General features: G+C 43.7%; 1 protein-coding gene across 4 annotated transcripts; it reads left to right on the top strand.

Annotated features, from left to right (window-relative positions):
- Positions 1 to 41,202: 41,202 nt before the first annotated feature.
- PRPSAP1 (phosphoribosyl pyrophosphate synthetase associated protein 1) lies at positions 41,203 to 142,124 on the top strand. Of its 4 annotated transcripts, none has more exons than XM_073606192.1 (12): positions 41,214 to 41,325; positions 73,017 to 73,094; positions 85,839 to 85,942; positions 89,000 to 89,052; positions 89,128 to 89,194; positions 91,029 to 91,201; positions 94,779 to 94,894; positions 95,001 to 95,056; positions 98,096 to 98,241; positions 111,976 to 112,046; positions 112,391 to 112,537; positions 135,473 to 142,124. In XM_073606192.1, the coding sequence occupies exons 2-12, from the start codon at positions 73,083 to 73,085 to the stop codon at positions 135,629 to 135,631; spliced, it is 1,104 nt and encodes a 367-aa protein (XP_073462293.1). In that variant the 5' UTR covers positions 41,214 to 41,325; positions 73,017 to 73,082; the 3' UTR covers positions 135,632 to 142,124. The 4 variants fall into 4 exon arrangements, with proteins under 4 accessions (XP_073462292.1, XP_073462293.1, XP_073462291.1 ...); XM_073606190.1 differs by having other exon boundaries at positions 85,758 to 85,942; XM_073606191.1 differs by lacking the exon at positions 73,017 to 73,094 and having other exon boundaries at positions 41,203 to 41,325; positions 85,758 to 85,942.
- Positions 142,125 to 144,179: the final 2,055 nt, after the last annotated feature.

Here is a 144,179-nt window from a genome sequence, read left to right as displayed (position 1 = left end):
ATCGATTAGTTGGCTGATTTATTGTTTTGATTAATTGGATAAAAACCTCAAAAAGAGTGGTTGTAAAGGCAGAAGGTTTTTTATCTTAATGCATTCTATGCATTAGGATAAAAAGCCTTCTGTGTGCAGCAGCCCCCCTCAGCCCCCCTAATACTTACCTGAGCCCCATCTCGATCCAGCGATGTTGCACGAGAGACTTGACTGTCTGGGACTCTCCCTCCCCATTGGCTGAGACAGCAGCGAATCGCCATTGGCTCCTGCTGCAGTCAATCAAAGTCAGTGAGCCAATGAGGAGAGAGGGGGCCGGGCCTGGCCGCAGCTCCATGTCTGAATAGACACAGAGCAGCGGCTCAGCTCAGGTGCCCCCATAGCAAGCTGCTTGCTGTGGGGGCACTCAACAGGAGGGAGGGGCCATTAGGGCTGAAGAGGGAGAAGAGGATCTGGGCTATTCTGTGCAAAACCACTGCACAGAAAGAGGTAAGTATAACATGTTTGTTATTTGTAACAAAAAGCAAAAAAACCACAAGACTTTAGTATCACTTTAGTATGTAAAGTTTAAAAACGACAATTTATTCTTAAATGTCTATATGCAGTGGTAAATATAAAAAAAACAGCTATATGGTTGGGGAACAAAATCTCTAATCCACTCTGAGAATAACAGATAGAAGAGATATACTTATATACTATTAGAGGTTGAATCTGGTACATATCATCAGACTTGGAGATCAAAATTTTTATATATAAAAAAAAAAAAAAAAAAAATGTCAAAAGACCTAAAACACGGCTTTGCAGATTTTCAGACAGGATTATAATATAATATTATGCATGACAGACTCCGTGTCATAGGTAGGTGGCTTGATACAAGCTACCTGCGCCTGCTGTCACTGATGCTGGCCATGCACAAATACATTTTTCCTTCCAAAATTTTTGTTTTATGAACGTTTGATTGTCTAATAATTAGTGGGGTCAAATTGATGTTTGTTTTCAACCACAGTGACGAGCAGATTCGAAGGTGCAAAATAGAAGACTTTTCTCGATCAAATGAATTTTCAGGCATTGTACATGGTTTTGGTTCAGAAATTGCATTCATTTTAAAATTGAATGTTAAAAGTATGTGAAATTTTCGAACAACATTCGGAAATTTAACTGAATGTACAAAGAATTTTTGTACAAATATTCTCATTCAAAAATCCATACGTGTATGGCCAGCATAAGACATTTAGTAGCAGCAGCATGCTTTTAATCACATCATGGTGGGTTTAGAAAATAAAATTAAAAAAATAGCCCTTTATAGTACAAAAACAACAGATAATCACTATTACTACTTTCTCACTACTACTACTTCCATGAGAAAGCCAGCCGCCGGCTTAAAAAAAAAAAAAAAACGGGTTACGGCTTCAGCCATAACCCCAGTAAACCACTTACAAACCGTAATATATATATATATATATATATATCTCACAAAAGTGAGTACACCCCTCACATTTTTGTAAATATTTTATTCTATCTTTTCATGTGACAACACTGAAGAAATGACACTTTGCTACAATGTAAAGTAGTGAGTGTACAGCTTGTATAACAGGGTAAATTTGCTGTCCCCTCAAAATAACTCAACACACAGCCAGTAATGTCTAAACCGCTGGCAACAAAAGTGAGTACACTCCTAAGTGAAAATGTCAAAATTAGGCCCAATTAGCCATTTCCCCTCCTCGGTGTCATGTGACTCGTTAGTGTTACAAGGTCTCGGGTGTGAATGGGGAGCAGGTGTGTTAAATTTGGTGTTATCGCTCTCAATCTCCCATACTGGTCACTGGTAGTTCAACATGGCACCACATGGCAAAGAACTCTCTGAGGATCTGAAACAAAAGAATTGTTGCTCTACATAAAGATGGCCTAGGCTATAAGAAGATTGCCAAGACCCTGAAACTGAGCTGCAGCACAGTGGTCAAGACCTTGCAGTGGTTTAACAGGATAGGTTCCACTCAGAACAGGCCTCGCCATGGGGGACCAAAGAAGTTGAGTACACGTGCTCAGCGTCATATCCAGAGGTTGACTTTGGGAAATAGACGTATGAGTGCTGCCAGTATTGCTGCAGAGGTTGAAGAGGTGGGGAGTCAGCCTGCCAGTGCTCAGACTATACGCCACACACTGCATCGAATGGTCTGCATGGCTGTTATCCAAGAAGGAAGCCTCTTCTAAAGATGATGCACAAGTAAGCCTGCAAACAGTTTGCTGAAGACAAGCAGAATAGGGACAGAATAAGGACTGAGGTCTGATGAGACCAAGATAAACGTATTTGGTTCAGATGGTGTCAAGTGTTGGTGGCAGCAACCAGGTGAGGAGTACAAAGACAAGTGTGTCTTGCCTACAGTCAAGCATGGTGGTGGGAGTGTCATGGTCTGGGGCTGCATGAGTGCTGCCGGCACTGGGGAGCTACAGTTCATTGAGGGAACCATGAATGCCAACATGTACTGTCACATACTGAAGCAGAGCATGATCCCCTCCCTTCGGAGACTGGGCCGCAGGGCAGTATTCCAACATGATAACGACCCAAACACACCTCCAAGACGACCATTGCCTTGCTAAAGAAGCTGAGGGTAAAGGTGATGGACTGGCCAAGCATGTCTCCAGACCTAAACCCTATTGAGCATCCGTGAGGCATCCTCAAACAGAAGGCGGAATAGCGCAAGGTCTCTAACATTCACCAGCTCCGTGATGTCGTCATGGAGGAGTAGAAGAGGACTCCAGTGGCAACCTGTGAAGCTCTGGTGAACTCCATACCCAAGAAGGTTAAGGCAGTGCTGGAAAATAATGGTGGCCACACAAAATATTGACACTTTTGGCCCAAATTGGACATTTATACTTAGGGGTGTACTCACTTTTGTTGCCAGCGGTTTAGACATTAATGGTTGTGTATTAATTTATTTTGAAGGGACAGAAAATTTACACTGTTATACAAGCTGTACACTCACTACTTTACATTGTAGCAAAGTGTTATTTCTTCAGTGTTGTCGCATATATTGCGGTCGGCAAGTGGTTAAAGTAGTACTAAAGGCTGATGCTTTTTTGCATGGGTATAATCATTTTAAATACACTATAATGCACAATACTGGTAAAGTTTTACTTTAAATGTGATTGTAATGCATTATATTACCTCCAGTCTATCAGCCTCCAGCTTCTCTGGATTCAGATGCTGATATTCCTGCACAGAGCCCCTAAACTGATTGTAAGCGTTGGATTTTTTTTTTACCACTTGCCTACTGGGCACTTTTACCCCCTTCCTGCCCAGGCCAATTTTCAGCTTTGAATGCCAATTGCGCGGTCGTGCAACGCTGTACCCAAACAAAATTTTTATAATTTTTTTCACATAAATAAAGCTTTCTTATGGTGGTATTTGATCACCACTGGGTTTTTATTTTTTGCTAAATAAAAAAAAAAAAAAAATTTTTGAGGAGAAAAAACTTTTTCATAGTTTGTTATAATTTTTTTAGGTAATATGTTTCCTTCACTGATGTGTACTGACAAGGCTGCACTGATGGACACTGATAGGCTGCACTGATGAGGCAGTACTGATGGGCATTGATGAGGCGGCACTGGTAGGCACTGATGAGGCAGCACTGGTAGGCACTGATGAGGAGGTACTAATGAGGCTGCACTGATAGGCGGCACTTATAGGTGACACTGATGAGGAAGCACTGGTGGGTATTGTTGGGACTGCACTGATAATTAGGACACTGATAATCAGTACCCTGATTATCAGTGTACATGTCCCTTTTACAGAAGCATGTTATTGGCTCTCTTCTCCCTTCCTCATGCTGCCAGCATGAGGAAAGGAGTGCCGATAATCAGCTTCTGCTTACATCGTCATTAGCTCTGATTGGACACAGCTGATCACATGGTAAAGAGCTGCTGATTTGGCTCTTTACCTCAATCTGTAATCAGCAGTGTCTGGAGGACCCTGTAATCACGCAGCGCACCGCAGCGGGCGCAATCACGGGAGGCTGTCAATTTACGGCTTCCCAGAACTGGCCGTCCACGCTGTAGCCGTTATTCGGCTATAGCACGGTTGACAAGTGGTTAAACAACAAATTTGTCATACTTGCCTGCTCTGTGTAATGGTTTTGCACAAAGCAGCTCCCATCCTCCACCAACATTTCTGGCTCCTCCTGCCTTTAGAATGCCCCTATAGCAAGCCGCAAATTATAGTATAGAGTGCTCCTATATCAAGGTAAAAAAAAACTTTTGCATTTAGAATCACTCACTTCCTTCTCCTTTCCAGGACTACATATCCCATGAGGCATTGCTCCTCACACTTTCACAAGTTCTCAGGCACTTACTGACGTGTGGCTGGTGCTGAGCTATCTGTGTTCTGCACTGTGTATACTGACATGTATGGACGATGTACTTAGCTATATAGTGCCTTGAAAAAGTATTCGTACCCCTTGAAATTTTCAACATTTTGTCATGTTGCAACCAAAAACGTAAATGTATTTTATTCCCTGAGATAACAATAAAAATGATTAAAAAAAATGAAAGGAACAGTTTAAAAATAAAATAAAAAAGCAAAATTAAATAATTAAAAAAAAGCACCCCTGTCCCCCGTGCTCACACGCAAAGGCACAACTAGAGAGTGACATTTTTGCTCATTCTTCTTTACAAAATAGCTCAATCTCTGTCAGATTGGATGGAGAGCGTCTGTGAACAGCAATTTTCAAGTCACAGATTCTCAATTGGATTTAGGTCTGGACTTTGACTGGGCCATTTTAATACATGAATATGTTTTGGTCTAAACCGTTCCATTGTAGCTCTGGCTGTATGTTTAGGGTCATTGTCCTGCTGGAAGGTGAACCTCCGCCCCAGTCTCAAGTCTTTTGCAGACTGTAACAGGTTTTTATCTAAGATTGCCCTGTATTTGTCTCCATCCATCTTCCCATCAACTCTGACCAGCTTCCCTGTCCCTGCTGAAGAAAAGCATCCCCACAACATGATGCTGCCACCACCATGTTTCACGGTGGGGATGGTGTGTTCAGGGTGATGTGCAGTGTTAGTTTTCCGCCAAACATAATGTTTTGCTTTAGACCAAAAAGATCTGACCAGAGCACCTTCTTCCACATGTTTGCTGTGTCCCCCACATGGCTTCTCACAAACTGCAAACTGTACTTCTTATGGCTTTCCTTCAACAATGGCTTTCTTATTACCACTCTTCCATAAAGGGCAGATTTGTGGAGTGCACGACTAATAGTTGTCCTGTGGACAGATTCTCCCACCGCTGCACCGATCACCCCTGACTGCCAGGTTTTTTGTTATTATTTTTTTTACTGTTATTATTTTTCCCCCTTAAAGCGGGGTTTCACTGTCTCCAAAGTTTTTTGTTTTTTTTTTTGCAAAATGACAAAGATTATGATATATAAATATAGAACTCACTTTTTCCGTTTTTAGTGATTACTGCTGTCCGTTTTCTCATAAAAAAAAAAGTTATAAATTTTAATCTTGCCGGTTGTCATCTTGCCTGTGGGCATGTGAAGCCCACAGGCATCCTCTTCCGGGATATGGTGCTGCTGATCGACCAGCATGCACCACCCGTTCTATCCCCTGATCTCGCGCATGCGCAGTAAACTCAAATTGGAGCACCGTCAACAGCTCAGGTTACCATCACAACGGGCGTTGTCGTAGGAAGTCCCGCCCCGTTGTGATGGCAACGGAGATAAGCAAAGACTAAAAGAACTAACGTCAGTTGAAATCCCGCGAGATTTCGCGGTGGCTCTCCGCCCTGACTCCTGGGATGAATGACACGAGATCCCAGGAGACAGTGCGGCGATGACAGGAAATGATGCCTATACCCGCAAAATACCTGCCCACAGCCGCAGGGACCGAACACAGACAAAATAGACCGGGCCACATATCTGAAGGTAGGAACAAAAAAAAAAAAAAAAAAAAAACGGTCCATTGAGCACTCTGTGCTATATTTAGAACCCACTGAGCTGAACTTGAAAAAATGTGTAAAGATCTGCTTTAACATATAAATATACAGTAAGTTTCATATTAAAAAAAAAACAAAATTGAAAAAAAAAAACACTTTATTTAATTTGTAAATAACTTTGTAATGCTCTGTAGCAGAATCATAATTGTAGTGTCATTTTAAATAGGACAAATTAATGAATAAAATGTACAGTAACACTACTTATATTTAAACTATTGCTGCTCGGAAAAAAAAGTGTGCTTTGTTTAGTTTTTATGCCTTTTTATTGTCTAAGGATTGCGAAAAAAAAAAATTGTCTTGTTTGTCCTTAAGGCTGGGTTCACACTGCTGCGGTGCGGGAACGCAGCGAATTTACTGCGGGTTCCCACATCGCACCAACTCGCACGGCAGTTCACACTGCCATATGCGAACTGCTGGGGAGTGTCATACAATGTTAATGACACCCCCAGTTCAGCCCGCATATCGCAATGCGAACTGACAATTCGGACATTTTCGGATCGCATAGGTGTGAACACCCATGCGATCCGATTTTGGTCCCAACAAAAAAAAGGGTCCTGTGCGAGTTTGGACCGAATGTGGTGCGATATCAGCCATACTATCTGTATGGCTGATATCGCACAGCACAGACATCGCATGTGATGTGAACAGCAGTGCGCTGCGAATCACATGCGATGTCTGCCACCGCAGCAGTGTGAACCCAGCCTTAAAAACAATATATGTGTTACCTTGTTATCTTAAGTCAGGCATGTCTAAAGTCCAGCCTGTGGGCCAATCGCGGCCCCTGTTCCGGTTTTGAACAGCCCGCCTGGTTATTTGGACATATATATCTTTTGTGGCCCCCAACGATCTCCCAGTGCCGGGGCCACAAAAGATATACATGCTGGCTGCCATGGAGGGGACAGGGAGGAGGTGGGACGAGTGCCGTACACACAGGAGAATTTACTGGCAGCCTCTGAAATAGGAAATCCCATCTCCTGCGCTGCCATTGGACAACTGTTCTGTCTATCATAGGAGGCGGGACTTTGTATTTAAAGAGGCCGCCGAGAAAACAGGAGTTTTTCCTGTATGTAATCTTTTGGCGCTTGTCCCGGGGTGCTGCACTGATGGCAATGGGGGGGCTGCATTCATGGCAATGGTGGGGCTGCATTTATGGCAATGGTGGGGCTGCATTTATGGCAATGGTGGGGCTGCATTTATGGCAATGGTGGGGCTGCATTCATGGAAATGGTGGGGCTGCATTCATGGAAATGGTGGGGCTGCATTCATGGAAATGGTGGGGCTGCATTCATGGAAATGGTGGGGCTGCAGTCATAGCACTTGTGAGGCTGCAGATGGGCACTGACCCTTATTTTGCTTCACAGTTCTTTATTTAAAATGTAATATTTTTTCCTGAAACTTTCCTCTTAAAGTGAAGGTGCGTGTTATACGCCAATAAAAATGGTATATCCAAATAACACGCCCCAAGCTCATTTCTTTACTCACACACAGCCAAAAAGCCAAGAGAATTCTTATTGGGCAGTGTATTAGTGCTCAAACGAACACACCTAGACCGAATTTTAATGGTTCAAAGAATGTCAGGCAAAATGGTCGGCCCTTACGCATGTTCACTTCATCAAATCTGGCCCTCTTAGAAAAAAGTTTGGACACCCCTGTCTTAAGTAATGACAAAGTTATCGCTGAGCAAACAGGTCCATAGCATAATTGTAAAAATTGCTCTGGTCCATAGGAGTGAACAGATGTGAAAGGCAAAGCAGTTAAAGAGGAGCTCCAGTAGACATTTTTGTGTTTTTTAAAATCAGTCACAGAACTAACTATAAACATTATAACATTTTGTCCTTTAAATCAAAGGAATGAACTTCTGTGTATAGATGAGGGAAGTTTAACCACTTAAAGACTCAACCTTATTCTGACATTTGTTGGTTTCAAGTTAAAATCATTATTTTTTGCTAGAAAATTATTTAGAACCCCCAAGCATTATATATATATATATATATATATATATATATATATATATATATATATATATATATATATATATATATATATATTTAGCAGAGACCCTACAGCAGGGATAGGCAACCTTTTGAGCACAGTGTGCTGAAAAATGTTTTCAAAGAAAATGAACCAATCACGAAAACAATTTTTTATAAAGTAAATGCTGTAAACTACTTCCTGCTGCCCCAATTCCTGCAACTGCAGTCCTCATATCAGCCTCAATTCATGCACCTTCAAACCTCAGATCACTGCCCCCCTGCAAATCTTTCCACCACTGTACCCCCCTGCACATCTGCCCCACCACTGTACCCCCCTGCACATCTGCCCCACCACTGTACCCCCCTGCACATCTGCCCCACCACTGTACCACCCTCCTCTTCTGTCCAACCACTGTAACCCCAGCTCATCTATCCCACCAATGTCCCCCCTTTTATCTGCCCCATCACTGTACCTCCCTGCACATCTGCTCCACCGCACCGTACCCCCATGCTCTTCGGTTTCACAGCTGAGCCACCTTCTGATCTGTCCTAACACTGAACCCATCTGCCCCACTACTGTACCTCCTGCACATCTGTCCCACCTCTGTTCCCCCTGCTCTTCTGCCCCACCACTGTAACCCCCTGCTCATCTGTCCCACCAATAATACCTTCTTTCTCCTCTGCCCCACGACTGTACTCCCCTGCACATTTGCCCCACCTCTATACCCCTTGCTCTTCTGCCAACCACTGTAACCCCCTGCTCATCTGTCCCACCAGTGCACCTCCTCCTTTCACATCTGCCCCACTGCTGTATTCCCCTGCTTTTCTATCTCACCAGTGAACCCCTTTCTCACCTGCTCCAATGCTGAACCCCCTTGCTCATCGCTCCCACCACTGTAACCCCTTCCCATCTGGCCCAACACTGAACCCCCCCCCCCCCCCCGCTAAACCCCCTTCTCATCCCTCCCACCACTGTACCTCCTGCACTTTTGCCCCACCACTGTATCCCCTGCTCTTCTGTCCCACTGCTGAACCCCCTTCTCATCTCTCCCACCACTGTACCTCATGCACATCTGCCCCACCTCTGTACCCCCTGCTCATTTGTCCCACCACTGTAACCCCCTGCACATCTGCCCGACCACTGTACCCCCTTGCTCTTCTGTCTCACCACTGTACCATCTTGCTCTTCTGTCCCACCTCTGAACCCCCCCTCTGCTCATCTGCCTCACCGCTGTATCCTCCTGCTCATCTGCTCCACCGCTGTACCCTCTTCTCATCTATGATATGCGTGATATGCAGAGTGGTGAAAGGAAGCAGAGATGAGACACATCTACCTGTCCTGGCACACTCATCCTGCTGACCCAACTCTCGCATCCAGCCCACGTGCTTGTATGTGATATATGTGATGTATGTGATGTCACATACAAGCATCTGGAATGGATACACAATGATGAGCTCAGGTCAGGGGCATTTTCTGAAAGCAGTGGGCCTGTGTGCAGGATCATAAGTTGGGCCCCCGCAGCTGAGAAAAAGTGCGGCACAGCAAAGGTTGGGTGCGATTTTCATTGCGCTAAATACCTGCTCTGGCTTAAAGGGACACAAAGGTCCAGGAATAATTTCAACAAAGTTCCCAGAAGCTCAACAGTAATTCCACAAACTGTAACCTGATTGTGGTTTTCTCAATCACAGTGAAATCCTTTCTTTCTGAGATTGGTAGTGGCAACCAAGCGAGTCGTCTTCCTCCAGATGGTGGACAGGGCTAGCAGGACTGTGATTGGCTTTAGCAGTGGCCAATCACAGTCCTCCTCCTCCTGGAAACAGGGACTGCCCCCCCTAGCAGAACTGCACTCAATCTCTTCCCCATCAAAAAAGCTGACGATCGCAGCTACAGCAAAGTTAGAGAACCAAACAATGTTTCCCATCTTTTACAATGTGTGAGGGCACAGAGCCTCCCCCTCAGTGCGGGTTCGGCATGAGGGGAATTGTGAGATTGGAATGCATTAGTGTCTCACTGACACTTCCCTGCACTGCTCTTCTGATGGGGAGGGAGTCGAGTGTCGGAAAAAGAGGCTTTGCATGGCGCTTGTGACACCAGTGCCGGGGGTTGCCTACCCCTGCCCTAGAGAATAAAATTGTAATATGCAATATTTTATGTCACACTGTATTTGCGCAGCGGTCTTTCAGATGCAATTTTTTGGGAAAAAAATACACTCTAATGAATTAAAAAAAAAACTAAACAGTAAAGTTAGCCCAATTTTTTTGTATAATGTGAAAGATGGTGTTACAACACGAGAATCATGAGAGAATCGTGATCTTTATTCTAAGCAAAAAAATTGTGATTCTCATTTTGGCCAGAATCGTGCAGCTCTAACACTCAACTGTCCCGGGTTCCAGCGATGTGCTCAGAGGCTGCTCTATAATTAGGCAAGTTAGGCGGTCGCCTAAGGCCTCGCCCTCACAGGGGCCTCACCGCTGCCTAATTTGCCTATTGCAGTGTTTAACAGTGGTGGTTTCCCAGTCTGTTATGCCGCAAAGTCACCAGCTCTGTGGCGATCTACCCGTCAATCACAGGAAGCTGACGGGTAGATCGAGTATCAGCCGACATGCAGAGTAGCGCGGGAAGCGGCTGTAATAAGTCCTTACTGTCCTTTCTCATGTCGCGCTGCTCCCCGGTGGCCCCTCCTCTCCTCTCATCCATTCCAGGTGATGTCACAAGCATACAACGAGAGGAGAGGAGGGGAGGGGCCGCCTGGGAGCAGTGCGACATGAGAGAGTACAGTAAGGACTTATTATAATACAGCCGCTTCCCGCGCTACTATGCATTTAAAGGAAACTGAAAGGAAAGTGTACCCTGCTGTGCCCAGTATTCTGACGTACACCATACCCTATGCCCAGTACCCTGATGTGCCCTGTACCCTGTGCCCTGCCATGTCCAATACCCTGATGTGCCCCATACCCTGTGCCCAGTACCCTGAAGTGCCCTGTACCCTGCCATGTCCAGTAACCTGATGTGCCCCATACCCTGTGCCCAGTACCCCGATGTGCCCAGTACCCTGATGTGCTCTGCTGTGCCCAATGCCACATACCCTGTGCCCGTACCCTGATGTGCCCTGCTGTGACCCATACCCTGATGTGACCAAAACCCTGCACCCTTCTGTGCCCCATACCCTGTGCCCAAACCCTGATGTGCCCTGCTGTGCCCCATTCCCTGATGCGCCCCATACCCTGTGCCCTGCTGTGCCTGTACCCTGATGTGCCCCATACCCTGTGCCCATGCCCTGCTATGCCCCATACCCTGTTCCCTGTATCCTGATGTGCCCAGTACCCTGCTGTGCCCTGTACCATGCACCCTACTGTGCCCTGTACCATGTACCCTTATGTGCCTTGTACCCTGCTGTACCATGTACCCTGCTGTGCCCTGTACCCTGCTTTGTGCCCTGTACCACGCTGTGTGCCCTGTACCCTGCTGTGCGCCCCATGCCCTGCTGTGTGCCTTCTGATAAGCCTTGCTGTGTACCCCATGTTATGCTGTTTGCCCCATGGTGTGCCCCATGCCCAGTCGTGAGCCCCTTAAAGTGCCCCATGTTCTGCTGTGAGCCCCATGATGTACCTCATGTTTTGCTGTGTACCCTGTGATGTGTCCCATGCCCTGCTGTGTGTCCTATGCCCTGCTGTGAGACCCATGATGTGCCCCATGTTCTGCTGTGTGCCCCAAGATGTTCTCAAGGTTCTGCTGTGTGCCCCATGATGTGCCCCATGTTCTGCTCTGTGCCCCATGATGTGCCCCATGTTCTGCTGTGTGCCCCATGTTCTACTATGTGCCCCATGTTCTGCTGTCTGCCCCATGATGTGCCCAAGGTTCTGCTGTGTGCCCCATGATGTGCCCCCCCCCCCCCGTATCGTCTCCTGACCTTCTGTGCTCTACCCTGCTGTCCCCTGTACACTGCTTATCTCAAGTTAAACCCAGAACTGAGCATCTGTGGAAAAAAAAAAGCACACGTTTCACATAAAATAGGTAAGCTCTAAGATTTGTTTCTATTATTTAAAGGGGTTCTAAACCCTCATGTTTTTTCACCTTAATGCATCCTATGCATTAGTGTGAAAAAACTTCTGGCAGCCCACCCATTTTACTCATCTGAGCCCGTTCGTCCCCACGCCAGAGACGCGCTCTACCTCTCTGGCTGGGGGTTCTCGGCTCTTGACTGGATAGATTGATAGCAGCCCAGCCATTGGCCCCCTCTGCTGTCAATCAAATCCAATGACGCGGGGGCGGGGTTGAGTCCGGAATTCTGTGTCTATGGATGCAAATGCTGGAAAAGGGAGCGTGCCCACAAGGTAACCCCCAGGAAGAGCACTTTTCCTAGGTGGTTTCCCAATGCGGGGAGGAGCCGCGAACGCCGTTGGGGGACCCCAGAAGAGGATGTTTGTTCAAAAACGAACTGCACAGTGGAGGTAAGTATATGTTTGTTATTTTATTTTTTTTAAAAAACAAGGGTTTACAACCCCTTTAATGCTATTTTTTAAAATGTTTTTATATCACAGCTTGCTGATCATGCCAATGTTCCGTGAACTGTAGATCTGAAAACTACAGGTTACAGCACACCTAAATTGTTAGCCCCACTCCTGAACTCCCAATGATTGCCTTACCCATACCCCAGTTCATTTTTAGTATTTTTCCCATTATGGGAGTGAGTGGGGCCTCATGTCCAAGTTTTGCCTAAGGCCTCTCAAAGCCTAGAGCCGCCTGAGCCGTCCCTTCCCTCATTTTTCTCTCCCTGGCACCAGCATCTCAACTGTCGGCACCCAGCTGTGACAGCTTGCAACTTCACAGCCAGGTGCCCACTTCACATGTGTGAGCCGCGCTGCGCATGGTGATTGGTCCCGCAGTCTTCTGGGACCTGTGACGTGTCCCAGATAACCAGATGACTGCGAGGGAGGATGGGGAGAGGAGAACTTCTGCTCGGAACACCTAGGCGATCAGAGCAGAAGTGGGAGTGGGTACCTGTCAAACACCCCCCAAAAAAGTGCCATTTGGAGAAGGGGGGGATGCCTTAAAGCAGAACTTCCTCTTTTGGGTGGAGCTCCACTTTAAGTTGAACAAATATGAAAAGTCAAAGTTGGCAGTAAAAAAAAAAACCACATATTAAAGAGTTTGATTCCTCTTATGCACAATTAGAATGTATCCCCTGCACTTCTAGGAGGGTTATCAGGCATGTACTATACTTAAGTGCCAGTTTACACTAGCGCGATGCGGGAACCAGCGTGATTCCTATGCCATCGCATAGGACTCGCAGGCAGTTCACACTTCTCTATGCGAACCGCTGCAGGTGTCAAGAGAAAGTTAATGACACCCCCAGATCAGTTTGCGAACTGTCGAATGGTGCAGGAATCAGATCGCATGGATGTGAACACCCATGTTATCTGATTCCAGTGCGGACCAGAAAAAGGGTCCTGCACCATTTTGTGTGTGAATGTGATGCAAATTCAGCCATACAATCTGTATGGCTGAATTCGCATCGCACAGACATCGCAGGTGATCTGCACAGCAGTGCGATGCGAATCACATGCGATGTCTAACATTGCGCCAGTGTGAACCCAGACTGTGTTAAGACATCTATATATACTGAGACATGGTGCACTTTACAGGTTATGTGTATTTTCAGTTTATAAAGTTGAAATACATCAATTGATGTGGATTTTCAAGTTCTTGACACGTTTCATAGATCAATGCCCACTTTTTTGGAGGAATATTAACATATAGCATTAATCTAAAAATCAAAAATGTCTCCCTGTATAGGGATACAGGCAACCCATGCAATGCCTCCTGGACTGTAGAAAGTGTCAAAACAGTGTGCTCATGAATAGAGACAGGGTCCTTTGTGATTGTGCCCGGGACAGTAAGGAAAAGTGTTCAATGGCCATATATTTTTTCCATTATTGATACTGATCTCTAGGATGTTGGTAGCAAAAAGATTATGTGCTGAAGAAGCTGTCCATAACTGGAGGAATCCAGTAGGGGGTCCAAGTAGATGATAGGCTCAGCAATGGCATGCAGTGCCAAGCTGCTGCTTACAAAGCAAACAGAATATTGACATGCATTAAAAAAGGGATTAATTCCAGAGATAAAGCGATAATTCTCCCGCTCTACAAGACTCTGGTCCGGCCACACCTAGAGTATGCTGTCCAGTTCTGATCACCAGTCCTCAGGAAGGATGTACTGGAAATGGAGCGAGTACAAAGAAGGGCAACAAATCTAATAAAGGGTCTGGAGGATCTTAGTTATGAGGAAAGGTTGCGAGCACTGAACTTATTCTATCTGAAGAAGAGACCCTTGAGAGGGCATATGATTTAAATTTACAAATACCGTACTGGTGACCCCACGATGGGGATAAACCTTTTTCGTGGAAGGGAGTTTAACAAGACACGTGGCCACTCATTAAAAATTAGAAGAAAAGAGGTTTAACCTTAAACTACGTAGAGGGTTCTTTACTGTAATGCCCCGTACACACGGTCGGACTTTGTTCGGACATTCCGACAACAAAATCCTAGCATTTTTTCCGACGGATGTTGGCTCAAACTTGTCTTGCATACACACGGTCACACAAAGTTGTTCTGAACGCGGTGACGTCGGGACTATAAACGGGGCAGTGGCCAATAGCTTTCATCTCTTTATTTATTCTGAGCATGCGTGGCACTTTGTCCGTCGGATTTGTGTACACATGATCGGAATTTCCGACAACGGATTTTGTTGTCGGAAAATGTTATATCCTGCTCTCAAACTTTGTGTGTCGGAAAATCCGATGGAAAATGTGTGATGGAGCCTACACACGGTCGGAATTTCCGACAACAAGGTCCTGTCACACATTTTCCGTCGGAAAATCCAACCGTGTGTATGGGTCATAAGAGCAGCAAGGATGTGGAATTCCCTTCCACAGGTGGTGGTCTCAGCGGGGAGCATCGATAGTTTCAAGAAACTATTAGATAAGCACCTGAACGATCGCAAGATACAGGGATATACAATGTAATACTGACATATAATCACACACATAGGTTGGACTTGATGGACTTGTCTTTTTTTTTTTACCCTATTATGTAACTATGAATCATACTTTATACCTACTTTTCATTTCTTCATATTACTTTATATGGTACAACCGTCATTTTAGATACATTCAACTTTAATCATTTCCCAAAGCTTTTACATACTTACCCATAAATGGCATTAGGATTTCTTTACATAAATCCAACTTTTAATTTATATCTATTAGACATTTTAGGTATTAGTAGAGAACACAGGCTCACCAAGTTGGTATAAAATATCCTTAACAGATTATTTTTACATATTTCAGGCACTGGTGTTTGACAGGGAAAATTAAATTGTCATAACAGTAAGTATCTCATACAGCTTGCAGACAGGAGAAGTCATTGCACTTGAAGGTGGGTGTAATGGGACCAGGTTTAACCCATGATATTTAAAGTGGTTTAAAAACACTCACAGGTGATGGATGAAGAGAGAAAAGGGGGAGAAACAGGTAGAAGAAGAAAAAGGGGGAATTGGGGTGTCAAAGACCTGTGGTTAGGAACAACATACAAGGAGATGTGTCTTGCTCAGGTGAAGAGTTTGATGGGAACTTTAGGTAGCCATTGATACCAGTGCACTGTGGAAATTATCATTTATAATCTGGTGTCCGAACTGTGGGATGGCGGCCATGTAGCCTTTGGAATTGTTGATTTTGTGGAGGGGACATAATAACAGTATTCCCTAGCAAGTTTCCAGTTTCCTACAGCATTGCTTCAACCACATCTGTACCGTATCTGTAGATTTTGACCATTACCTCTAGTAATTCTGTAGTCTCTAAGGCCTCGTGTACACTGCAGCTGCTAAACTCACGTTTTAGGAGCAGTTGGGGCGTTTTTTTCCAACAGCCCCTGAACTCTCCTCTGTGTTATCTTATGTATACATGTATACTCAGTCATTTATAGTAGATTAGAGGCAGTTGAGTTTACTGATGTTTTTTTCAGGACTGTAGTTTACCAGCATTTCAAACACCAAATGCTTGTAAATGTTAAGATAGAGTATTAACTGCTTCAGCCCCGGAAGATTTGGCTGCTGAATGACCAAGCCATTTTTTGCGATTGGGCACTGCGTCAGTTTAATTGACAGTTGCGCAGTCGTGCGTAGCTGCACCCAAACAAAATTGACGTCCTTTTTTTTCCCCACAAATAGAGCTTTCTTTTGGTGGTATTTGATCATCTCTGCAGTTTTTATTTTTTGCGCTATAAACAAAAACAATTTTGAAAAAAACACAATATTTTATACTTTTTGCTATAATAAATATCCCCATTTTTAAAAAAAAAAAAAAAGCTATTTTTTTTCTCAGTTTAGGCCGATATGTATTCTTCTACATATTTTTGGTAAGAAAAATCGCAATAAGCGTATATTGATTGGTTTGCGCAAAAGTTATAGCGTCTACAAAATAGGGTATAGATTTATGGCATTTTTTATTTATTTATTTTTTTTACTAGTAATGGCGGCAATCTGCGATTTTTATCGGGACTGAGACATTATGGCGGACACATCGGACACTTTTGACACATTTTTGGGACCATTGGCATTTATACAGCGATCAGTGCTATAAAAATGCACTGATTACTGTAAAAATGTCACTGACAGGGAAGGGGTTAAACACTAGGGGGCGATCAAGGGGTTAACTGTGTTTCTTCTTTGTGTTTTAACTGAAAGGGGGGGGACTGTCTAGGGGAGATGACAGATCGCTGTTCATACTTTGTATGAACACACGATCAGTCTCTTCCCCCCTCAGAGAACCGGGATCTGTGTGTTTACACACACAGATCCCGGTTCTCGGTGTGTCGCGAGCGATCACCGGAGCCCAGCGGTCATCGTGCCCACCGTGCAATCGCATCGGCTCCGGGGGTGAGCAGCGGCGCGCACGCGCCCCTAGTGGCCACAGGGGGAAGCGACGTTACATAACATTGTTTCGCCCAGCCGTGCCATTCTGTAAAACTGCGGTGGCTGGTCGGCAAGTGGTTAAGCCGCGCCAAACTTTTTTTTTGTTTTTTTTTACGTATCAAAATCAATGGTTCCCTATGAGAGTCGTCTCAACTGATCCGACTTTCAGCCCATTGATTTGAATGGAAATCGCATCCAAGTTGGATCATCATGATCCGACTTGTTGTGCAACCTGTGCTCTGAGGATCTTGAAGGGAAACCCCACACCAAAATTTTTTTTTTAAGTGGCATAGGGTCCCCCCAAGATCCATACTAGGCCCTTTGAGTATGGTATGGATCTTGAAAGGGAACCCCACACCAAAATGAAAAAAAAAACAGCGTGGGCCCCCCCAAGACCATACCAGAACAAAGGGTCTTTGCGACTTGTATGTATGCTTGAAATTCTTCAATGTATCCTATAATTATTTAAAATTTTTTGTATGTTCCTAAAATTTTATTTTAGCCAGGTATTATTCATTTATACACAAATAAACGTCCTAATATATGTCCTAAAAAAAGAAAACCATGTAAAAATATTTATGTAGGCAAATTAGTCATAGGCTGGCCATACACAGTTAGTTTTTTTTATTAGCTGCAGCTGCTAAATGTCGTAAATGATTCCAACGTGTCTCTTTGGCAGAAATAAATAATCGACTTTTGTTGAGCGGGTAAGGCCACACAATTATGGTAATTTGGCCAGCCCAGCAGGGACCAGGCAAATTTTATTCAGTGTATGGTCAGCTAGAGAGTTATTGTGGCATGTGGCATGCTGTGTGGGCTGGACTTTGCGCATCTCCCTGCTTATCTCCGGCGCTGTGCGCAGGAACTGGCGGTAAGGGAGAGGAGTAGGCCACGGCGTGCATGGATTGGCTATTGCCGAGGAGGAAGAAGTGTGAGGGAGCCTTTCCGCACAGTTGCAGCGAGTCTGGTGGGGGAGGTGGCGGAGAGTGCAGGGGGAGGGGGGGGAGGTCGGTGTGTGGGGAAAGGGAAAGCTTTGGCTCTGCTGTGGGTAATACGTAGAAGAATATATATTGGCCTAAACTTATGAAGAAATGTGTTTTTTTTAAAACATTTTTGGGGATATTTATTATAGCAAAAAGTAAAAAATAGTTTGTTTGTTTTTCCAAATTGTTGCTCTTTTTTTGTTTATAGCGCAAAAAATAAAAACCGCAGAGGTGATCAAATACCACCAAAAGAAAGTTCTATTTGTGGGAAAAAAGGACGCAAATGTCATTTGGGTACATTACATGACCGTGCAGTTGTCAGTTAAAGCGACGCAGTGCCAAATTGTAAAAAGTGGGCACGCAGATGGGCAAGCAAGGCCCAGGATACATAGCGGGGAGGCGTGTGTGAGAGGGGGGGTCACTTTATTGGGGTATGTGGAAGCATTTGCCTGGCAGCGCAGCCACCTGCTGCTACTTGCCCGAAGTAGGGCTAAATGTTACAAAAAACAAAATGCACAGAACTACACGTCCCGGGGTTCGGGCTATATAAATTGCACATCCCTGCAGTGAATGGGCTGACAAAAGCCCAGGCGCCAGGATGCAATTCCTAGTCGCCATTGCGACCTGGAGCCTGGGATTTGTCGAGCCCTGGCTTACATTTTAATCAGACTGCAATGAAAATGGATACATTGCTGCTATTTACCACCATCTTTCCTAGACTTAGGCTGGGTTCACACTTATGCGAATTGGATGTGGGTTTCTCCGCATCCAATTCACATGACAGGAGACTGTGACCGGCTCTCAATGGAGTTGATTCACACATCTCTGTGGTGGCTGCGGAGCAGATTGCACAGGGGTCCTGTGCATCTTTGGCTCAGTTTCAGGTCCGAATTCAGGCAAAACTTCAGGCCTGATTCGTCCCTGAAACAGAGAACGGGGATGCACCGGACCCATGCTGTGAGCCGCATCCGAATTAATTGTGAACCCAGTCTGAAGGTTAATTTTGTGTTTTATTGTTATTTCAAAGCTACAGTATAATGTTGTTTTTTATCTGGCCCACTCTATACTTTGCAGTCGTCAGCAGTCTACAGTTTAGGGTCGAAGCACAATTTTGTGTTGCATTGATGTGTGTTAGCACATTGCGGTGCCATTCATTTTGAGTGCACTAAGGCAAAGCAGCTCTGATGCACATCTTGCAGTGCACTACAACGTACAGTAATACACTAGTGTGTATGGTAGGGGGCAGCATCAGAAAGGATGCTGCATGTCTGGCTTTTTTTTTTGGTCCATTGTTGAGCAGTGTCAGCCCATTCAAAATGAATAATTTAACACACTGGGAAGTTTCACCCTGCGATTTGTCCAGGTGGCCATTGTCACAGATGGAAAGTGTCTCCAGCAGCACCCGAAACAGGATAGTGCTCACAGATGTCCCGACAGCCTTGCAGCACCTACGCACACACAAGGGTTTCTCTGTGCCTGTGCAAATCTGAGAAATTGTCCCTGTCTTCATGTACAGGAAATGTCCTACGTGTGCAGAGCTATGCCTAAGGGCTCTGCCAGGAACCAACGGCTGGGCAGAGTCCTTGGACATATCTACACATGCCCTATAATGTCAGTGCAGGGGGGTGGAGCCAGAAAGAACTGGTGCTAAAGTTCTGCTTTAGACTTCATGCACACTGGACATTTTTTCTTCTGCTCCTAGGGGCATTTGGATTTTTTTTTCCTGCCACTAAACGCCACTGGATATTAGCCTATTTGTCCAAGCACACATAAGTGTTTAGAGGGAGGAAAAAACCCACAGCCATTGTGTCCAGGAGCAGCAGAGTTTTGGCAGAAAAAAAGCTTGATGCGCGTAATGCAGGGGCTCTAGGTGCGTTTAGTGCTTGAGCGCTAATTTATTTCATTGGCCAACCAGACTAAATTATTATTTACACAGGTTTACAAGCGTCAAGCCTTTTTTCTGCCAAACCGCTGCTGCCAGGAGGAAAGGAGTCTAGGAGAGTTAGCAAAATGTCCAGTGCACATGAGGCCTTAAATGGCATGGGAATAATGCACATCTTTCATGAAATAAGCATATTTTTCTACATATTTAGTAATAATTGATTTGTTATGCATTTACCATGTGTAGTGCAGGTACTGTATTTTAAAAGTTATGGCAACTTTTAAATTCAGCTTTACACATTCATAAAATTTTTTTACCCAGACATAAAAATCATGAGATCATAAATAGACCGTCTTCTGTCATGCATGGCATGCATTGGCAAGATACTTAATAGGGAATGTTGCAGCGAGTACTAAGGATTATGCGGCAACGTTCGGAGTGCTAATTCACCTTGAAAACTCTCAGTGCGCTTTTGTACAAGGGCACAGAACTGAAGTCTGTTTTTTTTCAGTTCAGCATGACAAATAAGTAACTTCTAGTATCGGCACAAAATATACAAATTCAGTTTTCAGCCTACTAGGACCCACCCAGAACTTAAATACCAGTTTTGATCATGCCTTTAAAGCTGAACTCCAGGTATGGTTTTTCTTGCATAGTTACATACAGTTTGGGCTAACATAAGTATACTTATTCCATATCTGTGGGGCCCCTGTGAAAGAAGAGAATCACTGTAGTAGTAGCTTCTGTTACAGTGCTTGCCACTGACTTCTGGGTCCTGTGCCGAGCATGTGCCCTTCTTCATAGTGAACACAATGGCAGGGTGCTAAATTGGCACGACCACCATTCACAGAACATTTTGCATTTTTGTCAATGAGTAAAAGGAGTTTTCTGATTGGATGAGGTGGAGATTGTGACAGTGCCGCTCCACCTCATTCATTTAGGGAATGCCTTGTATTCATTAATAAATACAAGGTGTTCTGTAAGTGGCAGCCATGCTGAGTGAGTTCACACTGTAAAAGGAAAGCCACTCGACACAGGACCGTGGAGATCACTGTAGTAGCGATGACTACTACAGTGATTTTTTTTTTGCTTCTACAGCGGCCCCATAGGTATGGAATATTTTATGCTATAATATGGAGAGGCCGCAATCATCAGCCAGGCGCAAAATAAAAGCGAACAGTCCATAGACCTGGTATTATGAAGACCACACAAAAATGGCTCACCGCCAGTATCTCGGTCCCACACTTGGGATTAGGGCTTCAGTCTGTTTCGAGGTGCAGGACAAGCCTCAAAAAACCGAGTCTCACAGCTGTGGACTACTCCACCCCACCTCATAGACACCTGCTGACAGCTTCCTATTATGTTTCCCTTGTAGGTGGGTTAAACCCATTAGAGACCATTGTCCCTGTAATCAGGGTGTGGAGGCTCTTTCCCACCCAAAGTCTCTCCAAGCCTCCAGATTTCGGGTTCTAAATAAGGACTTCAAAGTCCAATCCACAATCCATAGAGTACTGAAATATGTCCTCTCCAACCAAGCTACCCTGGAACCCTTCACACAGCTTGTGTCAGAACTCCTGAGTACTAAAAATGTCCCTTGAATTCTCCCTTAAAGGGACCACAACCCAAATAGTGGGGAGATATATTTCCAATCCAGGGCCCATCCTGTACAATACCTACATTGATCTAAGTCCCATACGTAGAGTTCAGCTTTAACCACTTGCCGACCATATAACATAGATATAAGGCGGCTCAGCTGTACTCGTACTAGGTACGTGATCTGACACTTCCGGGTAGGGGGCGCGTGCACACGCCACCAGTGCCCCAGCCGTGCAGTGGTTAAAAATAGCAGATGTCGATCACCGGGTGTTGGCAAATGGATTACCGCCAACACCCGGCTATTATCATGAATTTACACAGGGCAGAGCCCTGCCTATGTAAACAAGGCAGAGCCCTGTCCTGTCAGCGGGGAAATAATAGATTTTCTTTCCCCGCAAAGCAGGAACTAAAATCCATTACTTCCCCCTGGTAAAAGCAACTAACACAGTACACTAAAACACTGGCTAGGCACACATTTAACCTTTTGATTGCCCTAGATGTTTAACCGCTTCCCAGCCATTATTATTAGTACAGTGGCAGTGCATATTTTTAGCACTGATCACTGTAGTAGAGTCACTGGTTCCCAAAAAGTGTCAGTTAGTGTCCGAATGTCCTCTGCAATATCACAGTCCCGCTATAAGTCACTGATCGCCGCCATTACTAGTAAATAAAATTAAAAAATGAATAAAAATTACAGTATTTGTCCCATAGTTTGTGCAAACCAATCAATATATGCTTAATGGGATTTTTCTTTTTACATTTTTACATTTTTTTTATCGGATATGTTTTATAACAGAAAGTGAAAAACATTGTGTTTTTTTTTTTTTTTTTTTCAAAATTGCCGTTTTTTAAATAAAAAACGCAGTGGGGATCAAATACAACCAAAAGAAAGCTCTATTTGTGGGAAAAAAGGACAGCACTGCGTAATTGTCAGTTAAAGTAGCGCAGTGCTGTATCACAAAAAATGAGCTGGTCATGAAGGGGGGGTAAGTAGTTAAGATATTTAACCACTTACCCCCTTGGGGGTTAAGATATTTATAACTTATGTTATATGAGTTTATCAAATCCATTTTGTTAACCAGCGGCATATTCAATTTCAGCAATGGAGTCTAAGCAGGAAGACAACAACATGGGAGAAAGGCTGGTCAAGAAACAAGAATGCGAAGGCTGCTGCAATGCATACGCTCGAATACTGCAACACTTAGAACGGAGAGCAGAGGCAGAGCAGCGCCTACGAGAAGAGGAACTAGCACTGCGACGGGAAGAACTGCAGCTACAGAGGGAGAGAGCCGCGCTGGAGAGAGAGAGGCAGGAGGCCGAGCGTAGGGAGAGGGAGAGGAGGTTTGAGCTGGAAAGGGAAGAAAGACAAGTCATATTAGAAATACTGAGAGAAAAAATGATTAAGTGACAACCTGGCACTTACCACATAATCACAAATGAAATGTGACAAAATGAATGAGAATAAAAGAGCACAGCTGCTAAGAGACATGGGACAGGTGCTTGAGTGAATGGCGGGGTCACAGATAGGAAAGGCCTGTTACTCTGCTATTAGTGAAAGGAGAGATACTGGAGGGGGAGGGGAGAAAATGAATAATGACTGAAGTGACACAGGACCACAGAGCAAACAGAACAGAGAAACCAATTTAGCCAAGAGGTTAGAGGCTATGTAGTTAATGGAGAAAGTGACCAATGGGTAGGGCTGCAACTAAGGCGTGCCCCCAGTTGTAAAGCTAGTCCACACATTGTAATCTGATTGTACTATCTCTTTTAAATTTGGCAACAAGTAAAGGCTTGCCTTAATAACCCAATTAATATACAGTGGGACCTCGGATTGTGAGTAACGTGGTTAACGAGTGTTTCTCAATACGAGCTATTATTTTTTTTAAATCCTGACTCGGTTTGCGAGTGTCTCGAGCAGGATTCAAGCCTCTGCGGTGTGCAGTACCCAGTTCCTGAGTGTTTCCAAGCCTTTCCAAAGGTTTCCGAGTGCATCCGAGCAGTTTCCGAGTATTTCAGAGTCTCTCCAGCACCCCCCACCTCTGGCCACATGCGGTATTGCATGCAATAGAAATCAATGTGGAACAAATTATCTTCGTTTCCGTTTACTTCTATGGGGAAACTCGCTTTGATATGCGAGTGCTTTGGATTACAAGGATTCTCCTGGAACGGATTACGCTCGTAGTCCAAGATTCCACTGTATATCTATTCAGGTAAGACCACATACCACATATCTGTCCATAAATCTAGTGTGATCAGCTAAAGAGATAAATCAACCTTTTTTAAACATCAGCAGTAAAGCCTAGTACATGTCGGGCGGCATCGGCCGGTTCAATAGAAACCAGCTGACATTTAGCCCATGTGTACTGCAGCTGGTCCAAAAAGAAGCATTGAAGGGTCATGACTGAAAGAGGTCTGCCGACCGGCTCTCAGTCAGCACTGTCAGCCAATGGCTGAGAGCACAGACCTGAGTGTGCTGGCAAGGAGGCCGTCCCCCTGTCAGAACACAATAGCACAGCAGGGGAGATCACTGTACTAACATAGAAATGTTAGTACAGCAGCTCCGAATGGAGCCATAAGGTTTTTTTCGTTCAACCCAGGGAAAAAACTAGTAGTGTGTACGAGGCTTAAATCCAAAAATACCCTTTTCTAATGAATTTGAAAGCTATTAATACACAATTACAATCTCCTTGATTGGATGGAGGTTGGGCCACAGTCCTCAACGTTACAACTAGGCTTGTCTGCTATTGCCATCCTTCGGAGGATAAAAATGCCCCCATTGCAATTTTCTTGGGACTTAGGGCCCCTTTACATTTTTTGTGGTGCGTTAATGCGTGTTTTGACACACATTAACGTTCATTGCATCGAGGCAGCCCATTAAAATGAATAAACTGCCATTGTAGCTAGACGTCCGAAAAATTGGACATGTCACAAATTTTGGAGCACAAGGTATTGTAATGTACTATGGTGCATAGCCTTGATGCACTGGGGTATTTTCAAACAATGGCACAGCAATGCATATAATGTAGGTTGCTGAAGCACAAAGATGTGAATTTGCCCTAACTAAAGCACAGTGTCAGGCATAAAAAAAACTGGTGGTGGTGACTGATGGTATCTTTGTCCTCTGCAGGATGGTGACAGTGGAGCATTTACACAATTCTAACATATTTGGCACAATGGCAGCAGGAATGCCTTTGGTTGAATGTTAGAAGGATACCTACCCCCCAGTGCCATCTTCTTGTTGATCACCTCTGCCATTTCCTTGAAAACAAACAATATGAAAGCAGTTGTTGCTCTTAATAGAAATGGTGATGGAATCTGACGGCTCCTTTGTCCTACACAAGATAGCAGTGGGGACATGAGCTCAACATTCCATAAAAGGCTTCACTCCCACCATATTGCTCTGAACCTTTGAAGGAATGTTAGAACTTTACCTTTCTTCTGCCCCTGTCTTGCAAAGGACAAAGACTCCATCGAATGCTGCCATATTTCTGAAGACCAGCGCTAGAACCAACAGCTTCTTTGTCTTCCACAATATAGTGGCAGATGACATGTACGGTGCTAACGTTCCATCAAGGGCATTCCCTTCTGGATGAACATACACAATTCTATCACAATATGGTGGCTGTAACCCCTTTAACAAATTGTTAAAAGTGCTTGTTTTCACTGCTGCCATCTTACAGAGGACAAAGAACCCTCAGTCCCTTCAGTCATTTTCATAAAAATGTGCCAAAGCACAACCACCACATTCAAGATACTATGCTGTATGTAACATACTACAAATGATCATACTCCATATGCTGCACTGACCTTTGTATTGGTGGACCACTACATTTCAAAGACTATCTGTTGTATATTGAAAGAACCTAAAAAAAAGACTGTTACCAGACTTCAACAAACAGTTATCATATGCAAAAACAATAGAAATGATATCAAATAACCACATTCCACTAGATATAGCCCATCCTAAATACATTTATTTACAAAGGTATAAAATGACCAAGATATAACAACCCCACCAAATCCCCTCTTAGATGGCAGCTCTCCTATGTATAGTTTTGATGATACTAGCTATCCCAATTTCCCGGGCAGCCCAAAACATTCAATATACTGTGCTGTAAATTTTTTATAAATCAGATTTTTTTTACATTTTTCCTACAAAAAAAAAAAAGAAAGAAAAGAAATCCTTCCGTTCACAAAACAATTGACAAGCTACTAACATTACAACTACAAATAGTCAAATATGCAACATATACATAACCAATTAGCACTCAAACAGGGATATTCCACATCATATAAACCAAGTATCTGATGGCAAAAAGAAGAAAACTTCACTTTTCACCAAACTATGTCCCCTAGTTGCTGTACATTACATGCTCTGATCTACCATGTTTTATATGCTGTGTTGTATGTTGGATATACTGAGCTTCATTCGCTGTGCTGCATGTTTCATACTCTGAAACCTCACACTCCACATTCTTCACTATATGGTCTAGCTCTGGATTGCTACAGACCACGTGCTGAGGTGTACCTTGCATACTCTAAAACACCACATTCCATGCACAGTGCTGTTAAGCACATGATCTGGACTGCCACACTCCATGCATTGTACTGTACATTTTATATTCCGGACCACCACATTACAAGCCAACCCTGTGCTATACATTACATAATTAGGACCACTGTACCGCCTATGCAGCCTTGGACTGCTACACTTCATATGCTCCATTGTATATTACATGTTAAGCACATGATCTGGACTGCCACTCTCCATGCATTTTACTGTACATTTTATATTCCGGACCACCACATTCCAAGCCAACCCTGTGCTATACGTTACATAATTAGGACCACTGTACCGCCTATGCAGCCTTGGACTGCCACACTTCATATGCTCCATTGTATATTACATGCTGTGGACTGCAACATTCCATATTCTGTGCTGTACTTTACATAGCCTGGGTTGCCATCCTCCCCACATTGCTCCCTACATTATATGCTCCACACCACTCCACTCTACTGTGCTGTATATAATACCCTGTATAGTGCTAATCATCATATAGTCATCATATAAATACCGCTAGCAATATTTGTGGCCTCTCAAATGCCACCCTTTTTAAGAAATTTGCACACCTTTGCTGGTAAATATACAAAATTGCAGATCATATGGATAGGTGCTCCTTTTTTATCCGGCTATAGGCACAGGTTTTGTGAGAATCAGACTATAGGTTGTAAATTATATATATAATAATATTATACAGGAGTACATTTGACTACTTTACTTTTTTTTTTATACAGCAAAGAACAAAATACAGTATGTTAAACTCACAGAAAATGTAAATAAATCAAATAAAAATATTTTTAAAAAATTAATTGCTTATTTTTTGATTAATGTTGTGTTGAATTGTATAGACTTCTATACAGTGAAGGAAAAAAGTATTTGCTTCCTGCTGATTTTGTACGTTTGCCCACTGACAAAGAAATGATCAGTCTATCATTTTAATGGTAAGTTTTTATTTTAACAGTGAGAGACAGAATAACAACAAAAATATCCAGAAAAACGCATTTTAAAAAAGTTATAAATTGATTTTCATTTAAATGAGTGAAATAAGTATTTAATCCCCTATCAATCTGGCTCCCAGGTGTCTTCTATACAGGTAACGAGCTGAGATTAGGAGCACTCTCTTAGTGCCGGTTCACACAGGGGCGGCACGACTTGCAGGTCGCCTCACCAAGGCAACCTGCACACGACTTCAGCGGCGACTTGTCAATGCAAGTCGCCCCAAAAATACTACAAGAACCTTTTTCTAAGTCGGAGCGACGCAAGCTCCTATTAGAACGGTTCCGTAGTACAGAACGGGAGGCGACTTGTTAGGCGGCTAGGTCGCCTGACAAGTCGCTCCTGTGTGAACTGGCACTTAAAGTGAGTGCTCTTAATCTCAGTGTCAGGTCACCTGAGACCAGGTGACAGATGCACTTCGTAGGAGATGGAAGTGCACCGCTAAGATATTGGACCCTAGGACTGACTGCTGCGGATAGTACCCAGGGAGGTTCAGGAAGCCGGTCCACTGGATCACTAACACAGATCCCAGTGGGAAATAGAGCATAGATTCCCCAGGGCGCAGAGTCTAAGAGCCAGCAGGTGTTCACCAGAGCCTCTAGGGGTGAGGATGGACTGTGCTGCAGTCTGGCTCCAGGTCGCGGCCCCTAGGGTCTCACAGCTCACGCTCACGCTCACGGTAGACTACAGGAGAAGGAAGCCGCAGGCTAGAACAACAAGGATGGTAAAGGGATAAGGCAAAGGTCAAGGCGACTAGCAGACAGGAACAACAGAGTACACGCCAAAGGTTCAGGGTCACAGGCAAGCAGAGATAGTCGAGAACACGCCAAGGTTGGTAACAGAGACAAACGAAGAGCACACGGCAAGCAGGAAACAGGAAGCCAAACACACAATGGATACACAACAGTTGATCAGCACCGCTGGCTTGCAGGGTTCCCTGATAGTGCCTGGGGTGGAGCCATGCTTAGAGGAGAGGTTAAAAAAACAGCCAGGTGAGAGTGGCTGGCCTCTTAGCCCGAACACATGAGGAGAGGTAAGCTGACAGAGAAAGATTACTGCATAACCATGATACTCAGCTTGTTACCTGTATAAAAGACACCTGTCCACCGAAGCAATCAATCACTCGGATTCCAATCTCTCCACCATGGCCAAGACCAAAGAGCTGTCCAAGCTGTCCAAGGATGTCAGGGACAAGATTGTAGACCTACACAAGGCTGGAATGGGCTACAAGACCATCGCCAAGCAGCTTGGTGAGAGGGTGACAACAGTTGGTGCGATTATTTGCAAATGGAAGAAACACAAAATAACTGTCAATGTCCCTCGGTCTGGGGCTCCATGCAAGAACTTATCTCGTGGAGTTTCAATGATCATGAGATTGGTGAGGAATCGGCCCAGAACTGCACCCTAGAATCTTGTCAATGATCTCAAGGCAGTTGGGACTATAGTCACCAAGAAAGCAATTGGGTAACACACTACGCCGTGAAGGACTGAAATCCTGCAGCACCCGCAAGGTGCCCCTGCTCAAGAAAGCACATGTACAGGCCCGTCTGAAGTGTGCTAATGAACATCTGAATGATTCAGAAGAGAACTGGGTGAAAGTGTTGTGGTCAGATGAGACCAAAAGCAAGCTCTTTGGCATTAACTCAACTCGCCCTATTTGGAGGAGGAATGCTGCCTATGACCCCAAGAACACCATCCCCACCGTCAAACATGGAGGTGGAAACATTATGCTTTGGGGGTGTTTTTCTGCAAAGGGGACAGGACAACTTCACTACATCAAAGGGACGATGGACAGGGCCATGTGAATATCAAATCTTGAGTGATGACCTGCTTCCCTCAGCCAGGGCATTGAATATGGGTCGTGGATTGGTATTCCATCATGGCAATGACCCAAAACACATGGCCAAGACAACAAAGGAGTGGCTCAAGAAGAAGCACATTAAGGTCCTGGAGTGGCCTAGTCAGTCTCCAGACCTTAATCCCATAGAAAATATGTGGAGGGAGCTGAAGCAGGGCCATATTAAGAGCATAATAGGCCCCAGGGCAATACAGTGCACTGGGGCCCTGTCTACACAATCACACACGAGAATAAAAATGCTAATTATCAATAAGGCTATATTTCTTGGTACTTCCAACAAAATCAGTGTTTAAACTTTAACACAACGTTTGGACAATATAACACGAGTTTGATGGGCACAGTGGCAGTGTTTAATGGGCACAGTGGCTGCGTTTAATGGGTGGGCACAGTAGCTGTGTTTATTGGGCACAGTGGCAGCTTTGATGGCACAGTGGCAGCTTTGATGGCACAGTGGCAGCTTTGATGGGCACAGTGGCAGCTTTTGATGGGCACAGTGGCAGCTTTGATGGGCACAGTGGCTGTGTTTGATGGGCACAGTGGCAGCTTTTGATGGGCACAGTGGCAGCTTTTGATGGGCACAGTGGCTGCGTTTAATGGGCACAGTGGCAGCTTTGATGGGCACAGTGGCTATGTTTAATGGGCACAGTGGCAGCTTTGATGGGAACAGTGGCTGTTTGATGAGCACAGTGGCATCTTTGATGGGCACAGTGGCTGTGTTTGATGGGCACAGTGGCAGCTTTGATGGGCACAGTGGCTGTGTTTGATGGGCACAGTGGCAGCTTTTGAGGGGCAAAGACAGTGGCTGTGTTTGATGCACAACTTGAACTTACTTAAGTAGACAGTGTTAGACTTACTTGAGGCCGCCGGCCTGGTGCAGTACAGTGTGTCACTCACAGCAGCAAGGCAGCACCAGCTATCAAGGGCCGTCTTTCCACTCCGCTCCCTCTCCACGCTGTCTGAAGAACATGGTAGAGGTGGGCGGAGCTTGTTCACTAGCAGCTGGGGCGGCCGCGGCACGCTATGAATGCTTGGGCGGCCGTGGCCTCTGACTGGCGTCACTGGTTGCTAGCTAGACGCCGTGCGGCCGGCGATTCTAGCAAGTGAGCAACCAGTGCAGTCAGTCAACTAAAGCAGCAGATTGCAGTGCTGAGGATCGGCCCTGGATGGGGCCCTCCAGACAAGTGGGGCCCCCGGGCAACTGCCCAGCGTGCCCAGTGGAAAGAATGGCCCTGAGCTGAAGATTCAAATGACCAAACGTCAGCCTCAAAGCCTTAATGACTTGGAGAGGATCTGCAAAGAGGAGTGGAACAAAATCCATCCTAAAATGTGTGCAAACCTGGTGGCCAACTACAAGAAACGTCTTATCTCTGTGATTGCCAACAAGGGTTTTGCCACCAAGTACTGTTAAGTCATGTTTTGCGAAGGGGTCAAATACTTATTTCACTCATTAAAATGCAAATCAATTTATAACTTTTTTGAAATGCGTTTTTCTGGAAACACAGAGAGTAATCAGACACTCCCAGAAGAGGAAGAGGGAGAACGATGTGATGTGCAAGTAGGGATGATGCTGTGCTGGGGAACTGACTCACTTGAAAATGCATTTAAAGGTTGATTTTTTTTTTTTCTAAAATGATAAACGTATACTTACCTGCTCTGTGCATTGGTTTTGCACAGAACAGCCTCGATCCTCTTCTTTTGGGGTCCACCACTGGCGGTCTTGGCTCCTCCTTTTCCTATGAGTGCCCCCATAGCAAGCTGCTTGCTATGGGGCACTGGTGCGGGCTCGATACAAAGCTGGGCTGTGTGCATCTATTGATACACATCTTGCGGCTCAACCCTGCCCTCTGCTCCCTCCTCACAGGATTTAACTGACAGCAACAGGAGCCAATGGCTCCCACTGCTGCCAAGCCTCCTGTGAGAGAGGGGAGAGAAGAGTAGCTCTGCTGCAGACGGGCACAGCGATGGATCGAGATTGGGCTCAGATAAGTGTTTGAAGGGCCTGGAAGGAGCTGACATTAATAGTATTTTTTTTTTTTACTTAATGCAGAGAATGCAGTAAGGTAAAAAAACTTTTATCTTTACAACCACTTGAGTCTTCAAATTTCAAGTTCAAAAGCACATTACGAGTGAATAAAAAATTGTAGCTGCCGGAGGTTAAGCAAAGGGGTATATATTATAGAGCAGCCCTTCTCAAAAATATGTAATCAGGGTCAGTGGGAAGAATGCTTCCTTTACAGTGATGATCAGAATGCCACCCTTAAGTTGGCCATACACTGTTCAAATTTAGAGCACTTCCTGATGAACCGGCTTGAATTTGTTTAGTGGGTGGCCCTGTCGTCTTCCCACTCAACATCTTTTGATTTAAAAATCGAAGGAGCCTGGCAGAAACTTGACGGCTGAACATCAGCTGCCTTCAATCAGATGTTCGGGTATTCAGACAGATGCTGGTACCAGATGATGAAAAACCATAGCTGTAGCAGATTAGTCCACACTGTATAGTAGACTAAAAAAAAATCTGTGTACGGCCAACTTTACAGACAGGTACAAAGATCATTGGTACAGTGCATCCGGAAAGTATTCACACCGCTTAACTTTTTCCAAATTTTGTTGTTACAGCCTTATTCCAAAATGGATCAAATTCATTATTTTCCCAAAATTAAAAAAAAAAATACAGGACCACTCAAGCTTCATCAGGGTGGATGGGGAGCGTCGGTGCACAACCATTTTCAGATCTCTCCAGAGATGTTCAATCGGGTTCAAGTCTGGGCTCTGGTTGGGCCACTCAAGGACATTCACAGAGTTGTCCCGTAGCCACTCCTTTGTTATTTTCTGGAATGGTTGTCAATGTCTCTGAGTGACATCTGTTCTTCAAACTATAGTCCCAGCGCCTGCTGTGATCCTCAATGCCATGTCAACACATCCTGGAAGGAAGGCAGGAACTGGGAGACTAGTCAGGATCGAGGGAAAGATGAATGCAGCAATGAGACATCCTTGATGAAAACCTGTTCCAGAGCGCTTTGGACCTTAGACTGGGGTGAAGGTTCATCTTCCAATAGGACAACGATCGTAAGCACACGGCCAAGATAACAAAGGAGTGGCTACAGGACAACTCTGTGAATGTCCTTGAATGGCCCAGCCAGAGTCCAGACTTGAACCCAATTGAATATCTCTGGAGGGATTTAAAAATGGCTGTGCACCCACGCTCCGCATTCAATCTGATGAAGCTTGAGAGGTCCTGCAAAGAAAAATGTGAGAAACTGCCCAAAAAAGGCGTGCCAAGCTTGTAACATCATATTCAAAAAGACCTGAGGCTGTAATTGGTGCCAAAGTATTGAGCAAAGGCTGTGAATACTTATGTACAAGTGTTTTTTTTTTTTTCCGTTTTTTATTGTTAAAAAATTTTGTGAAAAATTTCAAACAAACTTCTTTCACGTTGTCATTATGGGGTATTGTTTGTAGAATTTTGAGGAAAATAATTAATTTAATCCATTTTGGAATTAGGCTGTAACACAAAATTTGGAAAAAGTGAAGTGCTCTGAATACTTTCCGGATGTACTGTATCATGCTGCTGAATCTGCCAAGTGGTGATGGACCTGGAACTATGCAGGTACTATAAGGTGAGATGTCAATCGACCACAGCTTGAGCAACCCCCAGCACATTCTGGAGGAACCCTGGTTAAGAATGGCTGCTGTAGAGTGTTACTTGAGGGACCTCTCTGAGTCAGCTGGAGCTGCAGACTTTGTATCTAAAGATGATGAAGCCCAGCAAGAGTCTCAGGACTTTTGGATAGCTATACAAGTAAAGCATTTACAGGAAAATAACAAGCATAAAATATGTTAGATGCACCTATACTCCCATGGCAAAAGTTTGTGAGTGGTCTGGCGACACGGTCTCTTATTACATTTAATATAGCCACAAAATGATTTCAGACTGTTGTACGTGAAACTTTGAATGTTGCTGTAAGTACAAACAGTTCCTATGAAAGTTATAATATACAGATTTATAAACAATATATAGAGTCTTCAATCACTTTATCGGCAAGTTCTACCTATATTAACATAAGATATGGAGGGTGCATTGTATTCAGCTGACTCATTGACTTGCTTTTTAAAAGTAAAAAAACGAAGGGTTTTCTTTTCTACATCAATGTAATCTGTTTTACGGGTATAGTATATCTACATTGTTCCTTTAATCGGTTCGCTTCACCAATGTGTATTTCCAATTGTATGTATGAATATTTATCTGCTGCTGCAAATCCATTTGTTGAGACCCCACACCCACTGCAGAATGCAGATGTAAATATTTGGGCTTCCAGGATGTGTTGACATGGCTTTGAGGATCACAACAGACACTGGGGCTTAGGTTTGAAGAACAGTTGGAGATGTCACTCAGAGACACTGACAACCCCTCCAGAAAATATACAGCAGAGTGTGAAAACACAGTACACACACCAAGAGTCCGCTTCATCCAAAACTAATATTTCAATGTACAATGGTTCCTAGCAAGCTAAATTAAATGCAAGGGCGTTCCCGTGGTGAAATATTCCCAGAACTGTTGCTATTACAAAGCTTATTGGTAATCATTTCCCCAATTGATTCTCAATAATGTAAAATAAACAATACAATGTGGGAGTCCACCTAAAGTGTATATAAACCCCAAAAAAGTAACATAATGCAGTTTACCAGTTCTTAGATGAGGTGGTTGCTGAAAGCGGTACTAAAACCAAAAATTGAATAAACAGTATTGCAGCTTAGCAATCAATAGATGTAGTGGCTGCCTTAGTTTTCTTTTTTTATGCTTTTTTCCTACTTTTTTCACCTCTTGATCTGGGCAGTAATACACCTCTTGTATTAGGCTGGGTTCACACTGCCGTAGGGAGCGGCTTTCACAGCAGGGGTCCGGTGCGTCCCCGTTCACCGTTTCAGGTCCGATTTTGGTCTAAATTCGGATCTGAAATGGACCAGAAGACGCACAGAGCTCCTGTACAATTCGCTCCGGAGCTGCTCCGCAGGTGTGTGAATCGGCTCCATTGAGAGCCAATCACAATCTCCTGATATGCAAGTTGGATGCGGGGAAACCTACATCCAATTCGCAATAGTGTGAACCCAGCCTTACAGTGACCCCACTATGGATGAAGGAGCACAGGGGAACCTTTGGATAGCAACATTGTCAGTCTAGGGGAGGGAGTGTTAGTCATACTAACAGATTTAAATACACTAAAAAATTTAAGCCAAACTCCAGCTAATACTTTACAAGTGTAGCCATGCCCCCGCAAGGGTTACTGAATGTTGTGGTTCACCTGTCACCCTGCCCAGCCCGGCAGCCATCTCTTAGGCACTCAGAGACACAGACCAGTCCATAAGCTTTGTTTTTTATTTTATTGAGGGGATTGCACTTGGATGGGAATGGGAAATTATGGGATGCCCAGAAAGGTTCAGTGCAACTTGCTTGGGACTACTATATACACTCATGTATTTACACTCCAGTCTTCTCTCCAGAACAACTCTTGCTTAAAGTGGGGTTCCACCCAAAAAACAAAAATACCTGGAAAAAATCTAAAAAAAAAACCAAAAAAACATTTGGATATTTTTTTTTTTTTTTTCACTTACCTCTAAATGCCTGTTGCTAGGTGGTCCCTCGTAGTCTGCCTGTTCCTTTGCCTGGGCTGGTGACATCACTTCCCCCCAGGCACAGGAAGGGCTCCGCTCTGCTCCCTCCCTCCTGTCAATCATCTGGGACCCATTACAGGTCCCAGGTGATTGAGCGGCCAATCACGGCGCGCGGCGCCGCTCGCGCATGTGCAGTGGGTACCAGGCTGTGAAGCCACAGCCTGGCGCCCACAGTTGAAATGCCGGCGCCGACGAGCGGAGGGGGGGGACGAGCGGGGCCTCGATCCCCCGCATCGCTGGACCCAGGGACAGGTGAGTGTCCAATTAAAAGTCAGCAGCTGCAGTATTTGTAGCTGCTGACTTTTAATTTTTTTTTTTTTTGACGGCCCCCTGGGTGGAACTCCTCTTTAAGACCTCTTTCCTTTTACTCCTCCAGCACTTCACTTGCTGCAGACTGTTACTCCTCCAGACTAGCTAGCACTGCATGGTTAGACCTGACAACAACTCAGCCAGGCCTCAGTGAATTGCCCTTTACAGGCAGGGACTGTGGGCCTCTATAGTGTAGTAAATAGAAACCAATCCCAGATAGCTTTCTGCAGCCAGCCTGGCTGCAATGACCTCTCTCCACCACCCTTCCCATAGTCCTCTCCTCTGGTTCTGCATCCATCTCAAACTGCAAACCCCCAGTTCTCTCAGGCATGCCTCCCCAGTTCTCCCAACTGTTCTTCACTCACCAGCCCTCCAGGCTGCAACCAGTTGTCCTTCCTGGAGTCTCTTAGCAGTGTTCTCTCCCGCTGTCCCTCCTTGCTCTCTCATGTGCCTCTCTCCCAGGATCTCTTCTCTCTTTCTGGATGCACTCGAGCCCTGGCCCAAGGTAACCCCCCCCCCGACTGGGGAGCTCCCTGGGGCCCGACAGCCTCTGCACTCTCTCACTCCAGCTCTTGCACCTGACAACTTCTCCCCAAACTGGGCTGACCTTGTGTACTTAAGGAGGCCTGCCCCCTGCCAAACCAAGTTGGGGATTGGTCAAGGCTCCTCAGAATACCCCAAGGCAACTCCACCTCTCCTCTCCTCCTCTCTTTCTAGCACCTTCTAGAAAGAAGAGGCAGGTGACAGTGATGCTACCTGTGAGTCACCCAGCCCTGCCCTGAGCCACTCCCAACCCAGAATGAAACCAAACAGGCCTAGCCACCAGCTAGGCCTACCTAAATTTTCCTACCATAGGCATGCACAGCCCATTGTATTACCAGAAGTATTGTGACGCCTGCCTTTACACGCACATGAACTTTAATGACATCCCAGTCTTAGTCCGTAGGGTTCAATATTGAGTTGACCCACCCTTTGCAGCTATAACAGCTTCAACTCTTCTGGGAAGACTGTCCACAAGGTTTAGGAGTGTGTCTATGGGAATGTTTGACCAGTCTTCCAGAAGAGCATTCGTGAAGCCAGGCACTGATGTTCGATGAGAAGGCCTGGCTTGCAGTCTCCACTTTAATGTGAAGGCCAGTCAAGTTCCTCCACCCCAAACTCGCTCATCCATGTCTTTATGGATCTTGCTTTGTGCACTGGTCCAAATCATATGGTGGAAGGGGGATCATGGTGTGGGGTTGTTTTTCAGGGGTTGGGCTTGACCCCTTAGTTCCAGTGAAGGGAACTCTTAAGACATCAGCATACCAAAAGATTTTGGATAATTTTATGCTCCCAACGTTGTGGGAACAGTTTGGGGATGGCCCCTTCCTGTTTTAACATGACTGCACACCAGTGCACAAAGCAAGGTCCATAAAGACATGGACTGAGCAAGGGTGGTGGAAAATTAACTTCAAGTGCAAAAATTCACTTTACAATAGTAACTAAAACATATAAAAAACATACAATCTAAACAATAAAAATTCCAAAGTGCTATAATGGTGTGAAGCTTCCAACTAAAAAGTTGTTTCACTTGAAGTTAATTTGCATTGCAATTTCCCTGTAGATGGGTTTCCACCATCCCCGCTAAGTTAAAAAAAAAAAAGATGTCTTATTATCATTTTGATGTGTATTACATGTGAAATCACATATCACTGGAATTATTGCACTTGTAGTTAATCTGTATGGCAAATATCTATTAGGAGGGGTTTCCACCATCCCTGTTAAGTCTCATTTTTTATTTATTTTTTCAGTTTGATGTTAATTATATGTGACGTTACATATCACCGGTATTGTGGTAATATTGACGTTTATTGAAATTTCCATACATTAGAGGGTTCCACATATATTGTTAAGTTGTTGATTAGTAAGTTAGCTCTGCACTTTTTTTTTTGTGGTGTGGGAACACATAACAGTGCTTAGTGGCAGGCTTTTTACTGACACTTTTTTAATTTACCTCCAGTAGTTTATTGTAAATAGTAGTGTGGTGATTACCTATTATACTAAAGGTTGGCATGTGGCATTAATAAACAGGCGGATTTCAGTTGTGCCCCACCAGGCCAGCCCCCATAGACAATGTGCCTAGCTGCTGAGGTCAACTGCCCATCCCTGCACTCAGTGCACTGATGGGCACTGATTGGAAGCACTGATAGGCAGCACTCATAGGCACTTTGCTAGTTCTTAATCATATACAAGCTATTTGTTTGCATCACACTCTGAGTATTAGAGCCTCTTGTATTGTCTCTAACTTCATAGTTTATATGAAAGATTATATAAGCTTGGAGAATTTTCTACCACGCGGATCTTATATATGAGGCCTAACCATTCCAAAGGTATCCCTTTTTTTGTTTGCCATTTCCCTCAGAATCTTCTTGGATGTTTTAGCACATGCCTTTTAAATGCAACATGTAATATTGTTATGCAACATTTCTTTTAATTGGAATGTATCTCATTTCAGACAGTGGGACTTGCTCTTTCCTTTTTTGTGTTATGTCTCTGAACCTTGATCGTGTCCTGAAGAAACCTCACGGCGAAACGCATAGACGCACAAGGGCTTAGTGTAGTTACTGTACTATTTTTCATGTGTTTTATCTTTTTTGAACACTATGTTTATACTATGTACTTTTTTCAATAAATGTTATGATTATTAGTCTTTGATACTTCTCCATTGTTTCCATGCCTTCAAAGTTCGACTTTGGTTACTTTAATTAGTACCCCTCCCTGTGTCCCTATATTCCGGATGTGGCATTGGTAGTGCTCTCTCCTCCCATTCCTCAAGGCTAGCTGTTTGGTCCCGCCCACCCCCGACATCAGCCCCGAGTTTTGACAGCTCCTATCTGCAAGCAGTGACATTACATTACAGTTTAAAGCACTAAGCGGCTCTTACATGCCTCCCTGACTGCTCAATGGGAAACCGTCTCATAGGCAGCTCCCTATACAGTCTCTTGCAGCATCTTACAGCAGATCTCCAGACACACTTTAGAGTGTGCCCAGGCACACCCCATGTGCACGCCTATGTTTCCTACCCTATAGAAAAATCCTCACTCTAGTCTAGCACCTACCTAACAAGAGGGTGCTACACAAGAAATTACAATAAAGAGTTTTTTTTTTCTTTTGGGATAAAGGTTTTGCATAAATAAATAAAAGCTGACCTTTGTAAGCACCCCTGCCGATGTTAAATTGTTTGTCTCATCCCTGTAACTGACACATCTGCAGGACAGCTTGTTCTTTTGAAAAAACACAGACTAAAGTCTAGTACACACCACTAGTTTTTTTTTTTTGTTCAACACAGCTAGTTGAATTACAAAAAACTGACAGCTCCTGTCGGAGCTGTTGTACTAACAATCCAATGTTAGTACAGTGATCTCCCCTGCTGTTCCATTGTGTTCTGACAGGGGTACCACCTCCTGCCAGAACACTCCGCTCAGCGCTCTCAGCCATTGGCTCACAGCTTCCGTCCCATACACTTGCACCAACATTTCATGTGTCTCCGTCACAGTTTTCCCCAATTTGTAGCAGAACTTGATGTTCACTCGTTGCTCTATTGCACTGTGAACCTACTTCTCACACTGACTACATTCGACTGCCCACAGCAGGTTTACCCTGACAGTCACGTGTACTCCACGCTAGGTGGTGCTCCTCCACGTGTCTTTGGATAGCCATGTGCATGCACGCGCACCTGGCCCATGTTGCCGTTGAGATATCAGACCGTTCACCAAACTTTTTAGACACACCTCATATGAAGACACAGTGGATGTATGGACACATTCACTCGTGAGCACACTGTCTGCGTTCAAGGCCACTTACTCACACCTGTATGACTGTCAAATTAGGACAATTAGGACAATAAGTGGTTGTGCCTGTACAGTCGCTAAATAGCCATAGATTTACTTGGGCTACCTGCATGCAGCACTGGCTGGCTCCAGTCACATAAACAGCTGATTTGCGTTGTACAAGCCTCAGTGCCCGTGTGAATGAGTGCTAAGCCTCCATAAACATGGGCTATACATGTGTTAAACTCTGGAAAAGTAATTTAGTAAATGTAAACAACTTTTAAGCCTCATTCCCACGAATGTACTTAAAGTGGTTGTAAACCCCATTCATGAAAGTTGAACTAAGCACATATATCTGTAGTGTTTACTTGTCTCTCGCTAAAGCTCTAAGTGCCATTTCTCTCTGGTGTCGCTTCTGACAAATTTTCCGACACATGAGATAACATGAGCTGAAAATTTGTGTCAGGTAGGTAGCTTAGAGGGAGATAAGCATTGAGTTGGTCTATTCAGAATACAGCTCTGCATGTTCCTTAATTCCTCTGCCTATGTGAGGGGGCTCCCTTTCCTCCAATCAGCTCTCATGCAGTGTAAGTCCAGTCTCCCCACCCACTCCTATGTGCTGCTGAAGAGGAAGAAAGGTTTCTAACACAATATGCACTTTTCAAAGAGTGTAGATAGGAGAAGACAGCAGATATACAAATAAAATGTATGCAGGAGGATTTGTTTCATCTCTATGAATCACTGGGTATAATAGAGGGTTTACAACCACTTTAGGCGTACACCCATGCTGGGGCCATGTTTGCCCATGCAGGGATACACAGGTATTTTGTGAATCTCTGTGCAGGTAGTTCCATTGATGTCAATTGAGATGCAGAGACTGCACATACACAGCCGCTACTGCCAACTTGACAGCAGTATGCGTGCAGGTCGTCCTTGAACGCAGATAGCATGCCTTTGGGGACATGCACGACTGTCAATTTGGGACCAGTGACTGTGTCCACGCAACTACTGCGTGCCAATTGACATGAATGGAGAGTACATGTGCTTCCCGTGGCAAAGATGGCCCTTAGCACCGGTGTACGCATAGGTATGTCCATGTGAATGAGGCCTAAATGTACTTGTGTTTACATATGGTTAGACACATTTGGAGTATCCAGCCTGTGGACGCACTGGATATACGCAGCCAAACTGAATGCACCTGAAGACAGGTAAATGCCTGATTATACCATTTAAGATCATTATACGTATTTATATGTGTTTAGAAAGGTCCTTTACCTGTATGTATGTCATTGTCTGTGACTAAAGCCTAGATATTGAAGGGATAGGATCATTATACTTATTAATTTATGTTTAGAAAAGTCCTATACATATGTGCTACAGGTCAGGATGACAAGTGCGGGTCACATGGAGGGCATCTACAGGTCAGTATGGCAAGTGTGGGTCACATGGAGGGCATCTACAGGTCAGGATGACAAGTGCGGGTCACATGGAGGGCATCTACAGGTCAGTATGGCAAGTGTGGGTCACATGGAGGGCATCTACAGGTCAGGATGACAAGTGCGGGTCACATGGAGGGCATCTACAGGTCAGGATGACAAGTGCGGGTCACATGGAGGGCATCTACAGGTCAGGATGACAAGTGAGGGTCACATGGAGGGCATCTACAGGTCAGGATGACAAGTGAGGGTCACATGGAGGGCATCTACAGGTCAGGATGACAAGTGCGGGTCACATGGAGGGCAGCTACGGGTCAGGAGGACAGTTGCAGGTCACATGGAGGGCATCTACGGGTCAGTATGGCAAGTGAGGGTCACATGGAGTCCAGCTACGGGTCAGGATGGCAAGTGCGGGTCACATGGAGGGCAGCTACAGGTCAGGATGACAAGTGCAGGTCACATGGAGGGCAGCTACAGGTCAGGATGACAAGTGCAGGTCACATGGAGGGCATCTACAGGTCAGGAGGACAAGTGAGGGTCACATGGAGGGCAGCTACGGGTCAGGAGGACAGTTGCAGGTCACATGGAGGGCATCTACGGGTCAGGATGGCAAGTGCGGGTCACATGGAGGGCAGCTACAGTTCAGTAGAGGGTCATCTGCATTTCAATGCACTGTGCAGGATTTCACAACTTCCCGCTATCAGGCATACCTTTGCTCTGTCATGAAGTATTTTGATTTGTGAGGTATAAAGATGTTGTCATTCATACCATTCTCTTTTATATTTCAGACTGCAGAGAAGCAGTACAAACTATAGTTCATGTTCCTGTGATTAGCATAATTCCATGACTGTGTCTATTCACAGGAAGCACAGCTGGCACCACAGCACTAGCCATGTTTATCAGCACAGCACGCCTGCTTTCTTTAGCACTTTAATTAGAGGATGAGGTGCTGAAGTGGCAGAGCTGGTATTACGATGCTGCCGCTGCGCTGACCCCCGGGGCCCGGCCACGCCTCCCTGACTGTCTAGTGACAAGGTCCCTCCCCTCTCTCCCTGGCTGCTCTGAGGGAGGTCACGTGTCTTTCTTGCCCGGTGTTCCATCAGTTGTCGTCCATGTGCGAAGCTCCTGGTTCCCCCATCAGAGATGGCCGCTTGAGCTTCGGCGTCAACCGCGGCGCATGCGTAGGAGCAGCTGAGTCACGCGCGTAACTCCCCTCACGTGAGCGCGCAGCAGGGCTGAGTGAAGTTTGCAGGGCTCGAGACGTTCAGGAAAAACAAGGCGGACTCGCGCTCCAGACTCCGGTAGGTAGAAAGCTTCGCTCCCGCTGCCCCGTCCACCCGGGACCTCAGAGGAGTCCCCTGTCACCCCCCACTGCCTTCCCAGCATTGTCCTCCTGCTCGGATTTTATCACAGGGCTTCCTTCTGTCCCTTCTTCACCTGACTGGGTGACTCACTGCTCCTATCCCAGCCCGGCTCCTCATTGGACGTCTTCTTCTGGGGCCCCTGTGTGGTGTACAGTCTCTGACACTCTCTATTGTTTGTATACACATCTGTGTCTGTATATATCTCTTTTCATGCCTTTAACCCCCCCCTCTCCTCATAGCTTCTCATTTACAGTATGTTTATTTTCCTCCTACTATTAACAGCACTTCCTTTAGGAGGGTGACAACACTTGCAGCCCTGATTGCAGTGCGGTAGCGACGTTGTCACCTTTTGCGTAAGCGCTCTCAAATCAGGACTACGGGCACAATCTGTAATTCTACACAGCCAGGGCATGCCATCTGATTGACTAGGAGAGAGCTTTACCATCAGTCTCTGCACCCAGACATTTCCACCAATCAGAGCCTTTGTGGACGCATACATTTCCACCAATCAGAGCCTTTGTGGACGCAGACATTTCCACCAATCAGAGCCTTCCTTATTCCATTAGTGGAAGTGACATTCCGCCCTTGCCAGTGGTTGAGCGAAAGAGATGGGAGCATAGGCGTCCGCAGGTAGGGGCAAGGGGGTTCAAGTGCGCCCCCCCCCAGAATCAGGGATCGGATCTTAAATCCAGTACAGTTGGGTTGCTATCGGGGTGTGGGCAGCCCGCACCCGGGTGCCACCTGTCAGTGGGGTGACACCGTCAAGGTGCTGTCAAGCCCCCCCATCAGTTTAGTTCGACTTCGGCTCTTTTTCCTGCTCAGTCCAGCAGAGAACTCAGCGTCTCTGTGACAGGAGAAAGGCAAGCTGTGGGCTGTCAGAGGTTTCCCCTGCTCGCCCCCCCCTTCTCTCATCAGGGAGAAGAGACGGCGACTCTCACCAGGTTCCCCGCCCAGCTTCCTGCCCACTCTGTTCCTTCCCTATTGGCCATAACTGAGGACCAATCAAAGGAGACTAGGAGAGGAGAGCATCATGGGACATGTAGTCCCATAGATTGGCGGCCCCATTTTCCACAGGGAGGAGGCTACAGCTCAATTGAGAGACTGCAGCCTGGAAAAAAGCTGAAGGAGTGAGTGCTACAGTACAAAGAATGAGGAGTGTGCTGGACGGAAGCCAGAGAGAGAGCGCCACGCTGCCCAGCGCCACCAGAGAGAGAGCGCCACGCTGCCCAGCGCCACCAGAGAGAGAGCGCCACGCTGCCCAGCGCCACCAGAGAGAGAGCGCCACGCTGCCCAGCGCCACCAGAGAGAGAGCGCCACGCTGCCCAGCGCCACCAGAGAGAGAGCGCCACGCTGCCCAGCGCCACCAGAGAGAGAGCGCCACGCTGCCCAGCGCCACCAGAGAGAGAGAGAGAGAGACTGAGCCACTACCAGGGTACAGACATGCTACACTACTGACCAGAGTCACCTCCGGGGGAACCCAGTGTGAGCAATCATCCAGCCGGGGGAATCACTGCTGTAGTTTCGCTGGGTCTGGTAAGAGGGCCTGTTGGCCATTATCCATTACTCATCCTAGGGACTGTACTACGTCTGCAGTCTCTGACCATGAGAATGTGATAATGACATTGTTGAAAAGGGGCGGTGCATGGGTGACCCTAACATGATGCCCCCCCCGAAAAAAGTTCTGCGGACGCCCATGGATGGGAGTCACATGACTGCTATTGAAATGTATAGAGGGTAAATTCACCTTTTAGGGCTACGGCATACTAGCATATTATGAAATATTTACCTTTTAAAATGAAGCCCTTCAACCGCTCACAGGGCTTCCATCTTCGACCAGTCTTCCTTCTGTTTTCACGAGCTTCAGCTGTATGAATGGCTAAACCACAATGACGTCACTCCCACACATGCGCGCTGGAGTGACATCCGCGGCACAAAGCTGTGAAGGTAAGGCACCATCCCTTCAGAGCACATATTCTGGTGATGTCACCAGCTGCATCCTGTGTGAATATCTCCTAAACAGGGCATGTTTAGGAGATATTCACTTTACCTGTAGGTACGTCTTATTATAGGCTTATCTGTAGGTACAAGTTCAAAATTAGAATTTACAATCACATTAACAGAATTGATCAGTGTTTTTCCACACTGGAAAAACATCAGTCACTGCTAGGACGCAGAAAATAACCTTTTTCTATGTGTGCTGTTCACTATGCAGGGCAGGCCTGACCTGCGATAAAATGCAGTCATGCTGCATTTTATTGGAGTGTACAGGACAGAATCGAATGTCACTGTGCGCTGCTGTGCAGTGACATGAATAAATTGTTGCTTTGTACCCTTCAAATAAAGTTGAGTCCAAAAAATTAAAAAAAAATGGGAAGGTGGTGTGTGATGTGCTGAAACGCACATCACACTGCCCCCTGCTGGCAGAACTGACAGCTGCTGTACACTAAACCGCTGTGCCTTTAGGGTCCATTCACACCGCAACATGTGCATTGAGCACAGGTTAATGCATTGGCATGCTGCATTTTGTTTTAGCATGCATTCCTTTTATCCTGGAAGATGCAAAGGGGGTCCAGTATGACAGCGGAGCCGTTTTGCCTGTGCAATATTGCACTGAAAGACAGTAGGGCTTGCTCTTTTTTTTGCCCTTGTGTTGGTATTCTTTGAAGAAATAACAAAAAGTGCCAACGCCTCTGGTATGTGTAGACCCGTGGAATGTCGGGAGTGGCATATCGGTATAGTTCTCTGCACCGCAGCAGTGTTGTGATGTAGTGGTTGGCTTCACAGCCCATCATACTGAAAAAAAGGAGTGCACATGGTACACTTTTTTTTTTTTTTATCATCATGTGAACTGACACAATAGAAAGCGAGACTTTTTACTCTGTCAATGTGTTGGGGCTGCGCTAGAAATACCTGCCAGCGCATCTGGTGTGAACTCGCCATTAAATCCTTACTCTGTGCAACCTAAAAAAATGACCCTTTGCAGTGGGGCTGTGCCCGCACTTCCAGAATCAATTGCATGTCTTTGTTTAGGGATACCAAAAAAAAAAGATTAACTTACCCGATCCATCACTCCTCTCCACTGCCCCCACCCTGCAGTTTGTTCTCCCTGGTCTAGGGTCCTAACGTCTTTAAGATGGAAGCAGGGTCCACAGCCCTGCACTGGACATAACAGCGAGGGACAGTCCACCACTAGAGTGTGGGGTAGCAGAAGATTAGGTAAGTGAAACTGTTTCTTTCCTCTTCTACACAAAACAAGCTATTAACACTTGCAGTGTAGAGGCAGCACCACCACCAATGGATCATTTTGCATTTACCCACAGCTGGGTTTGCACTGCATAGGTTTGCATGTTGCTGTAACTGCTTTACCTGTAGGCCGTTTGCGACTCCCCTGAAGCCTGGCTGAAAAACTCCCGTATTGTTAGCATTGCTTATTCTGTCTAATTGCCAGGATGCTCTGTATGCTGAGGGCTGGCATCACAGAAGAGGACGCTCTTCCTAGTTCAAAAGTTGCACATGTGTGCGCTTTCTCCACCTGCAGCACCAATCACATGGGCAAAGAGAGAGCACTGTGTGACTTTTGAATGATGATGAGCTTCAGGCGTGTATAACTCCACATGCCCACGCCCGCTAGGAAGCTGGCACTCCGCAGCGCTAATCACAGGCAGTGAGTCAGTTGATATATATGGAAAGGGTCAGGGACTATAAATGCAAAACGGTGCTTTTTTGGTTCAATTGACTTCAGTAGAGAAGCTGCAGAAAAGCATGTATTGCATTTTTGCTGTGATTTTGCCGCAATTTGCGTGTTTTTTTTTTTTTTTAAACTGCCCAACCACAAATTGACCAAAAAAAAGCATTCAAACTGCAAAACCACCGCAAAAATCACTGCAGAAACATATTAAATGCAAACTGCATAGATGTGAACTGATTCGTACTGCAGAGTTGTTGATAAATCTGCAGTAGAACATGCAATCGGATTGTAATGCACATGGTCAGTATTAGATAAGGTAGCAGCTAAATGATAGTGTTTCCATATCTATCTGTCATGAAGAATGATTGTACCCCAAGTGTTATCTAATGCCTTTAGGCAGAATAAAGAGGACTTGATGTAAAAAGAGATGTAGTCTTTTCCGCCTCATGCATGGATGCTTTGGCCATGTCGCCTAGATACCTTTCCACCCGGCAGCATTTTGCCAGAATTAAAAAGTTTGACACTTTTAAATGAGTGAAATGCGTTTTAGGTGCGTAAATTTATTTTATTGGTCATAATTAATTGTAGCCATTGAAATGAATTAATGCTCAAGCGCTAAATGAATCTAGCGTTCATGCACGTTTAGATGTGTTTACACGCGCCAATCTTCTTTTTCTTTTTTTTTTTTTTCCTACCAAAACCCTGTGGCTCCTGAATATGCTGGCAGTGTTTTTTTTTTTTTTTTTTTTTTTTTTACTTTTAAGAGGCAGAGAAAATAAAAACACTAGACTCCCCTAAGAGCAGTGTTAAATATGTCAAGTGTGTGTGTGGCCTTCATGTTAATGGAGAGCATGCTGAGTAATGTGTAACACAGGTATGTTATTACCTCTCAGATATCACAGTGCTTCCGCTGACAACACCTTCATCTACAAAAGGTCACAGCCAACTTAGTTTCATGCATCCAGGGTCGGCATCTAGGTTTTGAACTGAAATGCTTGCTCTGATATAGTATAGTGTGATCCTGATGTCTGTGCAGGCCTTGGCTGTGTTCACAAACGTCTGCACAGACCAGCACCTGCTGACTTATTAAAAAGTTGCAATGTTGCAACCTAAAGGTCTCTGTGGGAGGGGAGACAGGAAAACAATCCTCCAGCTGCACACTGGACATCAGCTCAGCCTAGGCAGAGGCACTTCACTGGAGCTCAAGGACTTTTTTTCTGTGGTACGAGGTACAGATTTTTTTCCTTTTTAATAATAGGTGTGTACTGTGACATGTCAGGAATGTTATGTAATGGTGGGTACACTATAAGAAAGTCGTACAAACAATCGCCTGTTTTTCCTTGTTTCTGATCATGCACTGTCTTTCGCATCTGATTTTTCACGTAAGCTCTGCTCACATATGAGGATTTGTTCCTTCGGACGTTTTTGTCTGGAAAGTCTGAATCGGATGTCAATTCTGTACACTATATAAATTTTCTTCCGATTTCCTCAAAGTGTACCCAGATTTACTGAGAAGTTGGCAACACATTAAAAGCCAGTCAGCAGCTCCAAGCCCTATACTTCTATACCTTGAGGAATAAATAATTACATTCACCTACCTTTTTGCTGGTTTGAGAATCCTACTTTTGCGATGCTTTGCAGCTACACTGAAATTCATAAAATGTCACTGGAAGAATAGACTTTGGTAGTACTGCATGACAGTAATTTGGATAGCGAATTAGAATTGCAACTTGCTTGGTTCCTGCGCTATACCTTTTCCCTGTGCCATAACCATTCCCAGTAGTACAGGTCTAAGTGGCTCGTTGGGATTCTATGTAACTAGTCCCTAAAGAATCGGAAACCTATTTCATGACCTGGCCACTAACAAATGATATCCTTCTATGTTAGTACATCTTGTCAACCTCACCAATATTTCCACCAAATATATTTTTCTCAGTTTAAGGTTTTGAGGTTTTGTATTTTGGCATATCCTGATGGAAGGACATTCAGATGCCTATGCTTAATTTCTCAATTATAAGTTTTTTATTGTTTATTGAATGTACTTTCTATGACATTGTCTTGTTTGAATAATAAAATAAAAAAATATTGAAAGTTAGAATTGCAACTTCCACTAGGGCTTGCACTGGTGCTATATATTCAAGGAATACATTTTAGGGGGGTGCAGAATTTTGTGCATTGTTGGATGTAAAGCGCACATTAACTGTAAGTAGCTCCTCGCTGACAAATTGGAGCTCCACAGTCAAAACGAGGACATATTTTTCAGACTAGGACTGCAACTAATGATTATTTTCATAATCGATTAGTTGGCCGATTTATTGTTTCGATTAATCGATTCATCGGTTAATAACCTTAAAAAAAAAAAAGTGTGTATAATTTTAGTTAATATGTAAAGTTTTTTTTTTTTTTTTTTTTTTTTTTAAAGCAATTTATTCTTAAATATCTCTATGCAGTGGTAAATATAAATAACCAACTATATGGTTAGGGAGTAAAATCTTATCCACTCTGAGAATGACAAACAGAAGAGATATACTGTATATACACTATTAGAGATATACTGTATATACTATTAGAGGAGAGATGTATACTGTATATACTATTATAGAGGATATCTACTATTAAAGGGTGAATCTGGTAAATAGACTCAGAGATCAAATTTTTTTTTATTAAAAACAAAAAACAATGTCTTTCTTAAAAAAAAATGTAATTTTAAGAACGTTTGTTCGATTTTTCTAATCGTTAGTGGGGTCAAATCGACGTTCATTTTCAACCTCAGTAACGGTAAAATTTGGAAATAATAGAAAACTTCTTGGTCAAAGGAATTTTCAGACAGTGTATGTGGTTTTCGTTCAGAAATTACAATTATTTTAAAAACAGAATGTTAAAAACAAGTGAAAATTTCAAACAACATTCTTTCAGCGAATGTACAAAGATTTATTGTCGGAATATTCTCACCTGAAAATTGATCCATGTGGCCAGCATAAAGCTCGGTGCACACCTATTCAGTTTGCTTTTGATGTGTTTCTGCAGTGCTTTTTGCTGTGCGTTTTTGATTTTTGCGGACGTGATTTTGCTACGATTTGCCTTTTTTGCATTTTTTTTGGGCCAGTTTGTTGGGCAGATTAAAAAACACAAATTGCTGCAAAAAAGCATTACATGCTTTTCAGCAGCTTCTCCATTGAAGTACCGTATTTATCGGCGTATAACACGCGCCGGCGTATAACGCGCACCCCAAGTTTAGGAGGGAATTTTAAGGAAAAAAACTTTTAGGAGGGAAGTTTAAGGAAAAAAACTTACATTTAAATGCCCATCAATGCAGCCTCATCAGTGTCCATCTGTAGTGTTGTCCCCGATTGCAGCCTTGTCCCCCATTGCAGCCTTGTCCGTGTCCATCTGTAGTCTGTGCATCTTTGAAAATGGCGCCACCGCTTTTGGCCATTCTCGGCGGCTCTTGGACGCACTCGGCTTTCGGCGGCTCCCTTGGGACTGCGGGAGGCGTTGAGAATGGCCGAGAGCCGCCGAGAATTCCCGAAAGCCGCCGAGAGCCGCCGAGAATGGCCGAAGGCGGGCGAGAACGGCGGCGCCATTTTCAAAGCCGCCGAGAAAAGCTAAAAGCCGCTGAGAGCGACCGAAAAGCTTACAATCGGCGGGGGATCGGCGTATAACACGCACCCACGATTTTCCCCTGATTTTCAGGGGAAAAAAGTGCGTGTTATACGCCGATAAATACGGTATATTGAACTAAAAAAAGCACCGTTTTGCATTAAAAATCCCTGACCTTTTCCAAATACGCAGCTGAAAAAAGCATAGATGTGAACGCGTCCCATTAGGAAGCCATGTAAATGAACTGTAGTGCGTTAATGCAAAAAGCACCAAAAAACACAGATGTGAACCAGGTCTAAGACGTTTAACATAATGGGGTTAAAAAAACAAAAATTAGCCCTTTATAGTACAAAAAAAGCAGATAATCACTACTGTAGAACTGTGAAGGTAATATTTACAGTAGCGATTTGCTCATTTTATTTATTTATTTTTTTAACCCCATTGTGTTACTGGCCAATTAATCAATTATGAAAATAGTAATCAACTAATTTCATAATTGATTAGTTGTTTCAGCTCTATTTTGAGACCAATGCATCTTCTGCGTTTCATTGACTGGTCACGGAGACCGATTCCAGGTGTCTGTATCTAGAGGAAAAATGGTCAGTTTTACATCAGAAGGTAAAAACGTAAAACTGTAAGAAAGCCCCGCAAGAAAACAAACATGTAGTCATGTAGTGTCTTAACACTTTATATTTACATGCATAGGATTTTTGGTGAATTTGTAGTTCAACTTCAAAAGAGAAGCATAGAGCACATCCCCCCCCCCCCCTTTTTAATGTTTTAGCTTTATAAAACAAAAGTATTCCTAATGTTAGAAGTACGACACTGGAGTGCATAATAAACTTAAAGTGATATTAACTTTTTTTTTTTTTTTATAACAAACCTGTCGTACTTCCCTGCTTTGTGCAATAATTTTGCACATAGCAGCCTCAATCCTTTTCTTCTGCAGCCCCCCGTCGATGCTTGAGTGCCCCCATGGAAACCCACTTTCTATGGGGGGCACCCATGCAGGCCTGCTCTCGAGCCTCCCTATCTGCATCTATTGACACAGAGTGGGTGGCTCGGCCCCGCTCCATCTTCACAGCATTAGATTGACAGCAGCCCAATGAGGAGGGAGACGGCAATGAGAGGCGCTGCATATAGAATGCATATAGGTAAAAAACCTTAAGGCTTTAGAACTACTTTAACCACTTGCCGACCAGCCGCCATCATTGTACTGCGGCGGGTCGGCTCGTTCCTGCGAATCACCGTTGTACGTCGGCTTGGGAACTCTAGTTTGCGGGCACCCATTGGCCAGCAAACCCACTGAATGGGTGGGGCGGACTCAGTGTCTACCGGCCACCAGCGATCATTCTCTGCAGTGACATATCGGTGATCTGCCTGTGTAAATAAGGCAAATCTTTGTTCTGACAGGGGAGATCATACAGATCCTGTCTTTCTGCTATGCAGGAAGATGGATCTGTGTGTTTCCCCAGGCAGCCCATACCACATACAGTGAAAACACACCTGCAGTGAACACATTTAACCCCTTGATCAACCCTGATGTTAACCCCTTTCCTGCCAGTGTCCTTAGTACAATAACTGTGCATATTTTTAGCACTGATTACTGTAATGTCACTGGTTCCCAAAAAGTGTCCAATCTGTCTGCTGCAATGTCACAGTCCCGCTAAAAAGCGCAGATCACTGACATTACTAGTAAAAAAAAAAAATAAGCCATAAATCTATTCCCTATCTTGTAGACACTATAACTTTTGTGCATTTCAATCAATATACCCTTATTGCAGTTTTTTTATTTGACCAAAAATATGTAGAAGAATATATACCGCCTAAACTGAGGAAGAAATTATTATATTTATTTCTTTTTTTTTAATTTTCTTCTTTCTTTCTTCTTTCTTCCTCCTCTTCCCTTTTTTTGTTTATTGCGCAAAAAATAAAAACCACAGAGGTGATCAAATACTACCAAAAGAAAGCTCTATTTGTGGGGGGGGGGGATTTTGTTTTGGGTACAGTGTCGCACAACCACGCAATTGTCAGTTAAAGCGACGCCATATCGAAAAAAATGGCCTGGTCATTAAGGGGGAAAATCTTCCGGTTAAGGACCAGAAGGCTTTACCCCCTTAAAGCGGAGTTCCACCCAGAAATGGAACTATCGCAGATCGTATTGCGCCCCCCCTGGTGCCACATTTGGGGGGGGAGGGTACCTGTCAAATCCAGGTATCTGCTCCCCCTTCCGGGGAAAGAGCATTGCACTCTTGGGTGGCGAACTATGCAAAGTCCAGCCGCTCCCCTGCTGCCTTCTGGGAGACACACAGGTCCCAAAAGACAGCAGGGACCATTCACAAAGCGCAGCGACACTCGCGCATGCGCAGTAGGAAAAAGGCTGTGAAGCCTTAGTAAGGATGCCGGCATCTGCACGCCAGACGGCTATCGGCTTCGGGTGCTGACATTGCGGGCTCACTGGACAGGTAAGGGTCCGTATATTAAGCCCTCATGCACACAGGCTGTTAAAAAAACGTTATGAAAACGCCAGTATCTTTGCAGTGATTTTTTTTAAACTTTTTTCAGCGTTTTTGCAATAGCGTTTTTGAGCGTTTTTCCGCGTTTAGCATTTTTGAGCGTTTTTTTTTTTTTTTCAAATTTTTTTTTTTTCTCAATGGATCAAAAACGCTAAAAAACGTTGGTGAATGACGTTTTTGAGCGTTTTTCAGCGTTAGAGCGTTTTTACAGCTGAAAAACGTCTCTCAGAACCCACTGGTCCTGGGTTTTTTTTACAGCTTAAAAACGCCTATGCCACTTGCAGCTCAAAAACGCCTAGGTGGGCATGAAGCCATAGACTAACATAGACAGGCCTTTTTAAGCTGCAAAAAAAGCTCAAAGCAGCTGTAAAAACGTCCGTGTGCATGAGGACTAAAAGTCAGCAGCTGCTGACTTTTTTTTTTCCGTCTGCACCCAAACGATATTTGCGTTCTTTTTTTTCTCACAAATAGAGATTTCTTTTGGTGGTATCTGATCACCACTGGGATTTTTATTTTTTGCAATATAAACGAAAAAAGTCTGAAATTTTGGGGAAAAAAATATTTTCTACAATATTGTAATATATGTCTTTATTAATAAATTTAATAAGCGTATATTTATTGGTTTGCGCAAAAGTTATAGCGTCTACAAACTATGGTACATTTTCTGGAATTTACGCAGCTGTTAGTTTGACTGCCTATCATTTTTGAGGTGCTAAAATGACGGCAGTACACCCCACCCCCCCAATTACCCCTTTTTGCAAAATAGAAACCCCAAGGAATTTGCTGAGAGGCATGTTGAGCCCATTGAATGTTTGTTTTTTGTTTTTGTTTTTTTTTTTTTTTTGTTTTTTTTTGTCACAAGTGATTGAAAAATGACAACAACAAAAAAAATACCACCGAAAGAAAGGGCTATTTGTGGGGCAAAAAAGGACGTCAATTTTGTTTGGGTACGGTGTTGGGGTCTATTAGACTCTAGGCTCCCAAAAGTCTCACACGTGGTATCTCTGTACTCAGGAAAAGCAGCAGAATGTATTTTGGGGTGTCATTTCACATATACCCATGGCATGTGTGAGCAATATATCATTTAGTGGCAAATTTGTGTAAAAAAAAATACATTTAAAATAAAAAATAAAACTTTTGGTAGTTTTTCTGAAACTTGGGCTAAATATAAAATATTCCATGGACTCAACATGCCTCTCAGCAAATAGCTTGGGGTGTCTACTTTCCAAACAGCGGTCATTTGAGGGGGTTTGAACTGTCCTGGCATTTTAGGCCACATATCACCCACTCTTCTAACCACCAAGCTCTTTCTGACACCTTTTGTTTACGTGCAAAAATCAAACATTTTTGCTAGAAAATAGGGGTGCAACGGATCATCATCGATCCTTGATCTGTACGGATCAACCTCCGTGGATTGGGACACCCGCGATTCGCGGAGCGCTCTGTGGGCTCGACCATAGGAAAGGCCGCGGCTTTGGCCTAGCTCCGGAGCGGCGGCCATCTTGGTACACCCGGCGGCTGTTTACCACGTGATCGCTCCGTCAAGCGATCACTTGTAACAAACCGGCGTCATGACGCCAGTTCCTCTCTCCCCTCTATGTACTGATCTGTACAGTGGAGGGGAGAGTTCGGATGGCAGCAGTGCCAATACTCTGCAATGCCCTGCCAATACCCTGCCAATATACCCGCTAATATATTATTACAGTGGGGGAGATTGTAGATATTAGAGTGGGGGAGATTTTTTTTTTTTGATCCGAACCGTGACTCCTGATCCGAGGTACGATCCGAACCGTGAGTTTTTTAATCCGTTACACCCCTACTAGAAAATTACTTTGAACCCCCCAAACATTATATATTTTTAAGCGACGGCCCTACAGAATAAAATGGGCGTTGCAATTTTTCTCTGGTGTGATAGGAGAGCCCGAGAAACCCATGGAAGACATTGGGAGGGGAGGGGGGACTGCTTGTAAAAGCAGTCTAGCGGCTAATTAGCTGCTAGGATTGCTTTTACATGAAAGCCGGCTGAGAAAGATGATACCTAAAACCTGCAGGCATCAATCCGGTATAACCACTCAAAGTCCAGCAACATACCAGTACGTAGTCGGGCCTTGTTGGGCATATATTGTAATGTATTTATTTTTATTTTTTTCATGCAGCCTGTGGGTTAAATAAAAAAAAAAAAAAGAGAACCTAACCGATTCCTCCATTTACATTGATTGTTGGTATGCCCTTCCTTAGAATACCGCCCTGCATCCACTCACTTCTAATGATGGGCATACATGCACCGTTTCTTTATTTTTTTTGGGCTGAACGAAAAAAAGAACCTAACCGATTCCTCCATTCACATTGATTGATGTGGATGAAGAAATCTCTGCCAAGAAAAGTAAATAAAAATATATGCCGATCCACACCTATGTCCACCCCTGCCCCCATACTTCAGCATATATGTTCTATTTTTTTAACAGTGGTGGTGAAATCTCCTCCTACAGCGCTGGAGTCACAGGTTTACCTATCGTGAGAGCAAACCCTGTAAACAAATCGGTGCTGCAGCTGAATGGCGTACCTGCAAAGCCAAAAACAATGGTTAAAGCAGAACTCCGGGATTTTCAAATAATCCCCCATTACTTCACCCCCCCTACACAAAACACTAAACCAGGGGTGCCCAACCAGTGGCCCACGGAGCCCTCTGATGTGGCCCAGGACCTCCTACTCTGGGATGGTGGGTGAGGAAGCACAGATCGCGGATTGCCAACCCTCTATCCCAGAGCATCAGTGTTGTGAATAAAGTCGGTGGTAGAGGAAGCAAGAGGCTCCGCTGCAGAGCCATATAAGCCATTGCTTTCTGTATAGCACCAGCTCCTGTCACAGGCGGAGTGATATCAAATGCACTCTGCTCTTTGACAGCAACTGCCGGCAATACCTGAGTGAAATACTGTTATTAAAGGTAAGTTTATTACTAAAATCACAATGTGTGTGTGTATATATAATATACATATCTGGGTGCAGCCCAGTGCACATGCGGGTTACCTGCACTGAGCCATAGACTTCTGTTATTACCTGCGGGTTTGGGGTGCTTTCAGAAAGTGCACCACACCTGTAGGATATAATAGAAGTCTATGGCAAAATTCACCTAACCCACTGGAAAGCCACAGGTGCACTGCCCTACTCCCGCAGTTTGGGTAAACCGCAGCGCATCAGTGTGAATGTAGCCTTAGGCCCCTTTCACACGATCAGTCCGACCCAGTCGTACTATCCATTCACCTCTATGGGGCGGTAGAAGTAAGACGGACTTGTGCGATCCGCTAACATAAACAGGAGGGGATCCGTTCCCTTCCGTCTGGGTGGATCAAAATGGAGGGCCCATAGAGTAGAGTGGACATGGTCGCTTAAGTGGTACTCGCTCTTCAAAAGATTGGGCACCCCTGCACTAAACCGTTATTACATTTGGGAAATTTCTTACTGTTTAAAAGATTGAATTTTCAGGAAGTCTGCTCTGTGATTCAAAAAATGCATCCTCTTTTCTGGCAGGGAGGATCTTGTAGAAGAGTGATTGCATCATATCCTCTTCTTTCTCTAACTGTAATCGGACTACATTTCCCATGAATCTTTGGGATGGGAGTGAATGTGAGAGGTACACTAGGCTTGTACATGTAAATGTGAACTCGCCCACTTCAACATAAATCACACCCCTCATTCTGCAGCCAGCAAGCCATACATAACACACAGTATGATAGGTTACAGCCTTATAAATGCAAAGCATTTTAATATAATTGCATATTAATATAATAATGCATTTAATAAATGTAATGCATTTAATATAAATCCAAACCAGTGCCGCATGTCAGGGACCACCATGTCGGGGACCAACAGTGCAGAATGTCGACTACCAGTGCAGAGCGGGAATTATTATCAGTAATGACTTGTATGACACAGCGCGGATCTCCGGCTGTATCAGGTATTGTATGTGAGAACACAGATCGCTGATGCCCCGCCCCCGTCGTAAGATTGGCAGTGCACTGTTCCTGTAACGGCGGGATATCAACGATCGGTGTTCTCATATAACAATACCTGACACAACCGGAGATCCCCGCTGTGTCATGCAAGTAATTACTGATGATAATCCCCACTCTGCACGGAGATAGGGGGCGGTGCAGCAGGGTCAGAGTGGAGGGGCGGTGACTGGCAGACGTAGAGCAGAAGGACTCCTCCTCCATGGGTGGCATAGACCGGGGGCTGTGAGACCCCTTCTGCCCTCAACATGTCTGCTTCTTCCCTGCTCGTTTTCAGAAGACTACAACTGAGCTTAGGAGAGGGATAGAAGCCAGCGGTTTTACAAACAGGAAGTCACAAGGCAATAACGTTTTTTCAGCAAGTTCAGCAGCCTATTACAGAGGAACTACAGAGCTCAGAAGAACTTGGATGGCAAAGTTGGTGATGATAGGAGATCAGCAACAAGGACATGGAAAAAAATGTTTTGGCCGGAGTTCTGCTTTAGCAATAAAACATAGAGTATAGCATAAATCACAGTAAAACAGTAGAATGATATACCTGCAAAGCAAACCCGATAAAACGAAGTAACAAAACATTACAGTATAGCATCAAATACAGTAAAACAGTAAGAACAATAAAACGTCAAAAATATATATATATATATATATATATATATATATATATAAATTTTTTTTTTACACTTTTTAACTGTAAACGTTCCAGCGATGGCCATCTAACACCTGTGTGAAAGTGTGCCCTCACCGATGCAAAGACCAGGTTGGCCAGGACAGGAGGGACAATAATAGCGGGTGTCACACCTATATCTGTTTTCTACAGACACAACATCATCTTTGAGTAGAGGTACCACGGAGGACATTTAAAAAATATCTCTCATGCAGCCGGCTCACTGCATCTGGGTTGTGAATTTGGGGCACAGCATCTCCTGGAAACAAAGGGGATGTAATGAGCTCTTCCTGGAATTTTAGGAAGGATCCACTTGTTCCTGACACTTTGTATAGCACATAAGAGTTCAGCAGAGCCAATTGAAATAAGTATACAGATGCTTTTTTTTTTTTTTTTTTTTTTTATACCAGCGTCTGGCCTTATGGACAATTAAGTACGGAGCCATCATCTGGTCGTTGAAGTCCACCGCTCCCATGTTTAAGGTTGTATTTGAGGATACAGAGGGGCTTCTCAACAACACCAGTCGCCGTTGTAATTTGGACAGTCGTATCTGCATGAGTGGAAGACAGAGCGAAAACATTCCGTGTGTCCCTCCCACTTCACTGCAAGCAATTTATTACACTTCAAGCAGGCTCTCCCCCCCAGTCTAAGACCCCTTTCACACTAGGGCCACGTTTGCAGTAAAGCGCTGCTTTTTGGCCAAAAAAGGGGTTAAAATACTCCCGTTTTGCACCACTTTTAAGGTGCTTGAAAGCGTTGCCCATTCATTCCAATGGGAAGGGGCATTTTGGGAGTGCTGTATACAGCATTTCCAATCCGCCTCAAAGATTCTGCTTGCAGGACTCTTCCCCCCCATCTGGCAAGTGCACCGCTCCATTGTGAAAGGACACAATGGAATCCGAGGCGGTTTTCAGGTGCTTAGAAGAGGCTATTTCTTGCGCTAAAGCGCCTGAAAACCACCCCAGTGTGAAAGGGTCTATGTCGGGAATCTACAAGCGGTTGGGGGAAGCCCCGACGATTAGATTGCATGGTGCCACATGGGCCAATTCCAGAAACAAAAAGGTGACTAAAGTGGCACACTTGTGTAATTGTCCATGTATAAATGGTACCCCTTTCCGAATAAGGGTGACATCAAGTCCCAAACAATCTTGCCACTGCTCCCTATGTAGTCTGGACAGTTGGGGGGGGGGGGGGGGGGGGGCTACACACTATCTTTTTCCTCATAAATCCAGAAACTACATGTATAGCCTGTTGCCATGTCACAGAGCTTATACATTTTGACCCCATATCTGGCACGCTTGCTGGGGAAATACTGTTTGAAAGCCAGGCGGCCAGAAAACGTAATCAGGGACTCCTCAACGCAGAAAGCTTGTTGGGGCATATACAAGGCTGCAAATTTTTGGTTGAAGTTATTTACAAAGGGCCGAATTTGGTGGAGCCGATGATATTCAGGGTCACCCTGAGGACAACAGAATTTGTTGTTATTGAAATGCAGGAACCGTGAGATATGCTCGTATCTATTCCTGGCCATGGCAACAGAGAACACGGACATATGGTGAATTGGGTCAGTGGACCAATATGACTCTTTTTAGTAATGCCCATGAGGAGTGATAGGTCCAGAAAGGGAACCGTTGTAGGTTTCCAGCAAAATTCTCTGGCAAGAGTGACATTTTGGATCTGCGGCGATAAATTTACCAGGGTGTAAACTGCTTTGGTCCACAATAGATCTGTACAGAGCTTCCATGAAAAACTGCTTATAATAGTCAGGGAAAGTAAAATTAGCTGTTTCTACCTGAATTCCGGGTGGGCTATTGAATGGGTACGGGCGCTGCAGAAGTGGTGGGCTGCCCATTAGGATTTGCAAGCACATCAGGAAGGGCACTTTGGGCTCTACAGGCCTGTCTTTGTATTCTTGGTGGCTGCTAGACACCGCACCAGCTTGAATTGCATTTATGGGACTTGCCATGTCACCAAGTGATACTGCACTGCTGGTTTGTCTACATCTACGACCAGGATGTACTAGGCCGCTGGTGCTTGCCAGTTCACCAGAAGGTTGAGCGACACTAGTACTGGCTCTCTGCTGCATACGAGAACCCTGCGGTTGTTGCACCTCAGCAACAGAAGAACGGGGTCGGGTACTCCTAACCTTAGCAGGAACCACTACTTCGTTGTCGGTGCCATCTGTCAGGGTGCCGCTGCTCTTTGTTTGGACATTTTGGCCCCTAAATTTATAGGTACCTAGTGTGACTCACAGGTGTAAAAAAAAAAAAAAAAGCACCTGGTTGTCAGACTGCTTGAATCGCTACAAAACAAAATAAACTGTTAGTGCTAGCAGGAATCGGTTGTGACTCTAACGCTGCAATTTTGTGTGCTGTGTTTTGGAAGTGACAGTGATCTACTGATCCTGCACTTGGGTGGGCTGGGCGGAGAGGCTAAATGCAGGTGCTGGCAGGTGTCTTGGCTGATCCTGCTAACGCCGCATTTTTGGGAACACTCTTGGACGCTAGTATAGTTCTGATCAGATCAAAGATATTGATCCGTTCAAACTCTATTCTAGTAAGGGAGGTGTATGGTGTGTGTTAGTGCTACTGGCAATCATCAGGGTTGAAATCTGAGGCTGTCTGGGATTGAAGCCAAATGAAGCTGACACTAACTGACGCTAACTAGTGTCACCCGTGATACTAATGCCCGGTACACAGGATCCGATTATCGGATGAATGATCGTCCGTTTTTTTGTTTTTTTTTTGGTTTTTTTTTGCATGCTAATCTCACGTCGAATCTGATGAGTTTACTAAAGTCACAAATTCCCGTACGACAGCATAAAAATTTGGAAGTGATGTCATGTGTTGTAATGCATTTGTATTGCATTTTTGAATGATAGGTGTACTGATTAAACGAAAATCGTATCATAAAAATTTCCGTGCATGTCCAATAGAATAATATTGGATGAACTGTCCCGATCGGCTCTCGAAATCTCTTTACTAACATTCCGATCATCGTACGATCGATTTGAATGCGGCATTTTTCGTACGATTTTCGGATCGTGTGCACGGGGCTTAATACAGTGATCAGAAAAAAGATCTGTACACTATACTAATGCCACTGTGACAGGGAGTAAAAGGGGTTAACTGGGGGTGATCAAGGGGTTAAACATTTGAGGACTATATGGCGGGTACCCTAAACCTATCTACCGCTAACTGCCCTAATGCTGTTTAGTGTCACAAGTGACCCCAATACAGTGATCAGTAAAAAATCAGAAAACTGCACTTGGTGACACTGTGACAGGGAGTGAAAGGGTTAGCTTGGGGGGGGGGGGGGGGGGGGCGCGACGATCAGGGTGTTGAGTGTGCCTACGTCTACTGGTGCCAGTGTAGTGTTGGTGTAATCACTGTAGATGTCGTCTCACTCGAACTGAAAAGGGCTCCACAAGGGGAGATGACATCACTTCCTCTACCTGTGTTTACATTACACAGATAGAGGAGGCGCTGTCATTCTCGCCAGAACCGATCAGCAAGTCCAGGCCAGAAATCATTGGCCTGGCTCTTTAGACTTATCGGTTCTGAAATGAATTAGATCACCGCGGGCGTGAACGACTTACACCTATGGCAATTTGAGCAGATGAGCCACCTTGCTGCAGTATAACTTAACCACATGCCGACCAGCCGCCGCAGTTGTACTGTGGCAGAATGGCACGGCTAGGCGAAACTACGTTATGTAACGTCGCCTCGCCCTGTGGCCACTAGGGGGCGCCCCCAGCCAATGCGAGTGCCCAGCGGTCTCGATCGCTCGGGGCACACAGAGAATAATAAAAATGCCATAAAACTATCCCCTATTTTGTAGACGCTGTAATTTTTGCGCAAACCAATCTATATACGCTTATTGCGATTTATTTATTTATTTTATACCAAAGATATGTAGATGAGTATGTATCAGCCTAAACTGAGGAAAAAAATGTTTTTATATATTTTTTGGGGATATTTATTATTGCAAAAAGTTTTTAAAAAAATGCGTTTTTTTTTTTCAAAATTGTCGCTCTTTTTTGTTTTATAGCGCAAAAAATAAAAACCGCAGAGGTGATCAAATACCACCAAAAGAAAGCTCTATTTGTGGGGAAAAGGAGGATGTCAATTTTGTTTGGGGGCCACGTCGCACGACTGCGCAATTGTCAGTTAAAGCGACGCAGTGCCGAATCGCAAAAAATGCTCTGGTCTTTGGCCAGCCAAATGGTCCGGGGCTAAAATGTTTAAAGGCAAAACTTTTTATTTTATTTTTTTCTTCGATAGAGTGGAGAGGGATTAGAACTAGGGATTGACCAATATCGTTTTTCCGTTGCCGACATGATACCGATATTTCGGCCACCTCTCAGGTCGAAATTGTGTGCCGATATGCTGTACATTTTAATAAAAAAAACATTTCTACACTTCTTTCTTTTTTTTTTTTTTTCTAAACATCCCTTGTGATAGTAATAGGCAGTAACAGGTACTCTATAAGACCCCCGACCCCTCCTCTGCACTTAAAAGTATTCAAAACATCAAGATCGGCGTTTTTGAATACTTTTATATTTTTAAAAACTGGCGCCTTTAAGATGCCAGTAATCCGGGAAGTGATGTCATTGCTTCCGGGTTACCAGATCCGAGACCCGAACAAAGCATCGGCTTTGGCCAGCCGGCTGCTTGCTCAGGCCTCCCGTAGGACGGGAGAGCCCGGTTAAGTGACAAAGCGGCGGGGGGAGGGGGGGGGCGGACACCCCTTTCCGCTGCTTGTAATAACAGCCAAGTGACTCATTAGTGGCTCATTAGTGGCTCATATTATTGCTACTACTTGGCTTCAGTGGGGGACTTTTTAAGGTTACATGCACATTAAACACCTCAATACCAGCATGTTTCCCCTGCAGATCCATGCTATAGCTGAATGACGGCTACAGTGCGGATCTGCTTTGCCGGTAGGCCGTCGATAGACGCGTTTGCACGCTCCCCGTGCACCCCCTGCAGGGCATGTGCTGTGGTCACTGAAAAAAACGCTTGGGCTTTTAGAACCCATTTAAACCAGCATCAGAGGTCTAAATTGCACTCCCTTGTCCATTTCCATAGGCTAAACATAGACCTGAATTCTACTAGATCGTGGCTGCACATTCATCTGCCCTTTAGTCTTACTCTATACATTGCAAAAAGAAATGTTTAGCAGTGATTGCTAATCTAATTATTAAATAGAGTTTAAATGGCACCAACAGTTTGCATAGCGCTTTACAAAGTACAGTTCTAATACAATTCAGTGGAAGAAAAACGGATAAGCCCTACTTGTGAGAGTTTACAATCTTAGGCCTCACGCACACTGGACGTTTTTACAGCAGCTGTTTTTGGCTTAAGACGTTTTTTTTTTTTTTTTTTTTTTTTTTCTACAGTCAATAAACTCCCCATCATGTTATCGTATTGTGTCCATGCCACATAGGCTGGGGCTTTTTTTTTACTTTAAGAAAAAAAAACCAAAACTAGTGGGTTCTGAGGAGTTTTTCAGCTGTAAAAGCGCTCTAAAGTCGAACGCTGATAAACGCAAACGCTCAAAAACGAGGCTCACCAGCGTTTTTTGATGTTTTCGACCCATTGGGGAAAAAAAACGCCGCAAAAATGCTAAAAAACGCAATTGCAAAAACATTAATTCGCTGCACAGCTACTGGCGTTTTTTATAACGTCTAGTGTGCATGAGGCCTAAAAGGGAGGGGCATGTGACACCTAAGATAATTGTGAGCTAATGGCAAAAGTAGAGGTGCAGTTTATAGGTAGAGGCAGGATTGGCTTCCCTTGAGATGAGTCATTAGAGATTGCCATCATATCTGACTTCCTTTTAATCTTTCTGTCTTCCCTTATCTTGGTGTTACTTCTTTCCTTCCTCATGTTTTATCATTTTGCCTCCCACCTTCTTGGTTCTACATTTTATTTTTTTCCACTTATGTATTCCTTGCCTAATTTTTTGGGGTTGCCTGTGTATATTTTCCCTATTTCACCTTTTTTTTTTTTTTTTTTTTTTTTTTTTTTTTATTGGCCAATAGAGAAAAATCTCATCTGTTGCATAATTTGTTGCTAGGTATTTCAGCTTTTTAGCTTTTATTTTTTAATCCATTATTCTATTTTAATAGGATAAGGGGTTAGGGTGGGTTGTGTGTGTGTGTGTGTGTGTGTGTGTGTGGTGGGTTTTTTTTGTTTTTTTTTGTTTTGTTACTACTACTTCATGAATACTAGGCAATAACCCCTAACCCATAAAAAAAATAATTAAAATAAAATACATTAATTTTTTTCCGGGTTTGGATGTTTTATTATATTAGTAATTTTATTTTTTAAGGTTAGGGGGTAAATTGTTATTTATGTATTACACATTATTTGTTTTTTAGTTGTGTATTTTTTTTTTTTTTTTTTTTTACATTTATAATCGCATATTACTATTTTATATCTTTCATTTAAGCAGAAAATTGTGCAAAAATGCGCAACAGAACTGCAAATGGTGCATTTCCATTAATTTCTAGGGGAATTAAAACGTGTTAAAAATCTGCCCGATTCGAGCTACAAAAGAAGCTCCAGAACTTTTTTGAACTTCAGGCGACTTGGAGTGGAGATGTGAACCGTCTCCATAGAGAATAATTTATTTTTTTTTCTCCTCCAGCGTTTTGGAGCTTTAAGCTCCAAAACGCTGAGGTGTAAATGTGGCCTTTAGTGTTTTGAATAAAATGTCAGGTTTTTATTGCAAGTTCCAAAAACCCTCACCACCCCACTAGTCCTGTGCCATTTTTCCTGCTGCTCCCTCCAGTTGCTGTAATGAGCCACATACTCTGAATCTTTACTTCATAGACCTGGTGGCTGTGTAGAATCAAAATGCAGGCAGTGGTGATGGTCAGTGCAGCCACATGAAAATGCTGACCAGTGGGAATCTAAATTGAGTTTTTTTTTTTTTTTTTTTTTTTTTTTTTCTTTTTCAAGGAGAGATTCTTGTTGGTCAGCACAGTAACGTTGCAAATTGCAGCTACTCCTGTGATTTAGACCAGTGGTCGCCAACCAGTAGTCCGTGGACCACTGATGATCCATGAGAAAATGTTGTTGGTCCACAGGGGTTCTGCCGCAAATCAACATTGTGGTGGATGTATACTCAATGTGCGCTGACAGTCACTACTCCCCGATGCCTCCTCTGTAGTTCCAGCTCCTGTGAACCTCAGAGTGGGAGGCACTGGGAGTAGTGCAGAATGTGGGAGGTGGAGGAGGGGACTTCCAATGGCAGCATTTATCACATGCTGGGAAGCACGGAGCTTGAGCACATGGCTGGTTAAGGAGGAGAGATCCAATGATGGGCTTGTGTAAAGCAGCAGTGTGATGCAGGGGGGGGGGGGGGCATTGAGCATTGTGTGTATAAGGCAGCAGTGTGATGCCAGGGGGCGGAGCAGAGAGCCAATAGTGTGATCCAAGGGGTGGGAGGCTGAGAACCAGAGTATCGTGTGTGTGTATAAGGCATGTAAAATTCATGTGGTCCGTGGGATTCAAAATTGTGAGTTTAGTGGTCTGTGAGGCCCGAAAGGTTGATGACCACTTATTTAGACATTAGCCCGATTCCAAAGTTACGTGACTTTCAGTGCAACTTTGCAATCTGACTTTGTGACTTTTTACACTCTCTGGCATTGACATTGTATCAAAGTCAGATCAAAGTAGTGCAGGATGTTGATATCAAGTCATCTGTGACACTGTCATATTTAAAAATACCTTTAGCTTGGGTTCACACTGATGCAAATTTACCGCGAGTTTGATGCGTTTAGGGACACACAGATTCGCAGGTCATGTAAAAAGCATAATATTCCATGGCTTTGGTTCACATCTATACATTGTGAATTTAGTGCAAGGGGGAAAAAAGGGTCCTGTGTGTGTGACTGTGGGGGCGATCCGAATTCCTATGGTGCTGTGCGAATTTTATCTTCATAGGCTTCAATTGAGCTTGCAGTAAACTCGCAGCACACAGTTCACTTTCTGCCTCCTGAAACTCGCGGTAAAATTGTGGTAAATTTGCAGCTGTCTGCCTCAAAACGCAGGGCAAATTCGCACCTCACAGGACAAAAAAAAGATCAAATTTGCAGTGCATCATAGTAGTGTGAAACTAGGCTTAAAGTGTATTCCATTGGAGTACAGGGTTTCCAATAAAATGATTGGTGATTGTAGTACATATGCACGGTTGGAGCAAGGCCTGACATAAAAGATCTTCAAGAAGCGCCTTTGTGGTGTCAAGCAGGCCACACGGCCAAGATTTTGGGGCTTTAGGCTGCATTCACACCTGAGCGTTTCCAGCTCATAAAATGCCTAAAAAACGCCCAACAAGCAAAATCCCTTTCATTTCAATGGCACCTGTTCATATCTGAGTGTTTTGTCACCTCAAGCAAAACATCTAAAGAACGCCCTAAGCTCCAAAAAGAACATGAGCTTCTTTTGGGCAGATTACCGGCATTTTTCTGCCTTTTTACATTGGTGACCTGAACAAATTTGCGGCAAAAACGCAGTAAAATCACTTTAAAAACATGCGACTTTGAAACGCTCAGGTGTGAATGCAGCCTTTGGAACTGGCAAGTAAGGTATATCTGGGGGTGGTGAGCAATATATGGAAGCCTAGAAGTGTGAATACATTTAGAAGTTGTAAAACTCTTTATTGGAACAGTTTTTCATGTTGAAAGATTTCCTTCCTTCATTGTTTGCTGACACTGATGGCCACCAGGAGGGGGTGAGTCTCCAGGCAGAGGCAGCATTAACAAACCTGCCAGGGACTCAAACTACCTGCATCAGCTGGTATTTATTCTGTATATCTGTGTTGTTTATTTTTATATTGGACCTGAACCCCATTTCTTCAAACTTTTTTGTTATGCCTCATGGACATTTATACGCTTCTGAATCATGACGTGTGAAATGTCTTGTGGTGGTTTGCCTCTGAGGTGCCACGTGCAGCTGCTAATACATGTGAATAGCTTTATTCAGCAGGCAGCTTATAAGGCTTCTGCTTCATTGTTTATCCACGTATGTCATATTCCTCTTGCCACTTTTGTATTTGCGGGAATGCAGCAAAAGTACATGCGCAGATAAAAACCAATGCAGAAGCCATCGATGTTTACAAGCACCCGGCATACATACATGCACATGTATTGGCGGATGTACGTGGTACCGTGGCTCCCCAGGCACAGGAAAGCATATAAATATCTGTGTGCATGAGACCTGAGGAAAAGGGAAACCATTGGCAATTCTGTTTCAGTCAAAAAGATATATAATGCATGCAGGTTGAGGGGTTGTAAACCTACGTGTTTTTTCACTTGAATGCATCCTATGCATTCAGGTGAAAAAACACCTGGCAGTGACCCCCCCGTTTTAGTAACTGAGCCCTAGAACTTGACCAACGGGGACATGCTGTCTTTCTGCCCGGGGCTCTCGGGTCTTGATTGGATTGATTGAGAGCAGCGCAGCCGTTGGCTCCTGATGCTGTCAATCAAATCCAGTGACGCAGGGGGCGGGGCCGAGTCATGCATTCGGCCTCTATGAATGCTGGACTCGAGAGCGCACCTGCAAGGTAACCCCCCAGGTGTTTATCTAATGTGGGGAGGAGCTGCCGGGGGACCCCAGAAGAGCATGTTCGGGGCCACTCTTTGCAAAACGAACTGCATAGTGGAGGTAAGTATGATATGTTTGTCGTTTGACACTAAAAGGTTTTTTTTTTTTTACTTTAATGTGCTTTAAATCACACAAGTGCATGCATATTTACAGCTCAGAGTTAAGATTCTATGGAATTTGATTTGCTGGCTGTTGCACTTTAGATTATCTGCCTTCTACTTGTGTGTGCAAGCCATCTCCATTAGGGATGAGCCGAACACCCCGCCCCCCCCCCCCCCCCCCCCCCGGTTTGGTTCGCACCAGAACCTGCGAACGGACCGAAAATTTGCAAGAACGTTAGAACCCCATTGACGTCTATGGGACTCGAACGTTCGAAATCAAAAGTGCTCATTTTAAAGGCTAAATTGCATGGTATTGTCCTAAAAAGGGTTTGGGGACCCAGGTCCTACCCCAGGGGACTTGTATCGATGCAAAAAAAACTTTTAAAAACGGCCGTTTTTTCGGGAGCAGTGATTTTAATGATGCTTAAAGTAAAAAAAAAAAAAGTGAAATATTCCTTTAAATATCGTACCTGGGGTGTGTCTATAGTATGCCTGTAAAGTGGCGCGTGTTTCCAGTGTTTAGAACAGTCCCTGCACAAAATGTCATTTTTAAAGGAAAAAATCTCATTTAAAACTGCTTGCGGGTTTAATGTAATGTTGGGTCCTGGCAATATGGATGAAAATCAGTGAGACAAACGGCATGGGTACCCCCCAGACCATTACCAGGCCCTTTGGGTCTTGTATGGATATTAAGGGTAACCCCGCACCCAAATTAAAATAAAGAAAGGTGTGGGGCCACCAGGCCCTATATACTCTGAACAGCAGTATACAGGCGGTGCAAACAAGACAGGGACTGTAGGTTTGTTGTTAAGTAGAATCTGTTTGTAATTTTTAACAGGTACATTTTTAACGTGTTTAGCTCCAGCCAAAAAATCTTTTTTAAGCTTTTTGGAAAACATAGGGAAGGGTTATCACCCCTGTGACATTTGTTTTGCCGTCTTTCCTCCTCTTCAGAAGATTTAACCTCACTTTTTGTCCCAATGACAAATGTTTTTTGAAAATTTGGGGTTTTTTGTGGAACAAGGATTGGAAAGCATCAGTAGTGGAAAGGAGAAATGTTTTTCCCATATTAACTCTTACTGGAGAGAATTTCCCTTCCTAGGGGTAGATTTCATCTCACTTCCTGTTGTCTCCTTCCGTTTGCAAGTAGGAGTCGTTTGTAAGTTAGATGTTTGAAAGTAGGGGCCTGCCCTATATACTCAGCAGAAATTTGGGCCTTAGGTGTTGTTGTGGCCACAACACTGTAAGCCCTCACAGGGCCCTGCTGTGAAATATTAGATCAAGAATTGTAATTACATGCCCCTGTTGAACAAGGGCAGAAAAATTGGGCCTTTGGTGGTGGTGGTGCCACAACACTGTAAGTCCTCACTCGCTCTTGGTGGGTGCAGAAATGGGCCCTGCTGTGAAATATTAGATCAAGAATTGTAATTACATGCCCCTGTTGAACAGGGGCTGAAAAATTAGGCCTTAGGCACTGGTGCCACAACACTGCAACCCCTCACGGATACTCTAGTTGGAACGCAGAAATGAGCCCTGCTGCAAAATATTGCATCAAAAATTGTAATTACACGCCCCTGTTAAACAGGGGCTGAAAAATTGGGCCTTAGGCACTGGTGGTGGCGCCCAGAACCAAAAATGTTCTTACAAGCTATCAGCGTGATGATTGAGGAGGAAGAGGATAATTACTCAGGGATAGTTACTCAGCATCAGCATAGGCAGTCTTTGAAGGGATCTGAGATTTCAAAAAAAATTATTCGGTTACATCAGCATCAGGTGCTTGGTAGCTGGTGGTGATCCAAGACTGATTCATTTTTATGAAGGTCAGTCGATCGACCGAGTCGGTGGACAGACGCACCCTGTGATCGGTTACAAAGCCTCCAGCAGCACTGAATGTGCGTTCTGAAAGAACGCTGGATGCAGGACAGGCCAGTAGCTCAATTGCATACTGTGGAAGCTTTGGCCAGTGATCCATCCTCAAGACCCAGTAACCCAGAGGATTTTCGGTGGGAAAGGTGTCCAAGTCAGATCTTGCCCCTAGGTATTCCTGCACCATGTAAAACAGACGCTGGCGATGGTTGCTGGAACCGATCATACCTTGGGGCTGCGGACCAAAAAATTGTCTGAACGCATCGGTCAGACGGCCACCTTCTCCAACGCTCCTTCTTTGACTGACCGAAGCCTCAGCAACACGTTGTCCAGAAACAGGAGTTTGTAACCTCCCAGTCTCTGGGAACGCGTTGCACAGACCTTTCTGCAAGGCCTCCCGAAGATGTTTCATCCTCTGCTCCCTCTGCGATGGCAAGATAAGGTCCGCAACCTTACCCTTGTAACGTGGATCAAGGAGGGTTGCCAGCCAGTATTGGTCCTTCTCCTTGATACCACGAATACGAGGATCCTTACGCAGGCTTTGCAGGATCAGGGAGGCCATGCAGCGTAGGTTTGCTGAGGCATTCGGTCCGGAGTCCTCTGGGTCACTAAGGACGACATGGTCCGCAGCCACCTCCTCCCAGCCACGTACAAGTCCATGTGTTTCTTGGGACTGATCCCTTAAAGACTGCTGCTGATACTGAGTGCCAGGCTCCACCTCCATACTGACACAATCTTCCTCCTCCTCCTCCTCCTCTTCCTGTGTGATCGGGCACGCAGGAACACTGTCTGGATAAAGGGGGCCTTGAGAGCTAAGGAAGTCCTTCTCTTCCTGCCTCTGTTCTGCCTCGAGTGCCCTGTCCATTATTCCACGCAGCGTGTGCTCCAACAGGTGGACAAGGGGGACAGTGTCACTGATGCATGCACTGTCACTGCTCACCATCCTCGTGGCCTCCTCAAATGGTGACAGGACAGTGCATGCATCCCTGATCATGGCCCACTGGCGTGGGGAAAAAAAAACAAGCTCCCCTGACCCTGTCCTGGTGCCATAGTCGCACAGGTACTCATTGATGGCCCTCTGCTGCGTGTTCAGCCGCTGCAGCATGGCCAATGTTGAGTTCCACCTGGTGGGCATGTCACAGATTAGGCGGTTCTTGGGCAGGTTAAACTCCTTTTTTGGAGGTCCGTCAGCCGAGCACTGGCATTATATGACCGGCGGAAATGCACACAGACTTTCCTGGCCTGCCTCAGGACATCCTGTAAGCCCGGGTACCTGCCCAAGAACCGCTGCACCACCAAGTTAAGGACGTGAGCCAAACCGGGCACATGGGTCATTTGTCCCTGTCGGAGGGCAGAGAGGAGGTTGGTGCCATTGTCACAAACCACCATTCCTGCCTTAAGTTGGTGTGGCGTCAACCACCTCTGAACCTGCCCCTGCAGAGCTGACAGAACCTCTGCCCCAGTGTGGCTCCTGTCCCCCAAGCACACCAGCTCAAGCACCGCATGGCATCTTTTGCCCTGCGTACTTGCATAGCCCCTTGAACGGCTACGGAGCACCGCTGGTTCCGAGGACAAAGCACAGGAAGAGGCCATGGAGGAAGAAGAAGAGGAGTGGAGGAGAGAGGTGTGTCACAATCATTAGCATTTTGGAGGCGTGGTGGCGGAACAACCTCCAACACTACTGCACCTTGTCCTGCATCCTTCCCAGCTGCTAGCAGAGTCACCCAATGCGCCGTGAAACTTAGGTAACGTCCCTGTCCATGCCTGCTGGACCATGAGTCAGCGGTAATATGCACCTTACCGCTGACCGCCCTGTCCAGAGAGGCATGGACATTGCCTTCCACATGCCGGTAGAGAGCCGGAATCGCCTTCCGTGAGAAAAAGTGGCGTTTGGGTACCTGCCACTGAGGAACCGCACATTCCACAAACTCACGGAAGGGGGCAGAGTCTACCAACTGAAAAGGCAGCAGTTGAAGTGCTAGCAATTTTGCCAAGCTAGCATTCAACCGCTGGGCATGTGGATGGCTGGGAGCAAACTTCTTTCGGCGGTGCAGCAGCTGGGGCAGGGAAATTTGCCTGGTACAATCTGACGTCGGTGTACCAAAAGCAGATTGCCCACAAGTACTTGGCTGTGACGCACCTAATTCTACACCTTCATTCCTCTCAGTGCAGGTCTCAGAGAGGACTGAAGGTATAGTGGGGTTGGAGATCTCAGCTGATGAGGAGCAAGGAGAGGTCCTCTTTGTTCTTTAGTGTGGGTCTTTTAAATACTCTTGCCAACGAACTGCATGGCAGGTCAACATATGTCTGGTCAAGCATGTGGTACCCAAGCGGGAGATGTTTTGGCCACGCGAGATACGCTTGAGACATATGTTGCAAATAGCAGCGGTGCGATCTGATGCACTCGTCTCAAAAAAGGCCCACACCAAAGAACTTTTTGAATAACACGCAGAGACTGCAGCGCCCTGCACATGTGGAGCTTTGGAGTGTGATGCAGTCAAGGTGCTGCCCTTAGGCTGGCCCCTGGAGGGCATCCTGCCTCGTTGGTGATGTGCCGCCTCCTCCTCTCTCCTATCAGGCACCCACGGTGAGTCAGTGACCTCATCATCCCCTCCCTCCTCATCACTGGAGCAAACCTGGCAGTATGCTGCAGCAGGGGGAGCATGACTGCCAGATTGCTGTCCTTCTTGGGCACCCCCTCTGTCCGTGCTCACGTTACTGCCTTCATTGAGCTCAGTATCATCATCAGAGCCTTCCAAACGCTGGGCATCCTCCTGGAGCATGTACCCAACACTGTGGTCAAACAGTTCGAGGGACTCCTCAGGAGGACATGGTGGGGCTAGGGAAGGAGTCACTGATGACATTGAGCCAAGGGAAGAGGCCGCTGCTTTGCCAGACAAAGTACCCTGGGCATGGGTGAGAGAGGATGAGGACGGCTTGGTCATCTACTCGACCAAGTCTTCCGCATGTTGCGGCTCAAGACGGCCAACTGCCGAAAAAAAGGCCAAGCGTGTCCCACGGCCACGTGCTGATGAGGATGCACCGTCTCCACGACCAGCCTGCTTGCCCTCTCTTATTGGCTTGTGACTGTCTGCCTCTCCTTCTTGGCCTTCCAGACATACTAATGGCCTGTAGCTGCACTAAGCTGGGATATATATAGTACTGATACTGCAGCTAGCAAAATCAACTGCCTGCCTGTAGTATGAGAACACCACCAACCTTCTTCTACAGGTAGCTTTAGCTGAACACTGTGCAGAGCTCGCAAAAAACTAACTTGTAGCTTTTTTAGCTGCCTGCGGTAGTGATAGGATCAGGAAAACACCACCAACCTTCTACAGGTAGCTTTAGCTGAACACTGTGCAGAGCTCGCAAAAAAATAACTTGTAGGTTTAGGTGAACACTGTGAGCAGGACGCACTGCACTAACTGTAAATAGTCTAGCTGCCTGACTGTGGTACTAATAGGATCAAAAGAACACCAGCAATTTTCTTCAGATAGCTGTAAATACTGTAACAAGACAAGCCTGCCTGTCAGTAAGAAGATAACAGGAACAACGGATCTAGCTAAACTGAATACAGTGTGTGTGTATGTATGTGTATATATATATATATATATATATATATATTAGGGTTGTCCCGATACCAGTACCGATACTTTTTTTTTTTTTAATGTCACGTGACAGTGTTTTTTTTTTGTTTTTTTTTTTAACAGTGTTTTCTTTATTTATTTTTTTTGGGGGGGGGGGGGGGGGGGTGAACGGTGTATGTGTGTTTTTTTTTTTTTTTTTTTTTTTTATCAGCCCTGTTGGGGGGCTTTGGTGAGATATCAGGGGTCTTAACAGACCTCTGATATCTCCCCCTTGAGACAGAGAAAGAGACAGAGGATAGAGATTTCCCAGTCCCTTTCTCTGCAGCCTCAGCTGCACTGAGAATGAATGGAGAGAAGACAGCGGCTCCTCTCCATTCATAAACTGACGCATCGTAATCACAAGAGATTACAATGTTTCAGTTATGTGAATAGACAGAGTCAGCTGACTCTGTCCATTCACACAGCGGAGAGAGACAGCAGAACGGAGGGGACAGAGAAGGAGAGGGGAACGGAGGGGACAGCGGAGAGACACAGGGAAGGAGAGAGGAACGGAGGGGACAGCGGAGAGACACAGGGAAGGAGAGAGGAACACAGGGGGACAGGGGGGTATATATGTGTGTGTATATATATATATATATATATATATATATATATATATATATATATATATATATATATATATACATATACATACATACATACACACACACACACACACACACACACACACACACACACACCCACCCACCCACACAAAATACACTGTAAGTGCAGCTAACTGACTGTTCTGCCTAATCTATCTAACTCAAATCAAATGACACTGTCTGTCTCTCTATCTATGAACGCCGGAACACACACTACACAGGGCCGCCGTTCAGGTGGCCTTATATAGTGTGGGGCGTGTGCTAAATCCCCTGAGCCATAATTGGCCAAAGCCTCCTTGGCTTTGGCCAATTACGGCTCTCTGTTCAGATGGCGCTGCGATTGGCCAAGCATGCGGGTCATAGTGCATGCTTGGCCAATCATCAGCCAGCAATGCACTGCGATGCCGCAGTGAATTATGGGCCGTGACACGCCACGCGAATTTGGCGCGAATGGCCCATATCGTTCGCAATTCGGCGAACAGACGATGTTCGAGTCGAACATGGGTTCGACTCGAACACGAAGCTCATCCCTAATCTCCATGAATCTCGGTAAACAGTATTTGATGTCAGTAATTTTATTCTTTTATCTCTTTTGGACCTTAGCTCTGTCATTTCTGTGTACCTAGCTCAGCTTCAATTCTACATTGTTGGCTTTGTATTCTGAAAACACTACACTGCATTTTCAAATATTAGAGGTGCTTACTAGTCAGTGGTCAGGACATCTTTTCACTGAGACAATAACAAAAGCAGAGGTTAGCTGGACCACAGAAAAAGAGGTATAGAAAGATGTCAATGTAAGTTACACTGGCAGAGGTTAATGTGTAATTACAATACAAACATTTTTTACAAGCTTTTTGTTGCCTCTCCCAACACCTATGATACCTGAATGTAAGCCTCTTGGATCAGATGTGTACCTTCAGTTTGTTTTTGTTTGTTTTTTTTAACAGAGAATCCTTCAGTTTGTTTACAATGGCAGTACTGAACCTGGCCTGCTGTACTGTATAGATGTCTGTGCACTGTCAGTATGTTAGTCCCTGACCTAAGTTACATGTCTGCTATCAGGTTTGCATTTTTAGTTGTTGTAGATGCTGGGGCTAAACAGACTTTAGAAATGTTGTGTTTTTTTTTTTTTCTGAGCCATGTAAAATTTCCATTTGACAGTGCTGCAGCCAATAGGCTGTGTGTGTATTCTGACAGATGCACTCAAATAGACACCCAGAGGTCTAACAAACCCCCCAAATTCATCTTCTGAAGCAGGCACTGTCTTTTTGCAAGCATTCATTTGATGTACACTGTGATTACCTGTTTGTTTTTTGTTTGTTTTTTTAATCACAGATATCAGTTCTTTTTATTTTCGTAAAACTCTTTGAATGAAACATTTAAAGTGAACCAGAGCTTGCCATGCAGGAAAAAGTAAGTGTTTCGGCCCCACTGACTGCCTATATTTACCTTTTCATTGTAAACTGTTATCAATTTTGTGAAGAAGAGAGGCCCATATGAGAAACGCGGCCTGACGCCTTGAGCCTAGGTTCAGACTGATGCGAATGCGGGAACCAGCGCGATTAAATCGCTGGTTCCCGCATCGCATCTCTCCCGCAGGCAGTTCAGACTGCCTTTCACAAACCGCTGCAGTTGTCATTACTTTGTTAATGACCCCCCAGATCGGTTCACAGATCGCAGTGCACCCATACAATCCGATTCTAGTGCGGGGAAAAAACAAGTCCCTGCACTTTTTTCTGTGCGAATCATACAACTGTATGGCTGAACTCGCATCTCACAGACATCGCATGTGATCGGCATCGCGGGTGCGAATCACATGCGATGGCTATGATCGCACTGGTATGAACCTGGACTGGGAAATGTTTGTTCATGCTGAAGTAAAGCAGAGTAAAATTTGCCATTATGCAAGCCAAGTGTTGTGTAATTACACGTTGTTCGCACATAAGTCAGTGATCTGTGTTTTACCACACTGGATGAACACAGGTCACTGCTAGGAGACACAGGAATAAAAAATAGTTTTCTATGTGTCCTATTCACACTATAATGCTCCCCGGAGGTTCATTTTATTGCAGGACACCTGATAGGATCACATGTCATTGTACAGCAGCGCAACATACCACGCTGCTGTACAGTGACCTGAATGATGTCACTTTTGTGCACTTGAAATAAAGTTGGTTTAGAATAAAAAGTGCATTTTACACAACCTTTTACCGCCAGCTCACTGCAGCCAAAATGGACAGCTGCTGCACACTAAACCACTGCACTTTAGTGTGTGACAGCTAGCCAAGGCAGGGTGAAGAGGCCCCTTAGCCCTGCAGAAAGGGAAAGTAATAACACACAAGTCCTATTTGTTTTAAATTTTACAGTTTTTAGTCCTGCTTTAAAACCTTACTTTAGACAGTTTCTGTAACTGCTTAAGTGTTTTTTTTTTTTTTTTTTTTCTTTTTGGGATAAAGATTTTACATACCTTTTTAATAAAAGGTGAACATAGTTCCCCCATTAGTGGATTGAGACAAACAGTTTACCACTAACTGCTACTTCTGCTGGACAGCTTGGCCTGTTTAGATAGAACTATGCCTTTCCCCAAAACGGTTAAATTCAAGGCTTGCCATGAATGATGACTGTCAGTTGCTTGTGCTCTCCACTGAACTGTCAAGACATTAAAGTGATTGTAAAGGTTTGTTTTTTGTTTTTTTTAAAATAACAAACATGTCATGCTTAAAGGTTTTGCACAGAGCGGCCCTGAACCCCCTTTTCTGGGGTCCCCCAGCGACGCTCCTCCTCCTCTTTGGCGAGTGCCCCCACAGAGAGACGATTTCCATGGGGGCACCTGTGCAGGCGTGCTGCCGATTCCCGCTGCTGCTTTCATTGACACAGACAGCAGGATTTGGCCCCAGCTACCATGTCTCTGGATTTGATAGCAGGAGCCATTGACTCCCGCTGCTGTCAGTCTATCCAATGAGGACCCGAGACAGCGGCTGGAGCTGCTGTATTCGTGCTTGTCGCTGGAACGATCAGGTTCAGATAAGAAAAAGGGGGGCTCTGGGGGCAGCTGCAGTGCAGAAGGTTTTTCGCCTTTTAATGCTTTGAAAAACTCTGAGACTTTACAACTCCTTTTTAAATGTCTGGTGTCATAACTAATCACATGTGCCGCACCATGATAATTTCAGATCAAAGGCCAAGCTAGCAGTTTCCTTTGTTGTAGAGGATATGAGGGTTTTTTTTTCTGCTTTAGGACTGTTGAAAATAACATTTATTGACAAGACCACCGTGTGAAACTAAAGGGGGGGGGGTTGGGGGGAGAGGAATCTTAAGGTAAAACTAATGCAGCCAGCACATCTACAGTTTGGTAAATGGCAATATATATTTTTTTTTTATTTGGATACACTTTTTTAATTATAATGGTAGTACATGAATTTTCAATTAAAAGGCATTACATACAAATTTATATGGCCATCTTTGTAAGACAGAGCTTAGGTGTAATACATCTTGGGCTTGTTGTTTGGTCTTCTGATTGTATTGAGCATCTCTCTGTTTTTGCGTAACTTTTTTTTTTTTTTTTTTTTTCCTCCAGGTATTTTTCCAGAGGTAGTTATCAGTCTAGGTGGGACAGAAAGTTTAGGGTTGTGACACTTTATATGGGAGCATGTCACAGAATCTGCAGGTGACTACAGTTAGGCTTAATTTAGACATGCAGGTGGCAGAGCCACATTTTTTGCTATAAGCTGCAATAGGCAGTGGAAAGGGGTGTTAACCTGCCGCTGGTGTGATACTTCATGTCCATGACCTAGTTTACCCGACATGCAGCAGCTGGCAGGCGGCAAACCTGCCCAATGCCACACACTAAAACAAATGGGGAAGCGCTGCAAACCCCTTTCAACAGTATGCATTTGAGGTGCATTTTTGGCAAAAATGGGGTTAAAACAGGCGGCGAGGAGTTGTTTCATCGCTTCCTTGCTGCCTGTTAGTAGCCTCTGGAGCATGATCTGAGTGCGATTCAGGCATCAGAGACAAGAGAGACGCATGCCTAAATCTACCCTTGGAGTTGGGTGCATAAGAAGCCAGAAAGACGGGCTATAGCTAAATTGTTTTACTTGGTGTAATTTCACCTTTACAGAAAATCTGTAAGGTGACCTCACACTCGACCCCCTCCCCCTGGTCCCGCTGTACCAGATTGCCACGATCCCCGCTGTCAGACACCGTAAAGCCGCTTCACCTGTCTGGGGGATCTGAAACCCCCACAGCTTAATTTCCTGTCCTTATTGCTTAGCCGGTACGGACTTCAGGCAGTCTAATTGGTCAGCGCCGTCACATAGATGGTGCTGACCAATCAAAAGCCATCTAGCCCTGACTGTCAGCACTGTGAGGAGAGAAAATCGCCGTAATTTTAAATCCCCCAGACTGCTAAAGCGGCCTTTCAGTGTCTGACAGTGGGGGGGGATCGTAGCAATCTGATTTTCCGTTAAGGTGAACTTACACTTTAAGGATCCTAATAAAACCTAAAAGTATTTAGAGGACTGTTTAAACCAGAGATGAGTAGTTTGTGGGGTATTCCTTTTTAGTTTTTTATTTATTTTTTTTTGTTCTGTGTTAAATGGATATGCGTTTACTGCATTTGTGTGTGTTTGTAATTTTAGAATAGTTTTCACTGATCTACATGATATCCAGAAACTGAGTGGATTCGTAATTTATGGAGCACCTCCCCAGTCACTCGGCGGTCATAATATTGACACATACTCAGTGTAGTTAAATTAGGACTAAACGCTGCAAAATGCTCACATCCACCTTCCAGCGACATAACACACCCCTTGCCAGCCTCTGTCACCTTTTCCCTGGGCTACTTTCAGTGCTGGATTTTCAGACTCTTGATTGGCCGTGGGGATGATGTAATCCTGCTCATGCAAAAAGAAGTCAATCATTCCGACAAAGCTGGAGTGTGCCTAGAATGCACATTGAGCTGCACATGCTCTCAAGACTGTAAGCAGGCAAGTAAGTGTGGTAAAGAGATATAATATAACATGTTTCTTTAATCATACATCACGGGACACAGAGCCATAGTAATTACTATGTGGGTTATAGTCCACCTTCAGGTGCTGGACACTGGCACACCTTAAACAGGAAGTTGCCTCCCTATATAACCCCTCCCACTACTGGGAGTATCCCAGTTTTTTTGCCAGTGTCTAAGGTGTTGGTCACGAGTGAAGATGTGCTGTGCTGAGCTCCACTGGAGCAATCCTTGCTGGGGCTAGCTATACAGCCGGATCCATTCAAAGTGTCTTTGCCTGTAAACGCTTCTCTTTTAGAGAGCTGGACCCCGGGATCCAGTACTTTTGGTATTAAGGCCATAAAGTTTTACTGGCGGTGGTGCTATTACAGGTCCAGGATTGTAGGTTTCCCCGAGGGTCCTGGCTCCTGAAGGTTTGTTAACGGAACCCACCGTGAAGGGTGAAGATTAGGTCTGTTGGTTTTTACCACAGAAAACCCTGCGGCGGGAAAGGTAAGTGGAGTTTTCTAAGAAATTTTTGAATTTTCTTATGAAATGTTTCCTTTGCTTAGTAAATGTTGTCATGCCTAAGTGTCACCACTGAGGGCTGTATGGAGCACATACCTCCTCATGCTTCCTCAAGAGATCATGCTGTGTCCGGAGCAGCAGGCTTCTTTTTCTCTCCAGCCAGCAGCAGACCCCCGGTAAATCTGGGGGGGGGGTTCTCTTCAGCAGACAGCCCCACCTGTGCTGTATTCTCCCACTCTTCACGAGGAAGAGCGTCGGGAGAAAAACAACAAAAAAAAAACAAAAAACGATCAGCACGCCGCTCTACTCGGCGACTTCCAGGCTCTCTTCTCGACATTTTTTTCCCCTCACACGACGATCCTGTAGGATCAGAGGCCCGCGACGGAGGGGGTGGAGCTTAGTGCGGAGTATTGGCGTTCTCCAATGTCCAGCGCGGGAATGTGTTTTTAAAGCACCATTATTACTGCTGCAGGCTGACGGAGGGACACGAACGTAGAGGGGCATGAAAGAGGTTTGGTGACGCAAGCATTCCTTTTGACACATTTACTATTGCATCAGTCTAAGCATTAATGGCAGTGGCTGACTATTGCTCAAGTAATGGATGCTATTTCTTCTGGTAGTACCTCTGCTTTGTGCATCGGACTATGGTCAGAAGGGAGGTTGAAACACCCCCAAAAAAGAGCTAAAAGGGTCTCCCTCGAGCTCTGGAAAGCCTACTGTACAAATGGCATCCTCCCCTGAGGGGGTGGCTGATCATGAGATTGGGGCCATGAAATGTTTGCAACTGTTTTCAACACTGCAGCCCCTGTTCATTTTACTAAAGATCTCTTTTACCTCAGCCATGGTAGGTTTAAAAAAAAAAAAAGTTTAGCGACTTTAATCGCATCCCAGTGTGGTCAAGATGCGACAGGTTCTCTTCCATTTTCCTAGGACCCTCAAACTGAGGAACTAGGGGCAGGAGAAGACAGTTTCCCTCAGGGGGGATCGTGGTGAGGCTGATGACTCCTCTTCTGAGGTGTCAAATGTGGGAGAGTAGGGATCCAATGGATAAAAGGTTGGAATTCATATTTTTTATACATATATATATTATACATACACACTTTTTTTTCTGCCAGATTGATTGATTGTCTCAGCCTGCGCTAACAGTAATTGGTTAATGTTGAGAGACCGGTTTAAACAGGTCTTCAAGGTTATCCTGCTCAGCAGGCCCAGGAGGCAGCTTTATGTTTGCAATAGTTGCTATGACAGATTCTATCGTTTAGGCCTTGCGCCCTTCGCTAAGCATCATGCCGGAAGCTCCAGGCTAGTCTTCCTTTTTGCGGTGTAACAGCTATCTGGGGATATTTTGGATAATATATCCAAAGAATTTCTAGTGAAAAAGTACCCCTTTTTGCCATTTAAGTGAAAGAGTAAATGTATTTTCGTATCAAAGCTCCTTCTGTGCCAGGGGCATCAGCCTCCAGGCAGTTCAAAAGGTAATCCTCAGGTTTAACCCCAGGGACAAAAAAGGTCTTTGGGGAGGAAGCCTACAAGATGCTGAAGCCTCCCTATGAGGAGATGCCCCTGCTTACTCAATAGGGAGAATTCTTCTGCAGTTCTCAGGGATCTGGCAGGAGTGTCAAGACGAATGGGGGACTTCCTCAATAGCTCCAAGGTACAAATTGGAGGTCCAAGAGTTTCCGTCTCCTCGTTTTCTCAGATCAAACGTTCCTAAGGATCCAGAGAAAAAAAGACTTTCTCTCAAGCATTGGACCATCTTTTGGCAAAAGGTGTTCATGGTGGCCCCCATGTAAGAGCAGAGGTTGGGGGTTGGTTAAATCCAAATGGACATTCTGGATCTCAAAAATCTAAATTCAATTCCTAAATATAACCACTCTTTTTTTGCATGAAGTCAATCCAATCAGTTATCTCCATCCTACAAGAAGAACTTCTGGCGTCAATCGATGTCAAAGATGCCTATCTCTATATGCCTATTTTCTTGCTCACTGGTAATATCTACTTTTCAAAGTGGAAAATCTTCATTTTCAGTGTGTAGCTCTGCTCCCGATCTAGCTACTGCACCTCGAGTACAAAGGTTCTGGCTCTTCTTCTAGCCAGATTGAGGGTTCAAGGTATAACAATTATGGTTTACCTAGTCAATCTTTTCTTGATAGACCAGTCGGTAGCCTGCTTAGACCAAAGTATGGTCAGCACATTTGACTACCTGGAATATCTAGGTCGGATTCTCTCAACCTAGGAGAAATCTTCTTTAAAACCATGAAGAAGGCTAAAAGTACCTGATCATAGGTACACCCAGAAAAGGGTATTCGTACCCCAGGCAAAGATCAGTGCCATAAAGGAACTGATTTAGGTGGTCGAAGCAAGATGAATTTCTCCTATTCAACTTTGCATGAGGTTGTTGGGAAAGATGGTGGCTTCATTCACGGCTGTGCCTTATGCTCAGTTTCATCAAGACTGCTGCAAAACTGTATCCGATCGGCTTAATACAAAAGGATTCAAGCTCTACATTCCCAGTGTGTCTGACTCCAAAGCCTATGGACCCATCACCCTAATAGCGCCCGATCTCGTCTGATCTTGGAGGCTAAGCAGGATCGGGCCTGGTTAGTACCCGGAAGAAAGACCACCTGGAAACACCAGGTGCTGTAGGCTGGGTGCGCCGGAGCCTCAGTTTATGGTTAATATCCAAAGATCTGCCAACGGGAAAATCCTTCCTTCAGTTACCTGGGAAATAGTAACACCATACAGTGGGGCAAAAAAGTATTTAGTCAGCCACCAATTGTGCAAGTTCTCCCACTTAAAAAGATGAGAGAGGCCTGTAATTGTCATCATAGGTATACCTCAACTATGAGAGATAAAATGTGGAAGCAAATCCAGACAATCACATTGTCTGATTTTTGAAAGAATTTATTTGCAAATTATGGTGGAAAATAAGTATTTGGTCACCTACAAACAAGCAAGATTTCTGGCTCTCACAGATCTGTATCTTCTTCTTTAAGAAGCTCCTCTGTCCTCCGCTCATTACCTGTAGTAATGGCACCTGTTTGAACTTATCAGTATAAAAGACACCTGTCCACAACCTCAAAACAGTCACACTCCAAACTCCACTATGGTGAAGACCAAAGAGCTGTCGAAGGACACCAGAAACAAAATTGTAGACCTGCACCAGCCTGGGAAGCCTGAATCTGCAATAGGCAAGCAGCTTGGTGTGAAGAAATCAACTGTGGGAGCAATAATTAGAAAATGGAAAACATACAAGACCACTGATAATCTCCCTCGATCTGGGGCTCCACACAAGATCTCACCCTGTGGGGTCAAAATGGTCACAAGAATGGTAAGCAAAAATCCCAGAACCACACGGGGGGACCTAGTGAATTTTCTGCAGAGAGCTGTAACAAAGGCTACCATCTGTAACACACTACGCCCCCAGGAAATCAGATGCTGCAGTGCCAGACGTGTCCCCCTGCTTAAGCCAGTACATGTCCGGGCCCGTCTGAGGTTTGCTAGAGAGCATTTGGATGATCCAGAAGAGGATTGGGAGAATGTCATATGGTCAGATGAAACCAAAGTAGAACGGTTTGGTAGAAACACAACTCGCCGCGTTTCGAGGAGAGAGAATGCTGCGTTGCAATCAAAGAACACCATACCTACTGTGAAGCATGGAGGTGGCAACATCATGCTTTGGGGCTGTTTCTCTGCAAAGGGAACAGAAAGACTGTTCTGTGTACATAAAAGAATGAATGGGGCCATGTATCGTGAGATTTTGAGTGCAAACCTCCCATCAGCAAGGGCATTGAAGATGAAACGTGACTGGGTCTTTCAGCATGACAATGATCCAAAACACACCGCCCAGGCAACGAAGGCGTGGCTTCGTAAGAAGCATTTCAAGGTCCTGGAGTGGCCTAGCCAGTCTCCAGATCTCAACCCCATAGAAAACCTTTGGATGGAGTTGAAAGTCCATGTTGCCCAGCGACAGCCCCAAAACATCACTGCTCTAGAGGAGATCTGCATGGAGGAATGGGCCAACATACCAGCAACAGTGTGTGACAACCTTTTGAAGACTTATAGAAAACGTTTGACCTCTGTCATTGCCAATAAAGGATATATAACAAAGTATTGAGATGAACTTTTGATATTGACCAAATACTTATTTTCCACCATAATTTGCAAATAAATTCTTCCAAAAATCAGACAATGTGATTGTCTGGATTTGTTTCCACATGTTGTCTCTCATAGTTGAGGTATACCTATGATAATTACAGGCCTCTCTCATCTTAAAGTGGTGTTCCGGCCGAAATTATACTTTTTAACCACTTCACATCCAGGCCATTTCTGACACTTCGCTCCTACATGTCAAAAATCATCATTTCTTTGCTATAAAATTAGATAGAACCCCCAAACATTATATATGTTTTTTTAGCAGAGACCCTAGAGCAGGGGTCTCAAACTGGCGGCCCTCCAGCTGTTGTAAAACTACAAGTCCCATGAGGCATTGCAAAGCTGATAGTTACAAGCATGATACCCAGAAGCAGAGGCATGATGGGACTTGTAGTTTTGCAACAGCTGGAGGGCCATCAGTTTGAGACCCCTGCCCTAGAGAATACAATGGCAGTCATTGCAACTTTTTATCTTGCACGGTATTTGCGCAGCAATTTTTCAAACGCGTTTTTTTTAAAAAAAAAAACAGTTTCATGCTTTAAAAAAAAACAAAACAGCAAAGTTAGCCAAATTTTTTTGCATTGTGTGAAAGATGAAGTTACGCCGAGTAAATAGATACCTAACATGTCACGCTTCAAAATTGTACACGCTCGTGGAATGGCGCCAAACTTTGGTACTTAAAAATCCCCATAGGCGACGCTTTAACATTTTTTACTGGTTACATGTTTTGAGTTACAGAGGAGGTCTAGGGCCAAAATTATTGCTCTCGCTCTAACGTTCGCGGCGATACCTCACATGTGTGGTTTGAACACCGTTTTCATATGTGGGCGGGACTTACGTATGCGTTCGCTTCTGCGTGCGAGCTCACGGGGACAGGGGCACTTTAAAATTTTTTTTTTTTTTTTTTTTTATTAATTTTACTTAAAAATTTTTATTTTTACACTTTAAAAAAATTTTTTTTTTTTTTGATCACTTTTATTCCTATTACAAGGAATGTAAACATCCCTTGTAATAGGAATATGACACGATCAGTCCTCTTTACAGTGAGATATGGGGTCAATAAGACCCCACATCTCACCTGTAGGCTGGGAAGCCTAAAATCAAAAAAAAAAAATAAAACGATCGCCGCTTCACAGCTGAAGCGGCGCCGTTTTTTTGAATGCAGAGGCCGGGCGTGACGTCATAACATCGCGCCCGGCCTCCGAACGATCATAGAGACTCCGGCGACCATCTGGTCCGCCGGAAATCTCTATGGTGAACATCCGGCGCCGGCGGATCCGCTATCCGACTCACCGATCGCTGAGGTGAGTCGGTAGTAGCACCGGAGGGCGGCGGGAGGGGGGGGACGTCCCCTCCCGCCGCCCGTAAGAACGATCAAGCGGCGGAACAGCCGCTATGATCGTTCTTATGGTGTACGGAATCGCCGGCTGAAAATGCCGGTATCTGAATGATGTCTGTAGCCTCAGACATCATTCAGATATAAGCCCCGAAAGTCGAGGACGTCATATGACGTCCTCCGGATGTCAAGCGGTTAAATAAAAATACCCCTATAATACACAAGCTTAATGTATTCTAGTAAAGTTAGTCTGTAAACTAAGGTCTGTTTTGTTAGTTTATAGCAGTAGTTTGTTATTTTATAAACTTACAGCGGGCCGTGGCCATCTTAAGTGTGTGCATCTGTAGCAAGACTGTATTTCTTCCTGGATCTCATCCTTGCAGATCTCGTACATGCTCAGTGCAGCACAAGCAGTGTAATAGGTTTCAAGTCAGGTTTCCATAGCAACGGCAGTGTCAGAGGAAGTTGCTGCCCCTTCCCAGAAGGCATTGCAAGAATTTTTTTTTTAAATATCCAATTCATTTACAGTGCACAGTTTAGTGAAGGATGCTGAAGAGTTGTAAAAGTGGGTGGAACTCCACTTTAAGTGGGAGAACTTGCACAATTGGTGGCTGACTAAATACTTTTTTGCCCCACTGTATGCCATCCTTTTTTGTTTAGGTTGGGGAACAGTCCCGAAAGAGGCAACTGTCCAAGAGAAGTGGCCCAGATCAGAAATGGCCTTGCCCATTAACATTTTAGAAATTCAGGCATAGCACTTGGGCCTGAATGTTCAGTTTACGGTATTGTCCTGCCAGGATTTGATTCGTCAATGCCACAGCAATGGTCTATATTGTGCCCCCTTGGTGATTAAGAAGTTGTGCAGCCCAGAGAAAGATGAATCATATCCTATCTTGGGCAGAAAACTATGTAGTTTGCTTATCGGCAGTCTTCATTCTAGGAATAGAAAATTGGCAGGCGGACTACTTAAGTCGCCAGCAGTTCTTCCCGGGAGAATGGTTCCTTCACCCCAATATCTTTCTGTCAATATGTCAAAGATGGGGGATCCCAGACAGATCTGTTTGCGTCCAGGATTCAACAAAGAAATCGACAACCTTGTGTCAAGAACAAAGGATCCGCTAGCATGCGGAACAGATGCCTTGCTATTCCCGTGGAATCAGTTCTCACTGATTTATGCATTCTGCCTGTGTCCACGACTTATTCGCAGGATCAAGCAGGAAGGGAAGTCGTTGATTCTTGCGGGGCCCGGGAAATCTTGGTATGCAAAGATGGCAGTAGGGGACCCATGGACCCCTACCATCACAGCCAGACCTTCTCTCGCAAGGTCCAGAGTTCCATCCTACTTTACAAACGCTAAGTTTAATGGTTTGGCTATTGGGACCCACACTCTGAAGAAGCGTGGGCTGTCAGGTTCAGTAATTTTCTACCTTGGTTAATGCAAGGGAGCCGGCCTCCATAATTATATATTATGAAGTCTGGGAAACGTATGTCTCCTGGTGTGAAACCAGGAGCTGCACCCCAGGAAATAAGTCAAAGGTAGAGTCCTTGACTTTCTGCAGATGGGGTGAGAAAAAAAGCTGGCCTTGAGTGCTTTCTAAGGACAGGTCTCGGCCTTATCAGTATTCTTTCAACAACCACTTGCCTCGCATTCTTTAGTTCGTAACTTTATTCAGGGGGTAACATGGCTTAATCTCCGGTTAGGTAACCCCTGAACACTTGGGACTTGAATTTAGTTTTGTTGGCATTACAAAACAGCCTTTTTTTTTTGGCCCGATATGACATATTACCTTGATCCTTTTTTGACAAGGAAACTATTTTTTTTTTTTTTTTTTCTGGTAATCATATCTTCTGTAACAAGGGTATCAGAATTGGCTGCTTTTTCTTGTAAAGAGCCATATTTTTATTATTCTCAAGGATAAGGTAGTATTGCGTCCTCATCCTAACTTTTTACCAAAGGTAGTATCAGGTTTTTATCTAAACCAGGATATTGTTCTACCTTCATTTTTCCAGAACCCTGTTCTTTGGAAGAAAAATCACTACATTCTCTTGATGTGGTGAGAGCAGTCAAAGTCTACTTAAAGGCGATTGCTCAGATTCGCAAAACGGATGTTTCGTTCGTGTTGCCTGAAGGTCCTAAAAGAGGACAGGCAGCATCAAAATCTACTATTCTAAATAGATTTGACAAGTAATCGTTCAAGCTTATGGCATAAAGAGGTAGATTCCACCCTCTCAAATCAAAACGCACTCCTCTAGGGCTGTTAGTGCTTCATGGGCAGTGCATCACCAAGCCTCCATGGCTCAATTTTGCAAGGCCACAACTTTGTCTTCCAACCATACATTTACCAGATTCTATCTGGTGGATGTAAAAAGACATGAGGATGTCGCCTTTGGGCGCAGTGTACTGCAGGCAGCAGTATAAATCCTCTGTTCTCATGGTGCCCTACTTTGGTTGTGTCTCCCTCCCCTCAGTTGGCATTGCTCTGGGACATCCCACATAGTAATTACTATGGCTCTGTGTCCCGTGATGTACGATTAAAGAAAATAGGATTTTTATACAGCTTACCTGTAAAATCCTTTTCTTTTGAAGTACATCACGGGACACAGAGGTCCCGCCCCTCTTTCTAGTATACACGTGTATTGCTTTGCTACAAAACTGAGCTGCTCCCAGTAGTGGGAGGGGTTATATAGGGAGGCAACTTCCTGTTTAGGGTGTGCCAGTGTGAGGCACCTGAAGGTGGACTATGACCCACATAGTAATTACTATGGCTCTGTGTCTCGTGATGTACTTCAAAAGAAAAAGATTTTACAGGTAAGCTGTTATAAAAATCCTATTTTCTTCTGCAATAAAGTGCTGCCTGCTTGCAGGGTTTTAATTATAGATTTAGTTTGACTGTAATACAGCAGACGTGATTAGGGAATGGTCCCCGGTGTAGCAAGTGACATTTCTCACACACAAACAGTAAAATATCTAAAAATGCACCCAGGATTTGCTGTAGTGTAGTAGGTACAGCTCCATATTACAGTGTTTATATGTTTTGGTGTGCTGTTTTTGTTTATCAAGCAGCCGTCTTAGTGTATTTCAGGTGTCCCCATTATGCCAAGACGGAATTCAATGCCTCACAAGTCTGTTTTCTCTTACTCTCGGGCTCCAAAGTGGCTGAATGTTACCTGTACGATGAACTCAGCCGGAAGTGGTTACCGAGTGTTCTCAGCGAATTCCACTGTTGCCTGCATTGAACTTGCCAAGAAGATTACAGAGTGAGTGGAGAACTTTTATGTAAACTCTAACCAATATATAGCTGAAAGTTGATCAGTCGATCAATGTGTGATACGATCAAAAGGATTGGTAATTCAATAGGGGGTAACTTCCTTTTGCATTTGAGAGACTCAATATAGATGAGAATTGCTCAAACTTGAGTTGATTAGCCAGGATGAAAAATTGATTGTTTTGCATCTGTCAACTGCACTGTGATCTGATTAGGAGATTGCATTTAAAAATGTAGATCCAAATGATTACTTGTCATATTTTCCAACTATTAATCATTATTAACCTCTCTATATGTGTTACGATTCAACAATATCGATTCAACGGGTTGACAATTAAAGATTGATTATTCTTATTGGGGGAAATTGGACGAAAATCTTTTTTTTTAAATTTTTATATGCTTGTGTGCCCACCATAAGAATGACATATTTCTGCTGCTGACAGCCAAGCTGAATGCTTTAAAGCCTAATGCAGGCCATAGATTACCTGATTTTCTTTCCTTCCATCACGGGTGGAAGAAAAGAAAATTCCTTGATTTCCCCATCAACAGTCATTGTGTTGCTGTGGGAATGCCTCCCGCAGTGCTTTTGTATTTTGCTGACAGGGGGCACAGGGAGCTTTTCTGGCTGGCAGAATACCATTGCGGCTATAGCAGTAATCACATGTAGAAAAATGAGACAGGCTGGTTGTACCCAAGTTGAACCAATTAGCCTGCCTATACGTGGATCAAAATCCGACCGGTCCCTCTCTGAACCAAATGAATTTTCATCTATATATGGCCAGCTTAAAGCGGAACTACACTGTATCTGAACACCACAAACCAAAAACAATATTTACTTCATTTTTAACATTCAAAGCAAACTTCCCCCGACCATCCATGTCTCCATGTTTTATTTTGCGAAGAAATCACTTTGAAAAACTCCACCCTAGCATTTCTTGCTGTGGCCATCTTGAGTAAGGGCAGAAGATGCATGATGCATTTATGTCCTGCAATCCATCTGCCCTTCGCTCTTTCTCCTCATTGGCTCACTGACTTTGATTTAGAGCAGTTGTTGTCGCAGCCAATGAGGAGGGAAAGTCCTGGACAACTGAGTCTCTCATGCAACATCGCTGGATCGAGATGGGCTGAGGGTGGCTGCTGCACACAGAAGGTTCTTTATCTAATGCATAAAATGCATTAAGATACAAAAAAAAAACTTCTGCCTTTACAAACCACCTTAAGTTAACTCTAGTTTAGGCCAAAGCTTTTTTTTTTCTTTTTTTTTTTTTTTTTTGATATTGGGAATAGTTAAAATCCCTGTCAGGTTTTATTTTTTTTTTGTCTCATTGGGGAGGGAGAGGAATGGTAGGAAATCTCTCCAAGTGAGGCTGTCTTAGCTGTCCTGTCCCTATTGGAAGATTTCTCCTCTATTGCTGTTCTGGTGTCAACTCCAAAATATTTGATCTTTCCCTCACTTTTAGTTCCATTGACCACCATCACCTGTAAAACAGACAGGGTGAATTGGCAGTAAAACCTTACAGAAATCCTAACCCTTCCCAAAACTAAAGTTTTGGCTTAACTGTACTTTAACGTACGACCCCGTGCTTTGGATTTTAGGAATTTCTGGTAACTTCTAGGGTCTATTTGTTGTATGGCCTCATGCATACCGGATGTTTTCTAAACTCTCCTAGAAGCCTTCGCATCAGCATTTTGATAAGAAAATGGAAAATGCCTAACACTTGTAAAAGTGTGTAGCATGTTTAGCCACGTTTACCTGCGTCAAGCATTTTGGGTGTTAATGCATTTTATTGGCCAGAAAAATTATATTCTCGGCATTGAAATGAATTAATGCTTAAGTTCTAAACCCGCCTAGCGTTATTGCATGTTTCCCCAAGGTTAATCTTTTTTTTTCCCGCTGAACCTCTGCTGTTCCTGGATGCACTGGCAGTGGGTTTTTTTTTTTCCCGGCCTCTAAATGCCTCTAAAAGTCTGTGCGCATGGATACATAGGTTGACATGCAGAAAGGCAGGGGAAAAAAAAAATGCCACGCACCCCTAGGAGCAGATAAAACCCTAAGAACATGGACTTTTATCTTGCTAGTAAAGGCAACATTCACTTCAGCAAGCAAGTACAAAGCATTTCGCAAGCTTTCTTAAAAGTGTATCTGTGGTAGAGATGTAAAATTTACGGAAATTTTTTTTTGTCTGGGGAAAAAAATAAACGTTTTCGGAAAAATTTGAAAAAATCCAGTGTGGAGTAGTTTTAGAAATTGAGATTCATTTTGTTACACTGGAACATGAAATGCAGAGTATATAAAAGTATTATGCTTGAAATAAAAGTACAGCTTAATCATTCAAAAATTTAATTTTCTATTACAAATGGAGTAACAAGGACTGTATTGTGTATTTTTGGGAGGCTGTGGTTTATAACGCCTTCTTACTTGAAGATGCTTCTGGTGAAGAAACACTTTGTGATGATCTAGAAGCAGCAGAAAGTGTTTCTGGAATGAAAAGTCGGGAGGGAAAAGCTCCTTGCACTTTCATTATGGTTGTCATATCATTCCATAAAGTATTTTATATTATATAGTGTTAGTATTAGTATTTACTGACCAGACTATAGGTAAACATTATGATGTGATGGTGGAGAACATTAATAGGAATAGTTTTAAAGGTTATAAAGATAAACTAATTTGTCAGATAAATGTAACCTCTTACATGTCAAACTGAGAGGACAAACGATCATCTACTGTATCCCAATAATCGTCCAACTGTAGGAGGTACAAGATGAAGTCTCACATGTCTCAGCATTTATTAGGATGACAGTGTAGGAGCACAATTGGGAAACAGTTGTCATACTATAACCAAAACAAGAATCCTCTTGGCAGGATCACACGGTATTTGATGAAACCTGCAGGTTTATACAGTTTGAAATTCATTTTTAAAGTGCATGCTAAAACTAATGTATCATTTTAGTGATTGATTGGTATAAGTCTGCTTTATCAATAACAAATGTTATATTAGAGTAGTTGTTCAGTTTTTTTGAATATATTGATCTTTTTTGTCTCTTTCAGGCGATTGGGGGTAGAATTGGGCAAGGCAATCGTCTACCAAGAGACCAATGGAGGTAAGAGTTTTGTGTTCAGCATGTTATGTTCGTGTTATCTGACCTTTTTAGCTAACTGTGCTTCTGTGTCTGCAGAAACCAGAGTGGAAATCCAGGAATCTGTCCGTGGACAGGATGTTTTTATTATACAGACCATCCCAAGGTGAAAATCTTATGTACATTTCATGTTGGATCAAAATAGTCATTTGTCATGTAGGTTTAAGGGTGCCTGACATGTTAAAGTAAACCTGTAATAAAAGATTATAAAGACTGGACCGGCGCAAGTCCATATGAAGTAGTCTGACTTTATAATTTTTGAGTGAGTGTTTCACTGTACTAAAGCAGGACTTTTCCAGTCATCTATTAGGCTTCATGTACACATGCAGCTCCTAAACTTGAGTTTAGGAGCTTTTGGCATTTTTTTTTGTCAATGTATACATAGGCTTTTAGCAGAGTTTAGGAGCCGCTGTGGTTAGGTGAGGTTCAACCTCCCTTTCCTGAACAGAAGAATCCCATTCAGGATTGGAACTTTTGACTGCCGGCTTGCGGTAAATGATATCTAAGTGTACATGAAGCCTTGGGTAACCCCCCCCCCCCCCCCGATTGCAGCTTGCTATGGTGGGCATTTGGTGAGGGGGAGGAGCCAGGAGCGCCGGGTAGGACCCAAGAAGAGGAGGATCAGGGCTGCTCTGTACAAAACCATTGCACAGATCAGGAAAAAAAAAATAGGGTTACAATTTTAAGGACCTTTCAAGCCAGTCACAATGGCCTGTTATTTGCCTGAATGTGCAGGCTTTTTAAAGCTTGTATTCTAGTTCTCATGTAACACAAGTTATGGCACCTAGTGCAGCCGTGAGCTTGTTTTGACTTTTCTCACTAACCATGTGTAGTACATGTCCTTGGCAGTCAGCAGATTAAAGCTCAACTCCAAATAAAACTTTGGCTGTCAGAATACCTGAACATTGGCTGAATCTGTTCAGCCAACAGATTTCTGTCCAGCTCCCTGATTTTTCAGTTGAAGGTTGGTTGGGGGATGGCGGCAACCGCATGAACTTGCTGAAATGTTATTGCTGTCCATGTCTTCCTGCCCCAGGTTAATGACCTTGCCTTTTATTTAAAAAAAAATAAAACCAGGGACAGAGGTGTGAGAATTTTCCCAACGGTGTCTCATCTGTCAGACAACAGAGGCTTAGTTCACATTGGAGCCGGAAACCTTACGAATCCAGTGCGGGTTCCTGCATCACACCTGACTCGAAGACCGTTCACACTGCCATATGCAAACCGCTGGGAGTGTTAATTCAAAGTTAATGACACCCCCAGATCGGTTCACATAGCTCAGTGTGAACTGTCAATTCGGATAGGAAACGGATCACATGGGTTTGAAAACCCATGCAATGCTATTCTGGTGCGGACGAAAAAAGGGTCCAGCATGACTTTGGTTCTAATGTGATGCAAATTCAGCCATACAATTCGTATGGTTGGATTTGCACAGCAGTGTGGTTTGAATCGCATGCAATATCTGACATTGCAGCAGTGTGAACCCAGCCAGACAATTTAACATTTCTCCACTCAACTCAAAACAATCCGAGAATTGTCTTGTCGTAATGTGACTAGATGTTTGTTTTCTGTTGAGCCAATGGCCGTTTACTGATGGGCTATTGAACAACTGCTTAGTGGTATTCCAGAAATGTAAAGTCAATTGTCTATAGGAAGGAATATATTGCAAACAGATGACACTCCAAACTAAGCCTAATTTCTTTCCCTTGTACAGCTGTCGGTGAACAGGGATTAGAGCTAGCTTTTTATTATCTCAGCTCACTGCATGCTTCATATAATTTAGCCTTCAAGGTCACAGTATTTTTGTGGCAAGTCTCTCTCTCTCTCTCACTCTCTCTCTCTCTCTCTCTCTCACTCTCACTCTCACTCTCTCTTATTGTATGTGTAATGTAAGAGTCTTTTGAACTTCTAAATAAGGTATATTTTAATTGTCCTTCTAGAGATGTGAACACAGCAGTCATGGAGCTATTGATCATGACTTACGCACTGAAGACATCATGCGCCAAGAACATCATTGGGGTTATTCCCTATTTTCCTTACAGCAAACAGTGCAAAATGCGCAAGAGGGGGTCCATTGTTTGCAAACTACTGGCTTCCATGCTGTCCAATGCTGGTACGATGCTATGGGTCATGTATGAAATATAGTTTACACTCAGTTGTGTATATTAACCATTTTAGTTTCATTTCCAGTCTGAGATTATTGCCTCCCAAGCACGGTGTCTACATAGCACTCTTCAGGAAATTTTCTTCTGTGGTAAATGCTAAATCAAATCGTATTATCTGAGTGACAGCTGGTTGTACCTCCACTTGCACTTCTAAAATTCTGCTCCTGTCCTGCAGTCATCAAGGTTTCAGTGATTTGACATTTTTTGTTTTTGCTGGTTGCTTCTGTGGTAAAAACCTGCATACAAAAGATGGGCACGGTTAAGAACATGAACAAGTACTAAACATGTGTGATGTAAGGGAACGATCCTTTAGATATTAATACTGTCATTTTATAACTGGACATAGTGATAGTTTCTCATTAAAGAAGTATTGTCTCCCGAAGCTGGGAAGGGATCATAGCGTTTGTGCAAACTGTCACCCTATATCATTATTCAAGTGGATCTAAAAATTATGACTAAAATTTTAGCCACCAGACTCAAATCCTTCCTTCCTCAATACATTCATCCCGACCAGGTGGGCTTTGTTCCATACAGGCAAGCGTCAAATGAAACTTGGCCCATTGTTGCTATTATCTCAGCTGTTCGCTTTGACTGGGACTCTAGGGGACCGTGTAGAGGTATACTGTTATCCTTGGACCTCCAAAAGGTGTTTGACACAATATCATGTGAATTGTCTATTTTACGCTCTACAGAACTACGGTTTTGGCCCTCACTTGCTTTTGTTTTTAAGGATGTTGTACGATAATCCTCTAGCCTTATTGTCAATAAAGGGCTACAGATCCCAAACCTTGCACATATACAGGGGTACTAGGCAGAGATGCCTCTGGTCTCCCCTCCTATTTATATTAGCATTTGAACCGTTGGTTATCAAGATTAGGCAGAATCCCAACATTAGGTGGCATCTTTTGTGGAGACAGGGAACACACGTGTGCCCTTTTTTTCCCCCCGACCATATCTTGTTGGTAATATTTTCACCCATTTTCACTATCCCCAATTTGCAATTTTATACCCACAGTTGATCCGGAGGAATGCAAAAAACCCAGCAAAGCATGACCCCATTTGCTCCAGCAGGGGCCAGGCCTTTTTTTTTTAAAGCAAACTACTGGGCTGAACAGAACCAGCTCTTGAGAGAGTCTATTCCACATTTTCACAGCTCTTGCTGTGAAGAAACCTTTCCGTATTTGGAGATTAAATCTCTTTTCCTCTAGACGTAAAGAGTGCCCCCTTGTCCTCTGTGATGACCTTAAAGTGAAGAACTCACCACCAAGTTCATTACTATATGGACCCCTTATGTATTTGTACGTGTTGATCATATCCCCCCTTAATCTTATTTGCATAGTAGGTGAGGTCGAAAAAAGACACAAGTCCATCAAGTCCAACCTATGTGTGTGATTATATGTCAGTATTACATTGTATATCCCTGTATGTTGCGGTCGTTCAGGTGCTTTTCTAATAGTTTAAACTATCGATGCCCCCCGCTGAGACCACCACCTGTGGAAGGGAATTCCACATCCTTGACGCTCTTACAGTAAAGAGCCCTCTACTTAGTTTAAGGATAAACCTCTTTTCTTATTTTAATGAGTGGCCACGAGTCTTGTTAAACTCCCTTCCGCAAAAAAGTTTTATCCCTATTGTAGGGTCACCAGTATGGTATTTGTACATTGAAATCATATCCCCTCTCAAGCGTCTCTTCTCCAGAGAGAATAAGTTCAGTGCTCACAACCTTTCCTCATAACTAATATCCTCCAGACCCTTTATTAGCTTTGTTGCCCTTCTTTTTACTCTCTCCATTTCCAGTACATCTTTCCTGAGGACTGGTGCCCAGAACTGGACAGCATACTCTAGGTGCAGCCGGACCAGAGTCTTGTAGAATGGGAGAATTATCGTTTTATCTCTGGAATTAATCCCCTTTTTAATGCATGCCAATATTCTGTTTGCTTTGTTAGCAGCAGCTTGGCATTGCATAGCCTTTAATCTACTAGTACCCCCAGGTCCTTTTCCATCCTAGATTCCCCCAGAGGTTCTCCCCCTCAGTGTATAGATTGCATTCAAATTTTTGCCACCCAAATGCATTATTTTACATTTTTCTGCATTGAACCTCATTTGCCATGTAGTTGCCCACCCCATTAATTTGTTTAGATCTTTTTGCAAGGTTTCCACATCCTGCGGAGAAGTTTTTGCCCTGCTTAGCTTAGTATTGTCCGCAAATACAGAGATTGAACTGTTTACCCCATCCTCCAGATCGTTTATGAACAAATTAAATAGGATTGGTCCCAGCACAGAACCCTGGGGGACCCCACTACCCACCCCTGACCATTCTGAATACTCCCCATTTATCATCACCCTCTGAACTTGCCCTTGTAGCCAGTTATCAATCCATGTACTCACCCTATGGTCCATGCCAAAGGACCTTATTTTGTACAGTAAACGTTTATGGGGAACTGGTGTCAAATGCTTTTGCAAGACAGAATAAATTCAGCTCCTCTATGCCTCTTATCAGTTTGGTTTTCTCCAGTTCCCGGATATCCTTTTTGTGAACTGGTGCCCAAAACTGATTAAATCACCTGCTGATAATAGTGCTTAAGGGGGTTTAGTATCACTAGTGTACTTCCAATCCATCCGGGCTGCGGCGCAAGACGACATATCCTTTTGTGCCTGCTGTCTGGGACCTGTGTGTCCCCCAGAAGACAAGCTGGCCATTCTCAAAGTGCATGCGCAGTAGGAAACAGGCAATGAAGCTGCAAGGCTCCACTGCTGGTTTCCCTTAGAATGGACGGATCAACCTCAGGGGGCCGATATCGCGGGCTCCCTGGACAGGTAAGTGTCCTTATTAAAAGTCAGCAGCTACATTGTTTGTAGCTGCTGACTTAAAAAAAAAATTTTTTTTGCATCTAGGACACTGCTTTAAACCCATCCTGTACCACTTGTACTCGACTTATCTGAGTGTTAAAAAACAGAACTTTGGAATTTGTGCCCAAAATCATGGCAAAGTGCAAGGTACTAGTCAGCAACTTTGCCTTGTGGTTTTTGTACAGCTGATGTTAGTTACTCACTCACCATATCCTCTTCTTCACTATGTCTGTGTGGAGACTGGCTTCTTGTTGGAGATCATTTTGTTTCCTCATGTCAGAGCCTCCAGCAAGGAGGAAAGCAAGCGGCTTTTTTTTCCCCTTGAGCCGAGCCTTCAGAGGCAGCAGTGCCTTAGATCTCACACTAGATCTATAGGTATGCATTTTAGGCACATACTGTACATACCAGGAAATATACTAATTTGTTCCAGGCAAAAGGTACATTCTTCAGGGGAATATTGAGGCATACTTAACCTTTCTAAATTTTTCTATATATCACAGCAAATCTTAACAGTTTGTGTTCAGTTGCACTTTATTAGCTTATGTGTAGAACTCGTATGTTAACATTAACTCATTTTGGAGAATTATGGATTCCAATTTTAATAAAAAGTAGTTTGTTTTTGTTTTTTTTCGTTTGTGGAGAATGTCATTTGGTTTTTATTCTTTTACTGTCCAGGCTTGACTCACATCATCACAATGGACCTGCATCAAAAGGAGATCCAAGGGTTCTTTAATTTTCCTGTAGACAATCTCCGAGCTTCTCCTTTCCTGCTACAATACATACAAGAAGAGGTGGGCAACGACAACAATCCAGTCGCTTTTGAGTTGTCGTCTATAATCTTGCTAGTGTTAACATTTACACCACCTCCTCATGTCTACTGTTCTATTCCTTTTTCAGATTCAGGATTACAGAAATGCAGTAATAGTTGCAAAGTCTCCTGATGCAGCAAAGAGGTAACTTATGTACACAAATGATATTAGCACGGCATACTAGTACGTTGACAGACTTATCCGTAAAAGGTGTCCCTCCAGTGGTGCACTGACAGGGCTTCCATATTCACCCGGTCTTACTGAGGAGTTCGCGGGCTACCGCCATTTGAGTGGCTAAGCCATGATGTTTTTCCCATACATGCGCACGTGAGTCACAATCGCAGCACAGCACTCTGGATTGACCACACATTGTGTGCCCTCACTTCAGTGCGTGTGCGCTGATAATGTCACCGGCTAATGAAATTGTGAATATCTCCTAAGCGGTGCACATTTAGGAGTTATTCATTGTACTTACAGGTAAGCTTTATTATAAGCTAACTTGTAGTGACCAAGCCTTGTTTACTACCCCTATAAGATGCGCTAATTGCAAATATAACAGAGGTGTGCATTGACCTGCTATAGAGGCTGTAAACACTGTTTTAATAAATGCTGTCTTGTGTCCAGTGGTGCTAAAGGACCTTTGTGTTTTCTGAAAGTATAAAGGTAAAAAAAATGTGCATTTATTATTTTTTTTACTCTGCAGTCTGTAAGGTTTTTGCACCTGCGATTAACAACACCTGTGATCCTGCAGACTGAATGGCAGGGAGGATCAATGGGCTATGAGAGCACTCGCCAACCCCCTCACAGTTCATTGAGAACTGCAAGCCGTCGTCCACGGTTGCCGGCGGTATTTGTAGTTCATTCATTCACAGAACTCTGTGAATAAGTAACACAGCTGTTTGGGCGGAGCCCTGCACTGTTTTTACATTTTGACAACTGGTGCGGGGAGAAGATTCCCCCACTTACTGTCACAGGGAGGAGGAGAGAGGGGGCAGAATCTGGAACATGTTCAATGCTTCACCCTAAATATGGATGTAACGTGTTCCAAAGGTGAACTTCTTCTTTAACCACTTCAGCTCGGCAAGGTTTTACCTCCTTCCTGACCAGGCCATTTTTTGCGATACGGCACTGTGCTACTTTGACTGATAATTTCACGGCCGTGCGACACTGTACCCAATTAAAATTCATGTCCTCCCCAAATAGAGCTTTCTTTTGATGCTATTTGATAACCTCTGTGTTTTATATCTATTTATCTATAAAACATACCCAACAAAAAAATGTAAAAAATCCAATTTCTTCAATTTAGGTCAATATGTATTCTGCTACATAATAAGCGTATATTGATTGGTTTGTGCAAAAGTTATAGCGTCTACAAATTATGGAATATTTTTATGGAATTTTTTTTTTACTAGTAATGGCGACGATCAGCAATTTTTAGCTGACACTTTTGACAATTTTTGGGGACCAGTGACATCATTGCAGTAACCAGTGCTAAAAACAATGCACTGTTACTGTACTAATGACACTGGCAGGGAAGGGGTTTACATCAGGGGCGATCAAAGTGTTAAGCGTGTCCCTAGAGGGTTCTAACTGTGGGGGATGTGCTTTCACTAAAAAAACGAGATCTGTGTTTCTGCTTAGTAACGCAAGATCTCCATTTTCCCTTCTGGCAGAAAAGTGATCTGTCTTGTTTATAGGCAGACTGCCATTCTGCCTCTTCTCAGAATGATCAGCAGGACTCGCTGATTGGCTCTCACTGTGTCCAATCACAGCGGGAGCAGGGCTCAGGCGGTGCAAGTCCCGGACCAGAAAGAAAAAAATCACACACAGGTATGTGATTTTGCGCTTAAGGGCTGCTCTGCTGCAGTATATGTATGTGGGGCCGTCCTTAAGCAGTTAAGAAAGTCACTTGGCCCTCACATTAAATAGGTCTGGGTCTCTCTCCTTGCATAACTTTTTTAAAGGCAGAGGCCTCCCTTGATATTTTTAGCCTGGCAGATATCTAGTAACAGGCTGCATCCATGAAATAATGTCCCATCTACTTGAATGACATGCTGCTGCTGCTGCTGCTATATGGTTATGTTCCATTTAAGTCTATGGGCTGTTGTTGCCTAAACTCGATCTTTATCTTTACACATTGCAGGAGGCTGCAGCGTGTAACATAAGTGTTTCTGCTGGGTTACTTTCTTGGAACGTCCATATACTACCAGCAAAAGGGCGGGGGGGGGGTTTAGGTTTAGATGAGACTTGAAAAGCTCTGACACACCGCAACACCGATCTCAGTAAAGAGTCTGATGGAGACTCTTTACCACGTGGTCAGCTGTGTCCAATAACAGCTGATGACAGTGTAAACAGGAAGAGCCGTGCATCGGCTTTTCCTCACTCGCATCTGAGAGACAAGAGTTAAAGGAGAGCCAATCGGCTGCTCTCCTGACGTGGGGAGGAGGGGGGGCTGCACTGTTAATCCCCCCCGAGGATGCCACTAAGGATACACACCACTGATGACCGCCAGGGATGCCAATCTGTGCCAAAAAATGGCAATCAGTACCCATCAGTAATGCCTGCCAGTGCCTCCTTTACAGTGATGCTTATGAGTGCCACCCATCAGTGTCCATTGGTAGTGCCCATTGGTGCTGCTCATGAGTGCCACCTCATTGGTGCCCATCAGTGAAGGAGAAAACATACTCATTTACAAAATTTTAGAACAAACGAAGAAAAACTTTTATATTTTTTTCCAAATTTTTGCTCTTTTATTTGTTTAGCAAAAAATAAAAACCCCAGAGGTGATCAAATACCGCCAAAAGAAATCTCTGTTTGTGGAAACAAAATTATAAAAATTTAGTTTTGATACAGTGTTGCATGACCAAGCAATTGTCATTTAAAAAGCGACAGCGCTTAAAGCTGAAAATTGGCTTGGGCAGGAAAGGGGGAAAGTGCCTGGTATTGAAGTGGTTAAAAGCTTAGAGCAGAGCTTCCCCTTAAAGGGATAGTTCCATTCCCATACATCCCACCCACCTCTCCAAGACATATTTGGAATATGGGTTTTTTTTTGTTTTTTTATTTCAACAGCTGTAGTATTTGACTTTTTTACAAACTGACTGGAGCTCCTCTTTAATAAATATAAGCATATTGCATGAAATGCTTTCTATTCTTTCACACTAATTGCTTTGTTTGCTATGGCAGGGCACAGTCTTACGCAGAACGGCTGCGTCTTGGACTTGCAGTGATACACGGTGAGGCGCAGTTTGCAGAAGTTGACATGGCAGATGGACGTCACTCTCCACCCACTGTAAAGAACTCACCTCTCCACCTAGGACTAGAGATCCCTTGTAAGTTCTCCCAGTTTTCTCAAGCTATAATAAAGCCAAGTCTTTTACTTTTAGTGCTGTCTGGAACCCTGACTGTGAGATCTACCACACCTCTCCCATGTCTGTGAGGGAAGAAGCTTGGCTTTTTAGCAAGCGTTTAGGCTGGGTTCACATATATGCAACCGTGGGAGTCCCGTGTGGTTCTGTTAACCGGTTCAGGTGCGAATGTTTACCTGAAAATCGCACCTGGACCGGACTGAAAAACGCTTAGGACTCTCTTTAAGACTGAGGCCACCCTGTACATGTGTGAACCGGCTGACGGTTCACATGTTATGCGCAGTTGGATGCGGTTCAAAACGCATCCGATTCACATATATGTGGACAGAGCCTTTGAGTCTGCATTGATGAGCTTTGGCTTGCTTCAAACAGGTTTTATATTCCCATACAAGTCTATAGATATTGGAAAATATGGTTTGAAGTAAGTCAGGAGGAGGTCAACTGCATGTCAGTTAATTCTGATCTCTCAGGCATTTGAAACTGATGTCATCAGAAAGTCTATCAAATCATGCACTTGCTGTTTGCTTGAGTTAGTTTCAAATATATTCTCTTGTAGAATCTTTTAGAGTTCATAGGGCATAGTGGCAAAAATAATTATTTGATCTCCTGCAGATTTTGTTTGCCCACTTAAAAAGAAATGAAGGGTCTATAATTATCATAGGTGTAGTTTAAATGATAGAGACAGATCAGTTCTGTCAATTTGAGAAGGTGCTCCTAATGACAACTCGTTATGTGTATAAAAGACACCTGTCCACAGAATCTTTCTTCCATTCAAACCTCACCATCATGTGCAAGACCACGGAGCTGTCAAAGGATGTACAAAATGACCATCGATCGCCCTTGGTCTGGAGCTCCATGCAAGATTTTGCCTTATGGGGCAAGGATGATCATGAGAAAAGCGAGGGATCAGCCGAGAACTACACAGGAGGAGCTTGTGAATGATCTCAAGGCAGTTGCGACCACAGTCACCAAACGAACCGTTGGTAACACAATACGCTGCCATGGATTGAAATCCTGCTACAGCGTCTTAAAGAGCCGAAGTATAGCTACGACGGCTCGCCCAGGGTAGCCAACCTGCCGCAGTATAACTGTGGCAGCTGATCGGGTAGCAGTTAAGAAGACACATAAAGGTTATGGAGTGGCCTAGCCAGTCTACAGACCTTAATCCTATGGAAAATTTATGGAGGGAGCTGAAACCTCGAGTTAACAAGCAACAGTCCAGAAACCTTAACGTTTTAGAAAAGATCTGTAAAGAGTGGACCAAAATCCCCCCTGAGATGTGTGCAAACCTGGTCAATTACTACAGAGGTAAGAAATGTCTTACCTCTGTGCTTGCCAGCAAGGGTTTCTCCACCAGGTACTAAGTCATGTTTTGTTTTTTTTTTTTGGAGATCAAATAATTTTTTTTACTCACTGAACTGCAACTCAATTTATACCATTTGTATCCTGTGTGTTTTTTTTTTTTTCTGGATTTTTGGTTGATATTCTGTCTTTCATTCAAAATACACCTGTAATAAAAATTATAGACCCTTTACTTCTTTGTAAGTGGGCAAACTTACAAAATCTGCAGAGGATCATATAATTATTTTCCTCACTGTATAGATGCTATGATGTAAACTCTGGTACATGGAAAAAAAAAAAAACAGAAGGCGCATAGACCTCTTGTAGAGAGCCATTCCACGTTCTTCACAATGACAAAGGTAGTCTTGCGTCCAAGGTGATCCTTTCTTTTTAAAGTGGTATCGCACTTCTACCTCAGTGAAGACCTAGTCTTGCCATCCTTATGCCCAACTTCAAAAGGAAATTGCCTGGACATAGTCAGAGCCATTAGAGTCTACCTCAAAGGACAGATTCCATCAGGAAGACTGATTTGCCTATTTGTCCTCTTCTCAGGGCCTCGCAAAGGGCACCCTGCTTCAAAGTATACCATCACTCAATGGATAAGAATGGCAAGGGACAAATGTCCTCCTGTGCTCTTACATGCTCATTCCATCAGATTGGTGGGAGTTTCTTGGGCTTTCAGGCACCAGGTGTCTCTAGCTCAGTTTTGTAAGACTGCCATCTTTTTTCCTTTCATTCATACCTTTTCAAAGTTTTACTAGCTTGATTTCTAATCCTCTGCAGATGCATCTTTTGGCCGCAAAGTTCTTGCAGCTGCTCTCTGAAGTTGGGTCTGTTGACCCTTGTTGGCACAGTTCTATTTTCCTTCTTATTCATTGCTTGGGGATGTCCCAGGGTCTCTGAATAGTTTGCCTGTGTCCCTGTACTGTACTATAAAGATGAGGCATTTTGACTTGCCTGTAATTTCATATCTTTGAGTTCAGTGCAAGACAGGGCATTGTCCCTTCCATTGCTTAGTTATTCTGCATTTCCTGCTACAAACCAGAGGATTCAAAGTGGGGTAAAGTCATAGGGAAGGTGCCCAGTGGCTGTGTCCTCGAACACCTGCCAATCACACCTAAAGGTACAAGCATTTAACATAGTCTCTATGAATACTTCGCCTGTCCCCTGTATTTATTTATTTTTTTTTTTTTTCCTTTTTACACCACTAGCAGTGTGTGAGGGGGGAAAAAAAAAGGAATTTTGACTTTATGTGCAAATATAAGGGATAAGAGGAGAGAAGTTACTTAAGGCCAAGGCAATTGCATGATAAATGGACTGTAAATTATAAGAATGTGAATTCTTTGAGTCTGTCAATGAGTAAAGGAAATGTCTGTTTTTAGAATGATGGAATGTGGGTGGGTCAACTAACAAAAGGCAGGAGCTATTTATTTTGTAGTTGAATGAATTTAGGTTGTGTCAAAGTGACAAATGTTTTGTTGCATAGCCAATTTGGAAAGCACTTTATAATGTAGCTGTACAATGATTCATGCTGTAAGCCCCTGTGTATATTAAAGGATGTTAATAATTAGATTAACGTGGATTGCTTACTTTCAAAGAGAGGGTTTAACCTGTCTGTATAAAGCTACTGCTTACATGCTTTCCTGTGCTTTTAATATTAGGCAAACGTCAGCCCCTGTATCCAGGCATTGAGCTTCCAAGTATGGAAAGTGTTGTGCTTTTTGCTGTGTGTCTGCTAGGAATGCATTAAAAATGTTGTGGAGTGCTGCATTAAATTCTGTGTGCTCTAATCCAACTCACGCCCTAGTTTTGTAAATATTCAGTATTAAACACTGAACTGCTGTAACCACATTAATACAAGTAGTAGACTAATTCTATTACAGTAATTGCTGTTTTCTTCTACCAGTTTCTACCCCTGACTGAGCTCACAACTATCCTTACAAGAAAGTCATGCAGTCAGACAATTGAGGACATTTTAGTGACTTGCAACTAACCTACTAGTACATTTATGTGCAGCTATGAACACATTTAGGACAGAATGTTTGTAAACCCTTTGACTTCTCTGTGTCTTTTTGCATAAATGGCTCCTAAAATGTAATCTATTATCCAAGTCATAGTCAAAGACTGTCTTAATTGAGAAACCAGAAATAGAACATTTTAAAAGTTTATCAAATGGTTTAATTGACCAAGGTGAGATTAGAGAAATTAATATGTGACCTATGCAGGGGTAAAGACAGTGGTTGTCAAATTACTCAATATAATTGGCCCCAGTGCAATTCCTGACATCACCAAAAAGCCACATATAATGTTCAGTGTATGCAATGCAATTGAAATAGATGGTCAGACTAGGGGCAGGCTACAGGAGATAAAATACCACAGACATTCTACAGGTCAGGTATGATTGGAGACTAGGGATATCATGTAGGAGGCTGTCAGAGACTGGGGACTCCTTGCAAGAGACTGCTAAAGATCACTGCTAGCACAGCCACTTTACAGGCTTATGTCCTAAAAAAACAAAAAAAAATTACTGGCACCATTATATGTTCTAAAATCGCAAGAATCGTTCTAAAATTATAGAGGAAAAAAATACACAAGGAGGGGAAAAGATGGACAACGCACGAAAGACAGAAAAAAAAATAAGACAAAATCATCCGTTTTTTTTAGGCCATGGATTGCATGTCACTACCTTTAGGTGAAATGGCACTGGCAAAAGCTTTGCTCAGACTGCCCCCCAGAGTATCCATAGTACCCAGCCGATTACATCAGGCTTCATGTTTTGACCTGTTTGACTGATGTGACATTGCATTAATAGATAAGTGTATATGCAATGGAGTACTGTTGACGGCTCATCGTTTTACTGTGATTTGCACAGTGCCATCTGCTGCAGTTACTGAGTGCCCATCTATTACCAAGGTAAAACGCTTGGGTCTCCTTTCCATACATATGCAGAGGACCCACTGACTCAAATACTGGCCTTAGAACATCAAAGCTGCTTATTTTATATTAAAATTGATGGGGTGTTTTTTGACACCTCTCTGAGCAACTTTATCAAGGATGTCATAAAGGCCTCAGCAAAAGAAGGCTAAACCTCGGTTGATAGTTTTTCCACCACCTGAAGCTGGAAAGCGATCCTTTCCTTGCTTCCGGTCAACTAGCCCCAAGTTGAAGCCTGGAACTTGGTTCCACTGCAAGTCTTGGACTTCAAAAGCTTCCTAGTGTGCAAACAAGCCTTCCTTGCAATAAAGGGGGTTCCTCCACACCTCGAAGTGTGTGTTGGGAAGGGGGGGGGGGGACTTTGCTTTGTGCACAGGGTATGCCCATAGTGGGGATACCTGGAACAGTAAGCACAGGCCATGTCTGCTGATGCCCATCAAGCTGTTCAGACTCTGCACAGGGTTTGATTGTGTCCTGAACCTTCTGAAATCCATGCTGGAACCCAAGTAATCACTGGAAGCATACGGTTAATCCTACTAGAAATGGCTCAGTCCAGGATTTCTACAAGACAAACTCAGTGGGGGTTATTCACGAAAGGCAAGTGCACTTTCGAGTGCAGTCGCTGTAGATCTAAGGGGGACATGCAAGAAAATTTTTAAAAAAAAGCATTTTAGTTTGCACGTGATTGGATGATAAAATCAGCAGAGTTTCCCCTGATTTCAGATCTTCCCCTCAGATCTACAGCGACTGCACTTTCAGTGGACTTGCAGTGCACTTGTAGTGCAAAGTGGATTTGCCTTTCGTAAATAACCCCCACTGTCTGCAGTTCAGTCCAAAAGCTGGCAACCCTTTTGGTTTTATAGAGGGTCCTGGGCTTGATGGTTGTCTCCTTCGAGGTAGTTCTGTATGCACAAGTCTACATCAGACCGTTGCAACTCATTTATGTCCTGTGTGGAGCAAGAAGACAGTCACGAGAAAATTATCCAGTTATCCCTCACTCAATGGATGCCAGTCTGACCCTCTTTGGGTGCAGGGGACTTGATTTCCGAAGGAAGATTTGGTCTAAATCAGCAGTCCTGAACTCAAAACTTTTTGGTTATCCCTTCACTGTTAGACCTCTTGATTGTTTAGTCATCTGTCCCAGATCCGGTCAGACAATGCCACTATGATGGTATACATCAGCCATTACTTAGGAACCAGAACTATTGTAGCTTAGAGAGGCCGGTCAGATTCTGGCTCAGAAAGCTTCATATTTTTGCTATGTCCGCAGTGCATATTTCAGTTGTGAAAAATTAGCAGGTGGACTTCCTCAGTTAACATCTGGACTTCGGAGAGTGGTATCTGCACCTGGAGATGTTTCAAGAACTATGTTGCAGGCTGAAAATACCAGATGTAGACCTTCTGGTATCCATTTTTCTTGTACAAAGGTTTTTATTAATAATCAATTCAACAGTACAGCTCATCACTTCAATGGTCACATGGGAGATGAACATAAGATTTTATAAATAAAAGGAAGACCAATGAAAAGGAATGCATTAATATGTTCAGGTCCATAAAGTAGAACAATTGTGGGGCGAGTTTCCCCTCCTAGTGCTACAACATCCTAGAGCACGCTGCTTGGAATGTAAATGGAGAGCACCCAAATGTGCATTTACATACAGCGTGTTATCAAACCATTTAGTCTATGGAGATCATTTAGAGGGAATACAAAATAGAAATGCTGAATGTTAACCATGTGACCATGTCAGCCAGGCTCAAGCCTGGTGGCCTAATGATAGGATATATAAAAGAGCAAGGAAAGAAAAGAGAAGAATGACTAAGCAGGAGAACGAATGAGTAAGAGGGAAGTTGGGGTCCACAGGTAGGGGGGCAAGCAGATATTGGATAGGAGCGTAAAATTGAATCTGGTAGGTCGTATTTAGTCAACCCAAGGCTGCCAGATCCTAAGAAATTTATCGTGAATGTCTGAAACTATGGCTGTCAGCTTTTTATTTACCATAATGTCGTTTATACAATGTTTAACAGCCTCAAAGCGAAGTATGGGCGTCTTCCAGGCTCTCGCTATGGTAAGTTTTTTTAGTACCAGTAAACAGATGCAGCACCAGCCGGCATTCTGGACGTAGTAGTTCCGTAATTGGTTTACCTAGGAGAGCCTCATAGGGGTCCCTCTTCAGATTGGTGTGAAATAAGGTGCGGAAAAGGGCAAAGACTCTGACCCATAATCTGCATGCTCTTGGACATGTCCACCAGATGTGTGCCATGGTACCGGCCTGAGAGCATCCCCGAAAGCAGAGAGGAGAGTAAGTTGGAATGAAACGAGCCAATCTAGCCGGGTTATAATACCATCTGTATAGTATTGTATATGCATTCTCCAAAATGAGGACATTTTTGGAGCATTTGGAAAGAGCGATGGGCATGGCCTGCCAGTCCTCTGGATCCAGCTGCCTCCCCAGATCGGCTTCCCATTGGAGGTGGTAAGTTCTAAGCAGTGTTTTGGTTTTTTTTTAAGAGGAAATGATTGCTGCATAAACTAAGAAGATTAAGCCCGGATATTGTGGCCGGGATCTACAAAGGCTTTCGAACGGGGTCAAGTTGTATGGAGTAGGTCGGGACTTGATGAGCTGTTGTAGAAAGTGACGAAGCTGTAGGTGGCTGTAGTGTTCCCGGAGTGGGATATCGTGTGAGAAGAGCAGCGCATCAAATGTAATTATCTTGGTGGGGGTGAATAGAGAATGGATATCAACAAAACCATTGTTAGTCCACCAAGAAAACTGTTGTGGGTTATCACGGCCCGGCGGAAACTAAGGACACTGGAGGAGACGAAGTAAGGGAAGATGAGGAGAGATCAGACCTGCTGAATATTTAATCGAGTCCCATGCATGGAGGGAATGTGTCAGGCAAGGCCCAAGTGTGCCAGGACGGTGATTGTGGGGGAGCCAGGGCAGGAAAGCTACCGGAATCGGATATGAGTCAACTAAGTCTATTGTGGCCCATAACGGCATTTGATGTTGCTCATGAAGATGAGATAATGGGGCTATGTTCGCTGCTTTATAGTAGGCCTGGAGGTTGGGAACCGAGAGGCCACCATTGATCTTACGGCCGTGTAAAACCTGTTTATTGAGTCTGGGTCTGGTGGAACCCCAGATAAATTTCAGAATTTTACGTTGGTGAATGCGCAGAATATGTGTAGGGACCGAAAGCGGCAAGACATGAAAAAGATACAGCAGTTTTGGGATATAAGTCAAGCGGACTGCCACAACCCTGCCGAACCAGAATAATGGGTATTGGGACCAGGAGGACAGCATTTCCGATAACTTCCTGAACAGAGGGGGGAAATTTTCCTCGTACGTTGGAGTAAGCCTAATCCCCAGGTAAGACAGAGAAGTGAGCCATTGAAATGAAAAGGCGTTTTTTAGGGTTGCCAGCTCCAAAGTTAAGAGACATAGCTTTCGATTTGGTGGGGTTAACTGATAGTCCTGAGAATAGCGCAAAGGTGTCCAGGAGGGAGAACAGGTTAGGCAAGGCGATGTGGGGGTTAGTTAGGGACATCAGGATGTCATCCGCAAATTATATTTTATGAGAGGTACCCGCTATATCCACTCCAGTTATGTCTGGGTGAGAACGTATCGCCTCCGCTAAGGGTTCTAGTGCTAGGTTAAATAGAAGTGGGGAGAGTAGGCAACCTTGTCTGGTAACCCGTAGTACTTGACCTTGGCCTGGGGAGAGTCATATAACGCCGAGATCCACCTCAAGAATGAGGTGCCAAAGCCGTAGTGGCGAAGTACCGTCATCAGGTAAGTCCAAGACAGGGTGTCAAAGGCCTTATTCTTGTCGAGGGACAAGAACATCGTCACCAGAGATCTGCTATGTACTATATGTTGGATTTGAATGAGCTGTCTGATGGCGTCTCCTGCTTGTCTTCTCGGGACAAAGCCCACCTGGTCCTTTTTAATCAGACGTGGCAAAAAGGAGTTCAAGCGGTTGGCCAGAATTTTTTGTTAAAATTTTCATGTCTATGTTTAAAAGAGAGATCGGCCTAAAGTTGGCCCAAGAGGAGTGGTTCCGGTCGGGTTTGGGGATCACCACTATATTGGCAGTGGGGGGGGGCCGAAGTAAAGGTTTGGCCATTTTTTACAGAATTAAACATAGTTGTCAGGTGGGGGGGGCTACCACATCGGCCATTTTCCTATAGAAAAGTGCCGTAAGCCATCCGAGCCCGGTCTCTTGCCCACTTTCAATTCTTTAATACATTGTAAGACCTCGGAGACCTGTATGTCTCGGTTCATTAACGACCTGTGGGTGTCAGATAGGGAGGGTAGTGTTAGGCTATCCAGAAAAGTGTCCAAGCCCTGGGTGGAGGACTGGCTAGGGGGCGAGTAGAGTGGTAAGGCAATGTCGGACTTCATCCAGGACCCACATGGTGTTGCCTGTGAGAATATTATGGCGAGTGCGTAAGGTGATGGGAGTGTAGCCAGGAGAGAAGACGCGCAACCTGTTGGTCAATGGTTTATTAGATTTATTCGCTTTGGCGTACAACTTCTGATGAGCCCAGCGAAGTGTACCTTCCGCCTCATCTGTAAAACATAAGTCCAATTCTGTATGGGCTTGTTCTAGTAGTTTGCGATTAGCAGGAGTAGGGGATTGCTTATAAGACGTCGATAATGATTCTAAGCATGTCTCCAGAGTTTGTCGAGTCAACAAGCGTGCCCTCTTAGGCTTAGACGCCAGTTGAATAACACGTCTCCTAAGAACTGCTTTGTATGCCTCCCATAGGATCACTGGAGAAGATACAGAACCAACGTTAAGACTGAAGTAGTCAACAGAAGCTTGGTGAATATCTGTTTGACTCCCTTCTGTCCTTCAAGGAGATACTTTCATGACCCAGGGGGAATGTTGAGATTTGCAGAGCAAAGAGTGGCAAACAACCATAACGGGGTCGTGGTCCGACCATGAAGCAGCTAAGATAGAGGCGGACACAATTACACGAAGATGTTTCCTGGACACAAACATATGATCGATTTGGGAGTGGGAATGATGAGGATGAGAGTAATGAGTGTAGTCTATGGCCAGCGGATGGAGGTTTCTCCAGACGTCCACCAGGTCATGACTTCGTAGTGAGCATAAGACATTTTTTGCAAGGTGCTTTGCATTCCAAGCGATATTTGTCAAGCGCGGGGTTCAGTGTCACATTGGAGTCTCCTGCCAAGAGAAGAGTACCCCTCTGGTGGGCTTTCAACAAGGAGAGAACTTGGGTCAGGAAGGGTTTATATTTGGGGCATAGTATGTCAAGATGGTAACTTCCGTGTCCTGAATGGAACCTTGTAACAGGAGGTATCTGCCATTTGGCCATTTGTCTGCTGTCTGTTTACTGCAAGTAAAGGGAATTGTTTTGCGGAGAGCAATCCGTACGCCTCTTTGCTTAGTCGGACCCTTAGCCATGCAGATTTGATGGTACATAGTGTGAAAATATTTGGGGCAAGAGGAAGAGAAGTGGGTCTCCTGCAGGCATGCAATGTCTACTTTTTTGTTTTTGGAGGTATTTAAAAACCTTCACACTCTTGTAAGAGGAGTTCATGCCCTTAACGTTCAGGGACAACCAATTCAGAGTCATAACATCAGACAGACGAACCAGAAGATTACACCACCCAGAGACCGCGGAATTCATGGGGGGGGGAGGAAGAGATGAGTGAAAAGGGAAAGAATAAAGGGGAACCATGAGATTTGAGGCAAAGCCGAAGTCCTTCACTGTGTGAGGCAAAAGGCCCACAAGGGGACCGGAAGTTGGCCAAGACAGGCGTCTGAGCCAAGTGCCGGCACATGGGGGAGCAGTGGTCCGTCGGAACCACTCCACATCTTAAGATTAAGAGATTGTCACAAGTAAAATAAGCACAGTATCTAACTTCGTATTTAAGGCACTAAAAGTATGCAAGAAAAATAAGACTTGTGTATATAGGTGTAAGGAGGTCCCTTGCTCTCCCGGGGCTGCCACCGCCAGGCGGTGTCTCTCAGGGAGAGCCAGCGGCCCAGGAGGCCAACATTACAAATGCTGGCCATTAAAACAATAATTGCAAAGTGTAAAACAAACATGAGCCAAAAGGCTCTATATCAGGTTAAACTGAGGTGGAAGATGTCCATTCTATCACATACCCCACCGGTTGAAGAGTGGGGGTCACTGTGATCCAACTTATAAAAAACAAAACAAAAAAAAAACAGTTGTGGGCCTCCCACAAGGGCAGCCAACCTATGTTAAGTGAACAGTCCTGTCTAAGTGCCTACCCCCACCCACCATACAAATCAAAAAGCTTCTGTAGCGGTTGGGGCAACCGGTGACTAGGTGATGGGGGGGGATAAAGAGGCAATAACACCCAAAACTAGGAACCAAGGCCGCCATCTCACAAGCGGGGCCCTTAGCTGGGCAGGAGTCCTCAGTCCCAATTTCGGGTTCGGAGTGAGGGGTCATATGGGTAGGGAACATAATCTGAGAGTTCAGATCGATTCCAGGAAAATACAGGAACAATAACGTGGATGACATCAAACACCACACGTGTAGCAAAGGATGGTGTCAACTGCATCCATTCAGCCCTAGGAGGTCACTGGGGTAGTAATAATGCTTGAAAGGCAGGAAGATGGGACCACCACCTTTCAGCCCACTTGGACCTTCATGAAGTGCTGGGCCTGGAGATCTCGCAGGGCCTGAGTTGGGTTGAGATTTTTGTGCAAGTTTAGGGTGTGGGCGAGAAGGCTGAGAAGATCTTGGTTGGGAGGATGTAGATATAGCATCTTCTTGGGATGAAGGCTGTAGCTCCTGAAAGTGACGTCTCAGGTCAGATGAAGAGGAGGCATGGAACTGCCGGCCCTGATGGAAGAACGAAAATTTGAAGGGGAACCCCCATCTGTATTTGATCCCTTGTGTCTGCAGAACTCGGAGGTAGGGTTTCAGGTTCAGTCGCCTTGCGATAGTGGCTGGTGAGAGGGCCACAAACAGCTGGAGAAGGCTGCCTTGGAAGGAGAGGTCTTGTTGTTCCATAGCAGACTGTAAAAGTGTCTCCTTAGTGCGATAATAATGAAATTTGATAATTATGTCCCGAGGTGGGCACTCTGATGGTTTGGGGGCAAGGGATCGATGAATATGGTCAAATTCCAACCTGTCTATGGGAATCTCAGGCGCCAGTTCCTGGAAGAAAGCAGTCGCAGTGCCCTGTAGGTCAGTAATAGCTTCAGGGATACCCGGATGCGTAGGTTATCCCTGTGGGCCCTGTTCTCTGCATCTTCGAGTTTATCTCGCATCTACTTCCTCCTCATGGCCTTCTAGCACAGTAGTAGCCAGGTCCATGCGGTGTTCCAATTGATTTGTGCAGTGGCCTATCTCTTTAAGACCCTTCACAAAATCAGAGGAGAGCTTGCGGGAGGCCGCTGTAATCTCATCCCGCACAATAGAACAGAATTTGGCCAGCATGGAGTCAGCATCAGTGTGGATTGGGCTCACCAAATCCATAGGGAACTGATGGAGGCTGTCTGTGGGTGGAGCTGCTGCCGAGAGCTGTATGGAGGTTCGGGCGCCATTTTGCTTTTGCCCCTGTGCACTGCTGGGGAGGCCTTGGAGCTCTTACTGTCTTTTCTTTGCTGTCTGGACGAGCGCTACATAACTGCCGGGTGCCCAGTGTGTTCTGAAGCCGCAGAAGGTAGGAGAGAAGTGCCGGGATGCAGTCTGTGCTCTGCAATCAAGTGGGTTTGTTCCGACGGCGCGGAGCTAGTGGATCAAGCGGACATCTACCGTGTGCACGTATGCAAACCCCCCCCCCCCCCCCAGGTATCCATTTTTCAATAACTGAGCCTTTGGCCATAGCAGCGGATTCCCTGGCAACTCTGGGATCAGCTCAACCTGATCGATGTCCTTCTCCCTTTGAAGTTCCTCCCTGTCTCCTTCATAGACTTAGAAAAAAGAGCAATCCACCCTGTTTCGAAGTGGGAGGGGTTATATCTGGCTGACCAACAGCTTTATTTGCCAGTGTCCAAAATTGTGTACGGCAGTATAACCATCTTGTACCAGAAATAACCCTGTGTTCATTAATGAGCTCCAAGAAAATCCATTTTATGGTAGGTGCAAAAATCCAGTTTATTTTTTGAGGAGTTTTTTTGGGCCATGCCTAAAATAACTTTGAAGCTTGGCCCATTTGTGCATAAGTATCCATTATGTTCCTGCTTTGATGAAGTTGGAAACCAATGAAATAAGACTTAGATGAAGATATGGTCATATTTTTTAGGAGCCATTCTTTTAGAAATCCATTTATTAAAGTAAATTTCCATCCTAACACTAAGGCTACTTTCACACTGAGACGCTTTACAGGCACTATATCGCTAAAAATAGCGCCTGCAAAACGCCTCTCCTGTCACTCCAGTGTGAAAGCCCGAGGGCTTTCCCACTGCATCGGTGCACTTGAGGGACGTTAAAATTCCTGCAAGCAGCATCTTTGAGGCGCTTTAGGAGCGGTGCCCATTGAAATCAATGGGCAGCACCTCGGCGGGCGCTTTTAACCCTTTATTCGGGAGTTAGCGGGGGTTAAAAGCACATCGCTAGCACCTGAAAAGCACTGCTAAAACTCTAAAAATAGCGGCGCTTTACCGCTGATGCCTCAGTGTGAAAGCCCTAACTATGCTTAAAAATGCCCCCTCCACTCCAGCTTGACCTGTGTAAACATCCCTATATTCAGTCTGTTCTGTCTGGTCACATGATTCCCTAGGTCAGTGAGCGGTGGCTCCAGGGGAGAAGGGGGAGAGGTTGACAATAGCTGTGTATTTCAGAAGCTGTAGCATCATTCATAGGCTCTCATAGCCCAGCCATTGTCGACTCGCTCAACTGTTATTCTCCTCCACCCTGCAGCCACAGATCACTGACACAAATAAATCGGAGCTGTGGACCACAAAACTGAAGTTTACTGAAAAAAATATACTCCCATTTTAAGTGTTGTGTTTTTTTTTTTTTTGTTTTTTTTTTTAAATTGTATTTATTTTTTTTTGTTTTTTTATCTGATTACTTTATAATGAGTCATAACTGATCATATTTACAAAATAAACTCATGTATAAAATATTAGGGAATATTGTGTTTTGAAGTAAACTTCTTAAGGCAATCTTCATGTCACACTTGTGAGCATGTATAATAAAAAGGAAAAGAAATGTTGATTTTCAAGATTTCAGTTGTCAGTGCAGGAGTCCTATGTAATGTAGACACCACCTAGCATGTAATGTGAATTTCCTCCAGCATGCTTGTATGGAAGATGATGTTGCTGTGACAGATTTGTTGGCTGACACAGCTTTGGCTTTCATCTTGACTTTCATTTAACTTTGCAAATTATTTTGTGCACATTCAATGACCCAAATTGTGAAGAGACTAACAGTTTTTTCTTTCTGTTTTTCCCCTCAAGTGATGATGGCCAAGGAAAAGCCACCCATTAGCGTGGTAGGAGATGTTGGGGGCCGTATTGCTATCATAGTGGTAAGAAGTTTGACCTGATTTTTTATTTTTTTTATTGATTTTTATTTTATTTTTTTTACATTTATGTCCTGTCCTGTGGACACAGCAGAAAGCGAGAATATCTCTAGACAATTGTTACTAGAACAGGTGCTATGATTTGGAAGATTTTTCCTTTAATTATGTTTCCGTAGACTATTAAAATTTTTGTATTTTTCCCAGTAGCAATGGTTCTAAGAACATAGAAAGCTGCTGAATCTCCCAAGTGGGGGGAGGGGAGTTCTAATCCTTTTCCCACTCTATCAAAAACTAAAAAAAGAAGAGTTTGACTGTAGACTTTAATCCTTTTTATTTTTCTTATCCAACAGGATGACATCATTGATGAGGTAGAAAGCTTTGTGGCTGCAGCAGAAATTCTTAAGGAGCGTGGAGCTTACAAGATTTATGTAATGGCCACACATGGTATTTTGTCTGCAGATGCTCCTTATCACATTGGGGAGTCTTCAATTTTTGAGGTCAGTTAAAATTAGCCTATGTCGGCTTGTGCACAAATGCTAAATGTGAAACTGGCTAAAAATTTCCATTCAGCCTTTTAACCCTTAAAGCCCTTAAAGTGTTTGTTGACCTACAAAAAAAAATGTATCCTGTTCCCTTAAAGTATGTTATACAGAACAGTGCTTGTGCTGTGTAATTTGGCCCCCTGTATCACCTGAAATACCTGGCTGATCCTTCTTGGCAATGCCCTCCCCTCTGTAAACTGACCACGGTATATCATGGACATCATGGTCCGTTTACATGCCTTCATCATCCACTGCTATCTGAAGCTCCCCTCTGTCATCCTCCTCCCCTCCCCGCCTGTCAGCTCTCACTATGTTTTGTTTATACCATCCCCGTATTAGATAACAACCTGTGTCCTAGTGTCTGTGCTTTATAAAAAAAAGTAATAAAAGTCGATTTCTGTTTTTACAGCGCCTCCCGTCTCTTTCCTCCCTGCCTCCCCGGCTGACATCAGCAGGAATTCTCAGCCCCGCCCACTGGAGCTGTCAGAGGGGGAGAGATGAGTCGGGAGTCACGTGAGAGTCAGCTGGCGCTGTGAAAACAGGTAGAAATCTGTTTTATAAAAAAAAAAAAAAACACCACAGGCACTAGGACACAGGTTATCTAACAGAGGGGTATAAAGATCAGATAGTGGCTTAACAACCACTTTAAAGTATCCAACACAGGTGGACCACAGCGTGTTGCAGCTCAGTTAGTTGAGCTGGGGGGGCAGAAGAGTTACTTTGTTGAAGGTATATTTACTTTAAACTTTTAAATACTTTGTTGTGGTATTTTGCAAGGGAATCCTGTTATTACAAGTACTTATAAAGTGATGTAAATTTACGCAGCACTTCACATGAAAAGTGCTGTAAAAAAGTATTTGCCCCCTTGCTGATTTTATTTTTTTGCATATTTCTCAAACTTAAATGATTCAGATCATCAAATTTATTTTAATATTGCACAAAGATAACCTGATAACCCGTAAATCCAAGATGCAGTTTTTAAATGATTTCATTTATTAAAGGAAAAAAAGCTGTTCAAACCTCCCTGACCCTATGTGAAAAAGTAATTGCCCCCTCCCATGCTGAATCATGAATGAACTGTGATTAACCACAATTTTTTGGAAAGCTGAGTTAAATTTCACTTGCCACACCCTGGCCTGATTACTGCCAGACCTCTTGAATCAAGATATCACAAAAATAGAAGCTGTCTGACAAAGTGAAGCACGCTAGCAGATAACAAAAAGCCACACGTCATGCCACAACCTAAAATAATTCAAGAACAGATTAGAAACAAACTAATGTACATGAATCAGTCTAGGGAGGGTTTCAAAGCCATTTCTAAGGATTTGGAACTCCAGTGAACCACATGGAGAGCCATTATCCACAAATGGAGATAACTTGGAACAGTGGTGAACCTTCCCAGGAGTGGCCGGCCTACAAAAATTGCTCCAAGAGCATAACAACGACACATCCAGGAGGTCATAAAAGAACCCAGATCAACAACATAAGAACTGCAGGGCTCACTTGCCTCAGGTAAGATCAGTGTTCATGATTTAGCAATAAGAAAAAGACTGAGCAAAAATGGCATCCATGGAAGAGTTCCAAAGCCACTGCTGACCAAAAAGAACACAAAGGCTCATCTCGCATTTACTAAAAAACATCTTGATTTATCCCCAAGACTTTTAGGCAAATATTCTGTGGACTAAGGAGACAAAAAATTCACTTTTTGGAAGGTGTACGTCCTGGCATAAAAAAATAAAATCTGGCATAAAACGAATACAGCAATTCATAAGAAGAAAAACATACCAACAGTCAGACATGGTGGTGGTAGCTTGATGGTCTGGGGCTGCTTTTCAGCTTCAGGACCTGGACGACTTACCATAATTGATGGAAGCATGAATTCTGCGCTCTGCCAGAAAATCCTAAAGGAGAATGTCCAGCCATCAGTTTGTGACCTCAAGTGCACTTGGGTTATGCAGCAGGACAATGATCCGAAACACAACAGCAAGTCCACCTCCAAATGGTTCAAACAAAGCAAAATGTAGGTTTTGGAGTGACCTAGTTAAAGCCTGGACTTAAATCCAATTGAGATGCTATATCATGACCTTTACAACAGGCTGTTCATGCTGGAAAACCATTCATGCTGGATGTGGCTGAATTAAAACAATTCTGCAAGGAAAAGTGGGCCAAAATTGCTCCATAGCAATGTGAAAGACTCATTGCCAGTTATCGCAAACGATTGATTGCAGTTGTTGCTGCCAAGGGTGGCACAACCAGTTATTAGGTTTAGGGGGCAATTACTTTTTCCCATAAAGCCAGGCAGGTTTGGACAGCTTTTTTTGCCTTTTAATAAATGAAACCATTTAAAAACTGCATTTTGTATTTTACTCGGGTTATCGTCGTGTAATAAAATTTTAGTTTGATCTGAGTCATTTAAGTGTGACAAATATGCAAAAAAACAAAAAAAAATTCAGAAAAGGGGCAAATACTTTTTCACAGCATTGTATAACGCACTATCACATCAGTACCTGCCCTCAAGGAGCTTACAATCTAAGGTCCCATAGCTCGCCTACACACACACATACTAGGGCCAATTTTGACGGAATCCTTTAACCCTATCAGCATGTCTTTGGAGTGTAATTAAACCTTCATAAAATAATGTGTGTTAAAAATAGACAGAACACCTTTTTAATGCAATTTAAAGAAACACATTCCGCATACTGAAACAAAATCAAGCCCCCCTGTCCTTATGCAGATGAAGACAGTGCTTTAGCCTATATTCATTTATATCTGCAGCTGCCATGGTGCCGCACGTGATCAGTTATGACCCCAGCCAATTGAGGTTTGTAAAGTTCAACTGAGAGCTGACATAAACACACTGGCAATTGTGACAGCTATTACCAGAGACATGCTTGAGTGTAACATACATAGTGCATGACTAGTAGGAAGAATGTAAACAAAAACACTTCAGAAAATGTAATGGGATTTAATAATCTTAAGTGAATCTTTCCAACTTGAGTTTTGTTTTTGAAAACCATTAGTGGGTTTAGTTGCACTTTTAAAAATGGTAGTGAAATTCTTCCACACTAGCCTGCATTCAGTAACGTAGTTGTCTTCCTAGCTATGCAGTCTAGTAGAGGTTTTTAAATCACACGATTTGGTTGAAAAGCTTTACAAATGGGTTGCAATGGTGTTTTCTTTCACATTCATTGAGGGTCACAGGAATTCAGATACAGATAGGTTATCTGCCACCTACATAGGATGCTGAACACTTGCAAACAGGAAAAAAAACCGAGGGCCAGTCCAGCGTAGCCGCCCTTTTCCCAGCAAGCCTTTTTTTTTTTTTTTTTTTTTTGTTTGTTTTATTTTACTTTAATTTCAAGATTATTTCCATGTTGCTGCTGAACTGGTCTTTTATGCAGCTATCAGTAATTTTAAGCCAGATTTTATAGTGCTGCACCAGAACCACTTTGGATTGGGCTAGCCTGGTATGTTACCTTGGGGCACTCTGGGCTCTGCAATGAGGCACTTTCCAGATCTGAGTGTGCTGTGTTAGTTGGCTGCAGAGTGCTCTCCTGATCCAAGGCACAGACCTAGATGTAACCCTGTAACACTTTCTGACAGTTTCACTGTGAAAGGGGGTTAATGTTGAGTGCTGACATTATCCACTGGGAGACACAGCTTGGTAGAAATGTATATTGACCTGTTGTCGTAAACGCATAACATAGCACATTGCAGTCTGTACATACATAGGTATTACATTTATATATATATATATATATAAAATTACACACCAATGGAATATTATCAATTCATATATTTACACAGATCATATCATGGCACATTGCAGTAACCAATAATGTAAGCCAATAGTACTTTGTGTCATGGGGTCAGTTAAAAAGGCAAAAGTAACAATGGTCTGAGTGGAATGAGCCATATATTAACGACATGGCTGCATCCAACAAGCTTGATGCATTTCGTAGATTCGCTCAACTTCCTCATGATTGGATGCATAGCAAAAGACATGAATACTAATATGGTCTGTTTAACCTAAACAGCAGGGAGGGGAAAAAAGCAGGAGGAAAGGGGATATCCACCGTAGAACACTCTCATATCGGCTACAGTTTGAAACATGCAGTACTGCGAACTCACGGCTGCTAAGAATGTCATGTGCCTCATCTAAAGTCCCAAAAAACTCCCTTTCTTTCCAGATCTAAGGATGGAGGCACATGAACACATGGGCTTCATTTAAAGTCCCACTAACCGCCTTTTAGTTTACATGTTGAATATAGGGATGGAGGCATGTGACTGGCTGGTATATAATCTTTGACTACTATCCATGTATCCTCATTATGGATGGCAGACCTTACCCCTTGGTCTGTACATATTTTGAGGTTCATTGGGACAGAGTCCCCATTTACATTAATTCTAGCACCTTGTCTCACACCCATGGAGAAACCATTCTATTTAGTCTCATGCTGTCTGATTTTGTTGGGCTGGCCTGACTGTCTATGCACCCTGGAGCTGCGATGCTCACCGGGCACCCTCCCCTCCGCCCTGGCTGGACACAGGTGATCACCTAATGTGCAAACTTGGCTGGTCCACGAGGGAGGTAGTTTGGCGCCAATAGCGGGCAGCTGCCACTCTGGCGAGGATGCCTCCCCTCATTAACCACGCCAGTGTGACGCTGGGAAGAACCCGAGGTTATGTCTGGTACTTTAAATACCCACATTTGGAGCAGATAGTCATCTCAGTTGCATGATTGGGCACACTGCACGTCACAATTGGGTCATGTTTCCATGTGGAAACACTAAGTAACTACTTTGAGAGTTTTTATCATCTATAAGGTTTTTTGTTTTTTAGCAACATGTCTCTGTTCACCTTTTGTTCCCCTGGGGAAAGTGCATGGGATCCATGCAATATTTTTCATACTGTTTCTATCCCCCCTTTTTCACCTTTTTTTGGTTATGGTTTATCAGTTCTTTAATTCACACTGCTTTGTGCTCTTTCCACAGTTACATCTGGGTACTGACTATATTCACCTATAGTAGTAGCACGATCTACACATGATGGTCACACACAACTTATTTTATAGAAATTCTTGAAGTTACTATTTTGCACTATTACTGAATATGACATGATGATACACATGTGCGCCTGATCCTTCTGTGGGTCTCTATCACCACAGCCCCGGGGACAGACATTCTTGGCAGCCCTGGGTTTGCAGTACCACATGTTTCAAACTGTAGCTGATATGTGAGTATTGTAGGTAGGGTATCCCCTTTCCTCCCGCTATTATTCCCTCACTGCTGTTTGTATTAAACATCAGACCATATTGGTATTCATATGTCTTGCAGATATGTTATGCATCTGCTCCTGAGGAAGTGGGGCAAATTCACGAAACATGTCGAGCTTGTTAGATGCAGCCATGTCATTAATATATGGTTAATTTTCCACGCAGACCGTTATTTTTGCTATCTTACCTGACCCCATGACACGAAGTACTATTGGCTTACATTATTGGTTACTGCAATGTGCCACGATATGATTTGTATATATACCGTTAGGTCCATATATATTTTGACACAGGCACAACTTTCATACTTTTGGCTCTGTATGCCATCAAAATAAAATTAAAACGAAACAATCCAAATTAATTTGAAGTGACTTTCAGCTTTAATTCAAGAGGTTGAACATAAATCATAAATATCGAGTACAAATTTTAGGAACCGCAACCATTTTTTAAACCGTCCCCCCATTTTAAGGGGCTCAGATGTAATTGAACAAATATAATCCTAAATAAAATGTTTATTTTTAATTTTTTGTTGAGAATCATTTACTGGCAATGACTGCCTGAAGTCTGGAACCCATGTACATTACCAAAGACTGGGTTTCCTCCTTTCTAATGCTTTGTCAGGCTCTAACTACAGCTGTCATTAGTTGTTCTTTGTGGGTCTTTCTGCCTTTAGTTTTGCCTTCAGCAAGTGAAATGCATGCTCAATTGGGTTGAGATGAGGTGATTGACTGGGCCATTGCAGAATATTCCACTACTTTTCCTTCAAAAGCTCATGGTGTGTTTTGGATCATTGTTCATCTGTACTGTGACGTGCGCCCAATCAACTTTGCTTCATTTGTCAATCTGGGCTGACAGTATATCTCTAAACACTGCAGAATTCATCCGGCTGCTTCTGTCACATCAATAAACACCAATAACCCAGTGCCACTGGAAGCCATGCATGCCCATGCCATCTCACTGCCGCCACCATGTTTTACAGATGACTTTGTGTGCAAAGTCTAATATGGCTTTTCTATTCGTCAGGCTTATGAATGGTTTGCAGCTTGTGGTGAACCCTCTTTCTCTATCGTACATCACGGGACACAGAGCACCATTGTAATAACTATGTGGGTTTTGGCCACCTTTAGGTAAATGGACACTGGTATAACCAAAAAGGAAACAGGAAGTGCCCCTCCCTATATAACTCCTCCCATACCGGGAGTACCTCAGTTTTTTCGGTGTTGGTCATGGTTGATGAAATGCTAAGAGAGCTCCGCTAAGCAATCTCTGACGGGATCAATGAGCTGTGCAAGCGGATCCATCTAAAGTGCTTGCTAGCCAAAATGGATGGTACCTGGGCCTCATGGAAGAAGAAACAAGGTTTTTGCCTGTAATGCTTCTCTTTGAGAGCTGGACCCTGGGACCTGGAGCCTTGGTCATGTTTATATAACCAAAGAGTTCTCCGGCAGGGTGCTGTGCAGGTCCAAGGGAGTGGACATGTGAAAGGGGACCCGGTCCTTGAAGGTCTGAATACAAGTTGCCTCCTGCAGAGGTGGAGGATGTTTCCTTCTCCTCCTTGGGTTCGCTTAAACTCCCACAGGGTTCTCATGCTTTCCCTATGCACCCGCTACTGGAGCAACTGATTTATGCTAATTGGGATCACCCAAAAGCAGTTTTCTCCTCCTAAAAGATTTTCAATTCTTTACCCTTTGGAGAAAAAAAGTTCTCAAAGAGATGGGATTTGCTAGTGATAGATGCTTCTATCTTCTCTGTGAACAGGAGTTTAACTTGTCCAGTGGACAATGTACAAGTATTTAGTGATCCAGCTGATAAGAAGTTAGAATCTCTACTTAAGGCCTCATTTGCTGTAGCTGGTGCGGTAGTACAACCTGCAGTGGCAGCAATAGGCATCTGTCAATCCCTTCGGGATGAATTCAAGCAGGTTTTTAAAGTTCCTGCTCAAACTGAAGAGGCCCAAGGTTTACCTGAGCAACCTAGGGCCCTATATTTTGCAGTGGACGCTATCAAGGATTCTATCCATCAGGCGTCTCACCTTGCGCTCATGTTGATACATATGCGCAGGATTCTGTGGCTAAAGAACTGGTCAGCCGAGTTACCATGAAAGAAGCTCTTGGCTGGGTTTCCATTTCATGGAGAAAGGTGGTTTAGGGAAGATTTGGATAAGTATATCCAAAAGTTTTCGGGGGGTAAAAGTACCCTTCTGCCAGTTAAGAAAAAGAATAGACGGCATTCTTTTAAACCTTCTCCTCATAAGTCTGGGGCAACAGCCTCCAGGCAGTCTCGACGGCCTCCACCATCAGGGACAAAGGGTAAGCCTCATAACCAGACACAGGTCTACAAAAAGCCCTGGCTTTAGAAGTCCACAAAACAGAATCCCAAGGCTTCCTTGTGAAGGGGCACCCCCACTCGATCGAGTGGGGGGAAGACTGAGGAGGTGTTTAGAAACTTGGCAAGAGAAAATCCAAGACAAGTGGGTCCTCTCTGTAGTAGCCCTAGGCTACAAACTAGAGTTCCAAGAGTTTCCACCATCACGTTTTCTAAGATCAAACGTTCCCAAGGATCCAAGTAAAGAAAGTCCTTCTTTCTGACACTGGACCGATTACTGTATCAGGGAGTGATAAGAGGTTCCCTCAGAAGAGAGGGGCATGGGGTTTTATTTAAATCTCTTTATGGTACCAAAACCAAATGAAGATGTCAGACCCATTCTAGATCTCATAAATCTGAATCACTTCCTAAACATTTTCTCCTTTCAAATGGAGTCGATTTGGTCAGTTTTTTCCACCCTACGGGGAGGAGAAGTTCTTGCATCCATAGATATCAAGGATGCGCATCTACATGTGCCAATATTTCCCGCTCACCAGAAGTTTCTGCGGTTTGTGGTAGAGCAGCTCCACTTTCAGTTCGTGGCCTTGCTGTTCGGGTTAGCCACCGCTCCCCTAATGTTTACAAAAGTGTTAGCCCCAGTACTAGCAAGACTAAGGGGCCAGGGTATAGCAATAATAGCATACCTGGACAACCTGCTACTGATAGATCAGTCAATAGCAGGGTTAAATCAGGGGGTGTCCAGAACAGTCAGTTATCTGAGACACCTGGGTTGGATTCTCAATCTAGAGAAATCATCCTTAAAGCCGGTAAGAATACTGCAGTATTTGGGCCTGGTCATAGACACAACCCAGGAAAGGGTGTTCATGCCTCAAGCAAAGGTCAACGCTCTACGAGATGGGCCAGGCGGTCAAGGCAAAGAAGGGTCCTTCCATTCGCCTTTGTATGAGATTACTAGGGAAGATGGTAGCTTCCTTCGAAGCGGTTCCCTATGCCCAGTTTCATTCAAGACTGTTGCAACACAGTATTCTGTCTGCTTGGAACAAATGGATCCAAGCCTTGGATTATCGAATGAATCTGGCTCCAAAGGTACGCCAGAGTCTCAACTGGTGGTTGACAACCAGGAATTTACAGAAGGGGAAATCCTTCATTCCAGTTTCCTGGAAAGTAGTAACAGATGCCAGCCTATGGGGCTGGGGAGCAGTTCTAGAAGAGACCACTGTTCAAGGGAAGTGGTTAGAGTCCGAGAAGACCTTGCCCATCAATATCCTAGAGATTTGGGCATTACGTCTGGCTCTAATGGCCTGGACGTCCAGGTTGCGGAATGCTACTGTCAGGATACGATCTGACAATGCCACAGCAGTGGCCTATATCAATCACCAAGGGGGCAACAGAAGCCACGCAGCTCAAAGGGAGGTGGACCATAGTCTGTCTTGGGCAGAGAAACATGTTTCTTGCCTATCTGCAGTTTACATTCCAGGAGTGGAAAATTGGCAGGCAGATTTCCTGAGCCGTCAACAGGGGGAATGGTCTCTACATCCCGATTGTCTTTTTGACCATGTGCCAAAGATGGTGTACGCCGGACATAGATCTATTGGCGTCCAGGTTCAACAAGAAGTTGGACAATTTTGTGGCGAGGACAAGGGATCCACTTGCACTCGGCGTAGATGTGTTAGTGACCCCGTGGAATCGGTTTTCACTGATTTATGCATTCTCTCCAGTTCAGCTGCTACCACGGCTGCTTCACAGGCTCAGGGAAGAAGGGAAGCTGGTAATCCTAGTGCCCCCGGCATGGCCCAGAAAACCCTGGTATGCAGGGATCGTGAGAATGGCATTAGGGGAGTCTTTGACTCTTCCACCTCGTCCAGACCTGCTGTTGCAGGGACTGGTATTCCATCCCGCCTTACAAACGCTAAATTTAACGGTGTGGCTATTGAAGCCCACGTTCTAAAAGATCAGGGGCTTTCAGGTTCGGTAGTAACCACCCTGATTAATGCCAGAAAGATGGCATCCAGGACCATTTTTTACAGGGTCTGGAAGGCCTATATCACTTGGTGTGAAACCAAGGGTTGGCATCCTCGTAAGTATGTCATAGGAAGAGTTCTGGCTTTTCTACAATTAGGCGTAGAAACGAAGCTGGCTTTGAGTACAATCAAGGGTCGAATTTCGGCCTTGGCAGTGTTTTTCCAAAGGCCGCTTGCTTCGCATTCTTTAGTCCGGGTATTCATACAAGGGGTAACTCGGATAACTCTGCCAGTTAGTATACCCTTGTGCCCATGGGATTTGATTTTGGTTTTGTCAGTGTTGCAAAGACAACCCTTTGAACCTATACGGAATATTCCTTTGATCCTTTTGACAAGGAAATTGGTATTCCTAGTTGCGATAACCTCTGCAAGAAGAGTATCCAAATTGGCTGCTTTCTCCTGTAAAGAGCCATACTTAATCATTCACAAGGATAAGGTGGTGCTGCGTCCGCACCCAACCTTTTTGCCAAAGGTAGTGTCTGGGTTTCATCTAATCTCGATGTAGTGAAAGCGACTGCTCAGATACCGAAAACGAATGTTTTGTTTGTGTTGCCGGAAGGCCCTAGAATCGAAATCGACAGTTGCTAAGTGTATTCGTCAGGTGATTAGTCAGGCTTATGGCCTGAAAGGAAGGGTTCCTCCCTTTTTAAGATTAAAGCGCACTCTACTCGGGTAGTCAGTGCTTCATGGGCTGTGCATCACCAAGCCTCTGTGGCTCAGATTTGCAAGGCCGCTACTTGGTCATCAGTACATACATTCACAAGATTTTATCAATTTAATGTAAGATGGCAGGGGGACACCGCCTTCGGGCGCAGTGTGCTGCAGGCAGCAGTATAGGTCCTCATGCTATTTGCTTTGTGTCTCCCTCCCCTCAGGTGGCGTTGCTTTGGGACATCCCACATAGTTATTACTATGGTGCTCTGTGTCCGTGATGTACGATTAAATAAAATAGGATTTTTATAACAGCTGGACACAGAGGTCCCGCCCCTCTTATTGGCTTATGTATATATTGCTTTGCTACAAAAACTGAGCTACTCCTGGTATGGGAGGGGTTATATAGGGAGGGGCACTTCCGGTTTCCTTTTTGGTTATACCAGTGTCCATAAACATAAAGGTGGCCTATAACCCACATAGTTATTACTATGGTGCTCTGTGTCCCGTGATGTACTCCAAGAAAAGGATTTTACAGGTAAGCTGTTATAAAAATCCTATTTTTTGCTCTTGTGAAGTCTTCTCTTGATTGTAGACTTTGATAATGATACGCCCACCTCCTGGAGAGTGTCCTTCACTTGTCTGGATGTTGTGAATGGGTTTTTCTTTACCATAGAGAGGATCCTGCGATCATCCACCACTATTGTCTTCTGTGGATGTCCAGACCTTTTTATGTTGCTCAGCTCACCAGTGCGTTTGTTCTTCAGAATGTACCAAACTGTTGATTTGGCCACTCCTAATGTTTCTGCTATCTCTCTGATGGGATTTGTTTAGGTTTTGAAGCCTTACAATGGCCTGTTTCACTTGCATGGACTGCTCCTTTAAATGCAAGATGTAGGTTCACAACAATAGATTCCAAATGCAAATAGTACACTTATGCTGGCCATACACTATACGAAAAATCGGCCGAAAAATCGTTTCTTATAGACACTTCGTTCGTTTTTCGGCAAGTTAATGGGCACAAATCGATAATCGTTTGTGACGTTTTTGTGGGAAAAAAACGAACGGGAAGTTTGGAAAATTTCTGCCGAACGTACGATAAATTGCAAGGTTAATGTGTTTCCCGTCCGAACTGTCTGCACTAGGTATATGTAAAAAAACGAACAAAAAATTATTTATTCATGTCCACTGAACAATTTATCGGTCATTATATGATGGCACGATCGTTTGCGGTCACGGTCGAACGTTCTTTTTTCAAAAATGGGTTCGGACGATTTTCTGTATAGTGTATGGCCAGCATTAGAATCAACTCCAGACCTTTTACCTGCCTAATTGATGATGAACTAACGGAGTAGCCCACACCTGACCATGAAACAGCCTTTGATTCAATTGTCCAATTACTTTTGGTCCCTTGAAAAAGGGAGGGTTCGGGTGGAGTTGGCTATTCTTAAGAGCTGCAATTCCTGAACCCTTGCTCCTATTTGGTACGTACGTACCCTCAAATTAAACCTGAGAGTGTGTACTTTCAGCCCACATCCATTATATAATTATAGTCTGAATATGTTTTGGTAAATACCTGGAAAAAAAAAATCTGCCTGTGTACAAATATACAGTTGTACTCATAAGTTTACATACCCTGGCAGAATTTATGATTTCTTGGCTATTTTTCAGAGAATATGAATAACACACAAACATTTTTCACTCACGGTTAGTGTTTGGCTGAAGCCATTTATTATCAATTAACTGTTTACTCTTTTTAAATCATCATGGCAACATACTACCCAAATGACCCTGATTAAATTCTGGTAGACATGGGTTTACCCATAGTGGAGCATTGGGAGAATAGACAGCTTGGGTACAGGGTGGTATTAGTTTAGAAATTCTAAAGATCTGCAGGGTCATGGCCAAAACATTTACGCCTTCTCTCCCCCTAAGTGACATGCGATGTATTAGATTTTGGAGGGATTCATATGAGGTGAGGATGGCCGCCTCCAGCGCAGTAGCTGCATTGTTGGCCTCAGGAAAGAACCACTAATGGGCATGCGCCATTTGTGAGGCAATATAGTACGTTTGGAGACATTGGAGTGCCAGACCCCCCTCCAAGATAGCTAACTAAAGTATGTTTCGCAATCTTCACCACACCGCATCTTCATATAAAATTAGTGATTATGGAGTCTGTTTCTTTAAATTTGGCTTGGTTATATAGATTGGTGAGTTACTTAAAACGTAAAGGAATCTCGGAAGGTAGATCATTTTAAAAACATTTATTCTTCCTAATAGTGTGAGAGGGAGATTATTCCATGTTTTCAGGGTGGTTTTTAATCTACTAATAAGAGGGTCTAGATTAATCCTGGCATATGAGGAGATAGGGTGTTCTATCAGAACCCCTAGGTATCGAAAAGTATTAACTATTTGTAATGGGCATTCTGGGGGTAATGTTATTTGTAATGTTATTTGTGTCTCTCGGTCAGTCTGAAACAAAAGGGATTTATCCCAGTTGACCTGAAACCCTGAAAAAGTTACCAAATCGCTGGATAATCTCCAGCAGGGCTGGGAGTGACGACTGGGGGTCCTCCAAATATATCAACATATGGTCCGCATATAGGGATACTTTTTCTTCTAGACCCCCAATCGTCAGTCCCTTAATTTCCCCACTGGATCTCACCACGCCTCCTGAAGACGGATATCGAAACATACCTCGAGGCGTGCCTGGTTACGCATTCCCTGAATCACATTCCGGCCACTGTGGTTGTCGGCGGCGGATGGTGAAGCGCACGCCAGCCGCCACGCGCAGAGCGGAACGACAAGACCCATTACGAGCATTACAGCCTCAGTGCTGGGCGAGGGCACTTTTCATGTAAGCAGCCAATTGGCTTTTTGTTTTTAACATTTTTATAATAAACGGGGTTACACTATTCCAGTTCTTTTTGTCCCCTTTTTTATACTTTCTGACGTGTTACTGGGGGAGAGGAAAAGATACCTACAAGGCTTATCCATACTATGGCAGCAAGTCATATCTTGCTAAAGGCTTATATTGACCTCTTTTTTTTAATTAAAAAGGTCAACCACATCTGGTAAGCGGATATCCATATACTGAGCACATTGGGTGTTTATTACAGCTGGTGAAAGTGTTCTATCTATCAACACAGCAAGACATCTCACATTTGTTTGATTTAAGGAACTTAATTTTTACCGTGGAGAAAAAACCCTGCATCAGAATTTATATTTTATATTTTTTTGCACATGGACTTTCTTTATGTACTTGTATGACTTTTTTATAGAAAAATACTTTTATAGGGTTTTTTCATAAGGACACTATAACGTTACACTTTTTTGCAGGGATTGTATGTCACGTTTTTTGGAATTTATATACTAATTTAGGATTCTTGTATGTCACTTAGTTGTCCATTCAAATATTAACACCATTTATGCAATTTTGCTCACTAATCTAGCGCCCCTCACTATATATATTTTTCTCAATGCTGCTAGAGGCTCTATTGCCAGCGCAAACAGGAGTGGTGACAACGGACACCCCTGTCTTGTGCGCCTCTTTATCTGGAAAGCATCTGATATGGACATATTAACCCTTAGTCTAGCGATGGATTTGGAGTATAAGAGCTGTACCCACTTTATGAAGACAGTGCCAAATCCAAATTTGGCCAGGACTTCGAAAAGAGGCTAATACAGCTCGGGAACCGGTTTTATCATGAGATGCTTGTAGATTGGTATAAAGTCTTCGCAAGTTAATAGAGGTTGATCGTCCAGGCATAAATCCTGTTTGGTCCGCCCCTATAATGGTTGTAATTACTGTATTCAATCGTTTGGCGAGTACCTTTGGCCAGAATTTTAACGTCTGAGTTAAGTGAGATTGGCCGATATGATTCACATAAGAGATTATCCTTATGGGGCTTAGGGATTAAAACGGTCAATTCTTCTGACATGGAGGGTGGTAATTGACCTGTTTTAAGGGTAAAATTGTACATCCGCAATAAATGTGGGATCAATAAGTCCCGAAATTGCATGTACCATTCGATAGGAAACCCATCAAGGCCTGGGGTTTTATGTCTGGCAAAAGATTGTATCGCCTCCCCTATTTCTTCCGTTGTCAACGGAGCGTCAAGCCCAGTGGCCTGGTGCTCCGTTAGTTTTGGAAGTGAAACTTCCGAAAGATAGTCATCTAGCTCCACTATTGTATAGTGAGCTCTGGTGGTATACAGAGTGGAGTAGAAGGCAACAATGCCCTCATAATGTCATCATTTTGTTCAACCACCATGCCCGTTTGATTTTTTTATTCTAGGGATATTACAGGGTTGATAATCGGGCCTGGCCAAATATGCGGCTATTTTTATCCCCAAATTCAAATATACGTTGATTCTGATATAGCAGTTTTTTCTGTTTACGTTCTAGAAGTACCAGTTCCAATTCTCTAGCCCTGTGTCGCCAAGCAGCATGTGTTTCGGAAGTGGGGTTTGAAGAATACTCGGTTTCCGCTACCCTAAGTTCTCCCTCTGCGTCCACCAATCTGGACTGCGATGCCTTGCGGGCCCGCCCAATGGCAGCTGCAAAAGAGCCAAGGGCAGTGGCCTTAAAGGCATCCCAGACCACCGGGATATCCGCACTGTGTTTGATTACCCAATAAGATTTCATATCTGCTGAACTCTGATCTATTACAGCCTGATCTGCTAACCACAGTGGGCTCAACCTCCACACCCGATATGAGGAAGATTTATTCAGAGCGAGGTCCACCATCAAAGGCGAATGATCAGACATCGCCCTGGGGAGATATTTGATTCTTGTTACTAGATTAAGTATATCGGATGAAACCAAGCAGAGGTCAATTCTTGATAAAGTATCATGAGAGTCAGACTGACACGAGTATTCCCGCACATTTGCATGTTTCCATCTCCAGGCCTCCACCAAGTCAAATTGAACTAGGAAAGATCCTAGAGGCATTGGGGGCAATGTAGAACATCGAAATCTATCCATAGAATTGTCTAAAACTGTATTGTAATCCCCAGCTATTATTAAAGGGCCTTCAGCAATTTCGAGTATCGTTCCCATCACCTTCTCAAAGAATTTTTTGGTGAAAGGCAGTGGGACATAAACGTTTGTCACAGTATAAGGTTTACCCAAAAGTTCCATCACCAGGATCACAAAACAGCCATTAGGATCAAGTTTGATGTGTTTAATTGAGATTGATGCAGATTTGGCAATAAGAATAGACGTCCCTCGGGCATGGGTGGAGTGTAGAGCGTATGCTATTTTAGCTCTTTTAAGGGCCATAACCCTGGAGATGGGTTTCCTGGAGAAGGATTACATGCGGTTTGTGTCGTGCTAAGTAATCAAACATTATTGAGCGTTTTACCTTAGAATTAAGCCCCCTAACATTCCATGATATCAGACGTAAAGTATTCATTCTTGAGTGTTAGACAGAAGTTTGCACGACCACCTCCCCGGATATCCCAGAGCCCACCAAAGTGCGGGATCCCGAGCCTCCCGAAAGGTGGGGGCGCAACCTGATAAACATCTACGAAAAAACATTGTGCTTTTAGATATGTATACCTGAGCATCTCGATGGCCTGGAGGGCCTATGAACCTGTGAACAAATGTTATGAAATAACACTCGTGTAACCAGAACAGCAGCAACTTATGGAACATTTCCCAACCCTCCCATACCCAAACACATGAGAGCTTTGATCCCTGAACTGGAACTGCAAAGCAGGGGGTGTCTAAAACAGTCCCGTGGTCAACAAACCCTAGGTAACAATAACAAGGGTGGCTGTGAACACAAGCTACCACCCATGATCGCTTCCTGGGCCGAATAAGTAGTAGCCCGGCCTTAGTAAACTGTTCACCCGAGTAGCCAGAAGATATTTCTAGTTTAGGCTAGCAATACGATAAGGATAGTCAGCCATATGAGTTAACGACAATGCTGTCTCCTTTTAAGCAGTATCAGGTTTCTCAACCTGCCTGTAGTCGAATAAATGCAGATAGGGATATGCCAAATTCTTTATGCTGACCTCTAATCTTCTCTCTCGATAAGGCAGCAGATCAAGGGCGTCAGTAAATGGAAAGTTCTGTTAGCATATGATTGGTGGGGTAAGTTATTGGTCAGCGAGTAGAGGATCTCCGTTGCTGGTTCCTCTGCTCCAAGGGACCCAGTGTGTCTGCCCAGTGAGCCGCTTCTTTCGGATCGGTGAAAAAGTGGGTCTTACCCTGGTGGATAACACGAAGGTGCGCCGGGTATAGCATACTATAAGGTAATTGCAGATCACGTAGGCGACGTTTAACCGCCAAGAAGGTGGCACATTGCTTTTGCGTGGCTACTGAAAAGTCAGGGAAGATGGTAATGCCATTACCATTAAAGAGTATGTTCCTCTTTTCTCTGGCTGCCTTGATGATGGCTTCCCTATCTCTAAAATGTAGTAGCTTAATAAGCATAGCCCGTGTATGCGCCCCAGGGGGGTAGGGGGCGTAGTGGGACTCTGTGCGCTCTTTCAATGGCAAACATATTGGAGAACGTAGTGGTGCCAAAGGTGGATGTCAGCCATTGCTCCATAAACTTTTCTGGGGCCCTGCCCTCTGAACCTTCCGGAAAGCCTAGGAAGCGGAGGTTATTGCGTCTCAGGCGGTCTTCCATGTCTGTCAGCTTGTCAGACATGTACTCTTGGGCCTGGCGCAGCTCCCTGACCGAGCCCTGTAGGGGACTTGTTTCATCTTCTAAATCCCCTATACGCTGCTCTGCATTTTGTACTCTATGCCTCAGATTTTGCACATCATGCTTTAGAAATGACAAGTCTGTTTGAATTGAGTCCATCTGAGTGGTAAGGGAGCCATGGCTGTGCTGTATAGCCTCCATTATTTGAGAGAGAGAGGGCTCTGCAGGGCCTACAGCCACATCAGCAGTGGGATGGGATGCTGAGTCAGTGTCCTCTGGAGGGGAGAACAGAAGGGGGTCTTCAGGGCTGCAGGTAGGGGCATGCTGTGACTCACCCTTCCCACGATGCTGCTGGGCTGGCAGGGAGGTGGATGGATGGCTGTGCTTCAGAGCATGAGGCCGGCCTGCGCCATTTTGCTGCGTCTGACTTGGCGGATCGAATCCCGGGGCTTCATCCATGGCTGGGCCGTATTTGACCATCGCAGAGTGTGCTTAGGAGTCTCGGGGGTCTGCTGAGGCTGAAGATGACTTCGGATGGTAACAGGATTGAAGCGGCACGGACGGAGCTCAGGCTTCACACGTCCTCGCATCCCTGTCATTGGCCACGGCCCGACGCTGAGAAATTTGGTGCACAGAGACCCGAGGCTGGCTAACAAGCCACAAACACATCTGATCTCCCGTAATAGGGGATCATTTACAGCTAGTAAGTGGCAGTGCGTGCAGAGGTGGAGGCACTATTCTATCTTGCCTTTTCACTTCTTCTGTGGTGTTTTGTTCGTGTGTCATCGTGGATGAACACATTGATGTACTACTCGCAACATATGGACTATTGAATTGGTTCTTTATCTGTCAAAGATCAATAAGTGTTATTTGCACCAATTGCATCATTTGTAATTACAAAGAGTATTTTTCTCACATGTTATATATGGACTTATTTATGTCACATATTTAAGGTATCATTCCAGACTATGAATTATTAACCAGCACAACTTAAGTTTTAATTAACTAAAATTTCAGCCACAACTGCCAGGAAGATTGTTTGGGATTTAAAGAAAAACCCACAAATAGCTTCATGTGGAATACAGGATTCTCTGAAAACGTGGTGTGGCTGTTTCAAGATGCACAATAAGGAGGCACTTGAGGAAAGATGGGCTGGATGGTCGAGTCGCCAGAGGAAAGCCATTACTATGCAAATGCTACAAATTATCCCGCTTACAATACGCCAAACGGCACAGAGACAAGCCTCAAACTTTCTGGCACAAAGTAATTTGGAGCAATGATACCAAAATTTAGCTTTTTGGCCACAACCATAAACACTCCATTCGGAGAGGTGTCAACAAGGCCCAATGATGAAAGGTACACCATTCCTACTGTGAAACACGGAGGTGGATTGCTGATGTTTTGGGGATGTGTGAGCTACAAAGGCACAGGAAGTTTGGTCAAAATTGATGCCAAGATGAATGCAGTATGTTATCAAAAAATACTGGAGGAACATTTGCATCCTTCAGCCAGGAAACTGCGCATGGGACGTACTTGGACATTCCAACATGACAGTGATCCAAAACACAAGGCCAAGTCAACCTGTCATTGGCTACAGCAGAATAAAAGGAAAGGTTCTGGAGTGGCCATCTCAGTCTCTTGACCTCAATATCATTGAGCCACTCTGGGGAGATATCAAATGTGCAGTTCATACAAGACAGCCCAAGTATTTACAGGAACTGGAGGCTTTTTGCCAAGAGTAATGGGCAGCTTTACCATCTGAAAAGAAAAAGAGCCTCATCTATAAACACCACAAAAGACGGTATTAAGAACTGGGGTATGTAAACTTTTGATCAAGGTAATTTGGGTAGTTTCTGTTGCCTTTATGATTTCAAAAGAGTAAACGCAATTGATTGATAATAAATGGCTTCAGCCAAACACTAAACCATGAGTGAAAAAAGTTGTGTTATTCATGTTCTCTAAAAAATGGCCAAAAAATCATAAATTGTGCCAGGGTATGTAAACTTATGAGCACAACTGTATATGAATTGATAATATTCCATAAGGTGTGTGTGTGTGTAAAATATGCATGTGCATATATTTTGAAATAATGTACAGATGTGCTATGTTTTATGTGTTTACGAGAATAAACATGTCAATTTGCATTTTTACCGAGCTGTGTGTCACGTGTGTGTCCCCAAAAAAACCCCTTATTTCCAGATTTAGGGATGGAGGCGCATGAGCACATGCGCTTCATTTAACGATCCACTATAGCCCACTATTTATCCACTGGGTGTGTTGCATGAGTGCTACATGCTCTTTCTTGCCAACCAGGGTTGCATAAGTACCTTCACTACAGTGACTTGGTCAGGTTTGGCCTTCTGACCCTCTCCTGTTATCAGCATGTGGATTCATGCCCGGTCAAAGTCTAGTCTTATACCGCAAGCTGTGGTGCATTATGTCGGATCCTAGACCCATGGGGAACAGCCCTTCTGTCCCAGGTGCCTTCAGCTCACATTACACCTATGGTTCCAGTGCTGCTTCACTTTGACCCTGAAGAGCCTAAATTGAACAAGCCCTCTGCTTAAAGCATTTACCTACTTGCTACCCAGGCCAATTCTGACACTTCGCTCCTATATGTAAAAACCATCATTTTTTTGCTAGAAAATTCCTCGAAATCCCCAAACATTATAAAAGAAGATATCTACATGATGCCTGTAGCTGCAGGCATCATTCAGATATCCCCACTCAAAGTCAACAACGTCATATGACATCGTTGGGTGGGAAGTGGTTAACCTAAAAAATAAATGTATTGATTCTGTTCCCTTAACCTATTGGCGGTATTATTATTTCAGATTTTTGGTGCTGAAAGCGGTACAGTTATTTTGCATGGAAATTTGGCGTTTTATATTGTAGGCCTGTAATTCTTAGGAATAACTCACTTAAATCTGTCCAAACCAGAGTTTAGTAGACATCTCGGGTATGATAAAGTTTGAAACACAAAATCATAATTTATAATATAATAAATAACTATAAATAATTATACCAAATAATAATAAAAATTATTCAATAATGTAATCAAATCAAAAACACTGAAATCTGCTCAGTTGCAGAATTGTCGCTGTCATTACTTTTCAGTGTTTGATGACGGATCTCCCCACAAATCACTATCGCTCAATTCTGCGAGTGATTCTAATTTATTATCACTGTTTTCTAGCTGGTCTAAAACCACTTTTGATGTAAAGGGACGGTTTTGGTTGCTATGGACAATCTCCAGTTTCCAGGCAGAAAGAACCGTTTTTATTATATAAAACTGCATGCAGGGCACGGGACAAACCACTAGGAACAAAAGGGATGTGAAATAATTTCATACAGTAATGTAATCTGTAAGATTACAGTATACTTTATGTATTGTGTGTGTGTTTCAGTTTTTGAATTTGGCGCAGTCCTCCGTCCCTGTGCGTCGCAACGCTCACAGGGAACGGAGCTCGGCTCTGTGATGAATGGAGCGGAGGACGAGCCGCTCACACTGCGGGGAGACATTGCAGGATCCTGGGGACAAGGTAAGTAAGCTCTTCCTGGATCCTGTGATGCGATCCCGAGTCTGGCTCGGGGTTACCGCTTTTGGTTCCGAAATTACACCCCGAGCCAGACTCAGGAATACCGCCAGGGAGGTTAAAGCATGTTATCCAGCACAGTGCTTGTGCTGTGTAATTTGGCCCTCTGTAACACCTAAATAACTTGGCTGATCCTGCCTGGCTATGTCCTCCCCTCTGTAAACTGACCACGGTATATCATGGCTGCTGAGCCCTGACACCGTGGTCAGTTTACGTGCCTCCATCATCCACAGCTCTGTCGTCCTCTCCCCCCCCCCCTCCCCGCCTGTCTGCTTCTGTGTAAATGCCTGCCCACTCCCCTCTTGCTGCTTAAGTTGTATTTTTAAACGTTCTACCATCCTGTCTGTTTTATAATCCTATGTGCCCCTGTGTCTTTGTTTTTATAAAAATAAGCTGTTCTTTAAAAGTTTTCATAGTGAAGTTCACTGCTCATGTGACCTGCCTCCCCTCTCGACTGATGTCAGCAGGTAATCCTCGGCCCTGCCCGCTGCAGCTGTCAGACGCGAGAGCTGGCGGGTCACGTGATCGGCGCTCTGAAAACTGGTAAAGAACAGCTTATTTTTATAAAACTACAGACACAGGGGCACATAAACATTAAACGGACAGGGTGGTATAAAAAGTGCATTTAGTGGCTTAACCACTTTAAGTCCATCTTAGGAGGATTTCACTACAGTCCTGCAGGATTTAATGGGCCAGATAGCATATTTGATTGCTAACTCTGACCCCAGAGGTCATAAGGCTGATTCATGACCTTTCGCTGCGTTTCAACCTCTATCCTGCTGTGCTCTCAGGGAATTCCCATTTTGGGATGCCTTGACAATCTCCTACTGAGGGAACAGTTGGCACAGGTTCTGACAGACATTGTAGCCTTGACTGTCCAGACCTTTCTTTTTTTCATGGCTTTTTTTAGGTGACTTTAGTTAGGATTCCTTGCAACTCTACTGCTTGAGCTGGTCTCTATATAACAGCTGTTTGGATTGGTATCTTTTCAGCCTAGATTTGGAAGTAGCACCCAGACCCCACTGGACTTGGAGAGCTGGCCTTTGATTGTTAAACTTGAGCACAAACAGACCTGAATGGTACTTTGTTAGCTGCAAAGTGTGTTCCAGTTCTGGAGCCATAGCACTGTGACAGATGCAGCATCAGACCTCGGCCACCTTCACCAACTTATGACAAACTGCTGGTCAAACTCACACTGTCGCTGATGCATACTCTGTCTTACCCTGCACAAAGATTTTCTTGACCTGCCTATGCTCCTTTCCAGCCAAGCAAAGAATTCACTAACTCAGTGGATCGCCAATCCAGACTTAACAATGGTGGAAGTACTTCCTTCCTCATCACTGGAAACCTGCAGCAGCAGGAACCTGTCTTTAAAGTGGGGGTGGAGTGTTCCAGTCTATCATGGTCCAGTGAACATCTTTTCTTCCTCGGTGGTATCAGTCTTCCACCTCAATTAAGATACAGTCCTTCCATCTTTGTGCCCTGTTCCAAGCACATGAAAAGTGGAAATCTTTTCATTGTCTGGACATGGAGCCATCAAAGTCTGCTTCAAAGCAGCTGCTTCTGTCGGAAAGGCAGACTCCATATTGTCCTATACTCAGGATCTCGTAAGGGACATCCTGCTTCTAAGTCCTTTACACCCTAAAGGAAAAAATTCCTGCAATTTTTTATGCGCCCACTCCTCAATATTAATGGATGTTTCCTGGGCCTTCCAAGTCTCGGTTCAGCTTTGTAAGGTTTCTGTTCATACCTTTTTTTTTTTCAAAGTTTTACCAGGTGGGTTTTTATCTTCTGCAGATGCAGCTTTCGAATGCAAGGTTCTTGCAGGCCAATCTGACTTTGGCACTCATGACCCTTGCTACTGTTGGGCCTGTTGGCACAGGTCTGTTTGCCTATTTGTTGCCCACCCTTCTCATTCATTGTTGAGGAACATCCCTGGGTCTGTGAATACTCAGCCTCTGTCCTGTACTGTACTCCAACAAATAGGATTTACAAGTAAGTAAAATGCCCTCTTTTTGGTACTTTTCGTAAAATATTTTTCTTGAAATTAATTCCAAACCTTGTTATTGCCATTGGAACTACTTTTCCACAAAACTAAGGCATGCTGGGTGGAGGAGGGTTTATACAAGGGCTAGCTTACACTTCTTCACTTTTGCCACTGTCCAAACCACCTCTAGGTGGCAGTATACCTCATCTTTTATCTGATTTCTTGTGTCCCTCAATGGACTCCCAAGAAAGACATTTTATAGTAAGTATTTTCATTTTATCTTCTGGTACCTTAAATGGCCTTGTAATAGATCTTAATTGATTTTGCTGTCACACTAATATATTTTTTTTCTCTTTTTTTTCTCTTTTGCATACAAGGTTGTAGTGACAAACACTGTCCCTCACGATGTGCAAAAGTTGCAGTGCTCAAAGATCAAAACAGTGGACATCAGCCTTATTCTCTCAGAGGCCATTCGCCGAATCCACAATGGGGAGTCCATGTCTTACCTCTTCCGCAATATTGCAATGGATGACTGAAGGATCTTCCTGTTGATGCTGAAGAAATGGACATGTGGCAAAGCTTACATAATGGATTCGCATGTGCGAAAAAGGGTAGAAGCGGATTTGGGGCTTTCCGTCTTTTGTTACGGGCACTGCCAGTTGGTGGTTTACGTTTTAGAGACTTTTTTTATTGTTCATGACTGTGTGAACATGAGAACAGGTCACACCTGGTTGATGGCAGGAATGAGGTTTAGGAAAGGTCATACATCAAACTTATTCCTTTTTTTATATCCATCCCGAATTTGCATGGCTGACTTTGCATCAGGCAAGGTTTGTATGACCCTTTCAGGAACCGCTTTCCCATTCTGTGTTCTCTACTGCAGCAGGAGCCAGAAAGAATTACTGAGCAATACTAATCTATAACTCTAAATATAATTACTACATGTATATAGACAAATCACACAGTATATGGCAATATTGTGCATCATCTCATACTTAGGAGTACATATAGAAGTTGCAGCATACATTTTAACATGTATGTCAGCATGCACTACAGATATGCATATTTTTACATGAACACATGCAGGTTTATATACATATGGTATATAAAATAATTTGGAATCTTTGCAGTTGGTATCGTACGCATGCAAATAACGACATGGGGTAACTGAATGAAAAAATATGTAAATATAGAAGTGACTTTGTATTGGGGTTGAAAAGGCAAATCAGTGTTAGCTGGTTAAAAATTAGATGAGTAGTGTCAGATTATTAAACCGTAACACCTCTGCTCATATGTTTTGCACTTTGGTCTTCGAGAATGGGAAGGACCAGGTGTGTGGACGAGTAGACTTAGCAGTTACTTTGTAATATATGTATGTATATATAGTGTGTGTGTGTGTGTGTGTGTGTGTGTGTATATATATATATATACAGCTACATAAAAATATATGTATATAATTTGACCCTTTTCTGTGTATATATGTATGTATGTATGTATGTGTAATATATATTACAGGGGTCTCAAACTGGTGGCCCTCCAGCTGTTGTGAAACTACAAGTCCCATCATGCCTCTGCCTGTGGGAGTCATGCTTGTAACTATCAGCCTTGCAATTGCCTCATGGGACGTGTAGTTTCGAAATAGCTGGAGGGCTGCCAGTTTGAGACCCCTGATATATTGCAACATTTAAACCCATTTAGAGTCAGTCCTGTCATGCTCTGAGCTATTGGTGTTTGGACACAGGCTGATATGTCATGGGTCCTATTATCGTCCTAATCCCATTTACACTCCTTCTTCCTTTACTTGTGATACTACATTACTGCAGATTCAGGCAGTAATTTACAGGGCTATGCTATTGTTACATTTAAAGAGTTTTTTTTTTTTTTTTTTTTTTTTAATTAAAACATTCAGAGCTGGAGATGGATCCATTACCTTGTGTTTTGGCTTCAGGCAATCTTTCATCCCATTTTTTTAATCACTCTTATCCCCAAGATGGTCATAAAAGTGAATGGCTTGCAGTAGCAGACATGCCCTGTATGTGATGCAAATGCTAATATAAAGCGGTATTAAACCCAAAACTGAAAATTTAATATATTACAGCTTACCAATCAAGTAAATGTGTTGGGTGTATTAGTTTTCTTTAGGCTTTTCCCCCTCTGGTTTCACCTAGTGATCTGACCAGTAACACACCACCTGTATTATACAGGCACCACTCTGGATGAATGAGCACAGGAGGCAGATTTGGACAGAAGCATTATCAGTCTTGTGGGTGGTAGTGTTAGCTGTACTAGCAGATTTAAATACAATAACAAATTGAACCCAACTCCACCTAATACTTTATAATCAGTTACAGCAAGCAGTTTTTTTCATTTTTGGGATAAAGGTTTTGGTTAAATAAAAGCTGATCACTTTAAGCACCCCTGCCAGTTTTAAATGGTCGCTCATTCATGTAACTTGAGGAAAGCTTTTTTTGTTTAAAAACAGACTTACTGGCTGAATCATTACATGAAAATAGAAAAAAGCCTAAAAAAGGAAACTAATAAAGCCATCACATCTAAGAATTGATAAGCTGCAATATAATGTTTGTTTTTGGGTTTAAAACTGCTTTAAGCACTGTGTGGTAAGCTATATGGCTTTATAATTCATCCTTTTTATTGCAGTATTTCCCATCCATTTTTTCCCTTGCTTCTAGGCAGCCCACTTTCTGAAGTAGCAGGTGAAGCGAATAGCGACAAACCATATTTCATACGCTGATGGATGCCGACATTGGTACTGCATACCACAAGTTGTGAACTACTGCTTTATAGAGGTTAGGGATGTGCTTAGTGGGTACTGTGAATGCAAACTGATTCATTTGTTTGAGGTGTTTTGACTGGAGCTTCCTTTTTTTGCATTTTGGCTAGCTTAATTGAAGGAAAGAGTTTGAACCTCTGTAGGATCTTTATCTTCTGTGTCCCCCATTAGTTAGATTTCCTCTTCCTGATGATACCCAACACTAATTTGTGTTCACAGTGCCCACTATGCACACTCCTAAACTTGTGCTAAAGGATGTATTACAAGACACATGGTTCAACAGACTTGCATTAAAATGACTGAAATGACTCAAAAGAAACAGATCCTTTATAATGAACCTGTAGGTATGCCTTGTTTGCTCACAATTTTTCTTCACCAAAACTGAAATCTTCCTGCTATTTAGAGACCACCATGCTGTCTATTGGATAAGGCCAGAAAGGTCTTTCATACTGGCGGAGTCTGCCAGTGGATCTGCCTGCTCAGCAGAAGATATCTCTACTAATCCCCGCTGAGCAGGCAGATGACAAGTCTGTGCCCGCTCCGCTGATACAGCGAGAACATGGACACAGCTCACTGTCCTCTATGGGCTGTTGGATGAAAGCGGACCGTCTGTACGTTTCCATCCGATCCCCATCCGCTGTTTTATAGCGAGCAATAGATGGTCCTGTCCGTGTGAAAGGGGCATTTTTGTTTGTACTACAAAGTAAAGCAAAGATAAGACCATACCGGACCTACTGATAAGGCTGCCTTGAAGACATTTTTCATACATGAGAACATCAGAATGGTTCACATGTTTACTCAGCCTTTATTTTTTGTAAAGGGTTAGGGGCCAGACAAATGCTGTATTTTATTGCTATGTTTTATACAAGCTTTATTTTTTTGTGCTATGTTTTCCAGTTTTTTACTTTTTTTTTCAACTGTTTAGGCAGAATAAAACATTATAAAATGCAGAACATGGGGGAACCAGTTCTAATGTAATGGGTATCAGAGTTTATCCAGTAGAGTTTATTTTTACAGACACCTTCATCAACCCTTTCATAACAGCAGTATTTTGTGACCACATTAATTGTGGTCTGAAGGATTTTAATATTGATGTTAAAACAATGGTTTCCTTTAATGGGAAGCGCTTGTACCATCTATGATCCGTGTAGATATATGGTAATCACCCAAATATATCACTCAACATCTTTCATAACTATCCTAAAACATTGGGCCATTATTTATGAAAGGTACTACTTCAACTTTATCTAAAAATATAGTACAAACAATACTTCACTCAAGCAGCTAATTAAAGTATGAACTGTCCCTTTAGCAGTACAAAAGCTTTATTAAGCCTATTTAACCTGCTAGATTCCACAGTTTATTCTTGTTTGTATGATTGTTTCACTTAAATGCTAAGTACAGCTAAGTTGCCTTAACAGTTGGATGGATATTGATAGATTGACTTGATCACTAGCTACTTGGTTTTCTAGTGATAAAATTGCTGTATTTGAGTTAGTCATCTACCTGCTGTGGTCATGAGAGGTGTCCTACTGCTGCTGGTTTTCTCACTTGATTTTTCTTCACATAACAGATCATGCAGTAGCTGGAGTGAGACACTCTTGCTTTGCTTAGTATTGACCCTGGTGGGTGGACCTGGGCATACTCCATTGAGTAGATCTGGCTGCTGGAGTCCCCAGGAGTTTGTTAGAGTAATTCAATTCAGTGTCTTCTACTACTTAACCTTTAAGGTTCAAAGGTACTAAACTGGTTCTGTTTTAATATATTGGTGGTGGTATTTAGAGTGTAATCCTTAACTAAACAGTTTTTTTTATTCTTTTTTTGCATTGTGTTTCTACTGCAGATTGCAATTTTGTGTTTGAGCACCCATTGTTCCTGGTGGTGTAGACCCCCCCCATGCTTTTCTTTTCAACTGCCCACTTGACATTTGTTGTTGTAAAATTGCATAAGGTTTTTTTTTTTTTGTTTTTTTTTGTTTTATTTAGCTAGTTGTAGACACACAGGGAGAAACCCGTCCAGTCATCTGTACCCCAGTCCTCCAAACAAGGCGGTCAGGGAGACATCTGTACCCCAGCTGATCACTTGTCTCCATTGTAACTAAGTGCCACATACATGTTTAACTTCTGCATTTGCTTTTCTCAATGGAAGCATTTGCTGAGTATCAAACATTTTCCCCAAAAAATTCAGGAAATTTCTCTGCGTGATGTTGTCAACATCAGAAGAGTTTGCTTTCACTTTCTAGGGATACCCTAAACGAGCCCCCCTTTTTTTTTTTCCCTTGAGCACCACACAGGATTATCAGATCGGGATGGAGCCATTAATGGCAAGTCTGAGCAAGAACTCATCAAAACCTTTTCTGGTGAAATGTGTATAATGTAATTTCCAGTGCTGTGGAATTGTTTACTAATGTTTATGCAATACTGTAATCTGTCTTGACAGATCTAACCTGCCCATGTTCAAGCAGTTTTGATAATATACAATACAGCCACCGAATGATTCTGTTTGACTAGGACACAGATTATATTCTGCATATTGCAAAGGGGAATATGCTTTGTGTATCTGTATAACAATAGACTTTCTCCCTGATAACATTTTGTAATGTAAAAGCAGCCAAACATTTCTAGCCCAGCTCATAAGATCTTCAAGGGTTTTAAAAAGTGAATGTATTTGCTGCTGCTGTATGGCCATTTATAGGGTATAATCCACTAACTTGGAGTGTTGTGATAGCTATGCTGTTATTCTACTGGTTTTAAATCCTGCACTGGATACTTCTCAGACCCATCCTCTGTTCACAATGCTGACCACACCCACCTCTTCATTGAGAACTTCAGAGGTGAACTCCTGTAGGACATGCCCAGGTTCAATGTCCGCTACTGCTGTGTGATTGGTCAAGCCCCCCACCCCCCCGCCCGCCCTCTTTTTTTTTTTTTTTTTTTTTTTTAATTTCAGATTTTACTTATATACAGTTTCAGTATCTGTAAATCCCTGTTTCAAATTTTAAAATGATTACCTAGTAATTTAATTTTGGAGTTCTTTAAAAAATAATTTTAATATTTGTTAAATTAAAAAAAGGTATTTGAATTAGGTGAACCACTTTGTTTTTTTTATTTTGCTCTTAACCATTTGTAACACTATTCTCTTGATGGTGTTGGTGTTCATTTGTTAGTTTTTTCAATCTATAGTAGATGATTAGAGATGACTTTTTATTGATACAAGTCATTGTTTTCCAAGCTTTAGCCAGGTTTTACATTACTGTCAAAAATGTTTCATGTTCTAATGATCTCCAGTATAAACTGTTTACAGTTCAAGATGGAAGGATTGTGTCATAAGCTACATTGTGGCAGCTAGGCTTTTGTTTTATGCCTCTGGATTATGTTTGATTTGTGTGTCCAATACCACAAAATGTACACATTCCTTCCTTAGTGATCCAGACTCTAATTGTTCTCCAAAATAACCCCTGTAATTCACATGATCAGAAAATGTTTTGCTACTTTATTCCTAGTGGCTGGTGGTTTTCAAACAATTTTTGACAGCATGCATCTTGTTTTGTGAGCACTAGAAGGCAACAGGTACTGTATATAAACCAAGGCTTGAAAATGTTCTGGTTTCAAATATGCATGTGATCCCCTTTTTATAGATGCCAACCCCTTCAGTGAAAGTATGTACCATCATACAGATCCTAGGCTTTGGAAAACAGTGATACGTGTCACAAGTAGGCTGTAAGGAGATGCTGCTTTACTTTAAAACAAAATCTGTTAACCAAGCCCTTCAACCTGCTACATGTTAGATAGATAGGTTTCCACATTGCTCTATACAATATTACAGCATTGACTTTTTTTTAACAAATGTGAAACTTGCAGGATGTAAGTTGTATACAGAATCCACCATCTTGTCCATGACAATACAATGTAACTATTCAGAGATAGCACTAACTGGGTCCTAGTGATTTGAACTGTCCACATTCTATACCTTGGCAGGATTGCTGTCTACTCAGTTTAAGTAGTAAGGTTGAACCCAGATTGTTGGCTGATGGCTGTGAAATACTACGCACATTTTGTCTTCTTTCTTCAACATTTCAAATGTTTACATAATGCTTATACCATTAAGAATGTTCAGAGTATTAATCTGATAAAGCTAAGCAAATTGTAGTTGTTGCAGTTAAACTTGTATGCTCCTTTTATTTTCCATCCAAATGACAATGTGAAATTTATTTTAATAAATAAACAGTTGTGTGACTAGCTGAGTGTGTGTGGCATCATTGATATGACTTATTTTTTTTATACAAAGAAAATTGATGGAAGAGATGTGGATCGGTGTCCCCAAAGTTTCCCAGAAGAACTTGAATATACATAGCAGAACATTAAAGTGGAAGTAAACTTTTATTTTTTTACTTGTACCTACAGGTAAGCCTATAAAAAAGCTTACCTGTAGGTACAGTGAATATTATTATTATTATACAGGATTTATATAGCGCCGACAGTTGACGCAGCGCTTTACAACATTAGGGCAGACAGTACAATACAATTCAATACAGGAGGAATCAGAGGGCCCTACTCGTTAGAGCTTACAATCTAGGAGGGAGGGTCAAGTTATACAAAAGGGGGGTAATGGCTGTGGGGGATGAGCTAATGGAGAAAATAGTGCAGTTGTTAGATGGAGGCAGGATAGGCTTCTCTGAAGAGGAAAGTTTTCAAGGATCGCCTAAAAGTGGATACATTTGGAGACAGTCTGACAGATTGGGGTAGGGAATTCCAGAGGATAGGCGAGGCTCGGGAGAAGTCCTGGAGGCGGATATGGGAGGAGGTGATGAGGGAGCTAGAGAGAAGGAGGTCTTGGGAGGAACGGAGATGGCGATTAGGTTGGTATTTTGAGACTAGGTTAGTGATGTAGCTGGGGGCAGAGTTGTGGATGGCTTTGTAACTTATTGTTAGTATTTTGAATTTAATTCGTTGGGTGAGTGGTAGCCAATGGAGGGATTGGCAGAGAGGGGTAGCAGACACTGAGCGGTTTGTAAGGTGGATGAGTCTGGCAGCAGCATTCATGATGGACTGAAGGGGGGATAGTCTATTTAAAGGTAAGCCAATGAGGAGTGAGTTGCAGTAGTCAAGGTGAGAGATGACCAGGGAGTGAATCAGGAGCTTTGTGGTTTCACTGGTTAGAAAGGGACGTAGTTTAGAGATGTTGCAGAGGTTCAGGCGGCAAGCTTTGGAAAGTGATTGGATGTGGGGCTGAAAGGAGAGTTCAGAATCCTGGATACACCTAGCACCCTGACATGTGGGGACGGGTGGATGGTTTTGCCATTGCTCTTGACAGAGAAGTCAGGGGAAGAGGCACGTGGGGGAGGAAATATTATAAGCTCGGTTTTGGACAAGTTGAGTTTGAGGAGGTGGTGTGACATCCATACAGATATGTTGGTTAGTAAGTTAGTGATGCGTGAGGAGACTGATGGAGTGAGTTGAGGGGTGGAGAGATAGATTTGTGTGTCATCAGCATAGAAATGATATTGAAAGCCGTGAGAGGCTATCAACTGACCCAGGGAAGAGGTGTAGATTGAAAATAAGAGGTCCAAGAACCTTGGGGGACCCCGACAGCGAAGGGAAGAGGAGTGGAGGAAGAAGAATTGTGACACTGAAGGTGTGTTGGGATAGGTAGGATGAGAGCCACTGAAGAGCACAGTCACGGAGACCGAGGGAGTAAAGTTTTTTGAGGAGGAGGGGGTGGTCAGCCGTGTCAAAGGCAGCTGAAAGATCCAGAAGTAGGAGTACAGAATAGTGTCCGTTGGTTTTTGCAGTTAGTAGGTCATTTGTGAGTTTTAAAAGAGCAGTTTCTGTGGAGTGTTGAGGGCGAAATCCAGATTGAAGGGGATCAAGAAGGTTGTTTTTAATGAGGTGGTCACTCAGTTGGTTGTAAGTTTTAGAGCATCGGGGAAGATGCCAGAGGTGAGGGAGACATTGAAGATGTGGGTTAGGGAGTGTAGGATGGGGTCAGAGGGTGACCGTAGCATTTGAGAGGGAATAGGGTCCAGGGGACAGGTGGTTAGGTGGGCGATAGAAAGGAGTTAAGTAACTTCGTCTGTAGTAGCAGATTTGAATAGGGGGAGTGTCAGTTGTACCTGTTGACATGGGGTCTTAGCTGGAGGAGATACCTGTAGAATGGAGATTTCATCACGGATTGTATCAATCTTGTTTTTGAAGTGATTAGAGATTTCCTGGGCAGTGAGTAAGTCAGTGGGTGGAGGACAAAGTAGAGAGTTGAAGGTAGAGAAGAGTTTACGGGGATTGGATGAGAAGGTG

This window comes from Aquarana catesbeiana, linkage group LG12, assembly GCF_042186555.1.
Source record: "Aquarana catesbeiana isolate 2022-GZ linkage group LG12, ASM4218655v1, whole genome shotgun sequence".
Taxonomy (NCBI): Eukaryota; Metazoa; Chordata; class Amphibia; order Anura; family Ranidae; genus Aquarana; species Aquarana catesbeiana.
The sequence above is the reverse complement of the archived record's forward strand: the minus strand, read 5'-3'. Positions and strand labels throughout refer to the sequence as shown.

Coding starts and splice junctions, on each gene's coding strand:
- PRPSAP1 (XM_073606190.1), top strand. Junction 85,943..88,999: donor CTTGCCAAGAAGATTACAGA/GTGAGTGGAGAA, acceptor TGTCTCTTTCAG/GCGATTGGGGGTAGAATTGG. Junction 98,242..111,975: donor CCTAGGACTAGAGATCCCTT/GTAAGTTCTCCC, acceptor TTTCCCCTCAAG/TGATGATGGCCAAGGAAAAG.